General features: G+C 42.8%; 1 protein-coding gene across 13 annotated transcripts; it reads right to left on the bottom strand.

Annotated features, from left to right (window-relative positions):
* Positions 1–30,761: 30,761 nt before the first annotated feature.
* On the bottom strand, positions 30,762–139,287 carry ZNF462 (zinc finger protein 462). 13 transcript variants are annotated; one of them, XM_039543609.1, is made up of 15 exons: positions 92,898–93,713; positions 92,304–92,409; positions 92,045–92,180; positions 91,595–91,846; positions 85,652–91,128; positions 83,839–84,003; positions 81,936–82,207; positions 78,891–79,009; positions 74,501–74,692; positions 53,307–53,574; positions 50,379–50,515; positions 41,620–41,843; positions 38,661–38,793; positions 32,543–32,657; positions 30,762–31,009 (listed from the first exon to the last, which is right to left on the bottom strand). In XM_039543609.1, exons 4-15 carry the CDS (start codon positions 91,812–91,814, stop codon positions 30,808–30,810), a joined length of 7,524 nt encoding a protein of 2,507 aa, XP_039399543.1. In that variant the 5' UTR covers positions 91,815–91,846; positions 92,045–92,180; positions 92,304–92,409; positions 92,898–93,713; the 3' UTR covers positions 30,762–30,807. The 13 variants fall into 13 exon arrangements, 11 of the variants coding, with proteins under 11 accessions (XP_039399543.1, XP_039399542.1, XP_039399546.1 ...); XM_039543608.1 differs by having other exon boundaries at positions 92,045–92,409; XM_039543612.1 differs by lacking the exons at positions 92,045–92,180; positions 92,304–92,409; positions 92,898–93,713 and adding an exon at positions 139,042–139,287.
* Positions 139,288–144,179: the final 4,892 nt, after the last annotated feature.

Raw genomic sequence — 144,179 nt, 5'->3', positions numbered from 1 at the left:
CCAAAGCACAGCCAAAATAAGTGACTTGCACAAAGGCAGACAGGAACCATGTAGGAGAACCAGGCATCCAACATCATTCTGCTGAACCTTAATGCAGAACCGTAACCACAAGGCCACCTGTCCTCACAGTTACAGGCTGTTAGTTCTGTTGTGTTGGCACCAATGAGAGACAAGCACAAACACCAAAGGGAAAACATGCCCTGAAGACATAAATAGGCACCAATGCTTGAGCTGCACTGGTGGCATCAGAGACATTCGTCTTTTGGGGAAAATCTAGACAGTTTGATGCTGTGCAACCAGGGTCGCCCGGGTCGGGGGGGGACAAGTGGGGCAATTTGCCCCAGGCCCCGCAGGGGACCCCACGAGAGTTTTTGGGGGCCCCTGGACCAGGGTCCTTCACTCACTCTGGGGGCCCTGGAAAACTGTAGCAGGGCCTGGGCCCCCGGAGCTTCTTCTGCTCTGGGTCTTCGGCAGCGGGGGGTCCTTCCGCCCTACCGCCCAAGCGGGACCCGCCACCAAAGTGCTGGGTCTTCGGCGGTAATTTGGTGGTGGGGGGTCCCCACCGCGGGTCTTCAGGGAACTTTGGTGGCGGGTCCTGGAGCGGAAGGACCCCCCACTGCCGAATTACTGCCTGAATCCTCTGGGTGGCCCTGTGTGCAACACAGCCACTAAAATTATATTTTTTACCAAAGTTCTTAGGGGTGTGACCCAGATTTATGAGGTTTTGTTTTTTAATAAAATGAAGCTATTCATGGTTTGGTCTCATAGGCTCTGCTATGAATCACGGATGCCTGTTCAACAGGGGAATGAAACTGGCAGAATCCCACCTGCCCCATCTGAAGTGGATTATGTAAAACCCCAGTCATCGTTCTGTCAAAAATAATAAATCTATCCTGATAATACAGAGAACAAGCTAATCCATTAACCTGCTCTCACCTCTTTAAAATTAGCTCCAGAAAAGTGTCTGTTGGCTTTTTCACACTGTGAGCAAGTTATGTGCCTGGATTATCCATCCTGCCCCATAAAAGGGAGACATAATACAGGGAGCACGGGCTTTCTTTTCACTTCTGCGAGAGGAGGGTGCTTATTGCTCGTTCATAATGGCCTATTGATCCCCTTGGTGCCTGTGCTAGTAGGATGGCTAGACATGATGGTGCAGCAGCAATTTTAGGAAGCAGAGGGCTCGATGGAGGAACATCCTTGCCTCCCACACAACCCACCTTTGCAGTCAGTAAGAACTTCTCTCCCCAGCCCCAGGCCAAAGCCCACTAAAGTAAATAAGAGTCTTTCCATGGACTTCAGTGGGCTTTGGCTCACCCCCCTAACTCTGGGGACCAGATTCTTAGCAGGTGTTATGCAGCTCCACTGAATTTTGAGAATCTGGCCCTGTAAGTAGAATCCACTTTCTATAGTACTTCAGTTGTTCCAGGCGGCTTCCTATGGCTTTCTAAGTGCAAACTGGATCGGCCCAAGATCTTCTGCTGAAATTTTCAAAGCTGCCTACAGGATTTAGATGCCCAAATCCCATTCAACTTAATGTGTCCATGTCTCCGAGGCAGCCCTGAAAATGAAACGGTGGTTCTTCGAGATGTGATGTAGACGTGTATTCCATGGAGATGTGTGCATGCCCAGCACATCAGAGATGGAGACTTTTGCCTAGCAGTATATAGAGGGGCTGTGCATGTGCCTTGTGACTGTGGCATCTCCCCTAGCTATATGAGGCAGCGCCGGCCTGTCCTTGAAGATTTCAGCTATGCTGTGTCTCTTTGATAGGATGAAATATACCAGCTTGTAGTAATTTAATTAGTTACTATTTCTAAAGTGTTTTGAACATGAAAAGCATTTGTGTTAGTGGCTCTTTGTGTATCCCTGTCTATGCTAAGAGATTTCTAGCTCCCTTGTCTCCTGCATCCCCCACCAAGCCAGTGTTTTATATAAACCTGGAGTGTAAACGCTACACTGACATCTGTAAGACAATGTGCCAAATGCATATCATTTAAATATTTATTTCATGTGAAGTTAGAACATTTTGCACTTTCCTCCACAACTCTTTCAAAAGCAGTTCCTTTCTCCTCTCTGGAAGAGTGCCCATTGTTCATTTGATGCTAAAGATAGGTCTTCCCTGTTTTCTTTTAAGGCAGCAATTGAGATGGAAAAAAAGTTGAGCTTTATTATGCTGCCTTGTCACAAGGATACAAAAGGAATGATGTGAAACAAAAATTGCTTTCTCTTCAATGTGCTCTACCTCTCCAGCATACAGATTTCAAGCCATATTCTTCCTTCACTTACGCCTTGTGTACTGGATTGCAGATATTGCTGTCACTTAAATGGCAGACATTATGCATCCTGCAGTATCAGTTACTTAGGAAGCAGTAATCTGTTTTCTATTGCCCCCCAAATTCTCTATATTTCTCAACAGATGGGGATGAGCGTGGTTTATAGCATATGCCTGTTTATCTATCATACCTACCTGTCTGGCCCATATTACTATGTTATCTGAGCACCTCACATAGAATCATAGAATATCAGAGTTGGAAGGGACCTCAGGAGGTCATCTAGTCCAACCCCCTGCTCAAAGCAGGACCAAACCCAACTAAATCATCCCAGCCAAGGCTTGGTCAAGCCAGGCCTTAAAAACCTCTAAGGAAGGAGATTCCACCACCTCCCTAGGTAACCCATTCCAGTGCTTCACCACCCTCCTAGTGAAATAGTGTTTCCTAATATCCAACCTAGACCTCCCACATTGCAACTTGAGACCATTACTCCTTGTTCTGTCATCTGCTACCACTGAAAATAGCCTAGCTCCTTTCTCTTTGGAACCCCCTTCAGGTAGTTGAAGGCTGCTATCAAATCCCCCCTCACTCTTCTCTGCTGCAGACTAAATAACCCCAGTTCCTTCAGCCTTTCCTTGTAAGTCATGTGTCCCAACCCCCTAATCATTTTTGTTGCCCTCCGATGGACTGTCTCCAATTTGCCCACATCCTTTCTGTAGTGGGGGGCCCCAAAACTGGACACAGTACTCCAGGTGTGGCCTCACCAGTGCTGAATAGAGGGGAATAATCACTTCCCTTGATCTGCTGGCAATGCTCCTACTAATGCAGCCCAATATGGGTTTACCTACCTGAGCTGCAATCACAACTCTGATTGCAATGCAGACGTCTAAGAGACTTGCCACAAACCCCTGTCAACTACCTGAAGGGGGACTCTAAAGAGGATGGATCTAGACTGTTCTCAGTGGCACCAGATGACAGAACAAGGAGTAATGGTCTCAAGTTGCAATGGGGGAGGTCTAGGTTGGATATTAGGAAACACTATTTCACTAGGAGAGTGGTAAAGCACTGGAATGGGTTACCTAGGGAGGTGGTGGTATCTCCTTCCTTAGAGGTTTTTAAGGTCAGGCTTGACAAAGCCCTGGCTGGGATGATTTAGTTGGGGATTGGTCCAGCTTTGAGCAGGGGGTTGGACTAGATACCTCCTGAGGTCCCTTCCAACCCTGATATTCTATGATTCTATGAAAATCACACAGGAAGTCTATGACAGAGCAAGGACTTGAACGCAGGTCTTCCAAGTACTAGGTTAATGTCCTTAACCACTAGGCCATCCTCCAGGGAGACTCAGCAGATGTGAGTGTGTGTACCCTGAAAAGGAGAATAAGGGGATAGAAGCTAACCAAATGCCTTTTCTGTGTGAGTACACAACATAAACCTGAAGCTACACAGACATCTGTGGCAAACGGGAACCCTAGAAAGCAATTTAGACACTCACCCTGCATTGATGTTTGGTAAATTGGAATCCCAGCAAAAAACATGGCCTCTTCCACCAAGCTAGAGTCAGTGTGGGCTAAAATGTCAAATATGGCAACAAGTCTCAATAACCTGATGACAAGTTTGGTATGAAAGGCCAGATCAAAGTCCATTGAAGTCAGTGGAGAGACTCCCATTCACTTCAATGAGCATTGCATCAGACGGTCCATCCCTACTCAGCAAAGCACTTAAATATGTGCTTAACAGGAAGCACAAAGTCTATGCATCTGATGAAGTGAGTATTCACCCATGAAAGCTCATGCTCCAATATGTCTGTTAGTCTATAGGGTGCCACAGGACTCTCTGTTGCTTTTTACAGATCCAGATTAACACGGCTCCCCCTCTGATACTTGACACAAGATCAAAGTGGTTCCATTGACAGTCGTGCTCTGTGTGTTTAAAGTTAGGCACATACTTAAAATGTGTAGTTGGACTGAGGCCAAAGTGATGGATTTTTGTTTTAAATGGGAACTGTATAAAAATGAAGCATTTTTAATACATGATCTGATGCAGTTCCTTTTAGGTCACTAGGTGGAATGCGTCTGAATTGTGGAATAATTATAAAGTAGAAATTTCTAATTAGGAGGGCAAAAATAAGGCTCAGACCTTGCAAAAAACTTAAACACATGCTTAATTTTATGCACATGAGTAAAGTTAAGAACATACATAAGTGTTTGGAGGATCAGGACCTAAGTCCATATTAAACACATTTCAGTAAACAATTAGAATGAACCTACCTCCATTTTGCTATTACAGCGAATCAAACTCCACAGCAAATATAACTATATTCTACATCCAAGCATTTCAGTCGGTCAGGGAAAGGAAACAGGTAATAAATAGACTCAGCTTTTCGTTGGTATAGGAGTCTTGGAATTTGAGCATCCAAAGAAAAGTGTCCGACTGAAAACTCATATCGTATTCCTGCATTTCCTGAAGTGAAATGTTCTAGGCCTTCTCCATCTTCCTTCTTCTCAACTGCTTCTGTTTTAGTGCAAGGCCCTGGTCTTGCAAACACTCTAGTCCCACTGAAGGATTGCTTAAGCCTTTAACCTCTCGCCCCATGTCAGGTTCCCATTTCTCCCCTGTGCAAATTAGTCTTGTACCCACAGCCCAAAAGCATTGGCAGCAACCCCTCAGTGTCCTCTAGATTACCAAGGCAGAGATTTCCCACAGCTGGTTAGGTGGGAAAGGAAAGCCAACACATATTTTCTATTGTTATCCTTATCGCTTGGAACTTTTACCAGAGATCGTGGTTGAGTCTGAATACTGGATAGAAAGGAGAAGGTTTACATTACCTCAGCTGTTTTCTGAAGCTATCATTTACGTTACAATGGGGCCTAAAAGTGCAGTCAAGAGTGGGACCCCCATCATGCTAGGTGCTGCAGGTCAGCCAGAAGAACCCAGGTCTCCTGCTGCCCAGCCCAGTGCTCTATCCACTAGGTCCCATGGCCTCTTCATTAGTCCCTTCTGGTTTGTTTTCTAGTGATACATCCCAATATCCTCTTTGCTCAACTAGCTACGGCCAGGCATGCTATGGTATCACGCGTTGCTAATAAGAAGAGCCTCCCTATGTGTCGAGGTAGAGTCCCAGTGGCCAACCGCTCTGCACACAATCAACGGAGGAAAGGTATGCCATACTCCAGGAGAATCCCAGAGCTGAAAATGATTTGCTTTCCTATACCTCTGTGGAATACTGCCAGGAAATTGCTAACACAGTAAATTGTCTCAAATATGCACTTACTAAAGCCTTTAAAGAGCAATTACTGTATGTTAAATGAACACCAATCAACTGTAAAAAGAGCAGTTACGTGGGTTTAATAGGTATATAAAGGAGAAAATCTCACCATCCTGCAATTAATTCTAAATCACATAAAAAGTGTAACTTGTACACTTATTGCTTATTAATCCATAAAACCATGTATGACATGTTAAAACATTTCATTAGCATTTAAATAGCAGGCGGAAAGTTAAACATCAAATTATTGCCAAAATACTTGTTGATCTCTTTAATCGGCATGTTAACGGACCTCTAGCATGAGGTGCAAAGGTCCTCCTAGCCAACAGGTGCCCTGTATTACTGGTTAATGTGAGTCCTGTCCCAGACGCCTTTCATCAGAGGTTACTGGGAGGAGTGGTTGATACGCTGGAGGGTAGGGATAGGATACAGAGGGACCTAGACAAATTAGAGGATTGGGCCAAAAGAAATATGATGAGGTTCAACAAGGACAAGTGCAGAGTACTGCACTTAGGACGGAAGAATCCCATACACTGCTACAGACTAGGGACCAAATGGCTGGGCAGCAGTTCTGCAGAAAAGGACCTAGGGGTTACGGTGGACGAAAAGCTGAATATGAGTCAACAGTGTGCCCTTGTTGCCAAGAAGGCTAATGGCATTTTGGGTTGTATAAGTAGGGGCATTTCCAGCAGATCGAGGGATGTGATCATTCCCCTCTACTCAGCACTGGTGAGGCCTCATCTGGAGTACTGTGTCCAGTTTTGGGCCCCACACTACAAGAAGGATGTGGATAAATTGGAGAGAGTCCAGCAGAGGGCAACAAAAATGATTAGGGGGCTGGAGCACATGACTTATGAGGAGAGGCTGAGGGAACTGGGATTGTTTAGTCTGTAGATGAGAAGAATGAGGGGGGATTTGATAGCTGCTTTCAACTACCTGAAAGGGGGTTCCAAAGAGGTTGGCTCTAGACTGTTCTCAGTGGTAGAAGATGACAGAACAAGGAGTAATGGTCTCAAGTTGCAGAGGGGGAGGTTTAGGTTGGACATTAGGAAAAACTTTTTCACTCAGAGAGTGGTGAAGAACTGGAATGGGTTACCTAGGGAGGTGGTGGAATCTCCTTCCTTAGAGGTTTTTAAGGTCAGGCTTGACAAAGCCCTGGCTGGGATGATTTAGTTGGGTTTGGTCCTGCTTTGAGCAGGGGGTTGGACTAGATGACCTCCTGAGGTCCCTTCCAACCCTGAGATTCTATGATTCTACAATAGTATATTGTTCAGTGTAACTATCTCTCAAGAAGCACTGCAGTCACAACAGTGGAAATGTTCCAGCCAGGCATCGGGGGAGGTGGGCAGGGCTTAATATGGGCCAGAAAGGACAAAACCACACATGGGCTAGATCCTCATCTGATGCAAACTGGTGCAGCGCCCTTGAAGTCAGCGCTGGTTTGCACCAGCTGAGGATCTGGACCGGGAAGATTTGGCAATGGGAAGTGCCAGTGTGGAGAAGTTAGTCAACTTCCCAGAGGCTGGGACTGGACGAGGGGATGGAGCAGTCGGAATTGCCCTGCTCAGATCATTCCCTCTGAAGCATCTGGAACCAGCCACCATTGGAAGGGAGGATACTGAGCTAGCTAGACCATTGATGACCTAGTATGGCCGTTCTTATGTTCTTAATACGTTATTACCAGACCGGATAGAAAATGCACCCGGATGTAGGACAGGGCATTGGATAGCTTCAATTCAATGGCAAGCTGACTAGTGAAGATAGTGTAGAAAGAAAAGTCTTGGCATCATTGAACCTATAAAGCAAATATTTTGTTTCCTTACCAAAAGTTTAGAAAGAAATGAGACACAAGACTTAAAGAAAAAAATTCAGATTAGAGAAACAATGTTTTTACCCCCAGGCCTGCACAGGTTTTGCAACTATCTGGGATAATATGAATATTTTTGTTCTGATAAAGAGAGAAAGGCTGGTCTAGTGGTTAAGGCACTCAGCTTGGAGGCAGCGTATCTAGGTTTATTTCCCTGCTCTGCCACTGACTTCTTATATGAGCTTGGGTAAGTCACTAAATCTCCCCTTTTCCTCAATTCCCCATCTATGCAATGGGGATAAGAAACCTTCCTCTCTTCTACACGTGGGCTTGTCTATGTACAGTCTGTGTGGCCTTTAGATTGTAAGCTCTTTGCACGGGGTGGGGGGGGGGATTCTATTACTATGTGTATGTACAGAACCTAGCACAATGCGGACCCAATCTCAAGGTGCTACTGTAATACAAATAAAATATTAACCATTTCCTCATCTTTGGACCTGATTTATAAGCTTTTCATGATCAAAATGTGACGAGGAGGATAAAACAATCACATACTTACTAGCTTTTGCTGAAATCGTAGCTGAAGAATCTCCAAAAGGGATAGATATTAAAAGGGGAGGATTGACATCACAAAGGCAGTTACCAGGGTCTTCCATTTACATTAAGGCCCCTATACATCACTCTGGCAGTTCAAAGAGACCTGGGGGGGCAGAGGGGGCTAGATAATATTTATAATCATTTGGAAGCCGCTTTACACTGCCAGGGTGCTGTAAATGAGAATCAAATGCTAAGAATTTTGACTCCAAATCTTCCTCTCCAACAGGGGTGGCCAACCTCTGGCTCCGGAGCCACGCGCGGCTCTTCAGAAGTTAATATGCGGCTCCTTGTACAGGCACCGACACCGGGGCTGGAGCTACAGGTGCCAACTTTCCAGTGTGCTGGGTGTGCTCACTGCTCAACCCCTGGCTCTGCCCCAGGCCCTGCCCCCACTCCACCCCTCCCCGCCCCCTCCCCTGAGCCTGTCGTGCCCTCGCTCCTCCCCCCACCACGAGCCTCCTGCATGCCATGAAACAGGTGATCGGGGGCTGCGAGGAGGGAGGGGGAGGTGCTGATCCACAGGGGTGGGAGGCTCTGGGTGAAATTAATATAATATATTTTATTTATATTTATTAAATTATTTTTATTTAAAATTATTAATTTTTTTTTTTTTTTTTTTTTTTTTTTTTTTTTATATTTTTTATTTTTTTTAATTATTTTTTTTTGTTTTTTTTTCCTGTTGTTTATGTTATGTCTTGTGTCTATGCTGTGTTATGCTGTGTGTGTGTTGTTTATTTTAAATAATTATTTTTTTTTTTTTTTTTTTTATTTCAATTTATTATACTTTTAAAAATATATAAAAATGTATACCCACAATATTTAGAACATGGTTAGGGGTATATCAATATTATTTATAACAATTTTTTTTTTGCAAAGTTCAAAGGTTTCAGTTACAAATATATGTATATATATATATATATCTCAACAAATAATAAAATTGCAAACAAAAATAATTATCTTTTTCAATCACAGTTTTTTTTTTTTTTTTTTTTTTTTTTTTTTTAAAAAAAAAAAAAAAAAAATAAAAAATCAACATTAATAAAATATAATAATAAACAAATCAATTTTTTTTTTTTTTTATGAAACTCGTTTGCACTTTTAAATATATATTATATAGATGTAACCAAAAAAAATGTAAAAAAAAAAAATTTGCAATATAAAGCTACCAAAATTTTTTACAGGTTTTAACATTTTCAACAGGTTTCCCTTTGAAATCTATACACAAATTGCAAAAAAGTATAGCTTGTGTTATAAAAGACTAATCCCTACTGTGTATTTTGTTTTGGGTTAAAAAAAAAAAAAAAAAAAAAAAAATGTTAACTGTTAACTAACAAACAAGTTGCATCCCACAGACCAAAGACACAAAAAAAAATCACACCCTGAAGACACAGTTCATATCTCTGTATACAGTGAAGAGAAGAAACCCAATCAAAGAAAAAAAAAATGAAGTGTTTTATAAATAAGAGACTGGTCAATTACACCTCTATCTACAATATATGGACAATTAATTTAACAATCAGCTAAACTGGATCTACATCAACCAATGGAACAGGAGAGCTATTCTGTTTCCTGCCCTGCAAAGCAAGTGGTGACAAAGAGCTGCTAAAACAGCTTAACCTATAACATGAATGATTGTAGTAACTAAGTAACTAAAATAAATATATTATATATATAAAGGCCTCAGTGGTAGTGTCACTACTCCAAATTTTTTTTTACTTTCTCACATAGCAGTGTGGGACACACTATCATAATCCCCCCCCCATTTTTTAAACACTCAGACTACTACTAATAATGAAAAAGATAGTCACTGTATATATTTATATATATATAATATATATATATTATTATGGGAGTGCCTCCTAATAATAATCATAATACTACCTTATATTTTTTATTTACATTACATTTTGTATGGTCTCACGAGGCCCTCAATAAAACACCAGAAACTAAAAAAAAAAAAAAAAAAAGTGGGGTATGGAGTAAAGTAGCCGCCTGATAAGGCTCCAGTAGGAGGCCTGAGGCCTGAACTAAAGTAATAGAGAAGACCTTAACAACATAAAAAGTTAAGCTGGCTGCCAGAGGCAGGCCCTGCCTGCAGAAGCTGGCACGAAGGGGCTGATGCTGGCATTCACCTAGCATAACACAGCACTAGAACACACTATACTGAAACATTCCATAGATAATAAAAGGACACTGGGAGCAGAGGAGGGGTGCTGATGGGGGACTACTGATGTATTACTGTGGCTCTTTGGTAATGTACATTGGTAAATTCTGGCTCCTTCTCATGCTCAGGTTGGCCACCCCTGCTCTACAAGATCTTCAGGAAAACACAGAACATGAATATTACAGATTTCAGTAAGATTTTCTAAGGCTTGTGGGAAGTTAGTCTATAGTGCCGTTTCTTCTGGCATAGCTGTTTTCTCTAAAAACCAGAGCCTGTCCTTGGATGCAAACTGTGCTAGCTAAAACTGTGCCTGAAACCGGTTATTGAGCATCACTGAAGTAAGCAAGATTCTTCACCATTTGTAGACAGCTAAAGATGTCTGGAAAACTTTCTAAGGATGAAAGCAGTTCAACAACGGAACAGCTGCATTGAGAGGTCATTGTGAGGCACCATCAATTTAAATGTTCAATTTAGAGATGGATTCGAGCCACAAAGTTTTGTTCAAGATTAAAACTTTTCCAAAATTCAGAGACGCTCAGCACTGAGGTTTTGGTTTAACGTGCAACGAATCCACTGGTCCATGTTCAGATCCAGACTTCTCCAGAATGTTCAGAGTGTCTGGATCTGGGGTTTCTGGTTCAGACTATTTCCATTTCAAAGACATCAGGGCACTCAGACTGGAATACCATGGGGAATCAGTTACACTAGTTGAAATGGGTTGGATATGATGGTGGTTCTGCTGTAATTGCTAAGATTGCCTAGAATTCTTCTTCGAGTGAATGCTCATGTGTATTCCACAATAGGTGTGCGTGCTTGCCATGTGCACCGGTGGCGGAAGTTTTTCCTCTAGCAGTACCCGTAGGGGGGGGAGCACCCCTAGCGACCCCTGGAGCAGTGCCTCGATAGCACGGTATAAGGGGAGCTGCATGCTCCCCCAACCCTCAGTTCCTTCTTGCCGCCAGTGAAGCTGCTTCAGAACTGCTGTGCTCCAGCTTGTCTGCAGCTTTCCTCTAGAACTCTTGTTCGTTCAGTGTAGTAGTTGAAGTAGTTAGATTAGTTTAGTTTAATGCGCCCGGGTTGGGGCTTGCCCTGTGCCCTGGGCTTTAAGTCATCCGACACTTGTAGGCGGCCAATGCCAGTGAGTGATCCGCACGCAGACTGTTTACGCTGTCTAGGGGAAACCCATCTCAGCTATCACTGCAAGATTTGCAGGTCTTTCAAGCCTCGGACCAAGAGAGAAAGGAACATTCGGCTCCGGGCTATCCTGATGGAGTCGGCATTGACCCCAACGCTGGTGCGCTGCTCCGAGTTGGCACTGGGTACCGCGATGTCAGTGCGTGGCGACCCCTTGGTGCCATCTACCAATTGGCACCACTCCCCATCTGCGGGGCACACCAAGAATGCTAAGAAGAGGCCTTCTCCACCACGACACCAGAGCAAGACTGGGGGCGAGGCTAGACCCATGTTGGCCAGTCCTTGGCCCCCATTGGCCTCCAGGCCTCCGACTCAGGTTGAGCGGAGTAGCCTGGCTCATTCAGAGCAGACTTCACCAGATGTCTGGATGCCCTCCACACCGAAGGCCTTGGAAGCAGCCCGGGATGTTATGTCCCTGCCGGTACCAGGGGCACCACCAATGCTGGCTCCCCAGTCCAGAGGCAAGCCACCACTGGGATCTCCGTAGTCGCCCCCCGCTCAGTAGCATTCACAGTCGAAGGAATTTTCCAGACACCGTTCACCGCTCAGCGGCCGCCCCGTGCATAGTCCACACCGGTCACCGTCGACCCCCACCAGGTTGTCTGGCTGGGTTCTGACTGACAGGGGCTCCAGGCACCACTCCGCCTCGAGGAGCGGGCCCCATCAAAACCAAGACAGACAACACCGAAAGTCCTTGTTTCTGAGGGGCTACCGGAGCCAGTCGTGGCACGGACGTCGACGCCGTTCCCATTTGTCGTTTTGCTCCAGACCAAGATCCTGCCACGGCACCACTCCCGCAGCCCAGGGCGTCAATTGCCAGCACCTGGCCATCGTGGATCTGCCCGCTGGAGCCAATCGTGGAGCAGCTGCTACCAGCAGTACTGTTCCTCACATTGGAATCACAGTCTCATGGTTGGCACCGTTCCCGACGCCACCGCTCCTCCCAGTCCAGGGACAGTGACGGATAGTACGCCAACCCGGCCTCCCTTTGTAGCCATCGATCGATGGGACAGGCCAATCAGGCCAAACAGCCTGCTCTGCCGGTGCCACAGCAGGTGCAGTGGCACTGGGCTCCTTGACCAGCACTGTGGTACCAATGGGCCCCATGGTCCCTGACGCAGCCCCCCGTGGGGGCTCGCTTGGTGGCCCCTCCTTCCCTCCCTCCCTCTGTCCCACAGGAGGACTCTGAAGCCCACCAGGATCTATTGAAAAGGGTGGCATCAAGCCTCAACCTTCAGGCTGAGGAGGTGGGACCGGGCAGGGTGGCCCTTCTACTCCATGGAGGGGAGGCAAAAGTTTCAAATGCCTTGTGACAAACCCCGGCTTCCTTGCCCCCATCTCTAAGAGGGCTGAACAGAAGTACTTTGTGCCAGCCAAGGGGCATGAGTACACCTATCCTGCCCCCAACTCCCTGGTGGGCGAGTCGGTCAGCCACAGGGAGCAGCAGGGCCAACCAGCCCCTACTCTGAAAAATAAAGACTCAAGGAGGCTGGACTTATTTGGGAGAAACGTTTATTTGTCCTCAAGTTTCCAGTTAAGGGTGGCAAACCATCAGGCTCTCCTGGGCCGGTATGAGTTCAATTTGGGGGCTCTCTACCCAAATTCGAGGAGTGATCACCTCCCTACAAGGGTGGTCCTCCCCAGGGAGCATGCTCCATGGGGTCCTGTTCAGGGGCAGGCCCCCGTCAGTGGAGCTGGTGTCCAACGCTTCGAACAGGGTGAGGAGCCCATGTAGGGGACCTCCACGCACCGAGCCTACTTGGCAAAGTGATCTCGATTTTCCCGATGGGCGGACGAGCGGGCATTTCCTCTGTGGCTGCCCCGATCCAGCTCATTTTAAACTGTCTCCTTCACCTTAGAGCCCGGGGCCTGGCACCCTTGTCCATCAATGTTAAGTCCTTGGGGCAGCCGGTGTCAGAAACAATCACTTGAGGCCAGAGAGCAGACAGCTAACCAAAACCTCCATTTTATTTACAGAAACAGAGAGCTCACACAGCCGGTTGAAACCGGCTGAGCTAACCCATAATAATCTAACTCAGTTGCCATAGCAACAAAAACCATGACAACCAAATACACAACATATTCCTCCCCCCCAATAAGAACATCCCCTAAATAAAACACACACTAGACTAGAGAAGGAGGGTAGACTGCCTCCATTCCCGGCTAAACCCTGGGGATTATTTTGCCCCATAACCGTGGGTTCGCCCTAGCTAAAGATCCAGCCGATGAGGAGGCCTTCTGTCTCTAGGTAGATTACGGCGAACTTCTGGTGTTATTGCACCCGAAAGCACTAGGGGCTCAGGGTCCGCAGCACGAACAGGTGAGGAGGTGGTATCAGCTCGTGCTGGGCAAAGGGGTATCTCAGCCGCCGGCAGTAATGGAGAAGAACAGTCAGAAACAGGTGACTCGTGATTCGGTCCCTCACCAGAAGAGGTGAAGTCAGCCCCCTCAACTGCAGATGGGTCCTGAGGACTGGCATGACCTGGCAACAGCTGATCTACATGTCGCCGCCAGGTAAGATTCTCTGCAGTCCGGACTGTATAGGAAACAGGTCCTGTTTGAGTGATGACTGTGGCCGGGACCCATTTAGCTCTGGAAGTATAATTCCGAGCCAAAACTGGCTGTCCCGGGCTAAAGGTTCGGTCTTTTGCTCTGGGTGCCCGTCTGATGACTTGATATTGCTGCTGATGTTGCACAATTTGTCGGGGTTCAGAAGGTTTCAGCAGATCAAAGCAAGTGCGCAGCTGTCGTCCCATCATTAGAAAGGCCGGAGATGCGTGGGTCGTAGCATGAGGTGTGTTTCTGTAGGAAAGTAAAAAGGTATCCAGACGCTTTTGAATGGAGTGTTGTCCCCTTGCTGATTTCAAAGCGTTTTTCATTGTCTGCACAAATCTTTCAGCTAATCCGTTGGTGGACGGATGATATGGTGCTGACGTGATGTGGTGTATCCCATTTGCCTTCATAAAATTTTGAAACTCCTGAGAAACGAACTGCGGTCCGTTGTCACTCACAAGTTGTTCTGGCAGACCAAAACGACTAAAGAGTCCTCGTAGTTTTTGGATAGTACTCTCTGCAGAAGTGGACTGCATTAGAGAGACTTCTGGCCATTTAGAATGGGCATCTATTGCCACCATGAACATGCTTCCTTCAAGGGGGCCAGCAAAGTCAACGTGAATACGTTGCCACGGGTTTTCAGGCCAGTCCCATGGGTGTAGGGGTGCCCACTGGGGTGCATTCCTCACACCCTGACATGACATACAAGCTTTTGCCTTCTCTTCAATAGCGCTGTCCAGTCCAGGCCACCAAAAATAGCTTCGTGCAATTTCCTTCATGCGCACTATTCCACAGTGACCAGAATGTAGCTGTTCTAACATCTGTGATCTCAGTGGTGGTGGAATAATGACACGTCTCCCCCACAACAAACAACCAGATTGGACCGATAACTCCGTCCGCTTGGACATGTAGGGAACAAGGTCGGATGAGACCGGAGAGGTTTGTCGAGATTTTCCATGCATCACCAGGTCCATAATGTGGGACAATACTGGGTCAACGCGAGTTGCCTTCTTTATCTGAGTAGCAGTGATGGGTGTATTCTCTACCTGTTCAAAGTAGAAGATTTCCTTTTGGGCACTATCTTGGTGTTTGACCGGCAAAGGCAACCTTGAGAGGCCATCTGCATTGCCGTGCAGAGTGGATTTCCGATATTTGATTTCATATGTGTGTGCTGAAAGTAACAATGCCCAACGTTGCATACGACTAGCAGCTAATGGGGGAATGCCTGTGTAGGGTCCAAAAATTGATGTCAGAGGTCGATGGTCTGTGAGAAGAGTAAATTTTCGCCCAAACAGGTACTGATGAAACTTCCGAATTCCAAAAACAATTCCTAATGCCTCACGTTCGATTTGGGCGTAGTTAGTTTCTGCTTTGCTTAGAGTGCGTGAAGCAAAAGCAATAGGTCTCTCTTCTCCTGAAGGCATAATATGTGACACGACTGCTCCCACTCCATAAGGGGAGGCATCGCAGGCCAATTGCAGTGGTAAGGATGGATCAAAGTGCGTTAGAACTTCAGAATTTAGCAATGCATCCTTAGCTTTGTTAAACACAACATCACAGGCTTCAGTCCACTTCCAGGCCTTGTTCTGCCCAAGGAGCTCATGAAGTGGTTTTAGCAGTGTGGCTAACTGTGAGATGAACTTTCCATAATAGTTCAGGAGTCCTAGAAACGAGCGCAGCTGGCTTACATTTCGAGGTGGTGGAGCCTCCACAATAGCTTTAACTTTTGCAGGGGCCTTATGAAGACCTGCAGAATCAATGATGTGTCCCAAATATTCAACAGATGGCTTGAAGAATTCACACTTGTCTTTGCGAACTCGTAGGCCATTCTCTTCCAGTCTTTGTAGGGTAGCCTCTAAATTCTTTAAGTGATCCTCTTCATTTCTTCCAGTGACCAGGATATCATCCAGATAGCACTGAACTCCTGACAAGCCACACAAGATCTGGTCCATAGCCCTCTGGAACAGGGCGGGAGCAGATGTTATTCCGAAGGGTAGGCGACAGTATCGATAAAGCCCCTTATGAGTCACAATAGTCAACAGCTCTTGGGACTTTTCATCGACGTGCATCTGTAAATATGCTTGACTCAGATCAATCTTACTGAACTTTTGTCCCCCAGCCAGGCCTGCGAAGAGGTCATCGATGCGGGGAAGCGGGTATTGCTCTGCACACAACACTGGGTTGACAGTGACTTTAAAATCACCGCAAATCCGGAGAGAGCCATCTTTCTTCACGATTGGAACAATAGGAGTGGCCCATGAGCTATGGGTAACTGGTATTAGGACTCCATTGGTGACCAGGCGCTCCAGGTCTGCTTCAACTTTTGGCCTGATGGCATATGGCACAGTTCGGGCTTTCAGATATTTTGGTGGACTGTCAGGTTTAATGTTCAATGTCACAGTGATTCCCTTCATACTTCCCAAATCATCTCCAAAAACAGCAGCATGTTTCCTTAGTATAGGGGTTAGACTGGTTTCTTCTTTAGTCATCCGGTGCACTTCTGCCCAGTTCAGTTGAATCTTCCCAAGCCAAGACCTACCCATTAAGGCTGGGTAGTTACCTCTCACCACAAACAGTGGCAATTTAGCCACCTGTCCATTGAGCTCCACCTTAACATCAATAGTGCCCAGCATAGGCACAGCTTCTCCCATATACGTCTTCAGAACAGTTTTTGTCGCCTTAAGCGGAAGATGCTGTAGCTTTTCTTTATACACAGTCTCGGAGATCAGTGAGACGGCTGCACCGGTGTCCAGTTCCATGCGAATACGTTTGCCATCCAATAACGGGGTTACCCAGTATTCATGTGAGCCCATTGCCAAAGACAAAACATGCAGTGGCACTTCCTCTTGTGAGGAGGTGTCACCTTGATCATCCTGGGTCTGCTCTAGGGTATGCAAGGTTCCTCTTTTTGTCGGCCAGACCACAGGCCTCTTTTTCTTTTCTTTACAGGCATACTCAATGTGTCCCTTTTTGCCACAGTGTCGACACACCAGGTCCTTACACCAGCATTCTGATGCCTGGTGACCCAGCTTACCACAGCGGTAACATTCTTGACTCTGCACCGTTTTGTGGGTCAGTTCTTGTGACACTTTTTGCACCCTAGGGGATGCACCGATGTATTGTGCCTCCCTTGTAGCCAGTTCCATGGAGACAGCAATATCAACAGCCTTCTGTAATGTAAGCTGAGCCTCTGTCAGTAGGCGCTGCCGTATAGCTTCACTGAAGAGGCCACACACTAACCTGTCACGCAGGGCATCATTTAACATCTCTTTAAATTCACAGTGTTCTGCTAGCTTTTTTAAAATGGCTACAAATTGTACAACTGTTTCATCTTCCTTTTGGTCTCTTTTGTGGAACCTATATCTTTCAGCAATTACCAGTGGTTTTGGGGAGAAATGAGACCCCAGGATTTCCACAATGTCACTGTAAGATTTAGTCTCAGGCTTAACAGGGTGCAGTAAGCTGCGTAGCAGAGAGTAGGTTTTAGCCCCTACAACAGTTAAGAATATTGGCACCTTCTTCGCTTCTGTAATGTCATTTGCAATACCAAAAAGCTCAAAACGCTCAGTATACACATGCCACTGCTCTGTATTCTCATCAAAAGGCTCCAGGGGCCTGGTCAGAGTAGCCATGATTTTTAGTTTCACTTTCACAGTCAGTGCAAACAAGCAGCTTTTTTTCTTTGTTTGGTCTTTACCTTGACTTCTACTTCCTTCTGTTACTGGAGCAGCACCAGGATCCCATCCTCGTCGCCAGTGTTAAGTCCTTGGGGCAGCCAGTGTAGGAAGCAATCACTTGAGGCCAGAGAGCAGACAGCTAACCAAAACCTCCATTTTATTTACAGAAACAGAGAGCTCACACAGCCGGTTGAAACCGGCTGAGCTAACCCATAATAATCGAACTCAGTTGCCATAGCAACAAAAACCATGACAACCAAATACACAACAGTCAAGGTGCACTTGGCAGCCATATCGGCCTTCCACCCGCCAGTGCAGGGGCACACGGTGTTCTCCCATGCTCTGACTGGCTGATTCCTTAAGGGATTGGATCGCCTCTTCCCATATGTTAGGCCCCCAGTCCCACAGTGGGACCTGAACTTGGTGTTGGCCTGGTTGATGGGTCCCCGCTTTGAGCCATTAGCTACGTGCTCCTGGTCGCACCTCTTGTGGCAATCATGTCGGCTAGGCAGGTCTCGGAACTCAGAGCCCTGACCTCCGAGCCCCCGTACACGGTGTTCCATAAGGATAAGGTCCAGCTCTGCCCACATCCTTCGTTCCTCCCGAAGGTGGTCTCCACTTACCACATGGGTCAGGACATTTTCCTGCCAGTCCTCTGCCCCAGGCGTCCAGTGAGGAGTGCCGCCTCCACATGCTGGATGTGAGACGGGCTTTGGCCTTTTACTTGGAGCAGACTAAGCCGTTCAGGAAGTCTTCACAGCTGTTCATCGCCTCAGCCAAACACATGAGGGGTCGGCCAATCTCCACTCAGCGGCTCTCCAAACGGATCACTTTGTGTATCTGTACCTGTCGGGAATCCCTCCACCACCAATTGTGAAGGCACTCAACTAGGGCGCAGGCCTCATCGGCTGCCTTTTTAGCCCATGTCCCCATCCAGGACATTTGTAGGGCTGCCACATGGTCTTCAGTTCACACATTCACCTCGCACTATGCAATTGTCTCCCAGACCAGGGAGCACGCTGGGTTCGGCAGGGCTGTGCTCCATCCTGACAGTTGGGAACTCCTACCCACCTCCAACAGATACAGCTTGGAATCACCTACTGCGGAATGCACATGAGCAATCACTTGAAGAAGAAAAGACAGTTACCATTTCCGTAACTGGTGTTCTTTGAGCCGTGTTGCTCATGCCCTCCTCCACCTCTGTTGGAGTTGTCTGACAAGAACGAACTGAGGGTGGGGGGAGCGCGCAGCACCCCTTATACTGTGCCATGGAGGCACCACACCAGGGGTCGCTGGGGCGCTCCCCGCCATGAGTACTGCTAGGGGAAAAACTTCCAGCACCAGTGCACGTGGCGAGCATGCACACCAATTGTGGAATAGACATGAGCAACACATCTCGAAGAACACGTTACAGAAAAGGTGACTGACTTTTCTGAGCAGGAGACTAGGGATGGAGAACAGATTGTTTTTAAGCAGCCATTGAGGAGACAGTCTGATCTGGTGAAGAAGGCACTGGACTGAACTGGGAATCAAGAGACCTGCGTTCCACTGCTCCACAGGGCCTTGGGCAACTCAACCACCTCACACCTCATTTTTCCCATCTGAAAAAGGCAATAATACTTCCCTCACTTTGTAAAGTGCTTTGATAGCAGCAGATTAAAAGCATTGTATCTGAGCTAAGAGTCACTATCATTTACAGGAAACCACAGTGACCTGCAATCATGTTTAAAAAATGAACATGGCCCATGACCCAGTGTGTTTGGTTATTTCATGAGGCTAGCACTAAGAAAGAAAACACTCCCACAAATGTATGTTCAATAGCAATGACCTCAGACATCTGGGAAATGTAAACATCCTGGCTAGATCCCAATACGTTAGTTATCATGCTAACAAGACAAACCACCTGCATATGCACAAGACTGTACCATGAAATGCATTTCCTTGTTATTTGCAGAGAGCACAGCAAATTCAATCCGTAAACTCGAGCTAAGTGAGAAATCACCTGGATTCTGACTCACTGGTATGGCATCCCTACTATTTCACTTACCATCTTGCTAATATCCTGATTGGAACTGAACTCTAACATTTAATATGATCATTTTAATTGGAGAAACTTTGAGGCTCATTTTGCCTGGCATCCTTTGCATGAGAATCAAAATCACCATCTCTTTTCCAGAACAAATTAACTGCCTGGTCACAGAGCATTTGCCATTGCTGATGATGCCAGACATAATCCTGAGTTACTCCTCCAAGTCTATGCATGTCATAGCAGTGTTTCCCTCCCAAGAGCCACACTGGTGAGTGAGTAATTTTCTTACCCTTCGGGACACGTTCAAACACCAAACTGATAATACTGGCTGAGCACCAACGATCTCCATGGCAGGAAGCAGCTGGATTCCTGCTCTCTGGGCTGCGAGACAGGGCTGGAGTCACTATGTGGAATTACACTGGCCTGTCTGGGAGCAAGAGGAAGATCTAGAAGATTCTATAGCTCCAGCCAGGTTGCTAAGCACTGGCTTAACTCTGTGCCCCCAAATAGTCCCATTGATTTCAGTAAATTGGCCTGTGTTTCTTGCACTACTCCTCTCTTCTGTGTGAAGACAATGGTGATTTTCCAGCCCTCACTATATATGCCAGCCCATACTTACCCTGGCCCCAAACAACCACTGCTTCGCTATGAGCACCCATAGTTATTTTGTACTGCAGTAGCACCAACGGGTGCAGGACCTGAGCATGAGCAGAGTAACAATCCAAAGCTCCAAGCAGGCAAAGGGTGGAAGAAGGCAAGTGATGCTCATTTCAGATATGGGGACCTGAGGTATAGAGGCCCAGATCTTCAAAGATATTTCAGCTCCTAACCCCCAGTAATTCTGATTAAGTGACTAAATACCTTTGAGGTTCTGGGCCACAAAAATCTGGGCCAGATTTTTAAAGGTATTTAGCCACCTAAGGATGCAGCTAGGCACCTATTAGGATTATCAAAAGCAGCTTGGTGCCTAAATCCTATTGAAATCAGTCAGAAGCAGGTATCCAGGCACTTTGGAAAAATCCTGGGAAGTGCTGATCTGCACTTTAGGTGCCTAAATCCCTTTAAAAATCTGGCCCTAAGCAACTGTCCAAAGTCACACACACAGTGCCTTGCAGAGCCAGAATTGAACCCCACTCTCCTGAGTCTCAGGGCAACGGCTTGAGCCTGAGCCCATCCTTCCTTTTCAGATGACTGGGCTTTGCAGGTTGTAATGGGTGAGCCCCCTATGCAAAGTCCTCCCCCCACACAGAGCCACACCCAGCTGTGCAGCCCCCCACCCAATAGCTGCTGAGTAAGTGGTAGGATTTAACTTCTATCGAGTTGGGGTATTTTTTTTAAATGACGAACCTCAAATTTTTACCGTCCTGTCAGTGCCATTGATGTGACAGGCTTTTGCAGAATCTGACTTGCAAATGGAAAGGATAATCTCAAAATTATCATCTGCACCTATAAATGGGCACACTTAATTTTGCAAATGTGAATTTGTGAAGTGTGGTAGTGCAGAGCAGTTATTTCTGTATTTTCCCTTTCCATGAGCCCTCTAGTCCTTGCTCTCCTGCAGAATCTCTCTCTGCACAGCCCAGGGATGACATCAACTTGATATAAATTAGGTGGGAGCACAGTGTTTTCCTGTCAGTTTTCCAGTTCAGTGACACAGAAATAAATCTGAGTTACAGCACAAATTCCTCTAGAAAGAAGTCCTAATTGCTAAGCACATATGTTAAACGGCTTCAGAAACAATGGAAATGTAATCCGTTGATAAGAGTGTGATTATACTTTTGCTGATATGGGGAAATTAATCGAATAGTCTCTGATATGCACATCTGAGCATCTCTTTACCTCTGACTTCTGGGTGTAGGAGTAGAGATCTCTTGATTCATAACTATGAGAGCAGGCCCACAGGAAGACAAATTTAAATCTCATTCATCTGAAATTTTCCTTGGCTGTGGCTGGGTCAAAGCAGCACAGACCCTGGTTTATCCCGGCTCTCTGGAGCACAGAGGCAGGACCAGTGACCAATCAGAGAGAAGGCACCTCCAGGGAATCTTTTTCACTTGCCAGGTTGATTTGCTCTGCTCTGTAATAAATCCAATTACTCCATCTTCCTACCTTGGTGGAAAACGCACCTCCCCCATCCAGCCAGGAATCAAATTCCTCTTAGGTCGGTGTCTGCGCAATCTTGACTCAGTTGCAGAAAACAAATTTGTAGGTAAATGGGCCTGGGTCTGCTATGCACAGACCCTAGATGTGAAATCCTGGCCCCACTGGCAAAACTCGCATTGACTTCAGTGGGCCGGGATTTTATCACCAGTTAAGAGCAGTAGGCTAGAAGGCACCTAAGGAGGGACACAAAGATGTGGCCTACTGGAGAGGCCCCAGGGTATGGGTGAGAGACACAGTAAAGGGGGACTTTTTCCCCCAGCTCCTGAGAGACACTTCCTCACAGACGGGGTTACAACCGACAGCTGCACATTTAGGCCTATGCTTTCCGAAACGACTAGTGCTTTTGGCTGCTCAATTTGGGACACTTTCAGGAGGCTGATTTTCCAAGGGCTGATGCTCGGCCCCTTCTGCTCAAAACTCACCATGGACATTTTAGAAAACGGAGGCCCAGGGTGCCCAATGGTCGCTGCCATCTCTGGCTTGGCCAGCCAAGAGGTCTCAGCGCTGGGGAGTGCCAGAATCTTGTCCTCTGCAGGGGAGGTGATCCTGCCTGTCCATTCCAGAGTGCCATGGCAGGCCCCTCTCACATTCACTTTTGGGGTATTCTCAACATTTCCACTAACTGCTTTTTGTGCTGCAAACATTTCTTTGGGAAGAGATGTGAACTGCCAGCCGCAGGAAGACACCCTTGAAGTTGTAGCAGGGTGTATCTCCAAAGGGCTCAGAGATGGCCCCTCTTTGCACATGTAGTGGCCTTTTCAGGCTGTATATTTACTACTGTGGAACTCAATCCCTCCTAATTTTGCACGAGACTTAAAAATAACAGGTACCTGGTTTCTAACATCTCATAACTGAGATTCTAGAGAGCGTTAAAGCAGAAGGAAACACTCCCAAAGTAATATACCAAGGACCCAAGTATTTTATGGACCTTCTCTTCTAGTGATTTACAGTCCTCCGCTAGAAACAATGAGCCAACTTGCCATCAGTGCAAGTCTGCAGTGCTATTCAGTGGGCTTGTTCTGGAATGACTCCAGTGTAACAGAACAGTTTGGTCCAGTAACTCAACGTGGTTTCTTCCAGCTGCAGAGAAAAGTGAAAATTTCAATCTACCATTTTCACTCCAGCAACACTGATTTTTGAGGCATGCCTGGTAAACAAGGTTCTTGGTTAGACACCAGTGGGTGGGCAAGAGCTCAGCGGCAGACACATTTCGCTCCCATCTGGAAGGCAGTCCTATGGTTGGCTAGGCTAAACTCAGCTCTTCATTAACAGAAGTGCACACTCAATGGAGAATTTGTGAATCAAGAGGAGGCGTACTGGCTTTTATACCAACTATTCAAAGAGCCAAATAACTGGAGACGCAGAGGTGATAAAGTGTCTCCCTTCTCATTCCAACAGCTGACTTTCTTTTCTCCTGAGCACCCCAACTGAAAAGGAATCACTCTGAGTTCTCCATGGACTGTTATGTACATTCGTATTATCCCCGACCCAATATATGGACAGTTGTGATGGGGTGTCCACCCCCAAAAGGCCTAAATGGGTAAATTAGACCAATTAACCTTGGGCTGCACCTGGAAGGAACCCAAGGAATGCCAGGGCCTAATTGCTGCTATGGTCCAGCTGGGGGAGGAGCTGGGTGGGTGGGATCTATGAAGAAAGGAAGTTGATAGGCTGCAGGAAGGAAACCTGCAGTCATACCCCCTGTGACCAGAGTCCCAGGGGAGCCAACCAAGGTCACTCAATTAGGGTGAACTGCAAAAAATGGGGCCAACAATCCCCAAAGCTTAGATTTACCAAACCAGCAGAAAACAGCTTCTATAGTAACCCAGCCTCGGGCCTCCACCCAGACACCCACGTCAAATATGAGGAGGATTCCTGAAAATCTTATTCCTCATATAAAAAAGTGATGTCAATCCCAAAGAATCTGACACATTACCTCCCCAATTAATGAATTTTTCAGATCTTACCCAAATACATACACACAGCAATTCTTAATAACTAAAATTTATTAAAAAAAAAAAAGAGAGAGTATTGGTTAAAAGATCAATATACATAGACATGAGTACAGCCCTTGAGATTAGATTCATAGGTTATAGGCCAATGTTCATATTCAGGGTCATTCCAGATTAGGACTGGAGATCTCAATCTTGCGCTACACGAAGCATCAAGCAGATCTGAGATAAAAAGGATCGGGACCCAAGGCATCTTTATACAGTTCGGAGTCCTTAGGTGAACATTAGGCAATCACAGATACTTTGAAGTAGACCTATTTCCTAAGCATCACCAGTAATTAGCTCCATGGATTTACATAAGGGAATTTATCTATTAAGCAGTTTATCACAAACTTTAAAGAGACGTATAGACAATGACATTATTGAATCCAAGATTCATCTAAATGTTAATACTCCCTTTTGGTCTCTGAATCAATAGCTATAGTGACAGACAGGGACTGCCTGTTTACATGGCTAACATTTAACAAGATATAAGAACACACATACAATTAGTATCACCTCTAATTTCTAACAGTATAGGTTTGCATTTCAAAAGTTCTAGCCTATCTACCATGGAATGGCCCTAATTACCATTCACATACTTTTCTACCATCTCTCTAAAGATTGGCTTTGGGTTATTTAGCTTGCAAGCTGCTTAACCCTTTCTAGCTACGTGTCACACTTTGTATAAGATTCATTGCAATTATATAACAGTGGCAGCAACAATGATTTGCATGGTCATACTCTAATCAGATAACATCACACACCCGTATACAAGGGACAAGAGCAGGAAGCTGTAAGGACAGGATAGGAAGCAATCCAGGGAAGGAGCAGTGAGGGCTGGGAGAGTAAAAGCCCAGAGCTGCTGGGTTGAGGATCCTTGGATTGGAACCCAGTGTAGAGGATGGGCCCAGGTTCCCCTACCAACCACTGCTGGAATGACACACTAGGGAGAGCCCCTTTTGGGACAGCTGGAAGCAGTCTAGAAGCAGACTTCTCCCTTCTGGGGTATCATCAAACTTTAATGTGACTTAGTCGGAGGTCTGAGCCATAAAGAGGAAAGCACTGCAGCTCCAGGCATGAGAGGCCACAGCGAAGGAGTGAGTGGAACGATGGACTAAGGAATCACAGGGAGGGGCATCAGAGAAAGTGGAAGAGATAATTTCCCAGATGGGCCATGAGAAGGCGCTGCAGAGCAGTGAGCTGAGAAGATCTCTATCACAGCACTTATATTTTATGAACACTATAGGAAAGACACAATGCAACTAAGTTATAGGAAGATTTTTCCTTTTAGGGAAACAAAATAGCAAAATATTTCTAAAAGGCAAAAAAGATGAGAATGATTTTTTTCTGTCAAGTTTTATCATTGAGGCCAAGAATTTAGGGAGATTTGAATCGGCAAGAATATTCTGAGTAGTTAATGGTAAGAAAAGACGTGCGTATTGGAAGGGCTCCAGGGCTTCAGTCAAACTCTTATGGAGTAGGATGATACTTTCATGGGGGACAGGTTATCCCACATGTGCCCACTGCAGGGTTTCTTGCATCTTGCAACTGGTGCTTGCCCCTCTTGGGACAAAATGATACCTGGGCTAGATGGACTATGAGTCTGATCCAGCCTGGCAATTCCCATGTACTTCAGGAGCAAAAGAGTTCTAAAATGAAAAATAAATGTCAATCATTGACACTATGAAAAACTCACTTGCATCCTGTTATTTTTTTTTAATCCAAATTTTACATAACTTGGGCCTGGATTCCTCCATCTATAACAAGTGCGAACACCAGCTAAGCAAAACCAAACAACATTGGCAAAACTTCAAATTTCAATTGATTTGAGGCAACTTGTTGAAACATATATGGAGTGGGGGAGGGGAGGGAAGATTGTGTGGTTCACGACAAAGCTAATCAAGAGGTTTTGTCCAAGATGAAATCAAGTGATTCAGTTCACTATCCTCTACAGTCCTGTCACAACAAATCCATTCTCATTGAAGCTAATTTGCAGATTTAAAAATATTCAATGTTACCGATCTGCTAATGAAGCAAATAAACCTGCAGAGAAAATGTTTGTGTTTAAAATTTGTTCAGATTATACGAAGAGAACGCCATCAGGTTTGATGTGCATTCTGTGTTGGCAAGAATACATCTGAATGGAGGCATGCTTCAAAGAAGTCATTGGGCTTAATGCAAGGGTAACTGGGTGATATCCTGTATATTACAGACTGTCAGGCTAGATGATCTAATGGTCCCTTATAAATCTATGAATTAGCTGGCATGGCCTCACAGTAATTCACTCTGCTCGAGCCGTTCCAGATTCTGATTTTTGTATTTCAGTCTCTTATGCTTAGTTTCCAGAAGGAAAGTAACAATCCCATATCTCCATCTCAGAAGCGCAAACTAATCAAGAGTGAGATGTGCCCTGAACCACCACCTAAATCCAAAACCCAGGTTAATTCAAATAAGTACGTCCTTCCTTTCCTCCCAGGACAGCTACCTTGGATTATTCTGCTAAATCCCACTTCCACTTTTCAGAAGATCCGCCTGCTTGAGTGAGTGTAGTTTGGGAAGAGAAAGATGAAAAGGCATCAAAAGATCAACCTTAAGAGCAGTGATACTCAGAGCTCAGTGGTTCAGGAGCCAAATTAGTGATCAACATTCCCCAGAGGAGCCAGTCCTGTGAATTCATTGTTTCATTTATTACAGTGCTAGATATTCACATTTAAACAGTATGACGGGGAAATAAAATTCTCACAGCAAAATGACTGACCAAGTATTATTACTTTATCAACTACAATTGGTTAATACCATAGTAAAAGCATCCTGATTAATAGCTTAGATTGGTTAATAATTAAATCACTCAGTGTTTTAATATCATGTGCTGCAAAGAACTGCAGGAGACACATTAAAGAGCCACTTGCAGCTCACAAGCCTCAGTCCGAGTATCTGCCCTAGAGCATTGTGGCCTGTTGACCAGAGCACCATGCAAGCTAACAAACCCCCAGCTTGTAATGATGCTTGTTACAATGGGCGTAGCCAGCAATAACGTGACACAAAAACTAATGAGTTTGCAGAGAACCAGGATTTTATTAATGCTTTGCCTCTCTCTGGACCAGGGACTTTCCCTAGACACAACAGACCTTAGCTGAACCTCCTGAAGTTCATTATTCTGACATGCCCTCCCTCAGCCACTTTCAGTTAGCCTGATGCACACAAGTGGCAGAGAGAATAGCTCTTTCTCACCAGAAAGTGAAATGGCATCAGCCCACAGGTGTTCAGTGAAAGTATTTCTGTGGCTGGGCCAACAGAGTTCAGTTTGTATTTACATTTCCCAAATGACCACGTAGTATTCCTACCGGTTGTGGGATCCAGATGTTCAATTTTCCATGCCCAGGCTGAATGACATGCTCCTGTGGCTCTGGCTTTCCTTAGATAAGGTTGCATGAATGAGACAGTGAGTGAGGGAGCTTAAATGTATTGGGCCAGGTGACCATCTCCCTTCACACTGGTGTACATGTAACTCACTAGGATTTACAATGGTGCAAGACCAGTGAGAGCAGCGCATGGAGGGGATGCGGATTGTAATTGTTAGCACAAAAAGAACAAAATTAAAGCAGTCAATTGGCAGTAAGTTGACATAAAGGCACAAATGCTTACACAGATCTCCTGAGAAGGCAGAAAGGGAACCAGTCCTTGAGAACACAGCATGAGCGAACAGAAGACCAGCACAAAACACGAGTTCTCAGAGGACTGACTGCTCTCCAGAAAACCACTGAATTGCCCCCAAGTTAAGAAAGATGGACCTTGAATGTTCTGTGTGTACGTAGTTTCCTAAGTACAATGCAGGCACTTGAACCAGTAGAACTCAGAGACACACTGCTCCCCAGTGCAAATACAGAACTCAGAGCAGAAGCTCAAGGGGTCAGATTTTTCTCTCATTTCCAGCAGTATGAATCGGGGGTCATGCCACTGAAGTCAATGGAGTTCACTATTGTAACTTACTGGGAGCTTTATACCAGTGTAATACAAGACTAGAATTTGTCCCCCAGTCTCTCACTACATTAGCAATGTAACTGCTGTTAGTATTAAACAATTACTTTTACAAATTCAGCTCTGGGATGGAATAGATCAGTTTACAGAATGTTGTAAATCAATAATATATATAAATAAAATGATGACAGGTTTCCAAAAAGCATCTAGAAAGACAGTAACAGAAACCCTTAGACATTGTTTTGTTTTCTGTAGTTCAAGGGAATATGTATTTCAGCCCGCAAATTATTTTGACCTTGGTGGTATAAATGCTTAAAGAGAAGGATACATATAATGTGATTTGATTATCAGAGTTTTGGTGCTATTTAGCACCCAGGCAATCAGCCCAATTCTGCTCCCGATGAATCAAAAGAACTTCTGGCATTCTAGGAGGAGCAGGATCAGCCCCAAAAGTGAACGCTTGCCACGTATTTCCATGCATTGAAATGTCTGTGGTTACTGAGGAAAAGATTCCAGATGGGTTGTCAGTCACGAACACAAAGTCCTTTCTAGATTCTCAGCAGCAATACAAGAGTAAAAACACCAGCCACAGTTTGCTGAAATCGTACTAGCCCAGGGGAAAGTGCAAAATCAATTAAGCATCAGAGAGACCCTCAGCTGTGGAAAGGGACAAATACCACAGTAATGGGGGCCATTACAAGTACTTACAATAGAACTATACACACACACACTTTTTAAAAGTCTTTATTCATTTTCATTGCCTTAAAAAACCCCAAACAACCCCCAAACCCATCAGTGCAACGATCCTCCGCCTCCCCCATCAGTAAGCAGTAATTTAAAATCAGGAAATACTGAGGGCTGGAGGCGATGGGTTAGCATTTTGCTATTTATTTCCGTCTGTCAAACTCTGAAAAAGTCCTCTGCATAAATTAAACAATGAAAAAAAAATGTTATTTTCAATTCTATGTCATCATTACAGTTAACAGAATTCATAATAATGCATCTAAAATGTGGTGTTCACAACAGATCAGGTATACATTGGGGGGGGCGGGGGAGAAAGAAATATATGACATTCTAGGTTTGTTAAAAGGATAATGGTCCCATATTTTTATTAACAGGTTAGCAAAACAAAATCCAATGGATTACAATATTTACATGTTATTTGAAAAATAAAGTAGTGATAAAAGCATGTCACAATCATTTATTTCATTTTTTTTTCTTTTTTGTTTTTGGTAACCATTACAAACACCCAATCCAGGTATGGAACTGTTGAAATACATTTGAAATGAGGCCAATTAAAAAACAAATACAGACACAAAATGTGTATTTATACTTGTCCCTCTGCTGTGTTTTCCACATGATGCTCCCTCCCACCTCCAAAGAAACCCCCAGAAGATGAATCCTTAAAAGCAAAACCACCATGCTTTTCAAGTAGCACTTATTCCACAAATGCAACATTTTTGCCATCAATTTTATGTGAAGCTCTGTGGGATGCCGTCTTCTAACCAGCTTCCTGTCTTTTCCCCTCCCTCCCAGTACATCCCACCAAAAACAAAAAAACAAACCAAGAGACACATGCATTTCTAAAACTAGGTTTCAGTCAAGTACTTTCTACTTTTTGGAAAGAAACTCTTTTTTGTTCACGGTCAGAACATACCATGGGCCTGGATTCTGCACTCCTTACTCAGGCTAAACTCCCATAGACTTCAGTGGGCGTTTCACCAACAGGGAAAAAAGAGTGCAGGATCCTTCCCCAGGGGTGTAGATTCCTATTTATTCTATGCTGCTCCCCTCATGCTAAGGAGGAGGGAAAAATAGCAACTCCCGTCTTGACTCGAGTTAGATTCAAGCTCCATGTAGTATGTAACTATTTCACCTCCCCTTGCAAAAACATGTGTTATCAGAGACCCCCTCCCACCTCCCCACCGCACAAAAACAAAAAACCACACACCACAAACAAAAAGGCAGCCAATCTTAATGAAAAGTTACTGGCGTGAGACTGATCAATGTTAATTTGACAAGCAACAGAATGGTTATGAGGACCTAAGTGGCTGGTCCGCAAGCTGCATAGCTGTGCCGTAAGTTTGGTTCTTTAGTTTCAATTGTTAAAAAAAGTTAAACTTCTTTGTTATTTCCATATGTTTAAAAAAAAATTTGTTCGCAAGAACAAGTCTCCTTTCCCCCTTCCCCCTCCATTGAAAAAGAAATCATTTTACATGAGATACTGAATTGTGCTGTATTTGTAACACCTCAGGCAGATAGAAAACTAACATGTGGCAAACAAAACCGCACAATCAGTCACATGAATCTATCAAACCCTAAAATTATAGTTGAATACTAACAAACAGCTTACCTGGAATAAAGGATGACAATTCACAAACAGTTATCTAGGAATTAAAGTCTCTCTCTCTTTTTTTTTTGTATTTTTTTTTTACTAAAATAATTAAAAAATCACAGTATTTTAAGAAATAAAACCCACACTGGGATTTTAAGCACAATTTGTTTTCCTTTCTTTAAAACTTCTTTTTTTTTCTTCCTCCATTCACCATCTCAGCCAACAGTCTCTACATTTAACCACAACGACAACAGGTAGTACTGACAAATGCAGAGATTTCCCTTGGTTAATTTTGAGGTACTAAGAAACAGGTGACTGTTTTATGCAAAGCAGTTTTTTTTAATCCTTTCTTTTCTTTTCTAAAGCAGTTGCATTCAGTCTGGAAAAGTGTAATGTATTAAAACTAGAAAAACGCACTGAAATTTGTGCGTCAAAAAGTTGTCCCCCCTTCTTCCACGCTCACGATGCTTCCGTTCTCAACCAATCCAAGTCTCCATTGCAAAGCACATTGTGTAATGTAGGAACCCGGGAAGTTGCTTCGTTAGTCCAAGATGAATGTAACTTCCCATTGTCAAAATCCAGAAGAAAAGATGCAGTGATGTAATGGAGCCACTTATTCCATCATTTAAATAACTTTAATATACACACACTCACACAGGTACCAGTGCTTTGAAAATAGATCATTCAGTCCTAAAAGCAGCTTTGTTTCTTCCTTCAGCCCACCCCCCCACCCCTTTCATCACTGTTCAAGTAGGTTAATTAAAATCACACCAAATGCTTATTCGTTTTTGGCCTCTGTGTTCTCTTGGAGAGATTTATCGGCAGCCACACCAAGGACTGCAGTTTCATTCTTGTGGGAAAAGTCCACCATTTCCTCACTGCTTTCCTTTTCTTCTGCTGAGGGTACCTTAACATTTTCCTCCATGTTCTCCTTCGGCTGCTCATCCTCACTGATCCCTCGCTTACTTTCATTCAGGGCCCTGGAAATTCGAGCAACAGAAAGTGGAGAACTTTACGATCAGACCCACAGAAAGAAAAGCCCTCCTTTACTTACCGCACCAGGGAAAAACAACTCACTTCTCCTCTAACGACATTCAGAGAGAATACAACTAGTCAAACCTCCAACATCTAATATGATACGTACGCTTGCAACAGGACAAGTGACAGAATGAAACACGAATTTCTGTGTATTCACGGAGTTCGACATTTGGTACTTATTCATTATGGGCTGCTGAACATGAGGGGCAGGAACAATCCCAAATTTGATGTTTGACCTTTTCATTAGAGGTCACTGAAAGGTCATCTCCCTTCCCCTTTTCCCTTGTACTCATTATTTGTATTAGAATTGGTCCCAAAGTGTGCTAGGTATGTGAGTGTGAAGACAGTCCTTCCCTGAAGAGTGAACAATCTAAAAAGGCTAATGGCTTTTCAACCATTGAAGTGCCTTATGAGCTGCAGTCTTTAAACTCGGTACACCCATCATTACGATTATAATGCCCCACTGCGCTAGGTGCTGTCAAACACAGTGTAAGCACTTTAGGGCAGAGACTCTGACTATCTAAATAGACAAGATAAAGGGTAAGAAAACTGAAGTGTTTGTTATCCTCAAAAGTAGGGTTATCATATGTCTAGGCAGATTTTTCAAACACCAGGCAAAAGCTGCTGGATCCCATCCACCCCAGGCCCTCAGCCCCTTGTCCCTCAAGGAGACGCTGACTGATGGCTGTCACTGCATCCTGGGCTTGCACCAGCCAGCCTGCCTCCATGACAGGGAGTGACCTCCTGCGAGCACCCCCCAAATACCCTACTAGTACACACCCCCCAGGTATCCCTTCCAGCACCCCCAGATACCCCGGTACACACACAATGCTGGCCTATGAGCTTGAAAACGGCAACAGTAGTATCCAGCGTCATTAGGTCAATGAAGTGGTGTTCAGATCAGGATGACTTTTAGCACTGGATTCTGAGGTCAGGTTTAAGGCCAATCTGGTCCCATGATTCAAGTTTGGATTAGATGGCTCTGTATTCCTGGAGCTGTTCACACACAATTCTGAACCAAATGGGTGGAAGTTTCTGAAGAGGCGCTGTGCTTGCGAGACTTCTGCCATCTTGGGCCACATTGCGAAGAGAGGTTCCTTCCAGCCTGGAATCTGCTCCAGGCCTGGAGTCACACTCACATCTGGGGTTTGAATCCAGCCACCCCAACCCCCCAATCGAGAAAGTTAGACTGAGGTTTGGTTCTGACCCATTCTGAGTACCACAGCCACCTTGGAATTATGGGTTCACTAGATACATAAATGTTAAGCCCAGAAGAGACCATTATGATCGACTAGTTTGACCTCCTTTATAACACAGACCAGACAATTTCACACAATGACTCCTATGGTGACTTGCTAGAATGATCTGTTCACCTCCCTGTGTTTGCCTTTACTAGGCTTGGGGGGGGGCGGGGAGGAACAACAATCGACTGTTGCCTTCAGCTGTGATGAAAAGTAGCCTGTAAACAAACTTACATGCCATGTCTCAGCACGTGCCGTTCCCACTCGGAGCCCTCTGTAAATGACCTCCCACAAAACTCACAGGGAAAACGCTTCTCAGGAGCGCCACTGTCCGAGAACATCATAGAATCTGGGGAAGAATAAAAGAAATGTCATTCAGATTCATCAATGTTATGGCCAGAACGGACAATTACGATAAGCTAATGCGGTCTCCTCCACTATCCTTCTGAAAGGGGGTGTGTGTGTGATGGGGAATCCTTCTGAAAACTCTGGATCAAACTCTCACCACACACTTTGCAGCTCAAGATTCCTGCTCCCCATCTTCAAAACATCTCTGCAAACTGATGTGATGAAGTTTGCCACTCACAGGTACATCCCCTTTCTCCACATTTCAGTGGCTAGAGAACACGTGTACCTCCCTCAGAGTTCAAAATCAATGTTGTGAGGGAAGCTTAATGTAGAAACAGCTTGTAAGAGAGCAAATAAATACAAGTCTAAATACATTTTTCAGTCACAAAGCTATGCAGTCTCATTATAGTAGGCATCTGATCCCCATGTACGAGTCCCTCATGCCCATGTATATAATATCTCATGTGTAAAGCAGGACCTGATACAATTCTAGCTCACGAGAGCTTATGCCCAAATAAATGTGTTAGTCTCTAAGATGCCACAAGGACTCCTTGGTTTTTTTGCTGATACAGACTAACACGACTATCCCTGAAACCTGTTAACTGGATAGGTGTTTCCTCCCATCCTAGTCTTTTACACAAAATGCCACTGCCCTGATCTGCAGAAGTGCCAAGCACCTACAACTTCACCTGAAGTCGGGGAAGCTGCGGACACTCAGCACTTCTGAAACCAAGCCCTTCATGAATGGAGCCATCTTTAACAAAAGATGAAACCTTCACTCACAAATTAAGATCGTCACACAAGCCATTAAAAATAATTGCATGGACTATCTCGGTTCATTCTTTTCACTGGAAATGAGACAGCACCATCTGTTCAGAGCATTAATTCCTTAGCAGGGATTATCTTAAGCAAGAAATCAACAGAATGCCTTTCTGACTCCTCCCCAACTACATAATGAAAGAAAAGGGATTTTGCTTCATTCCGTTTTGATCTCTGCTTGTCTGGTTTCTTCACTTTAAAATTTAGTCCATTCAAATTCAGGCTATGACTCAAAATTACCCACACACTCACTCCTATTCTCTGTGTGCATGTTTTGTACAGATGTGTGTTGCAACGAGTTTGTAACCTTCATTAGTTGTTTACATTGTAGAGGGAATGTTCCTTTACACAGCTTTTATCCTTTTCCCCTTGAAGGAGAACTGGCTTCAGATTTCACAGGATGCAGCACTTCATTATATGACTAAGTTCCTTGTGGCCAGATCCTCAGCTGATGTGAATCAGCATGGAGTCAATGGTACCAGGCCAGCTTACACCAGTTGAAGCTCTGGTCCCTAAGCTTATGTGTGTGGTGCAAATTTATAAGCACCACTATCAAACCTCATCTCTGCACCAGGATTAGTCTACCACCTACTGAGGGTAAGAAGTTTTGGAGGCAATAGCTGCTCTTCTGTGCAAGAATGTACCTAGAGTACAGTAGCCAATGGGAAATTTATTCTGGGTCTGTGCAGAGGAGGTGCAGACAAAAGCATTTTGTTCAAATGCATGAGGGGGATTTAGACTTGTAATTTCCATTAACATTAATGAGCGTTAGCCTAGGAACTCCTCCAGCCTTTCCGAACAGATCATGTTCTCCTCTCCCACTCCCCATGACGTCCTGGTCAGTTTGGCTTTAAGGTCTCTGAATGTGGATGGCTCCCTGAATTACAAATCAAGCTGAATGCAGTAAGGTCACCTCAGATCTACCAAGCTGGGTATATGCCATGGTCCCAAAATAAAAAGGATGTTTTGTACACACAAGACACCTGACTGCCTTTGACGGCGTGTTATTTTGTGGGCATACATTGCTTGTTTGCTGCTGCATGAATCATTTCATGATCTGAGTTCTAAGATTAAAGGACAGAAGTTCACAGGGGCAGACTGTGTGTCTAGGACACTGCTTCTAGCAAGGGGTGGCACGTCACTGCTCTGTCCCAGAAGCATCCCAGGAAAGGAACATCAGCCCTCTCCCCCGCCATTGCTCCCAGGGGGAGGGGTTAATTTTCTGCTTTCCTACGCCAAGTTATTCTTTCCCCCCTGCCCCGCTCACAGCAGCTTATCTGTGCTGAGATGTTGTACCCGGGCTCCATCCATTCCTTGCCACCCTTCACCCATCTTCTCCAGGGAGCAATATGTGGGTGCACAGCTTTGCTTACTCCTGCCTGCGTGGATTCTGTGGTTCCAGTAGCCCAGAAGGATGTGACAGGGATTCTTACTCCCCTGTGCTGACTTGTAGGCCAAGTCATGACCTAGCCCATGGCGAGTCACTGACCTGAGTGGGGCTGTGGTGTATTGAAAACTGGGGTAAAACAACAGGCTGCCACTTCAAATTTTAGCGGATTTTCCTGGTCCTGCTTGCAGGCTAGCGGGGGCTTTACAGGGAAGCATGAGATTTGGGCCTAACAGAAGTCAGTCTACAGACAGCCAGGCTACAGTAATAGGATTGGCGGGTAGTGATCAATCCATTGGGGATCGATTTATCGCGTCTAGTGTAGATGCGATAAAATCAATTCCCAATCGCTCTGCCGTCGACTCCGGAACTCCACCATGGCAAGAGGCGGAAGCGGTCAACTCGCCACCGTCCTCACGGCCGAGTATATCGACCTAAGATATGCCAACTTCAGCTACGCTATTGGTGTGGCTAAAGTTGCGTATCTTAGGTCGACTCCCCCCCAGTGTAGACCTACCCTAAGATGGGGAGAGCTGTACCTCTTTATTTTAGGGAGCAGCCTGTTTTCTCTCTCTCTGTTTTTGAGTTCTTGTGTGTAACTGTCCTGAATTCTAAGAAATAAAAGTAGTGTTATAGTACAAACTTCCAGCAAGAACACTCATAGTTTTTTCTAACTTCTTTCTGTGTGTGTTTTGAACATAACAGGGAGCAAAATTTCATCCATGGTACTTATAGTTGAAAGAGGCCTCTTATCTAAAGTCCAGTCCCTGGCACAAGATGTAAAGTAAAATTTTCAAAAAATGCCCTAGTGACATAGGAGACTAAGTCTCATTGAAAGTCAATGGAACTTGGACTTTTTAAGTGCCTAATGTTATTTTGAAAATGGGACAAAGGCACTTTTGAAAATTTTACCCACAGTGTCTCTAACAGATGATGTATGTACCATGTCAGGTATTACATGGATACTACTGCAGCCTGATACTAGCTAAAAGGGAGAGAAGAGAGGTCATTTCCTAAAGAGGAATGAGCGGAGAATGGTAGGTAAATAAAATCCTCAAAAAAGTATGATTTTTGGACCCATTGTTTGATCAAACATGGATTATTTTTAGCCACTCACAGATGCAGAGACCCAGCTGCAAGTGAAAAAAATATATGTAAAATGGTGAAATACTCTCCACGTTATAACCACTGTCTTTGGGAAATGTAGATATTTCTACTGTCCCTGATGATTAAAACCCCAATCCAGAAAGTTCAAATCTTGTATTTGCATAACAAAAAACATCCAGAGATTTAAGTATCCTGAAAACAAGTTAAAATAAATTTGTTACTGTGCTGGTCTACATTAGAAGTTAATAGGTCTGCTGCAGCCTCAAGTTATGGTCCTCTAGCTAAAGCAGTATAGGCTGATACTTTCAGCACTGCAGCTCGTAGGTTCAAAACCCACTGTTGAACTGACAGGACTAATTATATTGACACTAACTTACACTTTTACCTGGGATGCTGCACCCTTTACAGATGCCATACTTCTGAGTGTTTGTGAAAAAGACATCCCCTTCTGCTGATTTTTTAATTTCTCTAGGGCGACCAACAAAGATCTCACAGAATTTTTTTTCGATAAGAGCTATTTCTTATCCAACTCTCCTCCCCCTCATTCAGGGCCATCCCTAGGGGGGTGCGGGGTCCAGGCCTGAAGTGATGTCACTTCTGGGACCAACCGCACTGAAGTGGGTAGGGAGGCGGTGCCTCCACAAACAGCCGGCCTGGCCCGCCCACACTCCGCCCCCCCCCAGGGCCCCGCTTTGGCATCGCCGCTGGGCCACGCCAACTGCCTTCTTGGGGATGGGGAGGCTGCGGCAGCACCACGCGCTTGCTCTCCCTCGGGCGGAAGTCTCCCCTGACCAGCGGTTCACCCGCTGCCCATGCAGGGCCAGCTAATTTCGCTAGCCCATGGGGCCCCCCCAAAGCGTGGGGCCCAGAGCAGTTGCCCGATTCACTGTCCCCTAGGGATGGCTCTGCCCCCACTGAAAAAAAGCTCTGGATGAGTTATAGCTGAGCACAAGAAACTGTTAAGAAGCAATGTCCTAACTACTGATTGTGCCATGACACTGGAATAGCTAACATGTTGAGATTTCAGTGGAATGAAAGACATAACCTAAACCCAAATTCTGTTCTATACGCTGCCTGTGAGACAACAGCAATACGTTTAAAAAACTTCAAGGAGATGGGTATTTTCCCTTCTGAAATCGTTGTTTAATGTAATTTTGAATTCTTTTTAAGATCACAAAAAAAAGTTTACAGCATTCCTTTAGCTGGATGTGTAGAGAAATTGGTAACCTGCCAGTCAGCAGCATGATAGGACGTGGGAGCTGGATGGCACAGGGAACTGGTAATGGGATTCACCTTTGAGAGTCACTAGTTCAAAATGAACCCTGGCTAGTGGTGGCCACCGTATTATGTCTGGTTGATAGAAGTTCGCAATATAGGGTGGGTTCTGAGAATACAGAGAGTACTTCAGTTCCTGGGGCTATTGGTCTGGAAATTACATAAGCACTAAATCAACTCAGCAATATTAAAGGAAAAAGCCCAGTATTATGGATAGAAGATTTTTCTTTCGTATTCCCTCCCCTACTAATGTTGGTTAAATTACCAGGATCAGCAGCTGCAGAAAAGAATAAATGCCATTCTCCTTCTGATAAGCGCTTTATGAACAGAGTGTGCTACTGAGTAAAACACACTAGGACTGCACAGAAGAGCTGGCCAGAAAATGGAAAATCACTTCCCAAGAAAAAATTCACATTTTTGAAAAAAATAGTTGTCCCAAACCAGGACGAAGCATCAAAACAGTGAGAATTTTCAGAGGAAGGGTTGAGAACAATTCCGTTTTGGGAGAACTGATATGGATTTTTCTGCCTGCCTGTCAAGAAGGCTCTTGCGAATTTCATTTGTGGAACTGATAAGAGCCTTCTAAATTGCTTGCCCAAGAGGCAGAGACCTGGGACATTTGTCTTCTCCTCCAGCCCTTGGAGCTAGAGGAGCAGGGAGTTGGGGTACTCAGCGACTCCAGCCCCCGAGCTGGGGCACAGAGAGAAGAGGCTGGGTGTGTACAGCCTTGGCACCCCTTCTGGGAAAGGTTTTGTCAATTTCACTGGCAGAAAATGTGAAAAATCTCAGTTTCAGGTTGCCTAGCTCGCAGTCCTTGTAATCTGAAATTGACAGATGATTCAGGCCCTGATTCAGCCACGCACTTAACCAAGTTCCCAGCTTTAAGCAAATGAATTGTCTGATTGCAACCAACGGGAGTACTCACATCCTAAAAGTTAGGCGCATCCTTAAGTATGTTGCTGAACTGGGGTCTTAACAGGTAATGTGCTTCCAAGATGGAGCACTTTGTTATTCTTGCTTCACAGCTGCCTGCCAGCCTGAACCTAAAAAGGGGAGTCACTCATAAAGGAGGGGGAGGACGAAAAGCTAAAGAAGAGCAAGACAACAGAACCACGATGGCCCAAAACACATTTCTCCACTAACTTTGATATCACACAGGATTAACACGGAACAGCAAGGTTGCATATGGGTTACCGACAAACAGATTTGATAGCCCTCTGGACTACCATGCTACAAAACAATGTACTGACAGGTTCAAAAGACCGCAGTTGCCTAGATGTGATCTGCTTTTTCTCGACATGCATCCTGCCCATGGTTCCTGAAAAATCTGTTGTTGAGTCAATGGCTCCTCTTGTTCTATGGGGCTGTCAGAGACATTCCTATGCCCAACCTGGGAGAAAAGGAAGCAACACTGACCTCTCTCTTCAGTCTTGGGGCTCATCTCCTCTTCCTTTTCCTCCTCATCGCTGCTGGAGCTCTCCGTTTTCCCTTTCATTTGTTCCAGCTGATCCAAATTAACCCGCCCAACCAGCTCAAAATTACGACTTACCTTAAAAGAAACAATATAAATATTAATTAATATTCATGTCTATTAAAAAAAAAACACACACTTCTATTTGCAGAGTAAAATTTGCCAGAGGCCATTTTTACCACCTCTCTGTCAAGTTAATACCCATTCCCTTGAAACACAATTAGACACTCCTCTAATTGTTTCACTTATGTTTTTTTATACAGCAATTCTCCATGCTTCACCTTGCAACCCTCTTGTCAGCTGAGGAATCTCCCTTGTTTTTCCCCTATGTGCAGGTTTTAAACTTAATAAATATTATTAATAATAATAATAATAATACAGGCACCACTATTAACCCCTAAGCATTCTATAGTCATCATCATTGCAGGGGATTACTAATCTTATGTGGTATAATATTAATATAGCACCACGCTAGTGCAGCAGAATCCTTTGTGAATGATTCACTCAGTTTAATGCATGGAGAGATGGGTCCTTTAACTATACATGTCTGCTGTCCGAGTGAGTACATTTTCACTCATTAATAACAGATTAATTTTCATTACAAAGGGTTGCTAAGTGCTTCACAAACTGATTTACAAACTATAAAGGGAACATTTCACCCAGCAGTCAAATTCAGCTAACCCTTAGGTGAAATGCGCCAGCTATTTAACAGCTCACAACAATAGTACATAACAGCTTAGGATGGGAAGTGAAGAACTCATGTATCTGACTGAAACGGTGGACAAAGGTTTACAACAGAGGCGCAGAATACAATTACCCAACCAGGACACTGGGGTTAATACCTTTTCTGTGAACAGCGCCCTGGGATTTTGAATGACCACTAGTGATCATGATTTTGGATTCAGATTGATCTGAAACGACAGCACCTCCAGTAGCACCAGCATTATGCCAAGGCTCTGATCCAGTACTGACAACATTTCCTGCAGCACCTTGGATGAGGTAACAGCTTGACATGACTGTTTTCTGGGAGGGGAATTGGAATGAATTTAAAGCGCAAGTCACTTTACATCTGAGAAACGTTTACAAAGTGAAGTGCTTTCCCATAGGGAAATGACAAGAATCACAATAGCATGACAGTAGCACCTACAACTAACAAACAAAAGAGTTTTTTCTCCTGCTGCTAATAGCCCACCTTAATCAATTAGTCTCGTTAGAGTTGGTATGGCAACACCCATTTTTTCATGTTCTCTGTTTATATACACATCTTCCTACTGTATTTTCCACTCCATGCATCTGATGAAGTGGGTTTTAGCCCACAAAAGCTTATGCCCAAATAAATGTATTGGGCCTTGGCTACACTGGCGCTTTACAGCTGCAAGTTTCTCGCTCAGGGGTGTGAAAAAAACACCCCCCTGAGCGATGCAAGTTACAGCGCTGTAAAGCGCCAGTGTAAACAGTGCCCCAGCGCTGGGAGTGCGGCTCCCAGCGCTGCAAGCTAATCCCCACAGGGAGGTGGAGTACCTGCAGCGCTGGGAGAGCTCTCTCCCAGCACTGGCACTGCAGCCACACTCACACTTCAAAGCACTGCTGCGGCAGCGCTCCCACGGCAGCGCTTTGAAGTTTCGAGTGTAGCCAAGCCCTCAGTCTCTAAGGTGCCACAAGTACTCCTGTTCTTTTTACCTACAACTAAGGAGCAATGCTAAATACAAGTACTGTGCACAAAAGAGTCTGAAATAACTAATTTTTAAGAAGTGTGAGAGAGCATGAACAAAGTAACTGCTGGGTTATTTAGGCTAAGACTAGAGACAAGAATATGCCTCTGGAAAGAGCCAGGACAGGGGTAAAATCTTCCCATAATGAAGCACCCCATCAAAAGGCATGAGGAATAGTGAATCCTGGCCCAGCACCCAGGCTGTGGTCATTGGGGGAAAATGGGAGAGCTAAAAATTGTCTATTGCAGACGAGTAGAAAGAGTCTAAAGCAGCAGTACAGAGAGGAGGAGAGAAGCATGCCGATTGGTAACAAGCTGACATAAGGAAAGTAAACACATTGCAGTTCACAGACCTAGTTTTTAAAATGCCGTGGAATAACTTTTAGGGCAAAACAGATTCTGCTGACACTTTTGGCGCTCATTGTCAATAACATTTTTGGTTTGTTTAGCAAAAGTACTGGGAGTAAATTTCCAGCATGGGGACTTAGCTGCTTAGCTCCTGTTAACAGGAGTTAAATGATTATCTCCCTATAAACTCTGACAAAAAATACGTATTCCTAAAATTCTGAGCTGAAGCAATGCAAAGCCTCTATCCTGGAAAGGATCATCCCTCACAAGAACATCTTGAGTTAGAATTATAGGGTCTGATCCAAAACCAACTGATATTACTGGACATATACTTAATGACTTCAGCGGTTTTGGGTCACACCCACAGTCAGGTAATTCTAAAAATTAATATGGCCAAAACACCCTTAACTTAGCATGATGTATACATGATGTATTTTTTATCTTTTCCTTAAGTGTAAACCAAAATGTATTACACAGTTATTAAAATATGTACTATGTGCCATGTTGTTGATGTTATTTATTGCCAGAGCAATTTCAACTTTTGAAATCTCCCAACTTTTATGGGACTGGATCATACTGCCTTAATTGTTGCTTCATAACTATTAAAAAAAGGTAAATTCTCCACCTACACATTCAGGTATCTGAATGGCTCAGGAGGGGTACCCAAAATTCAGGAAAAAGCCCTGCAAACAAACAAGATTTTGGAAAATAGGAATTTCACAAAAAAATTATTCCATACTGGGGTCATTTCCAAATCTTGAATCACTTACCTTCACTAAAAGTCAAGTCAACTTACCACTTGCAATGTGTACATTGTCCCAAAGAAAATCCTGCTAAGAACTTACTTTATGCTCATCTCGAAGATGAGTGTCCAGCTCCTCCGTGTGTTTGGTCTCATAGTAGCACAGTTGGCATTTGTAAGGTTTCAGTTCATTGTGCTTCTCTATGTGCTGCTGTAAGCTCTCATCACTGGAGCAGGTGAAGGTACACTTATCACAGCGGAAAACTACTCCCTGCAAGTATTTTGACAGTTTGGATCGGCAGACTTCAATGGGAACAACTCGCTCTTCTGTTGAGATAAATGTGATGAGAAGAGCATTTTCATTTTTAAAAAGTCAGCACTGTATCAACAGCCTTCCCCCTCTTTCCCCCCAAGAAACAAGATTTGCTATGTATGTATACAATCCATTTACCAGCAAGTAGTATGAAACATTTTCTTGAGGGTGGGATAAGATGGCAGGGGAGCTAAACTGGACTGACCAAAGAAATGCAGCTACATTCCCTCCACAAAGGTAGGGTCAATCCTCTTCAAGACGGTGAATGCAGAGGTCATCCTGAAAACTATCACTAATTAGGTGGGAGAAAGGGAAGGAAGAGAGGAAGCGGTGCAGCCAGGAGTCAGGGCTGCAGAGTCTGGGAGTTGGTGGGTAGGACACAATTAACAGGATGGTGGGTCTTTCTGATGATGGCTGAGCTGAGCATAGCAAGGGGAGGTTTAGACTGGATATCAGGGAAAACTTTTTCACTAGGCAGGTGGTGAAGCACTGGAACAGGTTACCTAGGGAAATGGTGGAATCTCCTTCCTTAGAGGTTTTTAAGGTCAGGCCTGACAAAGCCCTGGCTGGGATGATTTAGTTGGGGATTAGCCCTGCTTTGAGCAGGGGGTGGGACTAGATGACCTCCTGAGGTCCCTTCCAACCCTGATATTCTATGATTCTGTAAGAGCCTTTAAATATTACTGTAGTACTCCAGTCACAGACCAGGACTCCACTGTGATAAATGCTGTACAGATTAGCTTTTAAATACTGTGACTGTAAGACTAGAGATTAACGTCCATTTTCATTTCCCACCCATGTGCTCAATTCTACCAATTCAGTTTTTCATGCCAACCTGCCCAATGTGTTAATATACATTTCAGGTTTTAGTTTAAATATATAGTGAAAATTATTCTATTGAATTTTAATATTACTCATACACAGACAGGTGTATATATTGTATGTAACACACAATCACACTCATATAACAGCGTGACCGACAAGAAGTTTTCCATGTTTCCACTGAGCTAGAATCCTGCAATTTGGTTCCTTCATCCACTATGGGCCACTGAGTATTGTGTGCACACCAGGGCAAATCCCCCATTCAATATAGGGTCACCAAAAGGTGTTCATTACTTAACTGACCTTTTGAACTAGGGCACAGGAATTTAAGACTGTTATTCCTTAAGGACTGCAGGTTAAGAGGCAGTTCAATGTTTCTAACATAGCGAATCACTAATGACTTATTTTAAAGAAGTAGGCCCGATTCTCAGCTGATATAAACTGGTGCAGCTCCCTGAATTTCAACGGAGCTCTGCCATACAAGAGGTGGATCCGGACCAATGTATCAGTTTCTTTGGTAAAGTGGAAACGTGGGGTCTCTTGCCTCCCAGTTGGAGAAACTAAAGTAATCCTGGTTTCTAGTAATTTATTATACTCACAGAATTCCTAGACATCCCCCCGCCCCCATACACACACACACATATACAGGAATGATATGCATATAATAAATGCATTTATCATGCATCTCTGACCATTTCATGTGCACCCTTTGCCAATTAATCTATTTTTCAAATATTTAAATATTCCAAACCCCTCAGCTCCTTCAAGCATCTGTTTATTAAACCAATAAATAAATAAAATAATAAATAAATAAATAAAATTCAAAATATTTCCTTCTCCTCACACCACTCCAAAAAGTGGAATTTCCCCCAAAGCTATTCTTGCTATAGGCTCAGAACAAGTAAAATTTGCTCCTGTACCGGTGACAGTTGTTCCCTCTGTAAAAATGTCAACTCATGGCCCTTCAGGGGAAGAAAAAACCCAGTGGTGGTGGTGGGGAGGCTACAAGAGAACAGGATTTAAAGCTGTGACATCCGGGGGTTATAGGAAAGCTATTTTAGAGGGCTCCCTCTGAGTTCTGTGCATTTGGACTTGTGGAACCAAGGCATCTGGCTTTAAAGCTACTTTCAGCACTGGAAAAATATCAGAGCCTTTCATCATATGCTGAATAGGAAAGCACATGAGAGAATGGCTCGTAAAATGTAACTGCATCGTCTGGACTAAATTAAAGGCTAATGGCTGATCTGGGCACGGATCTGGAGTTCCCCAGTTCCAGTTCCAGAACTTCCAAGGGCTCTCCAAATCGGACTGCCATGAAGCCCAAGAGTGACTCAAAAGTCTCCTCCCCACTGTATGCCTGCAATGCAGGCTCTGGTCCTATAAATTCCCTCCCCCTTCAGACTAGGAAAGGGCACAGAATCACTGCTCCTCTGTGCCCATAAAAGGGAAGTTACACCACACTGATGATGTGTAACTGATTGAGCTGAGGAGGTGACACATGGCAGAAGGCTCTCAGAGGCAGACTAACAACATCCTGCGCCCATAACTTTTAATGGGAAACATATTCCTTGCTTAAAGTTCTCTAACAAACCATTCCATGCTCTAGCTGATAATGGCTTGAACCCAGTGAATGGTCAACTTCGATCACCACCCATTAACTGTGGTTAAAGAGAGGGTGATGTGCTGTCAAGTGTCAGCCACATCCTGTGAAATCAGGGACCTCTCATTCTGATTGGGGCCTCTGGACATCAGTATTTACAGTGTGTTTTCATCCTTCAGTGCCACGTGACAAAGACCCGAACGTCACCGTGAGAACTGGCCAGTACAAGGTTGTACACCTGTAACTAGTTATCCGGTGGAGAGGGAGAAAGGGCACCAAATCAACATAATGGACCAGATCCTCAGCTGGTGTAAATTAACATAGCTCCACTGTTTTTATGCACAGCATCCATTACTCACCCTCAACCCCCTGCAAAATTAGTGCTTGGACAAACGGCCTGACACCAAGGCCCTCTTTCCATCTCTGGAATGGCTTCAGAACAGACTGCAGCAGAGCAGCCACCCCATGCCTCACTCCTGTCCAGCTCGCAAGATGCCAAGGTATTTCAGTGCCCATGTACATTAATCCCTCAACCGCTCTACTGAGGCCACCATAATTAGTGTCATACATGATCTGGTCCCATGTTCATCAGGAAGAAGGACTTGGATGGATGATTTGGGTATTGACCTGCTTGTCCTATAGAGTTTGGGTGCTATGTGTATGAAAGAACCGCTCTTCGTAGGCCCTTGAAAGCGGACATCATCTAACTCTTCCCAGGCCCAATTCTCATGGACACTAAGGCCTCTTTACGCTGCCTGAATGGTGTAATAGGGCCTTTTTGTAGGATTCACTGCAACAACGTACATAAAGCCTATTTACAACGAAGCTTTGCCTAAGGAGGATGGGGGCATGGAGAGGGTAGAAGAACTTAATTAAGTTTGGATGCTTTTTTCCCTTTTTTGGAAGGGTCTTTCAGTAGTGTTCAGTTCATTTATTTGGTCTGTGTTTTCAGGTTTTTATTTTGTATGTCTAGAGATCTACAACAGGAGCACTGGATAAATTGGATAAAATTAAAAGACAAACATATGTCTCTTTTCACAGGGCCAGATTAGAACTGAGATGAAAGATGCTCTATCTTATAGAGCTTGTTGGAAAATGGAAACAGAAGTGCAGCTCAGCAAGGAGCGTAAATGTGCTAACGCGCACACACGGTCCCATCTAGCAAATGGTCTGGTCTTGATTATTTGCAGCCACTAATAACTCTTAGGGGACTGTTCTGGCACCTGGGCAGAGAGATGCTTCACAGCTGCCACTCGGGCAGCTCTGCTCTACCTGAAGACTAATCAAGACAGGGGTTCACGGCTGCTCTGCGTGGCTGGAGCATTGCAAAGTCGCTGCAGTGGTGCCAAGGAACTGACCCACAGTTTCACAGAATAGTTATCTGCCTGCTCCCTTGGGGTGTTGTGAGGATCAACTCGTTAATGTTTGCACAGTGCTTTGAACACGTAAAGTGCTAACAAAGATTTTTGAACATTTGCAGTTTTCATCAAAAATCTTGCATTAGTGCAAGTTTTCCAACCAGGTCTAGGGCGATGCAACCCATTCTCTTATCTACACTTGTTTATTCACACTTTAAAAGTTGTGTCTAATCACACAGTTCAGATACAAACACAGGACAGAGAACAACCTCACTAGGGCGCCTATGTGTGGTAACACAAGTAATGACGACAACAACTCGCACAAATTATAAAACAACTCGCACAAACTATGCCTAGTGAACTCTTCTGAGCCAATCAATACCCCAGAAGTGCCGATAAACACATTCCTCATTGATGCCTCTAACAGCCCAAATACTCCCTAACCCACCTCCTCAAAAGCCACAGAAGACAGATCCTGCAGATCAACAGACCTGGCCTGTCTAGTGCATAACACCTTTGGAGGATGAGCTCAGCACTGAGGGCCATTGCCTCCTCTATCACAGGGGTGGGCAAACTTTTGGGCCCGACAGCCACATTGGGGTTGCACAACTGTATGGAGGGCTGGGTAGGGAAGGCTGTGCCTCCCCAAACAGCCTGGCCCCCGTCCCCTATCCGCTCCCTCCCAATTCCCACCCCCTGACTGCCCCTCTCATAACCCCTACCCATCCAACCCCCCTGCTCCTTGTCCCCAGACCACCCCCTCCCGGGACTCCCCACCCCCATCCAACCCCCCTGCTCCCTGTCCCGACTGCCCAGACCCCCAAACCACACCCCACCCCTGACAGCCCCCTCCCAGGAGTCCCACCGCCTATTTAGATGCCCTCTGCTCCTTGTCCCCTGACCACCCCCTCCCAAGATCCCCTGCCCCTAACTGCCCCCCAGGATCCCACCCCCTTATCCAACTCCCTTGCTCCCTGTCCCCTGACAGCTCCAACCCATATCCACACTCCTGCCCCTGACAGCCCCCGGGACTCCCACCCTCATCCAACCGCCCTTTGCTCCTCATCCCCTGACAGCCCCCTCCCAGGACCCCACCCTCTATCCAACCCCCTGCTCCCTGTCCCGACTGCCCAGACCCCTATCCACATCCCCACCCCTGACAGCCCCCTCTGGGACTCTCACCCCCTATCCAGATGCCCTCTGCTCCATGTCCCCGACCACCCTCCCAAGATCCCCTGCCCCTAACTGCTCTCCAGGATCCCACCCCCATATCCAACACCCTCGCACCCTGTCCCCTGACAGCCCCCCCCGGGACTCCCAAGCCCTATCCAGATGCCCTCTGCTCCTTGTCCCCGACCACCCGCACCCAGGATTCCCTGCCCCCCAGGATCCCACCCCCTTATCCAACTCCCCTGCTCCCTGTCCCCTGACTGCCCCAACCCCTATCCACACCCCGCCACCTGACAGCCCCTGGGAGTCCCATCCCCTTCCAACTGCTCTCTGCTCCTTGTCCCCTGATCTCCCCTCCAGGCCTCCCCATCCCTAAGTGCCCCCAGAACCCCACCCCTTATCCACCCCTCTCCACTCCCTGTCCCCTGACTGCCCCCTCCCGGGATGATCGCCCCCTATCCAACCCCTCTGCTCCCTGTCCCAACTGCCCCAACCTCTATCCACACACCCGCCCTGTGCTCCTCATCCCCTGACCACCCCTCCCAAGATCCCCGCCTCTAACCGCCCCCCAGGATCCTACCCCCTTATCCAAGCCCCCCCTGCTCCCTGTCGCCTAACTGCCCTCCCAACCCATATCCACACACACACCCCAACAAGCCCCCTCCCACAGGACTCCCACTCCCAACCCTCCCTGTTCCCCATCCCCTGATCATCTCCCCTGACCGTCCCCCCAGAACCTCCCCCCCAACCAGCCACCCTCTCCTCCCTGACTGCCCTCCAGGACCCCCCGCCCCCTTACTCAACCCCCCCGCTCCCCACTCCCTTACCAGCAGCAGGAGCTCGCAGCCGCGAAACCTGCCCAGAGCCAGCTGCACTTCCCACACTGCCCAGCAGGAGTGGCAGGCCAGAGCACGGGGGCAGCATGGCTGTGGGGGAGGGGGAACAGCGAGGGAGGGGCTGGGGACTAGGCTCTCCGGCCGGGAGCTCAGGGGCCGGGCAGGATGGTTCCACGGGCCATAGTTTGCCCATGTCTGCTCTATCACATGCCTTTTGATCTTCCCAGATGCCCCTTCAATACAGTCTTTCCAACAGCCGGAAGTACTTATCAACTCAATCTCCTTCATTGTTTGGAGCCTTTCTAAACCTGAAGCAGCCCAGAATATAGTGAAGTATATGGTGTGACAGGGCTGCCACACGAGAAGAAGCTCCTCCAGGAAAAGATGGCATTTGAAACCCACATTTGCTCAGCATCAATGTCGTACTGCGAGATTCTGCTTAACCTGCGAGTAGGCAGGGTGTCATCCCAACCCATGGGTTTGGATTTAGGCAGCCAACAGACCATCTATAAGCATCAAGTGTGATAACTTTCGGCAGGAATCCCAGCCCAGAGTGTCCAAACAGCTGTCTCTTCTGAACTTTCAAGCCTGTGATTAATAGAGTAGGATAATCTCTAAATCAGCTCTTAATTGTGTTTAAAAGTTTTGGCCATTTTTGCTCCTAAGAATAGTTGATGCAGGTGTGGTGAAGAGATATTTTAAGTCCTAATGGGATCTTCTGGGGTGTCCAGGGTAGAGGACTGGCAGATGGAATAGACCCATCCTTTAACAATGTACACGGAACAGAGATTTTTGATAATGGGCTCATTAGAAATACATATATATATGGTGAACACGTTTCTGGGGCAGCAGGGTGCTATCCTCCCCCCCAGAGTGATAAGAGAAGCATAACACACGCTAACCAGATGTCAAATGATTGTAAACATTTCTGGTGGAAATTCGAAACAGCAATTTCAAATCTGCCCTCTATCCACTTTGGTCTACTTCTTTGTACTTCATAGAAAAGAAAAAAAAAGCATCACTAAAAATATGTGCAAAGGCTTAAGAACATAAGAAAGGCAGTACCGGGTCAGACCAAAGGTCCATCTAGCCCAGTATCTGTCTACCGACAGTGGCCAATGCCAGGTGCCCCTGAGGGAGTGAACCTAACAGGCAATGATCAAGTGATCTCTCTCCTGCCATCCATCTCCATCCTCTGACGAACAGAGGCTAGGGACACCATTCTTACCCATCCTGGCTAACAACCATTTATGGACTTAGCCACCATGAATGTATCCAGTCCCTTTTTAAACATTGTTATAGTCCTAGCCTTCACAACCTCCTCAGGTAAGGAGTTCCACAAGTTGACTGTGCGCTGCGTGAAGAAGAACTTCCTTTTATTTGTTTTAAACCTGCTGCCTATTAATTTCATTTGGTGACCCCTAGTTCTTGTATTATGGGAATAAGTAAATAACTTTTCCTTATCCACTTTCTCAACATCACTCATGATTTTATATACCTCTATCATGTCCCCCCTTAGTCTTCTCTTTTCCAAACTGAAGAGTCCTAGCCTCTTTAATCTTTCCTCGTATGGGACCCTCTCTAAACCCCTAATCATTTTAGTTGCTCTTTTCTGAACCTTTTCTAGTGCTAGAATATCTTTTTTGAGGTGAGGAGACCACATCTGTACACAGTATTCGAGATGTGGGCGTACCATGGATTTATATAAGGGCAATAATATATTCTCAGTCTTATTCTCTATCCCCTTTTTAATGATTCCTAACATCCTGTTTGCTTTTTTGACCGCCTCTGCACATTGCGTGGACATCTTCAGAGAACTATCCACGATAACTCCAAGATCTTTTTCCTGACTCGTAGCTAAATTAGCCCCCATCATGTTGTATGTATAGTTGGGGTTATTTTTTCCAATGTGCATTACTTTACATTTATCCACATTAAATTTCATTTGCCATTTTGTTGCCCAATCACTTAGTTTTGTGAGATCTTTTTGAAGTTCTTCACAATCTGCTTTGGTCTTAACTATCTTGAGTAGTTTAGTATCATCTGCAAACTTTGCCACCTCACTGTTTACCCCTTTCTCCAGATCATTTATGAATAAATTGAATAGGATTGGTCCCAGGACTGACCCTTGGGGAACACCACTAGTTACCCCTCTCCATTCTGAGAATTTACCATTAATTCCTACCCTTTGTTCCCTGTCCTTTAACCAGTTCTCAATCCATGAAAGGACCTTTCCTTTTATCCCATGACAGCTTAATTTACGTAAGAGCCTTTGGTGAGGGACCTTGTCAAAGGCTTTCTGGAAATCTAAGTACACTATGTCCACCGGATCCCCTTTGTCCAAATGTTTGTTGACCCCTTCAAAGAACTCTAATAGATTAGTAAGACATGATTTCCCTTTACAGAAACCATGTTGACTATTGCTCAAGAAATACATATTTTTCTATGTGTCTGACACGTCTGGGTCAGCAGGGTGCTATCCTCCCCAGAGCCCTTGATAAAATATTGGCGTTACATTAGCTAACTTCCAGTCACTGTCAAATGATTTAAAGGACAGGTTACAAACCTTAGTTAATAGTTCTAAACATGAGCAATTTCAGAACTCTTGGGTGAATGCCATCTGGTCCCGGTGACTTGTTAATGTTGAGTAGCTTCTGGGCTACTCAACACTTTAATGCTCACTTCATGTCATTGGCCTGAACTAAACAGGTATTGTTCAAGGTTTTCTTTGTCAGACACAAATACTACAAGGGACGTCTTTACCTCTGTGCAGGACTATGTGGTCAATCATGTTACGTTTGTATTTGGTGTGGTACAGGCAAAGAGGACAGCGAAGGTCTTTGGGTCCTTCCTCAGGAACTGCTGAATGCCCGGCTTCCACATGCATAGTAAAAGCAGATCTATAAAGTAAGGAGAAGCAGAAGAAATAAAATTCAGTATTTCATAGGTCTACACACTTCAAGTATCACAGCTCTGTCACTGAAATGTTATTTAAAGTGCTACAGATGCCACTTACTCCTGTCTGTGTAAAGCCACATGACACTCGTATGAGGAATCCTGCTGAAGTAACACCCGTGTATGTATTTGCAGGATTTGCTCTTACATCGCCATCACATACTCTGACAAAATATTCTACTACAGTGGTTGCACTGATCACGGGGCTATAGTTAATGCAGCGAAAGAATTTCCATTCCTCATGCTCAAAAGAGGTCTTTGGGCTGAAAACTTCCATGCCTGGGCTCTGCCAGAGGCGAAACATGTTTGGAAAATTTGAGCAAAATTCCTTCAACTGTTCTGGAGTCACAAGCCTAAAGATAAATGTCACTCTGACAGCAGAAACATTCTCGCCACCTTTCTTTTGTGGGCCTAACTCAAAACCAGCTGAAACGCTATGTTCCAGATTTGCTATATAAATAGACTTTAGTTAGCAGTAAGCGTTTTGCAGCACGTTATATTACTAGCTGCACATGTAGAAGACAGCTACACTGCACACTCAGACCTAAGAAGTTAACTATGTCTTATGTGGCTACAAGGCCAGCTGTGGAGGAGGGGTTGGTAAACTTGAGTGGTTCAATAATTTTAGATTAAGGAGTGGTGGAGCCTGTAAATGCAGCAAGCTGCTTAACTCTTCACTAAGGAATTTACAGTCCCTATTGGCTTGATATAAGGACCTTTGGACTATAAGGTGGATAGAAAGCTGGCTAGATCATCGGGCTCAACGGGTAGTGATCAACAGCTCCATGTCTAGTTGGCAGCCAGTATCAAGCAGAGTGCCCTAGGGTTGGTCCAGGGGCCAGTTTTGTTCATTGTCTTCATTAATGATCTGGAGGATGGCACGGACTGCACCTTCAGCAAGTTTGCAGATGACACTAAACTGGGAGGAGCGGTAGATATGCTGGAGGGTAGGGACAGGATACAGAGGGACCTAGACAAATTAGAGGATTGGGCCAAAAGAAACCTGATGAGGTTCAACAAGGACAAGTGCAGAGTCCTGCACTTAGGACAGAAGAATCCCATGCACCGCTACAGGCTGGGGACCGACTGGCTGGGCAGCAGTTCTGCAGAAAAGGACCTAGGGGTTACAGTGGACGAGAAGCTGGATATGAGTCAACAGTGTGTCCTTGTTGACTCATAAGAAGGCTAACGGCATTTTGGGCTGTATAAGTAGGGGCATTGCCAGCAGATCGAGGGACGTGATCATTCCCCTTTAGTCGACATTGGTGAGGCCTCATCTGGAGTACTGTGTCCAGTTTTGGGTCCCACACTACAAGAAGGATGTGGAAAAATTGGAAAGAGTCCAGTGGAGGGCAACAAAAATGATTAGGGGGCTGCAGCACATGATTTATGAGGAGAGGCTGAGGGAACTGGGATTATTTAGTCTGCAGAAGAGAAGAGTCAGGGGGAATTTGATAGCTGCTTTCAACTACCTGAAAGGGGGTTCCAAAGAGGATGGATCTAGACTGTTCTCAGTGGTAGCAGATGACAGAACAAGGAGCAATGGTCTCAAGCTGCAGCGGGGGAGGCTTAGGTTGGATATTAGGAAAAACTTTTTGATTAGGAGGGTGGTGAAGCACCTAGGGAGGTGGTGGAATCTCCTTCCTTAGAGGTTTTTAAGGTCAGGCTTGACAAAGCCCTGGTTGGGATGATTTAGTTGGGGTTGGTCCTGCTCTGAGAAGGGGGTGGGACTAGATGACCTCCTGAGGTCCCTTCCAACCCTGATATTCTATGATTCTATGACAGCAAGAAAATGACAAACTCTGCTGGCTTTGGGCCTGGTCCAGTGGCCATTGAAGTCAATAGGAGTCTTTTCACTGACTTCAGTGGGTGTTGTTCTGTGTTCAATGGGTGTTTCACTCTCCATAATGAATAGAGGACTGGACTTTTCTACATTCCTGAGAGGAAAGATCTAATCCCCAAATGCTTGAGAAAGACTGCATTAAGGAACACAAACCTCCATGTCACAAGTGTCAACATATTTAATTATATGTTGATTTAAGACTGTATTGTTTTGTCCAGTGTTATTGGTTGGAGAAAGGAGTAATAATAATAATGATAAATGATGAACAGTCTAAAACCCTGGAACTGGAAATAGATGGAAATAACTGAGTTTTTATTTTGGGGGGTTTAACCGATTTCATGAAATATTAAAATATACCGTCACACACTTTTGGGTATGTGTTTCACTTCTTCTGTCTGAACTAGATGAAGAAAAAGAGAGGAGATTATAAAGTTATATGATAAAGACTCCTTTAGACAATAAGTGGGAACTCTACTACTTCACTACAACATCTGCCTTCATTACGTCTCATGCCGGCTTCTAATGCTCTCCAAAAACACACACAGGAGTTTTCGGACGGGACATAAACCCTCATGCTTCAAGGCATAAACCAACTTCTAACCACAGATGATCAGGAAGAATCATTCTCTGTGGACACACTATTCTGTAACAATCTACTGCAGGGATTTCTTGCACCTTCCCTCTTCAGCAGGTAGCAGTGAATGCTGTCAGAGACAGGAAATTGGATTAGATTAACCCTGGTGTGATCTGGAAAGGCAGGTCTCATGTATTTCTCCCTAATCAACCATTGTTATGTTTCTCTTCAGCTCCAGTCAACCATCTCAGGAACCAGAGTGCTTGTTTTTTAAAGTGTTAGAAGTGATTTCAGTTTATCTGTTTCGTACCATACTTACTTAAAGCCTGTATAAAAGGAACAATCTTTGCACTTGAAGAGCTTCTTCCCTCCATGTTTGTCACGGTAGTGACGCCGAATGCTCTGAATGTAACCCGAGGAGAATTCACAAAATTCACAGTTAAGGATGGCTTCCGTTTTCTGTTCAGCTCCTGCAGCAGCCCCAGAAAGTGGGATGGGGCTAATGTTGTTGTTGTTCCTGGCCAGAGCTGCTGACTGGTAGTGGTTCAGCTGTTGCTGAACGTCAGGAGGTTCAGAGTACGAAGAATCTGGGGAGAAAGTGAAGGGGAAGTTATACCAGTTGGTCAGAGAATCTGAGGTTTTAAGGACCTGATCCAAGTCCTGTTTACTTTGACTGGAGTTAGATCAAGCCCTAAATCATGAAAATCTTAGACACTTCTTTCAGAAGTGGTGTGGAGGGAAGCATGGTAATTGTTCATCTCTATAATCTCAAATCTAGTTTATATTTTACAATTAAAGGCAGTTGACTGAAATCATTATTTTTAATTATCAAGTGAGAGGCTTCAAAATGGGGCACTATAAAAAGGACCCTAGTGTCAAGAAATCTGTAAACTGTGAAATAGAGGCAGGTTAATATACTGTGAGCATTCGTCTATATTTGATGTCAAGTATCAGAGGGGGAGCTGTGTTAGTCTGGATCTGTAAAAGCAGCAAAGAGTCCTGTGGCAATATCCCACTACATGCATCCGACGAAGTGGGTATTCACCCACGAAAGCTCATGCTCCAATACATCTGTTAGTCTATAAGGTGCCACAGGACTCTTTGCTGCTTTGATATTTGATGCACAATCTAAAACAGATTTTCAGCTGGTGTGAACTGGTGCATTCCCATTGAGTTATGCTAATTTACACCAGCTGAGGATCTAGCCCCTGATGTTTACGAGTAACCTATTTTTTTAAAAAGCATTTACAGTTATTTCCCCTAAAATTCATGGAATTATTGGAGAAACCCCTTGCAAAGCCAGCTAAAACAAAGTGTTCCAGTATGGAGCATTCACTATAATATCTAACTAGTCACATCCTAAAATTTGAAATGATTTTAATTTTAAAATATAAAAATCAGATATATTCTCCAGTGGCTGATGTTTAAAAGTGAGACAATATTAAAAAGGGTATTTCATTCTAAATCCCACTAAAGAGATTTCCCAATCAGGTTTCTTAGAAAGATATTTTTGAAGTTTGGCTACAGTGACAAAAACATCGACGTCATACAGACAAGTCTCAAGGAGTCCAAGAGAATTTTAAATGCCATTAAAATATCATGACAGAGAAATGAGATTGATGGGGCATGGGGGGGAAGAAGAAGAGGAGGGAAAAATCTCAGAACACAAACTGAAAACCAGTATTCCTTCCTCCCAACATAAAAAAAAAAAAGGTCTTGAACCTTTCCCAATACACTGTTTTGAATGTGGAGGTTTGGAATTCAGCAGCTTTGTCCTATATAACCGACAGCTGCCCATGAATGGCACGAATGAAGGCAGATGAATACAGCACAGATGAATTTCAGTGTAACTTTCCTGAAAAGAAAACAAAAGGCTCTTTTCTTAAGCTTTTCAAAAAAAGAAAAGAAAGAAAGAAGAAGAGGGACTACAAACTGTACAAACCACCTCCTGCTTTGATGGAGACTTAATTTTCCAAAGTATAATTCCCTGAGGCAGGATATGTAGGAATTCTCTAACACCCCACTCGATGGAACTTAATACCATCCCTTCTAGCCAATTAGTAAAGACAAACAAAAGGCAAGCAGCACTGCACAGCACTCACTGTGGGGACTTCTCCCCACCTGTCTTCAAAAGAGTACAACGCTTGCCTGCTTTCTCCCTGCCCAAAAGGGGAATATACAGGCTTTAGAAATGATAAACAAAACAAGGCAAAAAACAAAACAGGGAGAAGAGTTAAATAATGTCTCACGCCTCCCTTGGTTTATCACCAGGTGTAGAGTGAGGACAAAGGACTAGACATAAAGGATCCTGGTAAAATGCATTAAGTTCTCTCCTACATTCTTCTATCCAAGTCTCATGAACCCAGACCTGATCAGAATGCTGCATTTAGCATCTGTGCATTCATTCGTTCTGTAGCAAGTTTACCATTTCATTAGTGGTTTACAGTGCCCCCCCCCACCCCCAAATCTTAAGGTTTGTTTTCCTTTTGTTCGAAACAGTCCCCTATTCCCTCCACATTAGCACAGGCCTAGCAAGCTCAGAGCTGAAGCAGCCTTCTCTAAAAGCCATTACTCCCTTAGAGAGAGAGCTGGCAACGTGCTCCTCTGCATTGCTTTTGGCCAGTAAGTCATAAGAGTTCATCGTATACTTTCTTTCAAAGGGGGGAAGCGACTAACGTCTGGGTTATTTGACCCAACCGTTCTAACGTCCCAGCTAGACATAGCCTCCCATACAAGGACCTGGCATCCTAATAATTTTGATGTCACAGCAGGCAGTTGTGTGCGCGCCATTCAGGCCTCCTGTAAATCACTGAACAAAACCTTGTTGATCCATTACTTAGCAACAAGGAGACTGACAATTTCCATCACATCTTCAGCATTCTGGGCCAGATCCTAAGCAGAAATAAACAGGTGCATCTTCATCCACTCCAATGGAACTGAGCGTATTTATAGCAGCTGAGAATCTGGCCCTCATTTTCACCCATCAATGTTTTGAATATTATCCATTGGTAAAAATTTGGCTAATCTTTTAACCAGAAGTGGGTTTTTTGGAAGATCTATTATACTTTATTTTATTTCACATATTTTCCTTCTCCCTAGAGTCTGCTGCATATTACTCCAGCCGTCTCATTTAAAAAACAAACAAACAAAAGAAAGAGAAGAAGCCTTAAACTCTGGTATTTACATATTTCTGTGGAATCTGCTCTGTGAAACCTGCAGAAATAAAGAGGCACTCTTATAAACCCACAGGAGGAAAAAGGTGAACCAAAGATCAACTTTCCTATCATGGGAAATACCCGAAAGGAACATAATGTGCATTTACATTTGAATTTTCTTCATTCAACTTGGATTTGTGTTCATTTGTTTTCTATTTTTGGTTTATAGCTCTTCTGATGAAAATATTCTACACTTGATCAGCACTTTAATATTTACAGAAAATAAATTATCCACACACCGCTGGAGTTTGTGATTATATGCTCACATTTAAACAATGTTAACATTTATGCCTACAGCTCTGCATGGATATTTCACTCCTCTTCCTTTGCCAGTATTCTTTAATTCTCTCAGATTCCTTAAGCAGTGCAAGATTTAGCTCCTCCTGAAGGAAAACAACTAGGATTAATGTGTATATGTGGCTTCTGTTGATTCTGAGAAGCAGTTTGCCAGACTATGTAATATTCTAGTTCAAAGGTGGAATGTTTACAGACACGATTCTACCAAGAACACCAAGGGCCCAGTCCAAAAGGCCACTGAATGGAACAGAGTCTTTCCATTGACTTCAATGAGCTCTAGACCACTGGTTTTCAACCTTTTCATTTGTGAACCCCTATAAATGTTGAATGGAGGTGCAGACCCCCTTTGAAAATCTTAGACATAGTCTGGGGTCCATGGACCTCAGGTTGAAACCACTGTTCTATGGTAATGACAACCTTCTGTAGACCCCTTAGAGACAGTCTGGACACCCCCATGGGTCCATGGACCACAGGTTGAAGACCACTGCTCTGGACCAAGCCCTTAGTACCTGATTTAAAGCCCACTGAAGTTAATGGAAAGCCTCATAATAGACTTCAGTGGGCTTGGATCAAGCCTTTAGTGCATAGTACAGCAAGCACTGTCTGTAGGTAAAAGCCAAGTTAGGGGTAAAAAAAAAAAAAAAAAAAAATGGTTGTGTAGTGCAATAATGACTGGGTAGGTTCTTTATTCTGAGCAAAAGAATGGCAATTCGATGCAAGGAGAAGGGGTAGTATAGCCCCAACTCAGCAAAACATTGATATGTGTGAGTAATAAAGTCCATCCCTGGTCAGCAATGTATTTAAGCACTTGTTTAACTCCCATGGAATTGTGGGGAGAGGTGTCTAGAAGCACCCGGAGTTACACTTGGGGGCAAGGATTGTCTCTCTCTAGATGTCTGTACAGCACCTAGCACAACAGGGTCCCAACATGATTGAGGCCTCCAAGCACTACCACAATATTAATGTTAAATAATAACGAGGCAAGACAAAAAGACCTGGATATAAGGAAAATAGGCAGGTGGTTCTATTAACTAATGACTAGGGCCCTACCAAATTCACGGCCATGAAAAACGCGTCACAGGCCATGAAATCTGGTCTTGTGTGTGTTTTTACCCTATACTATACAGATTTCATGGGGGAGACCAGCGTTTCTCAAATTGGGAGTCCAAAAAGGAGGGTTTTTGGGGGGGGGGGGGAGGTCACAAAGGTATTTGGGGGGGCGGGGGGGTTGCAGTATTGCCGGGCAGCCGGAGAGCAGCAGCTGTTGGCCAGGCGCCCAGCTCTGAAGGCAGAGCCCCGCCAGCCGCAGCACAGAAGCAAGGGTGGTTTACCATGCAATACATACCATGCCATCCTTACTTCTGCATTCCTGCCTTCAGAGCTGGGCAGCCGGAGAGCGACGGCTGCTGACTGAGGGCCCAGCTCTGCAGGCAGCAGCGCAGAAGGGTGGCAATGCCATACCATGCCATCCTTACTTCTGCACTGCTGCTGGTGGCAGTTCAGAGCTGGGCTCCCGGCCAGCAGCTGCTCTCCAGGTGCCCAGCTTTGAAGGCAGCGCCGCCGGCAGCTGCGCAGAAGTAAGGGTAGCAGTACCGCGACCCCCATTTCCTCACAATTCCTTTTTGGGTCAGGACCCCTATAATTTCAACACTGTGAAATTTCAGATTTAAATAGCTGAAATCATGAAATTGACTTTTAAAAAATCTTTGGCCATGAAATTGACCAAAATGGACCATGAATTTGGTAGGACCCCACTAATGATGCAAATTACACGCCAGCCTTTTGTTGCACCCAGAGGAGAAGCTGGGTTGGGCAAACTCCCAAAAGGCATTTGCAATCTCAGCCCAGAGTAGACAGAGCATCCTGCAATCCAGGTTTGAAGAAAGTAAAGAAAAAGGGTATCTCAAGTTTGCATCAAAGCCCAGCAAGAAAAAGAAAGACATTCAGCAGACAGGGAGCAGTTAGAAAATTATATTAAATACAGAATACAGAAAGCCAAAAGGGAGGCCCTAGAAGATTCATAAAAGGAAAAACAACCATGAACGAGGGCTGAGCATGTAATAAGAAAAACTAGCACATTTTAAAAAAACAACTCCAAAATATGAGAATGGCTAACATGACAAAGAAAACATGGGACACTTCTGTACACATATCTCAGAAACTGCACCGAAATGTGACTGGCAAGCAACAAATCAACCGGGGCAAAATAGTCAAATATTCAAACAAACACCAAAGAGATTTGCTTTTAACAACGATTTTTACACAAAGGACATACAGGACATACTATCCCACTTCAAAAGTTTGAGATAAACTATAGAATGTTCAGACATAAAAGAAGAGCAGCAGTAGCCACTCCAATTAAGGAAGAATTGGAGTAACTGAGACAACAAACCTTGGAAGAACAACGGGTACAGTAGAAATATTGTGACTTGAAATGTAACCTGTAAGATTTTCCAATAGGCCAACTGCAGAGACAGTACCATAAGACTAGCAGATAACTCAGTTCCTGCCTATATTATAGGAGGGGATATTCAGCATTGACCTAATTCTGTTCTCAGTGAAATCAATGGAAGTTTTACTATTGACTTCAAAGGGAGCAGTTAGGTCAGCACAGATTGCTTCTGAAAATCCCATCTATAAGTAAACAATGTGCTCTTAATACATGGTGAAGTGATCATCTGAGCTGGTTATATGCAGCACAAGTTGGAGGGTGGGATGGAGAAGGGTTGCTGTGAGGATATTCAACACAGCCATGTGTTAACTATATTTGTGCATCGATGCCTACCACATTTCCTAACCATTGGAGGATAAAATTTTCAAAAGCACCTAAGTCACTTTGGAGCTTAAATCTCATTGGCTTTAAGTGTAACTCAGGCACTTTCGAAAAGTTGACTCAAAGTGTCCGGAGGATATGCAATCAGATCATTTCAGCAACACTTTGGCCAGTGCATACCGGATGCCCTATTAAAGAGGCCTATGAAAGGAAGGAGTAAGATTGGCCATCCCAGTTAGGAGGTCCTAGCAACACAGAAAAACAACAGTGTTGTGACTGGTTACTGCTTTTTACACTGGAAAGAGCAACACATGGTTGGCTGATGGTACCATACCTGGTGTGTACAGCCATACACAATGGCATTAACTGTTTACAGAGTTCGTTAAAAATTATGGTCTATGGGGAAACACCTGGACTTCCATAACTCGAGAGAATGAGAAAACTCTTTTGTATTAACACAACATATTAACAATAAATATAATATGTAAGGTACAACAGGATTTCTTTATTCCAAAAGAAATTAAGCATATCTGAAATAAGCAAGTGGAAGAGATGCAATAGAGAAAACAACAGGTTCATACATATACTATGGAATTGTGGGAAAACTAGAGAAATACTAGGAAAAAATATTAAAAAAGTGCAGTAAATACTAGATAAGAATGAAAATTCCCAAGTTTCCATAGCCAGTCTTGGGCAAATTAATATGTGTGCGCCAACGTGCATAAAAATGGGTTTTTTTAATTTAATAAAAGGAAAAAATAGAATATTTTTGAGGAAGGAAAAATAAATTTAATTTTTCATCCCAGGATATTATTATTTACTTGAAAATCCAAGAAAATCAAGTTGAAATATCATACAGAAGTCTAACATACAAAATCTGTCAATCGACACAAACACATCAGAGCAAACACCAGTTTAGGCTAAGAGATACAAATGCAAAATGTTTAAGCATCAGGCACAGAGAAGCAGTAGGAAGATCACACAATTAAACTAAAAATAAAATACAAATGAGTGCCCCAGTCTTTCAGACACTGAAGTCAGTGGGCTACACGTGTCTAACATTAAAAATATGCTTCAGTGCTTCCAGAATCTGGGCCAGAGATGGAGAATAGAATATTGCATAAGAGATGCAATAGACTGAGTACATGAGGAAGAAGAGTACTCCAGCCTCTAAGTGATAGCAAGAGATAGATCAATGACCAAAGAGAGAGAGACGGATAAAAATAAAGACATTATTTCCCTGTAAAATTCATACCAGAACAGAAACTACAAAGTCACTGATCATCTTCTTGTAGAGGGTTGAGGAATGAAATAAAATAAGACATCGGCAGTTGGAGACGCTCTTATACAGCTCCAGAGTTTTGAACAAAGAAAGTGTGAGAGATTGGGACACTTCAACATGTATTTAAAAGTCTCTTTGGGCAAAAATGGGATGATGAACTAGATCAAGAAGCAAATGGGATACCATGGAAAGATCCAAGACAATACAGAACAGGAAGAGCAACTTCAGCATTGGGGGTATATTGGAGAGCCTATAACGGGGAAGCCCTAGAAAGTTATTCACAAAGGGAAGACTGTAATAAGGAACAGTCAGATTTTTTTTGAGGAAGAAAAAATACAAGCAAACGGTTTCTTCTCTAAGGAAGAAACCAAGTCAAGATGCGATACCAGACACGGAGCAAGTAAAAGTACGTTAAGTTGGGATTTTGAAAAGAGTCTTTGTAATTTCAAAATATGAATCCCACTGAAACTCAACCAGACTCCAAGTATCAGCTTAGGCAGCGGTGAGAGGATATTCTACTCATGTAGCAGCAACAGCATGAGAAGTGGGAAGGTGGGGAAGTGGAGTTCCACAGGGATCACTAAGATGACACACGTTTGTTCACTTGATGCCGCACATCACTGACCTGAAGCAGGAATATGTGGGAGAGTGAAACACTCTGAAGATGAAACATAGTGGGGGAGGAAGAGGGTGAGAAGACTGAGGATTCAACACAGACTTGAAGCATGGATGCTTGTGGAAAATACTGAGAGTGCAAGGAAATTTAATATGACCGGGTTTTTTGGGCTTAATTCTCATTTACACAAAGGGGCCCCTTTACACTGATAGAACAACACTGAAGTGGCCCTGGTGTAAATGACAATCAGGCCCTCAACATTTAGGCATTGCCAAGAAATAACCAGAAGAAAGATCTGAGGGGATGAAAACAAAAACCTGCCACAAACTGCTTTATGCAGCAGAGAAAAACAATTGACATTTGAGGATGCATTAAAAAAAAAAAAATACATACATACATACATAAAAGGGAGAACTGAACATGCACTGGAGGAAGTTATTCCAGCACTGTGTATCAAGACCACATTTGGAACGGTTTGATGAGTTTTGGACATTTTTTTAACATTAAAAAGGATATTATAGATGTATAGAAGGTACAGCAGAGGGCAACCAGAAAGATACACAGACTGTAGGATCTTAGTTGTTCAAATAAAAAGGCTGGAGAGACTATATCCATGCTCCTTTGTAACTTTTAATCTCCTTTTTTCTTTTGAGTTATAGACACACACGTAATTCTGAACGCAACGAAGAGAGGATAGATGTTGCACAACTCCTTGTGCTAGTGTCAAAATCACTTAGAAAGGACATGCACTTAATCTAAGGAGAGGAAAATAACAAAAGGAATTTAGAAGGTGAAACTCAGAAGGTAAAATTATTTAAACACAGCGAGGGACCCATACTGCTCCCCATTGAAGTCTATGGGAGTTCTCCAATTGATTTTTCACTGGGCACAGGATCAGGTATACAGTAGTAATAATACACTATATAATCAATTACAAGGAAAAGCAATGGGAACTATAAACATTTCAGAAGAGAGAAAAGTAATTGGAGGAAGAAGTTGCACCATATTATTTTTATCTGCAGGGAGGGGACCAACCAAAGAGCTTCCTGTCCCCTCCTATTCTAAAGTTTCCTGTACTGCCAGGAATTTCTATTAACATTGGCACTCAAGGCCTCTATTTATCCACAGAGTAGGTACAACATGGCCAGCAGCACTATCTGCATCCCTATGCTGCTCTACAAAAGTGCTGCTTTGGAATGATCAATTCTAGGTAGGAAAGGACACTGCTCTCTGTGTATTCATTCAGTCCAGGGCCATTAATTCTGTTGCTTCTTTATCCCTCCCCCTCTCCCAAGCTGCTTTCTTGGTTTTATTTTTAGCTTATTATCCTTCAGCTTTACTTCAAAAAATTGTTTATTATTATTTTATGCCAAGCACATTTCCATTCTTTAAAACTCAGGTTATTCCAATCGTTTCTCTGCAACATGCTCCCTACTTAGTATTTGTCAGGCCAGAGAGGAATTCTAGCATAGAATGGGCTTTCTTCACTGTGATTTTCCTCATTATATAGGATTGATGCATGCTGAATAACTTTACACATTTGAATTACCTGCTTGAGAGTGTGGCATCTCTGTTTAGTCAGAGACTGCTGTTTAAAGTATGAGCACTGCAGTAGGCTGGGAGTATGCTGCCACCTGGATGTACTGGCTTAACAGTTCAATACATAGGTCAGGTTTCAACCATGTGTTTACACAGTTTGTTATTCAAGTGATAAAAATTACACAGTGTGGTAGGACTTAGAAATAAACAAAACTTATTTGTATTTCAAATGTCAGATCTCAATACACACACTATCTCCAAAGATTTTACAATAAAAGTTGTCCATTTATTTCTAATCTCTTGACCAATTGCATTCATGGTGCAGCTCCAGTGTGGCAAATGAAGTTATACAAGGGATGAATTGTGACACTTAGGACTAGATGGAGAAAGCAAAGCAGAGAGGTTAGACACTAGGTAGATCTAGTGAGATACAGATTTAACCATTCAACGATTGGCCGTGATCAATAATAGTTAGTTTCTTAATTTATGTAAATTTCCATCCACCATTCATTCCTCATTCCAAGTGTAACGGGCTGAGGTGTGTCTTATGAACTTGTAATCATCTCAGACTTATTTTAGTCTGCTCTGCAATTCCCTTCCTGTTTAATAAGCATGATCATTTGGGGGAGGGATAGCTCAGTGGTTTGAGCATTAGCCTGCTTAAACCCAGGATTGTGATTTCAATCCTTGAGGGGGCCATCTAGGGCAAAAATCTGTCTGGGGATTAGTCCTGCTTTGAGTGAGGGCTTGGACTACATGAGGTCCCTTCCAACCCTGATATTCTATGATCATCAAACACAAAGTATTTAAATGTTTCTTCATTATTCTGGATCTGTGTGCATGTTTGTGTGTGTATATATACAAACTGCAGTAACTGAACTGCATTTCTATATTTAAGCCCTGTGCTTCAAGGCTTAAGATAGTGTCTAACTATTGGGTGTTAGAAAGAAACTTCCCCCAAGAGCAGGTTATAAATAAATAAATGGAGATATCCTATCTCCTAGAGCTAGAAGGGACTTTGAAAGGTCATTGAGTCCAGCCCCCTGCCTTCACTAGCAGGACCAAGAACTGATATTTGCCCCAGATCTCTAAGCAGCCCCCTCAAAGATTGAACTCACAACCCTGGGTTTAGCACACCAATGCTCAAACCACTGAGCTATCCCTCCCTTATTCCTTAACTGTCCGTTACATGGTTTCTTGCACCTTCCTCTGGATTAGCTGGCCACCCAGTCCGATCCAGTCTGGCAACTCCTGTTACCATGACTAAACTTGCTCTGGAGAATATCAAGATTAATAGTGGACACCGGGGCAAGGTGTGAAGGATCATGGGTCTTGAATTTGGGCCCACAAGTCCCCAAGCAGCACCCAGACCATGACTGCCACCCGACAGCTCTCCAGAACCAGCATGGGAGGAGACTGGCAGAACTCTGCCCACAAAGCTCCTGATTGGAGCCAATGTCCAGCTCCACCAACTGGCCTAGTGTCCAGCCACACTGATTGGCCTGATGTCCAGCCCCTCCAATTGGCCTGGGTGCAATTCTAAAACCAGAAAGAGGAACAGGAAGTTGTCTGAGCAACCTTAGTCAAGCCACTTTAGTCAATATTTTCAAACACGAGTGCCACATTTTGGTGCTAAAATCTCACTGACACTTGAAGAATCAAACTACATATTCAGATGCCTAAATAAGTATGTAGGTGCCAAAACTTTAGGCACCCAGGTGCAAAAATGTTGATATGAACCTCTGTGCACCTATGTCCTCACACATCAAATGGACATAAAGCTGACGGTCCTTTACAAAGCTCTTTGAGATCCTTTGATGGAAGGTGCTAGAGCAGTGCAAAGCAGCAATAATGAAGGGCCTTAACTAAGGTGGCCAGGTGTCTGCTTTTCGACTGGACTTTCCAGTCAAAAAGGGGACCTGACAGTGTCTGGTCAGATCTACTGACCAGACACAAAAAGTCTGGTTAATGCAGGCGGAGAAGGCGGGGAGGCACCCGGTTATAACCCGTGCCAGCCCCTACTCAGCCAGGTCGCCACCCACCTGCGTCGGGCGGCTACAGCTCCATGCCCCAGCTCCACAGTTGAGTCCCTCCCAACCTGAGAGAAGGGGGGAGAGAAACAGGGGAAGGAGGATTGGGCCAAAAGAAACCTGATAAGGTTCAACAAGGACAAGTGCAGAGTCCTGCACTTAGGACAGAAGAATCCCAGGCACCGCTACAGGCTGGGGACCGAGTGGCTAGGTAGCAGTTCTGCAGAAAAGGACCTAGGGGTTACAGTGGACGAGAAGCTGGACATGAGTCAGCAGTGTGCCCTTGTTGCCAAGAAGGCTAACGGCATATTGGACTGTATAAGTAGGGGCATTGCCAGCAGATCGAGGGACGTGATCATTCCCCTCTATTCGACATTGGTGAGGCCTCATTTGGAGTACTGTGTCCAGTTTTGGGCCCCACACTACAAGAAGATGTGGAAAAATTGGAAAGAGTCCAGCGGAGGGCAACAAAAATGATTAGGGGGCTGGAGCACATGACTTACGAGGAGAGGCTGAGGGAACTGGGATTGTTTAGTCTGCAGAAGAGAAGAGTGAAGGGGGGATTTGATAGCTGCTTTCAGGTAGTTGAAAGGGAGTTCCAAAGAGGATGGAGCTCGGCTGTTCTCAGTGGTGGCAGATGAGAGAACAAGGAGTAATGGTCTCAAGTTGCAGTGGGAGAGGTTTAGGTTGGATATTAGAAAAAACCTTTTCACTAGGAGGGTGGTGAAGCACTGGAATGGGTTACCTAGGGAGGTGGTGGAATCTCCTTCCTTAGAGGTTTTTAAGATCAGGCTTGACAAAGCCCTGGCTGGGATGATTTAGTTGGGTTTGGTCCTGCTTTGAGCAGGGGGTTGGACTAGATACCTCCTGAGGTCCCTTCCAACCCTGAGATTCTATGAAGAGGGGAAAAGCAGCGAGCAACTGGGAGTGGAGAGGGAAGAGGCGCAAATGGGGTTGGGGGTTTGGGAGAAGAGGTGGGGCCTTGGAAGGGAAGAGGCGCGGCCTCAGGAGGTTCTGGCACTCCTGCTGAAGTGTCCGGTTTTTAAATATTACAAAGTTGGCACCCTAGTCTGAACACAGGGGGATGACATACTGGAGCCACTCCTTCCCGTGCGACCTCAGGCAACCAAATAGATACAAAGGCTTTGCTCTAATCGGAATTCTAGCACTGGCATCATTTGTACTGCATTTTGGGCCATCATCAAACACAGGAAGGATTGAGAGAGTGTGGCAGCTCCTCAGAGCAAACGCTCATTAACTTCAATGGTAGCAAAGTTAGACCAATGCCGAATGATTTTGGAAGCTGCACCTTTGCTATTTTCAGGCTGGTTTGTTTGGATTTTTTAAGTGATAGTGAAAGCGAAGTGTTTTATTTTTAAGCAATCACTGTCATTCTCCATACCTTTTGACTACTTTTTTCCCTTCAGCTTCTCTCTCACTCTCTGAAAGGTGATTAAGATGTGTCCCTCTTGTGTACTTTACAAATCTGTATAATACTGTCAAAATGCACTTGCTGGCTTAAAGTGAACCACAGAGCATTAGTTTAAAAATAATTAAAAAAACAAAACAAACAAACGAAAAAAAACCCTCAACCAATTTTATTGGGGAAATAGCTTCCTATGACCACCTCAGGCTTGCATATACAATTTTACATGTCACCACCCTGAAAAAAAATCATTTAAGTCTCCTGGCTAACTTCCTTTCAGAATCATAATGCAATACATTAGCCACACATTTTTTCATTCAAATTTTGGGTTGGGTATAAAATATAAGAATGCATAAAGGAGTTGTACACTGCAGCAGTGCCCTTAATCAGAACTATAGTTAAGGTCTGTCCATCTTAATCAAGCCACTAAACCACCATCTTCTGTGGTTTCTGACTTTGTAGTAAACATTTGATGTAAGACCAGAGCTTTGTACGAAACCATTAAGAAAAGAAATATTTTTATTTATTTCAGCCTTCAAAGTTTTTGCTTTGTTGTTTTAAGTCTATCTGAACATCTTTAAGTTGTAATAATGCAAAGACAAAAAGAAAAGAAAAATCATAAGCAATTCTCCATTTTAGGAGTTTCTCTACTCTAAATAAATGCAAAGTGTTTTGCTTTAAAAAGGATACATTTTAGGAGAGTAGTAATCAAACCCAAAGTGGTTTTTTAGATGAAAAAAAGTCCAACACTAAACCAGCAAAATTAAGGACCTGAGCAAAGAATTATGCATATGCTTAACTTCATGCACTGTAAGTACTTTCCTAGAGTTCAATATGCCCACTGTGTGTCTGTAAAGTTAAGGACATGCTTAAGTGCTTTCTTTAACTGGGACCTAAGTTAGTAACAACTGAGTCTTTTACTGTGCAAGGGCAGTAACTGTTCTGACTCGCACTTTCACTGAAATCAGCACAAATATACACAAAATAACCCTAAGAGTTCAGTATCAAATGTGCATATACCTCTCAAATGTGACTGTGCATGTGCACATGGAGACATCCACTTGTTTTAATAGCATGTTCATCACACCATGTTATCTGATCACCAAACATATTCTGTGCAGTTGCACATCCAACTCCCCTTGCAATTTAAGCAATTATGCCTTAAGCTTTGTTTGAACTTGCACTTTTGTCCTCACTGGTTCTGTGCCTTCCCAATCAAACGGAAGCCAAATAAAGGACTGCCAACTTCAAAGGGTTTCTTTCAAAAACTGTGAGGCCCATGCAGCAAAAAGGATACTTCCATGTTCCCACAGCAACAATGTTCCTATGAAACGTACTCTGATACCAGTCTTCTGAAACTTAACAATGTAATAGACTACAAGTATGGAATCCTTATATAAAAAAAGACTGCATGACATCCAAAAAACACTAGCTGCTACTAGCAAGACAAACAAACAAATAAAATTAGAGAAATAACTGAAGTGAAAATTAAACGACTGGCCTTAGGAATGATAGATTTAGAGACCTCTGGATAGGAGGCTATTAAAACACTTTGAAGGAGGACAACACTGCACCTAAGATAAAAGATGAGCTAGAAACTAAGGCCTACACAAAAAATCAAGGGGCAGCTGAAGTTGCTGAAGGATCTGCCTGGACAAGCTGTAGTTGTTTTTTGTGGGAAACGTGGATCACTAGCTATGTGCAACTCAATGGATCTGTTCTTGTCTTGCTGGTCTTCTGAGAACCCCTCTCCTCACCCAGGCTTCTTGTGTGGTTCTGCTGCCACATCAACTCCCTCTAATAAATATTTGGAAGGCCCTCTGAGCCCAAGGGGATTTCAGCTGTCAAAGAGCATGAGATAGGTATTTTTCCTGACTATGCAGCATCACTTCTGAAAAGGGGATGGGAAGGGGAAAAAAATGGATTTGCACCTTTCAGACAACAGCTTAAAAGAGGGAACTCAGTTGAGCAGTTCTGTGCCCAGCCAGGCTCCGGTGAATCAAGACAGACACATCTTTATATTTCAGTCTCCAGATGAGGCAATGGCCTTTATCAAAGGGAAAATAAAGTTCAAGAAGAGCTGGAATACATGGGATTGGGTGCTTTGGACAATGAAGGAGCTCAGATACTGCTACTTAGTGAATTTAATTATCATTGCATCTGCTTTTTATTTTTGACACTGAGGTGTTGGGTCTGTTTTGAGTTGCTGCTAAAAAAAAAAAAAGTGATCACACTGATGCATACTATAAAGTAAAACTCAAAAAAGCTTCTGTTTTGAACATTACTGACTCTGTATGTGTTCTGTAATGTGTGCCTGTATTTATGATGGGCAAATATTTTTCTTGGCATGCATGGAGGGAAGGGGATGGCCACTGAGTCGCAGGAGCATGCATAAAGTGCATTGTATTGCTTTCAAAGGGTATCTCCAGACTCTGCCAACCTTACTTATATAGAGTAGTATCTTTCTCTGCCGTCCCACGAAAACCCAATCAGGCTATTCAAAAAAATAAGTATTACTCAAAGTGAGCATGGGTGAGCAGCCATGATGACTTAGCTTTTAAGTACAATGTGCATGAAATAATAATAAAATTATTATGCCAACCCATTTATTAAGCTGATGGGTATTTTTTTAAATGTTTTAAATGTTATAGGACCCATTCGTGTACTTCTGTCTCTCTCCTTTTTAAAATGAAGTAACATTGCCTTCAACTTCCAAAGATATTTGTTTAGGACTGGAATTTGCATGGAAGACACAGCTCAATTTACAGGTCTCAGAAGCTTCCCTTGGGGAGAATGAAGGCATCTAGGATTTTGAGGCTCAGTCCTGTAAACACTTAAGCCCCGGCCTAGTGTAACTACTTGCAGGCAAACTGAAAGATTTATGCTTCCTCCCATCTTTAAAAGGGATGGAGCAGGGTGTAGTACTGCCTTGGAAAGTCCAATCAGGCTTTCCCTAGTTTTGCTGGAGGATCTCAGAGCATGAGTAGTCTGACCTCTCACCCTGAAAGAAGGGGTAATTAATCTGTAACTCAGGCCCTGCCTACAGTAAGGAAATTTGCACTTGTTATAGGTACACCAGTGTAACTTCTGTGTATTACTGGATTAAGCTGCACAGATGTAAAGCCCCACTTTGCACCAGAGTGGTACGTCTACATGACGAGTTTGTGCTGCTGTAACAAACTAGTGTGGGTTGCCTTACTAGAGACAGAGCCAAAGACGTCCTTTCTCCAAAGTGCTCCTTAGACTTGGAAGTGAAAGAGAGGTTTGAAGAAACTCACCAAACACAAAAAAAACGGTTTGACAAAACACAAAAACAAAAACCCAAACTCTCAAATGCTTAGTTTTGAGTCTCCTTATTCTTGTGATGTCATGATTTTACAAGCATGCCAGTCACTATCCAGGAGCCGACTTTCTAATTCAAAACAACCAGAAGGAACGGTGTAAAGCAGCGTAGCTCCACTGACGCTCAGTAGTGTCACAGCTGTGGATTTGGCCCTTTATCTGGATTATTATTACATAGACTCATAGATTTATAGACTTTAAGGTCAGAAGGGACCATTATGATCATCTAGTCTGACCTCCCGCACAACGCAGGCCACAGAATCTCACCCATTCACTCCTGTAACAAAGCCCTAACCTATGTCTGAGTTATCGAAGTCCTCAAATTATGGTTTGAAGACCTCAAGCTGCAGAGAATCCTCCAGCAAGTGACCCGTGCCCCATGCTGCAGAGGAAGGCGAAAAACCTCCAGGGCCTCTGCCAATCTGCCCTGGAGGAAAATTCCTTCCCGACCCCAAATATGGCGATCAGTTAAACCCTGAGCATGTGGGCAAGACTCACCAGCTAGCACCCAGGAAAGAATTCTCTATAGTAACTCAGATCCCAACCCATCTAACATCCCGTCACAGACCACTGGGCATACTTACCTGCTGATAATCAAAGATCAATTGCCAAATTAATTGCCAAAATTAGGCTATCCCATCATACCATCCCCTCCATAAACTTATCAAGCTTAGTCTTAAAGCCAGATATGTCTTTTGCCCCCACTACTCCCCTTGGAAGGCTGTTCCAGAACTTCACTCCTCTAATGGTTAGAAACCTTCATCTAATTTCAAGTCTAAACTTCCTGGTGTCCAGTTTATACCCATTTGTTCTTGTGTCCACATTGGTACTAAGCTTAAATAATTCCTCTCCCTCCCTGATATTAATCCCTCTGATATATTTATAAAGAGCAATCATATCCCCCCTCAGCCTTCTTTTGGATAGGCTAAACAAGCCAAGCTCTTTGAGTCTCCTTTCATAAGACAGGTTTTCCATTCCTCGGATCATCCTAGTAGCCCATCTCTGAACCTGTTCCAGTTTGAATTCATCCTTCTTAAACATGGGAGACCAGAACTGCACACAGTATTCCAGATGAGGTCTCACCAGTGCCTTATATAACGGTACTAACACCTCCTTATCTTGGCTGGAAATACCTCGCCTGATGCATCCTAAAACTGCATTAACTTTTTTAACGGCCATATCACATTGGCGGCTCATAGTCATCCTGTGATCAACCAATACTCCGAGGTCCTTCTCCTCCTCTGTTACTTCCAACTGATGTGTCCCCAATTTATAACTAAAATTCTTGTTATTAATCCCTAAATGCATGACCTTGCACTTTTCACTATTAAATTTCATCCTATTACTATTACTCCAGTTTACAAGGTCATCCAGATCTTCCTGTATGATATCCTGGTCCTTCTCTGTGTTAGCAATACCTCCCAGCTTTGTGTCATCCGCAAACTTTATTAGCACATTCCCGCTTTTTGTGCCAAGGTCAGTAATAAAAAGGTTAAATAAGATTGTTTAAAACAGCAACATAATACAGTGATTATGCTACACACAAGACTGCACTTTAATGTACAATATTTACACAGGACTTTCATTTTTGTTTGTTGAAAGAATTTGGTGCTTCCTGTCCAATTTTTTTTTTTTAAATATTAACATTAGACAGACATGCCTAGTCAGGTCAATGTGTGTATTCAGAGATGTCACTGATATGTTGGGGGTAGTGTAAAGATGCTCACTAACGTGGTAAAACCCTGTTAAATTGAGAGCTCTGATGATCATACTGCTGTATAATGTTTCTCTAAACAAAAGCTCAGCATTGCAATGAGTATTGTTTTGTCTCTGATATTTACATGGCAAGCTGTTAAAACTTCCTAAATAATAAATAGTTTTTTGGGGGGTGGGGGGGGAATTCTGTGCTTACTGTGAGGCTACAAGGCTGACAATGCGGGGTCTTGGTAGTGTCAGTGCTTTCCCATGCACTTTCAAGGAGTGCTCTTTCAGCTGGCCGATTCCCATTTAAGGAGCACCTGATATCATGGTGACAGTCACCTTCTATACCAGAAACACTGTGCACATGTAGAAGTCCCCCTTCCACAACCCAGGTATGGTACAAATAGGATCAGCTTCCCATGTTGTCTCATTAATAAGACTCAATGCTGACCTGCAAGGCCTACACCTCTAGGAATTGAGAGGGCAGTTATGGCTCTATGCCTGTTTAGGCCTCAGCCTCACCACCACCACAGTTCATCTGTTCATTTCACCACAGACCTCCAAACCACTGCTCACTGCTGACCTGGACCAGTTTATACCAGCACTGGAACTTCTTTTTACTGATGACACAGCCAACAAGGACCGGACCACCGAGAGTGACCTAGAAGTCTACTCTCACTCAAACTTCCCAGCTCCAGGACATACACTGTAAAGCTGTGCTCATTGCTCCCAAGAAAAAGCTAAAATAAATGAGTCATACAGATTTAAATTCCTTCCTGCCTTGGAATGCATGTATCAGCCTAAATGTGTTTCTTTGGACCTTTAAAAGTGGTGCTTTGGGAAACAGCTTCTGCCTGAACTGGAAGCAAAATTTCTACTGGGCGCTCGTCACAGAACCATTTTATTCCAGCAAGGCTGTGTCAAATGTGCATTTCGCTATTTTGGTTGTGCACCCCTCCTACCTCCCCCTTCTTTAATTTACTCTTTGAGGCTCCACATTTCCCATTCCCACGTCTCTTTCAAGCCATCCTGCTCTAGTTCTGTTCCATTCATTTCAACGCACGTGCAGAGTAACTGGGCCTGATTTATATGCTTTCAAATGTACTTTGTTGCTATATAGCTACTGATTCATGAAACAAGTCCAAATTCATTTGATACAGTATCCATGTTTGCGACGTACCCTCGTACTGATCCAATTTTGTGTCATCAGCAAATTAACTAGATTATAGCCAGCCCAGGGGAAGGTTATTTATATATGTTAGAACAGTGGAGGTCCAACTACTCTGTATTGTGCGAACCCCACTTAATACTTCCCCCAGTGGGGCATAATAGCGTCTTGCACATGGACTGCCTGCTTTCCATTATTCTGACCAATCATTTATCTATTCCACATATCACCTGCAGCTTACAGGTCTGAGTTACATGGAACTCTATTCAGCCACTTCTAAAAATCCAAAACAAACCATATCCAAAGCATAGCGATCATTAATTTGGTCTGTAACCAACTCTGCAATGTCAAGAAAATTACTTAAAGCATATTATTCCCTTCCCAAGCGATGCTGAGAATGTTCATATGATTATTACTTCACCTTTGTTCTTCTAATTGGCTGCTGGTGGCTTTTATTATTTTCAAAGTCATTTAACTATTAACCTAGTTTAAAGATAATCAAGCTATTTGGGACAAATTGTGTCTTGGCCTCTGGTCACAAATCTGGACTGTTTAACAGAGACCTCCTATGATAATGAGTGAGTTTCAGTGTACCTAAAACTTTTTAAACCAGAACCCTTTAACTAATATGTACTCCTCTTTCAAAATAAAAATACTACAATATTGAAAACATAACAGGCTACAAAGAATAATTGTAATTCATGCCTTGCTCCTGTAATCATGACTTGGAGCTCTGAGTGTGAGCAACAGAAAGCAAATGCATCATCCTTCCAAAGCCCATAACATTGTCTCTACGCATCTCTTAATACCTTCATCATTAGAACCTTGCTAATTCACATTAAAGATTGGTAGAGCCATTGATAATGACTGAGTTTTGAAATCTGAAGAGTCAGAGAAATACTTTTTAAAAACGCAATAATGCACACCAGAGATACTAACTAGTCCAGTGAATAAAGTATTAGCAAAAATGATATCAGTAGAAGCTCAGTCAGTATTCCCTGCCTAGTTCCAGACACCATCCTGTGACAGGAAGGGATCTGAACGGGGCTGGTCAAAACTGTATCATTGAAAAGGTGTTTTTGAAAAAAGAAAAACAGCCTTTTTGGAACATGTTTGTGCTGTTCACATCTTTACAAGTTTTCTCTGAAAAATTTAGTTTCTATTTTAGTCTTTTGGGGTTTCTGCCTCTGGGTTTAGTCCTCTTTCATTCTTCCCCATTCCCCCTTAGAAATGAAACTTTTTGTTTCAACAAAACAAACCCAAATAGTCAGACCATTCTATGGAATATTCAGAACAATATTCCATTCCTTCCTTTCTAACTCTTCCATGGAAAATCTGATCTGAGGAAAATCCCAGACAACCTTTGAAGATCACCAGAGAGCTGGGACTTCTGCCCAGCTCCTTGTGCATCTTTTTTCCTTGTCAATATGGCTCACTTGGGAACCATAGTAGTTTCTTGCCTAAGTACCAACTCCCTTGCCAGCCTGGGGGTTCAAGATGTGGAGCTTGACCCTGCAGCTGCATTCTCTCCCTGTAATCTTGCTAGGGTCTGTGTCCTATATAGCATCCATACTCCAGTTCTGCATCTGCTCTTTTCAAGCACACTGACCAAAATTCCCAGAGCCCTGAGCAGCACGCTGCTTTTACAACGGGCTTAAGGGAGGCAGGAGGGTGGGAAAATAATGTCTCTTCTACTTCACTCACCATCTTTACCCACCATCCTGATACAGCCAATATTTTGGACTTCTTTTCTACACACCCTGTAGCTTTTAGGGGGAGATTTTCAGAGGCACAGATAGAGAGTTAGATATCCTGTTCCCACTGATTCTCAGTGGGAGTTGAGAATCTAATTGTGGCTTTAAAAATCTCCCCCATAAAACTTTGCTGAGAAATGAAGACACCCTGACATACCCTGAGTATCAGTTACGGGCTGGATAAGTTAGAGGAGCATGAATTAGTGAGGTTCTTCTGTAGATCACATCAAACAAATTTATTCATATTTTAGAAGCTACTTCAGATTTTCCTTTACAAAGTGACCATAGAAACTGCCTTTGGGGCAGGCTGTGGGTGGGTGGGTAAACAGCACTTTAGACAGTTAGGTTCTTGCTCTGAGGCACCTCTTACCATTAGAGTCCTCCACTTCTTCAGCAGGAGTGTGGTTCTTGGAGGCGTGTTGGGCGAGTGAGGCTACAAGGCTGACAATGCGGGGTCTTGGTAGTGTCAGTGCTTTCCCATGCACTTTCAAGGAGTGCTCTTTCAGCTGGCTGATTGTCATGGTGGAAAATGAGCAGGAGGAGCATTTGTAGGCATGTTCACCTGGGTGAGCGAAATACAGGCAAGTCATCAGCTCACAAAAGAAATAATGGGGCCCCATCCTTCTCCTACTGAACTCAATGGCAAAACTCCCATTGACTCATCTGGTGCAAGACTGGTTCCAAAGAAAACCAGCTATTCAATTTTCCTGTTGGAACAGTCAGTACTGGAGTCTATGGATAGTGACACCTGCCATATGACAAAGATATTGCCCTTTTGAAACCCTGGCCCCCTTGCCACATGACTAGAGGCCAGCAAATAAAGGCCAGTCTCTCATCAGCACTCCCGTGCATCACAACTTTGTTGCATGGTGTTGGAAGAAAACAATCTTTGGCGAAATGGAGCTGATTGAATCCCTGAAGCTGAAAGACAGCTGGAAGAGGTGGGTACGGGACTTTCAAATTTTCTTGGAAGCAAGAGGCCTTTCACAGTAATTGAAGAGGGTGGAATCCTCCATACTGCTACATGTAGCAGGTCCAGAAGCATTACTGAAGGAACATGAAGGGCATTACAAGATGCTAGCCAAAATCCTTCAAAATCTTCAAGAATACGCCAATCCAGGCAATTTGGGAAAGGTACATTTTCCTTACATGAAACCAGCTGCCAGGCAAGATCATTGGTCATCACGTAACAAAGCTAAGTCGCATGAATTATTTGTGGTATAAGTGATAACCAGATCAAGGTAAGGTTATTACAAGAAATGGACATGACAATACTAGGACAAGTGGATATTTGCAAGGCTAGCAAAAACTGTGTTATGGAAAGCATTAAGAAGAAGTGAAAGTAATTCTAAGTACATTCCAAGCCATAAAGACGGAATACAAGGATAAACAAATTGCAGAGACCAGATTTGTTTGCAGTAAGTGCAGAGGCAATTGGAACAAAAAGCAAAGTTGTCCAACACGAGGGTTGTGGTGTTACATATGCAAGTATCGCTCTTATCTGGAAGGGAGAACAAAGCACCACACCGAGTAAGCATGGGTTACAAACAAACCACAAAAAAACAAAACAAAAATAAGTGTAAAATATTTATGAATATTAGCTGGAGGACAAAGCTTTGATAATGAAGATGCAGAAACAATTCTTTTGAGTGGGGGATCTCTTCATAAATTTAGAAAATAAGATTCTCTAACAGATTGGGTTTGTGACATGGAAATACACACAAAAAAAGAGAATTTTAAAATATATACTGGAGCTCAGTGCAACATAATCACAGCAAGCATACGTGAAAAGGTTAGTGACCACCCTGTGCTAAAATTAAAAAACAACAACAACTAAGCTTCTTTAGTGTAAGACACAAAATAAGACCACCTGGCAAGCCCATACTGGTGTATCTGGAGGACAGACCACTCAGAGTACGAAGTAGTGGAACAAGAATTCCCATGTGGTCCCATCTGCAAATGCTGATTAATAAAAAGTGTAAAGCACATTTACAGACAATATGCAAATGTAATTCTTCCAGAATATGATTGGTTGCTTAGTGAGACAGGATGCATTAAGGATATAATGCATCCCATTGACATAGATACCAGCATGCTGTCCAAAATACAGTGAGCAAGAAGGATGAGCTTTGTGATATGGTAAAATTAGATGTTATTGAATAAATACAGGCACCAACTGACTTTATTAACATTAAGGACATCATAAGGAACTCAAACAAGTTAAGTACTGTTATGGATCAAGAAGATTTGAATAAGGTTTCAAACATAAGCACTACTCTATGAGAACAGCTGAGGTGGTTGGATCTAGGACTTCAAAATGTAAGAGTACTTTCAGTTTTGGATGCAAGGCAAGACTTTTGGTAGATCTGACGATAGAAAAACTACAAAGATCTATCTTCAGCTCCCCATTTTGCAGATATATATATTTAAATGATATCCCTCTGGGACTGTCTCAGATCCTGAGATGTACCAAAGCATCATGATCCAGATTATTTAGAATGTGGATTGGGTGGAAGTAATGGTTTAACAATCTGCTGATTTGGGGTGAAGACAACACCACAATGAGAGGCACCACATAACATTCCGTAACATGCCAAAAGAAAGAACATTACATTGAACAGGAACGAATACCAGATAGGAGTGAACGTAAAGTACGTACTCTGTGACAAACGGAGTTTGACTAGAGCCAGAAAGATGGAGGCAACTAACTGTACAAATGGAAAGACCTAGAATAAGGAGCAGGCTAACGTATCTAAGCAAATTCACTTCTAAATTTGTTCAGATTAGCACAGGTCTGATCAGGGAGAGAAAAAGTTTTGGGAATTAAAAAAAAAAAATTGTCATGGAAGCGCTGAAACTGGAATATTTTGAGATTAGAAAGAGTCTAAGATATTGGTTGATTCAAACTCACATGGGTTAGGGGGTAGCCTTCCCGGAAGGTGATTACTTATGTTTCCAGAGGACTGAATAAACCCAACAGAGCTATGTTTAGATTGAAAAAAAGGCTAGCAATTATTCGGTTTCATGAATGTCTATTTGGTAGACACTGATTGAGGCAGAAATAGACCATGAAACTTTGGAAACTCTATTACACAAACCATTGTACAAAGCGCCACCTACACTCCAGAAAGTGACCACGAAATTCCAAAAGTACCTGCATAATGTGAGATACAGGCCCTGTAGGGAGTTTCTCAGAGCAGACATGGTTTCAAGATCACCTATATATAGCAAAATCAAGAATCTACAGGAAAAAGGAGTTTGGAGGAAATATGGCTCACTTACAAATTTTTAAACAAAATTTTGGCAAGCTCAAACAAGAAATACAAAATAGCCCAACCGTACAACAGCTTGAGAGATTGATTCTAAATGGGCGGCCAACAAAAAGCACCCAGACACCTCCACACATGAAAACTTATTGGGACTATACATACTGAAGTAGCTGCTTAAAATGGGATTCTGTACAAAGGACACCATCCCATAATACCACACAGCGTGAGGTCAGAAACGTTAAAACTAATTCACAGTGCCTAGTCGTATACTGAGAGGTGTAAGAACAGGGCCTGACATGAATGCTGTCACTGAAGATAAGGTATGCAAGTGTGAAATCTGCAATCAATATAGGAAACAGAATGCAGAGCAGCAGCAAAACTATAGGCGACTCCTGGCTGCCCTTCATCCAAGGTTAATTTTGATCTATTTGAATTTAACAGGAAAGATTAACTTCTTGTTAGTGGACTACAACCAATTGTATTTTATTAATTGTGCCACTGCAGAACAGGCAGAAGGAACTGCTATGAGACCAAGATGTGACCATGTGAGCAATCCCTGGAGGTTCAGAGATGTAGTTACTGACAGATGTCTAACACCGTTGGGTTTTAGTAAATAGCTAGATTACTGTGTGGTGGTTTGTTCTGGTTGACAGTCTACTTATCTGCATTTGATTTAATTTACCTTTTTTTTTTTTATTTATTAAAAGGAAGCTGTAACAGTAGCCAAAGGAGTAAGTAGATATTGACCCCAGTCCTGTGAGAACCTTTTTAATGCAGAAATATGTCACATGGCTGAGGCCAGAAAATCAAGATCAGTCTCTGAATGATCTTGTGTCTCCTTTAGATCTTTGTGTACCTTTAGACAGTCACCGGTGCAATATTTTGCTGTGATCCTTTCCCTCCCCTGTATCACTTTCCCAATTCCCAACTATCATAAGCATGTTGGTTGAGTGTTCATATTCTATACAACAGGTCAAAGGTCTATAAAATACTTCACGCCTCAACTTGTGTAAGTCAGCATAAGCTCCATTTCCATCAATGGAGCTATGCCAGTCTAAACCAGCTGAGGATCTGGCTCCAAGTTCAGTTTGCACATTGAAGCCAACACATGACAGTCCAAAATGCAAATCCCAGCTCATTTCAGGAGTCATTTAAAATATAAACAGATCAGAACAGCAGATCATCAACATGTGAGTATCAGACTTGTCTGGCCACCATTACTAGAAGCTGAATGACTGAGTACACTTTTAGAAACAAAAGTGTGGGATTTTCAGACATGCTCAGTATTGGCCTAATTCTGCTCCCTCTGAAGTCAATGTTAAGACTCTCACTGAATTTAATGGGAGCAGAGAATTTAATGGGAATTTAATGCTGAACCACCTTTGAAAATCCCACCCAAAATGGAAAGTTTAACTGGTAACAGTGGCACTGACCAACAAAGAGTAAGACATTTGTTATAGCTGCTGCATTATAAAATTGACACAGACTTACCTGCATGAGCTTTGAGTATATGAGTTTTCAGACGGCTATTATAGGAGGACTTGAATGGGCAGAGTTTGCAACGGAATGGTTTATGGTGTCCGTGGTGAGTCTGCATATGGCGATCCAAACTTCGCAAGGGAGAGGCAGAAAAAGGAAACACAAAATATTAAATAACTTCAGCTACTACTTCATACGCCAGGCTGAAAACCTAATGGGCCAGATTCTGCTACCCTTCTTCATGCTGGGTACCACCTTAATCCAACAAGGCAACTTGCAAAGCAAGGTAGTATCTAGCGTGAGGAAGGGCGGGAGAACTGAGCCCAATGTTATACAGAATGCAAGCCACTTAAAGAGGATATTGGGAAAAATCTGGTGTTAATCAATCTTATCCAGAGTTTAACAGGATAGGTGCTATGAAACCAAGCTGGTTAAAAAAACCAAAAAAATAACACAGCAATTTTTGGTTTGGCAAGAGTTTTTGTGAAAAGTTTGCCCCATTTCCCCCTCCAATCAGCAAGTTTTGAAATTTTTCAACCTGCTCTACTGAGGAAGCCTTCTTCTGGCAAAGAGAATAGAAACTGGTTAGTCTGTTCTGGGGAAGATGCCAGCAGGCTGTGCAGGAGCCAACCAAGGAGTTCCAGGAGCAAAAAAACAAAAAAAACCAAGATGATTTTAGAGAGAGATTTGGGAGACAGTGCATGGACCCCAAGAAGAAAGGATGGGTAGCAGGGAACATCTATGCTAGGATCGTCTTTGTGAGATTCCAGACTCTTTCTAATCAATCTTTTTATAACAGCTCAACCGATAATTACATTTGATTTAGAAGAATGAAGCACTAGGTGAACATCTTAACATTTGAATCAGAACCCTGGAGTTTGGAAGCTTCTCTAAACCAGCTGATCTTCCTGAGTCCACAAATCTCAAGAGAGCAAGCACCAACTTTAGGCTGGGCTAGACATATCCCAACAACAGCCTCGTCTCATGGTATGTTAAAACTTTTGACTCTTGTCCTAGTTTCAGCCTGCATGTGTAAGAGGTGCATGGCAACAGAATTATAGGATAGGGAAAATAGTCTCAGAAGTGCTTCCGTTTTATTTTCAAATGTGCTTGTATTTCACTTCAACTGGCAAATTCATACTAAATAGCACATCTTCACACACAATGCAGGGGTTCCTGTTGCATTTTTCATCCTGTACTACCACAAAAAGAGCCTGATCTATGACAATTCCTGCCCACACTCTTAGTCCATTCAAATTAACACTGGATAGTAACAAAACGTACAGTACGTCTTTATTTACAGGAGCACTTCATAGCAAAATAATTTTATTGTAAATTCAATAAGGAGATATAATTACTGCCATTCCAGTGAAATTAACAAATCTGCTCAATGAATAAAATATGCTGAGCATCCGTTTGTGTCGATACTTCATATAACAAAACCCCATCTTAAATACCTGACAAGGAAACAAACTGGCTTAACAATTAAAAGAGATTGCCCATCCAAAGACGTAGAATATATAATACTAGTCCATACAGGACCGCACACAATTAAATTCAAAACATAGGTCCAACCTCCGAGATTCTTTTCCAATCAGTTTTTCTTTAGTTTTTTGTTTTTGTTTTTTTTTAAGACTTGCACTATGGATTTTCTCTCTCCCAATTACCTATTTTACCCAAGTTAAAGAGATGACTTAGATTGTCACACAATATCTGATTGCACCTATTTCTATGGCAACCACAAATTCACTGAACTCCACCTTGATCCTCCCTATTTAATCCCAGCACCTTCTTCACTCAGAGCCAGTATAACACTTGCCAGGGAAGAGTGCAGGCAACCTCAGTGCTAGAGCTGTGTTGTGTTGGGCAGGAGTGGGGAGGTTATTTTAGTACAGAGAGCAGTGGTTCTCGCTACACTTTTAAAGTGGCACAATCTGTATTAAACCAATGCAGTTCTGCCAGGGCCTGCCAGTTCAGTGCCCAACACACACTCCCTGGGGGATGCCCTGTCCTTTTACCTCGCCGAGCCTGTAAAACAGATTATGGTTATAACCTGGCTTAGGGTGCTGGTGGAAGTGTCACCTGTCTAGAACACAAGATTTGTTTTCTGTATCCTGCTCTCTCCCTAGGTATGGATTTGGTTGCAGAGCAGACACACTTAAGCTTGACTTATGATGCTGTGGATGATGCCACAAATGTTTCAGACAGAACAGAGCATGGATTTTCCCTCCTTCGTTGGATGAGTAGGTGTCTCCTTGGAGGACAGATGAAGCATGCATGTGTTCTCAAGCCAGTCCATAGGGGTTTGGTGAGGGGGAGGGGGAATCCTACAAAATACATTTCTTTGTGGCAGGCCTTCAAGAAGTAAGTTTAAAAAGCCAATTAAGAAGCTACCTCTCTCCCCAGTCTAAGAAAACCTTTACCACATACTTTGTGAGAAGTTTGCTTATTTCTGCTAACACCTAATTTGTTGCATCAGAAAATGGAGTATGTTGTGGAACTCACTCAGAAAAGAGCCCTATACTCTTGTGGATAATGTTTTCCTAGAACAATTTACATACCACAATAAGTTCAGCTCTTGAGAATTGCTCAGTATTAAAGAGACTACATCTCTTGAAATCAATCCAACAAAACTCCACCAACAAAAAATAAAAAAAATCACACTGCTATCTGAAAACTGTTGCTACAGGTAACACCCAGGTTCCTTATTTATGAATATTTCCCTCTTTTCTTTCCTGTTTATGTCATGAATTTGACAGCATTGTGAAGAAGGTCAGTTTCATTGTTTCCTCTGTGTAGGAAGTTTGCCGCTTTTGTTTGTGTGTGTTCTTCCCCCACAGAAAAAAGGAGACTGAACATTTTTAAAAAAAATATGAAAAGAATCAGAGACACTAGTAAGGGGACTCAGAAGAATGTGAATACCTGAAAACTAGCAAAAAGGGGGGAAAAGCAGTTAAACAGTAAAAGTGTCCAGTTTTCAAGTGTACAGTGCCCCCTTTAATGTCAGCACACAGGAAAGCAGTATCACTGGTCTGTACTTCTATTGCAAAAACTTACTTGTGCCTGAAAGCAGAGACAAAGGAGCAATACTGGCAGCTGTACTTGTCTTCACGGGTAAACATGGCCAGAGCCAAATGACTTCTCTCATGAGATCGCAGACCCTGCATAGACATCAAAACCCGGTCACACTGGCTGCAGTGGTATCCCCCAGGCCTGGTTTCATCTTCCAAGGATGCTCCAGATTCAGCTTCTGTAAATTCCACCATGCCATGGTCTTTTGCTCCCTCAAAACCCTCCAAAGTTGTGTTTGAAGAATCTTCCGCTTCCTGCTAAAAAACACATACCCCCCCAAAGCCATCAATTCTCTCTCCCTTCTGCCTTGGGTCTTCCCCGTGAGTTAACTTTACCTCTAAGATTCCCTTTTCAGAATGTCTCCTGGAATCCCACTACCATCCATGTTCTAAAGATATCCCTGCACCGTTCCCATATCCTCAATGGCTTTCTTCAGGAAAAGGTCCCATACTTTCAAATCTATTCTAAAAAAAGACTAACTCTCACAACTGGCCCTAAGTAATATTGTCAATGTCAGCACAAAAGCCATGGAAATGGAGTAGAAACTGAGCTAACAACCATCTAAGCCCTGGAGGTGGATCCCCCAAAACAGGTTAGAGACACACAGAAGGGTGGTATGGAGGAAACTTGCATTGTCCTTGCCTCTGGACTAACCCAGACCTCCCCTTCCAAGGGCTGTTGAACAAACACTTTCCACCAGCACTGAATTCACGAGAGAGAAACAACAGGCACTCTAAGAAAACTCTACTCCTCTTCAGAAACCGTTACCTGTTTCTTGTTCCCCTCCCTTATTATTATTCATCATGGCACATATTTTGTTGTGATCAACAGCTTAAAATTGGTAGAGTGTGCGGCACCACATTCATTTGACCTTGGTTTTCAGCTTTCTTACTCAACTACTTAAGTAATTTCCTTTTGCTCAAAAAGATGGTAATGATCCTGTAGGCTACTCCTGAAAAGGATAGTTGGGTAAGAGAAAAGGAACAATCTCTTTTGTAGCATCACATAAGCAAAGGGGGAGGTCAGTGAAAGGACAACAAAATAATAAAAGCCCTCTTAGGTAGAGCACTTCAGACCTTTCTGGATTTAGTTGCCCTATAATAGTATGCAGTAGGGGTTATGAAAAAGGGGATTGTGGGGTCAGCTCTGCTACTCAACCCACTCTGAATTCTCACTGCAGCAAAAGGAACGTGTTCACAGCTCCTGCTGCATGATTGCATGCACACTCCCCAGTTGATATCCTGAAGAACCTGCTGTGAGGAAGTAACCCCCAGTCCTCCCCTGCACACCAAATTTCCTAGAAGCAAAAGTCCATTTGCACATGAAAAATAAAGTGCATTTACAATTAGCCTCTTTAGTTGGGCCAATGGCTCAGATAAATGACTAGTTAGCCATCTGAATGGCTGTTTACGGATACAAATACCCAGTTTGCTTGTCGTTGTAACTATGCATGCAAGCATGGAACACACAATTTCATGAAACACTTCAGGTTTCCTCTTCTGAAAATTTTGCCTTCAGAGGCAAAGACAGTAGAAAAGTAGCCCAAAATAGCTGGACAAGAGCTTCCTGCTCAGAGGCCTATGCTTTCTACCATGGACAAGACAAATTCCTTTATGCAAGAGAAATGGGATATACTCAGTGGCAAAAAATAGTCTTCATGTCTCGAATCAAAGGTAGAAGAAAGTTGTAACTAACATCTGAAAAAATGAGCATTAAAATAATCCAGAGACAACAAAGAAAACTGTCCATTAGATTTGGATGATGACTAGGTAAATCAGTACCTAATCAAAATTGAACTTAATGAGAGAGTCTGCCCATCGGCTTCAGTGAGCTTTTTGATCAGGCCTTAATCTCAAACAAACACATAGCCAGTTCTTATAATTCTCACCTTTACGGTAGCTGTCACAGAAGAGACATTCCCATACTGAACATGCTTGCGAAGGTGATTACAGATGGCTCGAAGGGTGGGATGAACTTCCACGCAAAATTTACATTTGTATCCCACAACTTTCCTCTCCTTAAATTTTGATACATCTTCCAAGTGACCAAATGTCTGTTGGAACACATCAGTATAATCAACATATACACTGAAATTTGCTTCCAGAACTAACTTAACCAAAAGAGAGAGAGAAAGAGAGCAAGAGATTACAAATGTACCCTGCAACAGCATGGACTTTAAAATCAAAAACAATTAGGCAAGCCATTTTTGTTTGTCCAAATAGAAAAGAAAAAGCTCACTCTCTTGGCACTTTAAGAACAGAGGTACAGATTTTGCAAAGCAGCCTAAATGACTTAGCCTTGTTGCCAAGGCTGTATAAGTAGGGGCATGGCCAGCAGATCGAGGGACGTGATCATTCCCCTCTATTCGGCACTGGTGAGGCCTCATCTGGAGTACTGTGTCCAGTTTTGGGCCCCACACTACAAGAAGGATGTGGGAAAATTGGAAAGAGTCCAGCGGAGGGCAACAAAAATGATTAGGGGGCTGGAACACCTGACTTATGAGGAGAGGCTGAGGGAACTGGGGTTATTTAGTCTGCAGCATTGAAGAGTGAGGGGGGATTTGATAGCAGCCTTCAGCTACCTGAAAGGGGGTTCCAAAGAGGATGAATCTAGACTGTTCTCAGTGGTAGCAGATGACAGAACAAGGAATAATGGTCTCAAGTTGCAGAGGGGAGATCTAGGTTGGATATTAGGAAACACTTTTTGACTAGGCAGGTGGTGAAGCACTGGAATGGGTTACCTAGGGAGGTGGTGGAATCTCCATCCTTAGAGGTTTTTAAGGTCAGGCTTGACAAAGCCCTGGCTGGGATGATTTAGTTGAGGATTGGCCCTGCTTTGAGCAGGGGGTTGGACTAGATACCTCCTGAGGTCCCTTCCAACCCTGATATTGTATGATTGTATGATACATACACATCCATTAACATAGATGGATAATATGTGTTTAAATCCCTTAGGCTGCTTTGCAAAATCTCCTCTCAAGTTTTCAATTACCCCTCGTTAATGCCTTTGAAATATGCAGGTAAAACATTTGCATAGTATGAACTCTGAATTTCTGCCTAGTGACAGAGTATTATTAATTTTTAATTACAAGGCCAAATTATGCCACTGGGTGACTCTGATATAAACTATGAGTCACTCCTTTGCAATGGTAAATAGTTACTCCAGATTTACACCAGTGAAACAGAACAACATTTGGTCCAAAGTTCATATGGGGCCTGATCCAAAGCCTGAAGTCACTAGAGAGACGCCCATTGATATTAACAGCCTTTGGTTGAGGCTTCTTGTCAGCTCTATTACCCCCATTACGCTGACACCGAGCCTTACTGAGTAGGCTATTCCTGAGAAGGAAATTGGTGTTATTACAAGGGATGATGACTGGGGGGGTGGTTGGAAAAGAGACAGAGGCCAGGGGCCTTCTAATAGAAAGTCACATTATTAAGTGCCAGATAAGGAGGCTACTCACAGGAGGAGAGGAGGAAACAGAAATCCCCTAGGAAGCTCTAGAAAGGGATACAGAAGTGGGTGGGGGGGGAGGGGGAATGTAATCGAGCTAGAACGTTCCATTGATTTACAGAACTCATCTGCACACTAAGTCACTTGCTTGCCTGTAGCGGTTTGGCTGCCAAAGAGCACATGCATGTGTACACTAATAATAAGCTGCCGGGGAGGGGGGTGGTGAGAGAACACACACACTCTCTTACCCTCTCTTGTTTGAAATCTGCAAAAGCACCATCTGCATATTTCTGCTTGCTCAAAAGCTGTTTCCTCCTCTCTTGACGTTTGGCACGCTTCTGGAATTCCTCATTGTGACTGTTCAAGTGTGAGGTCAGTTCTGCCATGCTATGCAGTTTACTATCACAGTGCTTGCACTGGTAGGCAGAGCTCTGAGAGCGGGTGCCACATCCCAGTATGGTAAAGTCTCTCTTCAAATCCTTGCTGTGGTGGTCAGTGTAATGCATACACAGCAGCTCGGCCGTGCTGAAGGATAGTTTGAAACATTTTATGCACCTGAAAGGAAGCCACTCAATTTCCTGAGCCTCATTCTCCACCTCAGGCTTTTCAAAATCATTTCTCTCCTCTCCTAGAGTCTGCTTTTCATGCTCGTCAGCATACACAGCTGTAAAGTAGCCCCCCAGCTTGCTCGCATGCTGCTTCTTAGGGAAAACGCCAGGGTGACGCTTCATGTAGTGGGACACGATGCCTTTTTTGCTAAAGGACTGGAAGGAACAAAGCGAGCACTTTTTCTTTTCCACCGCCCTCCTCAGCTCCTCACTCAATTGAGGAGAGGTGTCTTTGGGAGGCGACGGAATGATCACTTTGCTGGGCTTGTCACTTACCGTCCGGGAGGCTGCCAGGCAATGAGTGTAATAAGCGTCAATGTCATGCCGTTTCTGGTAGTGTGCTGCAAGCCCTTTGCGGATGGGGTTTGTGTAGGAACACAAAGCGCATTTGAAGAGGTTGTTTTTGCCTTCGGGCTGCGCCCGGACATTGTTGTGTTTGATGCGGTAGTGCCTGGCTATCCCCTTCCGGGTGGAGCAGAAATATTTGCACAGCTGGCAGCGGAACACCGTGTGAGACACGAGATGAGAGCTGGAGAAATGAGAAGCTGGCACGGTGACTTCTCCAATGTCCTCAGCAGCAATTTCCGGAGAAGCCTTTATTTCGGGGGTACCCTCCAGCTCCATGGACGCAGACACCTTCGGCGGTGACTGCGCAAACACGTCAAATTCAGGTTGGTTGTGGTATTTTTCATAATGAATTTTAAGCTTTTCCAAAGTGCCATGGGTATAAGGGCATAATTTGCATCTGTAAGCACCATACCCTTGCTTGAAAATCCTACTCGTTTCTTCCACATCATTCTGGGCCATGTCATTAGACTGCTCCACGTCATGCACAAAATCCTCAGCGGTGACCTTTATTGACGGATGCCGTTTCTGGTAGTGTGTAAGGACACCGTGGATCCGCGTATTAATGTATGGGCAATGCCTGCATTTGTACACCGCTCCTGGATTAATGTCTATGTCCTGTGCGAAATCTGCAGCTTTAACTTTCATGCCAGGATGTTTTTTGCCATAATGCGTCAGGAGCCCGTGCAAGTTATTGTATTCAGACTGGCACACCGTGCACTGATACGGTGTGGAGGATATCGCAGGGTTTGCAGAGGCCAGCTGGACATTTTTTTCCTGGGGAAGGCTGGAATCTTCTGCACAATCGACATCCTGTTCCATCTGTGATGTGGTTATCTGGTCTTCAGAATTAACCCTAGTCCCGACTTCATCGGACTGGGTCCCAGCTTTCTCAGCAGCATCTTTCTCCTTGATGATATCCAGCAACACAGATTCATCTCCATTCATGGCCCAAGGATGAAAAGCCTGATAGTGATTTGTAATATCCCAAATGGAAGATGCTTCAAAAATGCAGTCTCTGCATTTATAGGTTTTTGCCTCTGATGGCATCATTAGGGCTGGAGGGGAAGGATCTGGACCTGCCCAGAGTTTAGTGGCCATGTATGTATAATCAACATAATGCTCAGGATGTCTCCTTTGGTAATGCACGAGCAAACCGCTAGGCTCTGTATGTGAATAAATACACCATTCACAGTGATAACCAGCTTCTATTAAGCCATCCAAAAATGCCCATCGTAAAATGGATGTAACTGTGGCCTTCAGGCTTGGATGGTCTTTCTTAATATGCTTCCTCAGTGCGTAAAAATAAGGTGATGTGTAGGAACACTGACGGCATTTGAGAGCTCTTAGTTTCGCCTTGTCCCGCTCTGCATTGGAAGTGGGCGCAGGCATGCTGCTGGACAATTTTTTCTGGCCACGATCGCAAAGGCTCCTAATTGTGGCCGTGTGCTGTCTGATCACATCTGCATTGGCTTTGAAGTCACGATGCTTCTTTTGATAATGAATGAGCACGCCTTTAACTGTCCGATTTCCATAATCACAATGCTGACAGAAGAACATTTCATTCTCAAGGGGAGCCACAGAGCTCTCAGAGCTGCCCCTGTTCAGCTGCATAGACGCTGGTGGCCTCTGAATGCCAGGTGGCATTTCACCACCCCTCATCATTGCTGCTGTGGGGGGCGTCTGCCTAATGTATTTCGCAGTGACCTTTATTTCTGGATGCCTTTTCTGATAGTGAACGAGCACTCCCACCACCGAGCGGTTGCTATATGAACAGTGCTTGCAGTAGTAGAGTTCAGTGGTGAGGTCTGGTGGTGGTGGTGGGGGAGGTGGTGGCTGCGAAGCCATGTTGGACAGTTTTGGGGAGATGGGAGTTCCCAGCTCAAAGGACAGTTGAGCCAAGGCAGAACCCCTGTCGACAGACACCACCCGCATGGTCTTCTGAATCCTGAAATATGAAGCCTTTTCTTCAGGGTGTTTTTTCTGATAATGCACCAGAACAGAATGCATGTTAGGGCTTGCAAACGAACACACATCACAGTCATACACCACAACGCTATTAACTGAAGGCTCTTTCTGATTTTCACATTCTGGACTAAAACTCTTTGAAGCATTTTTGTTAAATGTAGCAGGCATGCCAGCCCCGCGGGCCACTGGGGTCGAAGTTGCCATGGTCTTGGGAGCAGAATTCAAGATCTCTCTCAGCGTTTGCGACTCTGCATTTAACCCTTCTTGCTGCTCTACTACATAGCTTGAAAATATCATTGCATTGTTAATTTTAACAGTTGGGTGCATTCTTTGGTAGTGTGGCATCAAGCTTCTAACATTCGGGCTAGTGTAAGAACAAAAGCGACAGCGGTAGATCAGATCGGAATGATCGAAGTTGAGTACATTCATAGCTTCAGGATGATGCTCACCATAATGCTGCTGCAGGTCTTCAAAGTTGGTGTAGTCAATGTAACATTCAAGGCATCTGTACACAGCACTGTGATCATTAGGGTCTAAGATATACCTAAAGCTGAACTTAATGTAAGGGTGCATCCGTTGGTAGTGGGTGCTAACACTCCTGGCAGATTTGTTACTAAAGTCACAGTGTTTGCAATAATAAAGCCGTCCGGAATCATTAAACTCCGCATTTTCACTGTTTTGATCAGATCCATACATACTCGACTGGCTGCCCAAAAGAGATGCATTAGGCCCTTGATGATCCTTCATGTTGACAGAAGAGCAGTAATAATCTTCCTCATCTTCAGATAAAGTTAGCTCAATTTCTGCCCCATTGGTGGAATTATAATCATGCGGCATGTTCCTGAAATTAGTCTCCTTCTGAGAATCATTAGTATCTCTTCCCCACATTTGCTGAGGTGCATAGGAACTAGACACCTCCATCAGTGGCTCTGTTTGTTCTTCTTCCTTGTCCAATTCTACTTCTATCTCCACTTCATTGTCCTCCTCCTCCTCTTCGTCATCCTCTACATTAATCACTGCATCTTCTTGTTGCTTGTTTTGGTTGATTTTGCTCTGTAAGTTGCTAGCTATTTCATCAATTCTAGTTCGCTTCTTCACGGGTGATAGATCTAGGGGAAAGTCATTTGTCAGTTTTCGAGAGGCCTTAGCTACAAAGTTATTTTTAGATGATAACCCAAGAATTGAGGTCTGGCTTTTCTTCACAGTGCTGGAGGCAGCATGGGCATCCACCTCACTCTCTTGTGGAGCATTGGATGACGGTCCCTCGTATTTTGGCAAGTTATCACAAAAAGAATGCTTGTGTTGTTGATGAACTCGGAGACCTTTCAAAGTAGTTGTGGAGTAGTTGCACAGCGTGCATTTATAGGGGTGCTGTGAGTGGGGTTGAGGCGACTGCTGCTGTTGCTGCTGCACGGATTCCATCATTCCGCCTGACTTCCTGCCATTTATATTTCCACTTTCATAAGACACTGTGCTTTCATTCAGAGAGGAGGCTATGCTTTCACTCTGGGAATTCACAGCATCCCAATCTGATGTTGTACCTGTATGACATTGTTTATGAGCGCCAAGTTTTAATGAACTCTTACAAGTGAAAGGACATTCATCGCACTTGTATACAGCCGTCTTCCCAGACAAGTGGATGTTCTCAATATGGCGGGAGATGCTTCGGCGGTGCATAGTGAGGAAAGGGCAAAAAGGACACTGGAACCTGTTCATGTATCTTCTAAAGGGTATCCCCTTTGTTTCCAATAATTTGTTACCATCAGATCCCATCAGCTGCTCTGCAGACATTCCTGAGGTCTGGTGATCCATGGAGTTCAAGCCGTTCTCACTGTCTATTTCATTTAGCTCTTCATCAGAGCTAGAGTCATTTAGCATACTATTAGTTTCCAGGTCAGCAGAAGAATTTGTCATGTCAGCTATTCCATAGCGGGATCTGTCAGACAAATTAACCATACCAGAGTTATGAGGTGACTTAGGCTTCATTTGAGGATAAGACACAGAAGAAAACTTTGAAGATGTAGAAGAATTGGGTCTGATAAGGGAGTTACTCATAGAACCTCTGAAGTTTGAGATATTGGCATTCGACATCTCACGTCCTGTAGCATTCATAGAGATATAGTTGGAGTTTGGGGCGGAGTTTGGTGCACTCTTGTTCTGCACATCAGGCAATCCGGTTCCATCCTGTTGCTGTCTCAGGCTTGACAGTATTTTTACCATGCTGCGATGCTTCTTCATCATGTGGTCACACCAGCGTTCCCTTCGAGGAGTCTGATAGCTACACCATTCGCAGCAAAAATTGCCCCTGGACTTTGTTAAAGGCTTGACCATGGATTCCAAGATGCTACGCTCTACTACTTCAGCAGGCAGCTCCTTGCAAGATTCCTGTACTGGCACGGATGCAGATGCAGATTCAGATATGGCAGCTGCGGCGGCAGGGGGAGTCGAACTCTCCTTTAGATTATTTTTGTGATACATTTTCTGGTGCTTAATAATCCTTGCACGCCTTGGCGATTTATAGGTGCAGAACTGGCAAGAGAAAACTTTGCCAAACCCTTCATGCATCATGATGTTGTAATTTAAGGATCCAGCAGCAGGCGGCCCCACCGAGCTCCCTCCAGATTGTGTGCCATGCACTTTTCGGGTATGTTCTATGAGAAGGTTTTTGGATCTGAAGTAACGCACACAGAATTTGCACTGGAAAAACTTGTTTGTTGGTTTAGGATTTGGGGCCATGTGCTGGCTATAAAAACTCTGGCTATGGCTATAATAACTTCCAGTCCCCATCTGAGCTGCATTTTGCCCTAAAAGAAAGAAAAAAACCCACAAGAAATAAATACATACAATTTCTTCCCCACCTACCACTCAACGATATAATACAATATTCAACAAAAATCACATCCCATTGGGTACATCAATATTCCAGTGCATGCAATGCACTGGACTATCTTATTTATGATTCTCTACTGCACATATTGCAAAACTCTGATATGTGGGACATAACGTGGAATATGTATTACTTCTAAAATAAAGTTTTTTTAAATAAACACACTAGTTTCAGAAGTTCACACAAAAAAAAACACTTCTAAAATTCTTGATGATAAAAAAAACAGATAACTCCCCATTTCAGTGGTTACATACAAAACAGTAATCAGAACTGATATGGCAGTATAATTACTAATGACAATGCTCACTTTGCTGTCATTACAATAAAATTAATGAAAATTACAAATTAAAGACAGGCAACAAGAAAGAGGGGTTTATGTTTACCTGCAATTTCATCTGCAATTGTAAATTCATCCTTTACAGAAGAAAATTCAACCTCTGTCTGGTTGCTAGCATTCATGGAGCCAGACCTTGGCTGGCTAGGACTTTCCTCAGAAACATCTGTTGGCTGCAAAAAAGCAGTGTGAACATCTTGAATGTGAGCTTTAAGGTCTTCATAGGATGGAGCTCGAAAATCGCAGCCATCGCACTGCAGCACCTCCATGGTCCTGGATAATACTTTTACATCAGGAAATTCTGAAAGAAAAGGAATGTGGGAGAAGCACTTGTTACAGAAACACCATTCAGTGAACTGTGACTAATAAATAAAACCAAGCTTGTCAGCAATAAGTTTTAGTAACCTCCAGAAATGCTAACATTACAGAAGCAGGAACTCAACTTTTACTCAATATGTTGAAAGGCATCAAGGAAATTCAAATTAACAGAAAGTCCTACCTAAATGGCTCACGAGTTGCTGAGCTGGGCTCTACAAATATTCAAGCCTTCTGACCAATGGATGTTGATTCAGTAGACCATGCCTTCTTGCCTGTTCCCTTACTCAGGTCCTTCCTATATGGGCTTATTGTTACATCTGCCTCAAATAAAGACGTGGGAAGCACACGTGATTTGAGCAGCTCCATTACTTCCAGCCATTCATGCATTGATGTTTACTATTAGAAAACAGCATTTGTGCCTCTTTTCGACCAGCACTGACCTTCTTGTAGGTTCGACAACTACTGACTACTTCACTGCCAAAGATTAAAAAGCCTCCACTGGAAACTTGCATTTTCAATTAGTTTAAACATCTAGTCAGTTTTGACCTTGATGGAAAAAAGAGACATTATGGCAATGAGAGATCTGGATACGTTGACTTTTGACAGATTGTTGCACAACCCCTAAACAATTCCACCAAACACAGAAGAGAGCTACATTCTTGGCTGAAATTCCCATAACTATGCCCTGAGTTATACTCTGTCTCTGGGATCAGGATTTTGATGGGCTGGTGGATGGTAGAAGAAGGGATTTCTGCTCTCATTTAATAAAAACACTGCAACAGCACAATGGAAATAAGAATTAAAAAGACCACTCCCCAAAGTTTCATGGCTTCCTAGGATTCTTCCACAAACCCTAATTTGATATACAATGTGACACACTGATCTTGGTAAAGTCAAGTACTGTAGTTCAGTACATGACCAGTTAATCCAGTGAGACATAATTCTGGGGGAGAATTTGTCTCTGTGCTCAAAATTTATGTACTGCTGTAGAAGAAAGACAGGGAAAAAAAAGTCAGAGACAGAGGTCCTCCTACCTCATATGTTTCTTGGGCACAGTAGCAACTTATTATCTTAATGAATGAATTACTTCTTTAAGTTTCCCACATGCTCCACTGGGCTACATGAACCCAGGACTTCCAGAGGTCTGACAGAGGGAACGGCAGCCAAAATATTTCATGATGAAAATTCCATTGTACAATATAAAATTACTTCTACAGCAAGATCAAAGTCCAATAATATTATGTCAATGCAATAAAAGAAGGCATTGCATCAGGATTTTACATACAAGAATGTTCCTGATAGCCTGCTAAAATAAACTTCTGTCAAGTCAAATTCTGGACAGACTGAGCACACAGACACTCCAGATGTTTACCTACACTACTATGCACACTGCATTTTGTCCTTTTTCTCCTTAGTCCCCCATAAAGAAAAGGAACACTGCACCAGCTTCTTTCCAGCTAGCAAAGACACAATAATCAAGATACTCGAGTTTTTTTGTGCAAGTACCAGACCAAACTGTGTGGAAGAGGTTGCTATCTCTGCTCTGGATCAAATTACAGCAGTGAGTGAAGCCCCACCCCATGTCTCCTTTAGCACAGTCCATTAGACCTGAAAACAATTTTTTTTCCATGGAGCAGACGACTCCTGCATTTAGAGCACTTCACAGAAAAGCAGATCATCCAGTTTTCACTGCCCATCCCCCAAAGCTTAGTCCTTTCATCTCAGCCAAACAAGCCACAGCTCTGCTGAATGTGTTTATCACACTTTCAAGAGATATGAGCTCCTGCGTCACTGAAGCTTTAAGACTCACTAAGCTGCCCTAGTCCTCTGAGCTTTAGGAGCAGCCATTTTAGCTCAGACAACTCATGCACTCAGAGGCTGAGAGCTTCTAGCTTGTGCACAACATGGCCTCACTTATCTGAGCTTCATCTCAAGAGCACACGATTTTAAAAAAAATTTTTTTGCTAGGTTCATGCTAGAAAAAGCCTCATCATAAGAACACTACTTGCCTTCTTCTTATGATTTGCCTTTTTCAACAGAGAATTAGCTGTTTCCATGCACTGTCAGAAACAGCACCTTTTCTCCCTAACTGATCATTTGCAAAGATCTCTGAAGGTTCTTTTATCCCATGAATGATAAATGTGTTAATTAGTTCCAGCACAACAGTATTACTGAAGCAAGACACTTGTCCAAACTGTCCTGCAGACTGAAGCAGCACACAGCATGCCCTCTTAAACAGGGGGAGGGGAATGGGGGGAAGGAACCCTCCAGAATGCCTCAGCGTCTTGAGAGTCGTCCTTCTATGCACAGAAGACATACCATCTGACTCTGCTTGCCAGATTCCAAAGTCTAATGACCTTTGTTAATCACCAGCCAGCCTGTCTGCTTCAGCAAACTCTGCCAACAGACACACCCTTCCACACAAAGGCTGTAGCTATTCCTTTTAAAAGAGGTTCTCTGAAAGCTCCATTGTGTGGAAGAGAGGAAAAACAAAAACCTCCTTCCTTAAAACTTCGGTCACTTTAGAAAGAACATAACAAAAGTCTTGCTACTGTGTGTCTTTTGGGAACTTTTAGACCAATTTACAAAAAAAAACCTGAAGGAAGAAAAACTGAGCTTCTGAACAAGATAAACGCAACAGCTTCAGCGGTGCAGTTAGAGCATCTATATTATATAAAGTTACAATTCTTTAATATTCTGGCACTTTCTGAAGTTATTCTCAAGGATGCTAGCTGTTGTCTAGACAAACTCAAACCAGCAGTCTCCTTGTTCTGCTACAAAGCAAATTAAAGGGTTATGAGATCAGTAAAAGCAACAGCTTTTTTTATAAAATGACGGAAGAGCCTTTCTAATGGGTTCTAGCTTTAATGTTACTAGGGCCTCTCCCACAAAAGCAGCACTGAGTCATAGAAGAGGTTAATCTCACAGCAGATGAAAGGAACAAACATCCTCAGGTATAGCTGAATGGCCTTCAACCTGATGTTTTCACTAAGGCATGTACTGAAATCACAGTGAAACTTATTTTGTGAGGCAGTTTGCCTTACTATGTACACATTTATCTTTAAAATTCAAGCACTGTGTGAACAAAAAAAACAGAAACTTGTAGTTTGGGCTAAACTATCCAAAGAAACTGAAATGTGATGCATTCCTTATTTTTTTTCTTGTCTGCAAGGGATATGGAACCAAGAGAGACCCATCTATCAGAAAGCAAAAAAGAGCACATTTTCAGTGCAGATGTTGATCGTCTGTCAAGACATGCACCAAATAAAGGAGACAAAGCAAGATTTGCACAATTGTCCATCATGAGGCAGCAAAGGCAACACTCTCTGTAGGTTCACATACCAACACTGCCTTCAACATTCCGATTTTTTAGTAAACACACACTCTGTTGGGTTTTTTTCCAGATATTGTGACAGCAAGATTTATTTATTTTTGTTACCAAATCAGCAAAATCAAAAGCAGAACAGGAAGCTTCTGAACGACCAAAGCAAAGTTTTAAACAAACAAACAAACCAAAAACAAAAAGCCCCCAAATAACAAACCATTCAAGGAATCCATATATCAAGCAAGACCTCTAAAATATTCCAACCCATGCCTTGTGACCATGCTAACTACGATATCATAGCTTCTAAAATATCCATATTAATGTCAGGCTACTCTCCTCAGGCAACTAGGGAAAAACTGAAATTAAATACACCACTGTCTAAGTTTGTCTAAATTTGTTTGGTCTACATAGAGCGCAACCTTTTCTTAAATTATATGGCTGTTTCATATGAAAAAAGAGTCACTCTGATTTTCCAACTGGAAAAAAATACTTGAGCAAACAGATTCCCAAGTTTTTGTAATTTTAAAGCTTCAGGCTGAAGTCTCCCATTCTCTCTACCTTTCTTCTCCTAGAGCTTAGCAACAACTGAACTTCGGTACAAATAGTTTTGAGGGACTTATTTTTTTTTAAGTGTGTGGTTTTGGTGCTTCAAAAAACAAAATAATTGTGAAGCCTAAAGTATTGTGACCTCAAAACGGAGCTTCTAGGGTTGACTACCCATCTGTTCTGTTTTGAGATGGAGTCAACAGTGCTTCTACAAGTTAAGAATACCTACATGAACAACCACAACTGAAAAGGTCATGCCGAGCACACACAGAACATCCACCCAGCTCAATTTTAGTATCACCACATTTAAAAATGAGTACTCCAATTTTCTGAGTTTTCCAACATTCGGAAGATCAGAAGCTTCTTTAGACCTAGCAAACAGAAGGCAAACACAGTTTTCATTTTGTTCACTTTAAATTTTATTTATTGCCAAGGTGAAGTTGATACAGAGCCACCCTAGGGTTGTACAGTTTATTACAGACGCACTGCTGCTAAACCTGATACAACTTGACAAAATTTCCTTGGAGACTCATTTTACTTGGCCAAAACAGATCGGCATGAACAAAGGGTTTTAGTAGAGATCGGATTCATGCGTTTGAGCAAACTTCTCCTCTGACAAAGTGTAGGAGGCCTCAGCATTGGTCTTTTTTTTTTTTTTTTTTTGGTCTGTTGGAGCTTAATCTCCCAGAAATAAACTATGAAACACTACAGCAATGTGATTCACCAGCACCTAATTATAGACATTACAAAATCTTCAAGAAATAGAACTTGAAATCTCACGAGTAACACCATAGGGTATACGTTTTTTCCTGACACAGAAATCAAGATTTTAAAAGATGCCAGTATTTTACAGCTGCAGAACTGTCTCCTACTATAGATTAGATTACTAGTAAAATGCTTTATTTAGCCCATGCATGTGTGGCTTCTGATCTTCTTTTCTTACGTTGATTTTTTTAAAACACTATCTATATTTGACCATTCAAGACACCAAGATTAAATGACCCATTGAATAAAACTATGGGACTTTCTAGCAATGGAAAAGCTGACATGTTTGAGAAATGTAAGCCTGAAGGGTGCTATAAAAAGGGTGTGTCTTGTCATTTATATTCTTCACAGAATAGAAACAATGAGGAAATGAGAGACCAAATTTGTGCCCTCAGTTATATCCATGCAATCTCACTTGAGTCAGTGGTTTCTTTCAAAGACTACCTAAAGTCGTTTCTTTAGCAGCAACCTCAATCCTCTCAGGAGCTTTGTCGGAATTTTTTTTTCTTCCATTTTGTATTAGGAATGAAAAATAAAATCTATTTTCTTCCCTTATCTTTTTCATTTTTGTGGGGTTTGATGGTATTACATAGGTTGCAGTAGCTCACTTCATTAGCTAATTCAGGATTCCAGTTTGGATACAGTGTAGACTCTAAAGTTAAAGTCTGCCTTCAGTACATGGGTACAGACTATACAGTCAAACTCCCTGTATGTTAACCCAATGGTTAAGTCTTCTGCATTACATTTTGAAAACAAAATGTATAAAAAAATAGCTGCATCCATCAGTTAAACTCAATTCAAGTTGACTGTGTATGACCGTCATACATGCAGCATCACCACATTTTGGCCATTAAGCACTTATCCAGCTTCCTATGTGATCTCAATTTACCCATATTGAAAAGGCATAACATAAGACAGCATGAATAATCAAGAAACTCAGAGAGATACAAAAGTGTCACAAAACAAAGGTTTCAGGAAAAGAAACTACTGTGATCAGAGATGCACTATACCCCAGGAATAAATAATAAAACCACAATTTGAATAGCAGCGATAAAAGACCTAAACACCTCTGCTAGTGTTTGGATATACATTTTAGACAATATTTTGAATGTGGCATGAGCGTCAAGCCAGGTTTCACAAAATGAAGTCTACCTAGTATATGCTAAAAAAACCAGGAGTACTTGTGGCACCTTAAAGACTAACAAATTTGCTGAAATTCTGGTTGACTGCATTGTTATGAAAACCAGGCACTATGAAGCTCCACAAGGAGCAAGAAATGCATGTGAGCATAAACACACACACGCAGAGACAGACACACAGCTAAATTCTATTCTGGTCAATTGAGTTGCAGATTCTTTCATGTCAGTGGAGTTGCATCCACTTATACCCATGCTTAATTTGGCCCTTTACAGTGTGCGAGTCCATGTCACATGCAAATCATTTATAACATTAGGTCAGTGCAATGCTAAAAAGAGAGTTTTCAAGCTACTAGACATCTTGCAAAACCTTCTATCCTTAAAAGGAAAAAAATCCTATGTGAGAACTGTATTTTGATGAGACAGAGGGAAACTTCACAACAACAGTGTTGGGAGTTGGGACATAAAGTACTTAGACCTTTCAGTGAGCAAGAACTTAAATTCTCAGAAAAGGGTGTTTTCTTCTTGAGACCTTGACATTCACACATACAGAAACCACTACTGCAAACAGGTCAGAGCAATAGATAAAGTGTTACTGGCGCAACCTGTTCTCCAAGGCTATGTCTTCACTGCAAGAAGGATGGGTTTCAGCTGTAGCAGGATAACTGACACTTGTTAACTATCCCAGTTTAAAACCCTAGTGGAGACAATCCACTGTTGTTTCTACTGCAGGGTACCCAGGCAAGGTCCACAACATGCCTACACCTGCAGTTCACTTTGCCTAGCTACCTTGCAGTCCAAACAAACAGTGCCTTGTCACCACTCGGGTTTTACAGTGGGACAGCTCACGCATCTCTTAGTTATCCCGTGCTCAACACACTTTAATTTGGCATTGAAGACAAAACCCAAAATGATCTAAAATAATTATGAACCAAAGTGTTACTTGGAAAGAAACCAGGGGGGACCATGAGTGGGTAAGGGTGTGTTTAGACATAGAATTCCATGAGAACACAAGATGTTTTTACTAGTTCGAACTGCCCTAATACCAGCAGTTTTCATGATAATAATTCAATGGATTTTTTGCTTAGGATTCCAAATGTATGAATGAGAAGAATGACTTCTCCTTTAAAAACAGCTGAAGTTGCTGTCTGAATTCCTGGAGGATATTTCAAAATTGTAAAATTAAAGGCAGAATGCAGATATGCTGCCACATCTTAATTAAAAAAAAAATTGAGGGAGTTTATTAAAAGCTACAACCTCTCTCAGCCTATTGAAGTCCAGTTGCCAGAAACCAAGGGAAAACTCAGGCCTTGGGCAACCAGACTTCATCATAACAAGATCAGACACAGAAACATTGTTTACAAGTTTCCCAAAATTAGATGCTTAGGCCTGTCTGACCCCCAAAAAGTTGCAATCTCAGTCATCGCTGCCATGTAATTCAAAGGATAAAAGAAGACCCTCAGAAGAATGCCTAGGGGAAGATAGTTACCCTTACAATACCAAAAAGGGTCTGGCGACAGGGGTGCTGGAACAATTTACATAGTAGGGGTGCTGAGAGCCATTGAACCAAACTGTAAATCCTTCACACGATGGAAACCACTTGAAGCCAGGAGGTGCGGCAGCACCCCCCATGCCCCTAGTTCCAGCACCTATGTCTGGAAAGGTGAATGAGAAGAATATGATCCTCCAGAAAGATGTGGATATAATGCACTTTTTCTTCCCTAAAAATTTAGGTAGTTCCTTACCTGTGTTATTGGATAACTGTAGCTGGGGAGAGGGGAGTGGGGGTTGAAGAAGACTCTCTCTCTAGATAAAAGGAAATTCCCTGGAATCAATATGTAGAATACTTCCTTGAGCATATATTGCAAGAAGATCCAACAACAGCTTTACTCAGAAGGGGAAAAGGTAATTTCCTAGCAGGTTCCTTTAGTTCTCCTATACAAGCCCAGACAGGAGGGTTTGCTTCCTCTTCCCAGCAGGTGAATAAATAAAAGTACTGAATCCTCTTCCTGGAGAAAACCCTCCAGGGAAATAACTCTATTAAGCAGATCTGAGATTCTAGTAAGTGCCTTTCAGAGGAAGATGCTATTAGACAAAACCATCTTCCAAAGGAAACATTAAGCTAATACATTTTGTAAAAGCCCAAGAGGAACGGGCCATGACAGGAACAGGACAATGGAGAAAATCTAGAAGGCAAATGAGGCCAGTTGTCCTATTCACATGCTCAATGCTCAAGGAAAACTGACTACCTCAGTGGCACCCCACTGACTTCTCAACAACAGACATTCGCTTGCAAGAGGCTGGTTCATTGGCCCTCCTGTGAACACTCTGGTATCAGAGCCAAACAACTAAACTGACTTGGCTTTTTGCACCAGCCTCCTGAGTGTACTTCTCACACTGTAGAAAACAACTGAAAGATCTTTATTAATAGCAAGTTGGAGGGTCACCATAAATGCCAATTTGCACCATGCAAACTGTTACAAGAGCACACACTCTGTGTATATATAGTTAATACATAAGGTGCCTGGAGACAGTGCTCAGGAACACAGCAGCATAAAGCCGGGTTTTGTAGAACCAATAAAACTACTTGTTGTGCCCTGCAAATAGTTTCCTCTAGCAGCTCATTACACAATGGATTACAAGACTCTTCAGCATGGCAGAACCTCATTAAAGTTGGCTGTCTTGCCAAGAAAGTCAACAGTGAACACAAGTCAGGACTACCAGGTTATATAATCAGGTTCCCTCTGTGGTGAACTGGCTATAGCTAGCAGGATAATGCTCTCTGCAAAACAGTCCAAAGAATCAGGAAGGGCAGAAACATCACACAGCAGAACTGTACACTCATCTCCGGTTACTCTTCTGCTCCTAGTGATCCCTACAACAGACAGACACAGATACTTCCTAACCCAGCCTTCTGACCATTTGTCCCAGTCACAGTTATAAAGGTCTGACTGCTTAGGATGCATGATTGATAAGCTATGTGTGTGCATTAGGAAAGTCTGAGTTTAGTATCCAAGAAGCTCAATTTACACAGGCCACATGCTGTATGTAGACTTTACTCTTCAAACTGATGACACAGCTAGGCCCAGGTCATGTATCTGTGAGATAAATAAAGATCCCTGAAATACTACATTATTTTATGGGCCCAGGGATCTGAAACTTTGTGATGGCCATAAAACAGGAGGTTCCATTTCCCCAAGGTCAGCCAGCATACTGATTCCAGGCCAAAAAGCAGAGCTCAGATCTGGTCCTGATGCTTACAAAAATCCTCAACAAGGAAGAACACAGAATAATGAAAAGATATGCCTCTCACAGACTAGACAAACAGGAGTTCTGCTGGAGAAGTGTTCCATCTGCCACCTTGAGATCTAGACCCAGTGCTATATTGCATCAGTGCTACCAGAGGATTTCTAAACTGGGGGGTGTGAGGCAGGGGAAGAGACCCAAAGTAATACTGTGGCCGGAACACCTAAATAAATTCCTGGGGTTGTTTCTAACAAGTGCTATGCAATGCCCAGTTGGGTACGAGTACTAGGCTCCTAGCTGGATGAAGTTCAAAGCATGGGCTGAAACCCAGAACTACACATGAATCAGTTCCATGGAGAGCATCAAGACTTCATTCTACGGACTCCTTTCTTCATGAGCATGAACTAACTAAGTGTCTTCTCCATGAACTCAACTAAGTGAGGTCTCTAGAGTGGAGGGTGTGGTTTTCTTAATCAGCATTCCAAAAGCTCTAGATGCCTGTAAAGATTTATCATCTTATTACTCCTATTTCAAAAGAGCTGACCTGTCTAGAAGCCTTCCAAGGAGAATGAGAAAGGGTAGTTACTAGCAAGGTTGTAACCCTGTAACTTTCCAAATTGCAAGTGATAAAACCAAAGCATTGCCAACCACCAGCCATGTTCCAAGGCACCAATAAGTCCAATTAAATTGGAACCTGGTTGACAAAGCCAAGTAAGGGGCAGCCTATATGCTGTGTAGTGTTATCTCACTAAGATTCAGAGCCCATGTCATACATATAAGGCCTAAGAGTGCTGTCAGTGGCTGAAGTTTCCCTAGGGAACAGAACGTCTCTAAAGATGTCTATTTTGTTGAGGCTTCAAATCCTCAGGTAGAAACAGAAATGTCTCTACTCTTCACCACAGTCTTAGGAAGTATTCCTCTCACTACTACTTTAATGCAATGCTTATTTCCTGGTATCCTAAAGTCTCCTGAAATTCCACATGCCTTGGACAAAGAGTGGAATCTTCTGCTAACTGGCCAACAAGTTTCCTCAGGTCGATGCAACATACTGCTGACCAGTTTATAATGAAACACAGGACGCGATATCATTTGCCCATTGAGTTCTGGCAAAATACCAGCAAGGATCTCTTCCTCATAGCCTCAGGCAGGATCAGAGAAAACAGTCCAGCCAATTTACTTCCCAGTGCACTTCAAAAGAGTATTTGACAAACTGCTGTTAGCACTTACCTGGACCAGTATTAACACTGGGTTACACAAAAGCCCTCTCAAGACCACTTTTGCTGCATCTAGCTGGGGGGCCGTTCCTTTGTCTCTTTGGGGATGGAGGTTACCAACAGCCATGAAGTCTCACTCTTGACTCTACTCACCACCAATGTCATTGACTAGATTGAACAAGCATGAACAGGAACCCCTGCTGGTGTCCAAAAGAAAGCGCTGCCTCTTGAGGAAAGGCTTTGTGAAAAGCGACAGGTCCATCTCATGACCCCAGTGTCATGAGGTGGATGCCAATTATAGTTGGAACTCTAAACACCAACTCTAAAGACAACATCTTTGTGGCCCCTACTCTCTGCCTACTAGAAGTTTCAACTCTTCAAGAGAAGAAAATCTGCATTAGAATGAAAGGGGCTGCTTTCACCTCTTGGAGATTGGAAAAATTAAGTTCTGATGACAACAGACCCTCATACTCCATGAGAATCTTGCTGGCTCATTCAGCTCAGTTTTTTCCTTCTGCCTCCAGTTGCTGAAAGGAGTGAATCAGCACCAGTTTCTGCAAGCTGGTATAGGAAGACTAAGCGTAAAGTGTTTTTAAAAGGGCAATAACTTTTGGTTCAACGTTTGTAATTTGTAAAACACAGAAGCACCATATGTTGTCTAGACAAAACTAAACAAAACTCTGTTCTGTACTTAAAAAAAATTAAAATAAAAAATTACAGCATTGCCAGTAATAGCTCACAATACTAGCTAATTGACTGAGGTTAATGGAACATCTCCAGCCAGCAACTCTTTTGACTAGAGAGGCATTGGACACATTAAAGTAAGTAAAAGCAGCGTTGCCTTGCCCTGCCCCATAAAAAGGGTGTCTTCAGCAAAAGAAGTGTGCATTCCATTACAGCGGTGATGGTTCAGAACAGTCTCCAGAACAAATCATCTCCATCAACTTCTCATCTGTCAAATCACTACACTCCAATAGAGGCTACCTGTCCTCCTCCCTTAACTACTCCAAGCACAATCAAGTTAAGAAGAGAAACACTTTTAAACTGAGTTATATCAAAAAAGGTAAGATGCCAGAGCTCTAATGGAGGAGTTCTGTCCCAGTTTATTCCTTTCTGCCTTAAATAAGCTCTTTGAGGGTCAGTCACTGAGATCCAATTTCTTTTTCTTTCTTCAAAGAACTATCCAAAAAGGAAATGGGCCATAAAAAGGAAAAAATAACTAAGACTTTCTTTGTAAATGAGGCCCATAGCTAAGGGAGGCAATAAGAGATTATTACTGACGGCATCCTTACAAAAAGACAGAATCACTAAAAGTTTGTAGATACTACAGAAGTACAGCATGAGTAGAAACCCATAAGATACAAAAGCAGGAAAAATAAAGAGACTGTAAATGAATTAGAATATTAATTTTTTGGATCTAAAACTAAGCAAAGAGAATCAATTTCGAGATTAAAGCTGACTCACTATCATAAATTTTTTCCTACTGTGAGAATATAGTGCGTTAATTTTGTTTGTATGATCAGGATGCTGGATAGAAGCTGGTAAAACATTATGAAGCTACTGGTCAGATACCCAAACCATACTCCATTAACAATAAATATGCAAATTAGTAAAAATATAAAAATTAAATCTATATCTATTTCTAGATATACATTTTATTTACCTCACTTGCACTGAAACTTCTTGATCTCAGGATTTTAACACAACTGAAAGACAGATCCCAATATAGTAACAATACTCTGGATTCCTTGTTTTTACATTTTTCACCCACAGCTGATCTTTCTACATTACAAGTTAATTAGACAAACAACTGCTAATAATTTACAAATGGCTCATTAATTCTATTTAGCCACCTTGGACCATCATCAATTTCAGACTTTGCCCACATCTCCTTTCACAATAGATAGGCATGTCTTCTCTATGGGGGTGGGAGGAGAAAGGAAGAAAATAAAAGTCTATAGGACTGCCCACCTGAAAGATGCCCTGTAGATGTTTCAGTTGTCTTCATTTTAGGAGTTCCGGTTAATCTTCAGATTATACATATATATAAATTAAAATTGAGATTGTTTATTTTTTAAGGAAAAAGGAAGAAAATCTGTCCTGTGAGAATGCTTTCTTTAAGGCAAGGTGAACACAGGAACACATTTTCACTTTTCCTCCCCTAACAAAAGAAAATGCATTGATGGGTCTCAGAGGATTCTTTGGAAAGCTCTCATGAATGTGCTTAATCAACAATGGGAACTTATCCAAAAGAAAAAAAATGCCCGGAAGATATATGTCCCAAGACATTCAGATCAATCCAAGAAAAGTGCTGCCTTCCACTACTCTACGGGGTGCGGTGGGGGAAAACGCTAGATTTGCATTTGCATTTTATTTTCAGATGTAATTATTAAAAGTGATGAAGACAAGTCTGATAAGAGCCACGCAGCAAAGTGCCAAGAGAATAGAAGCAACATTTTCTTAGGCTTTGGCCTGAAAGTCTGACTCTTTACACCATTATAAGTTTAAAAATGCAAAGAAGAAATAGACCACCACAGAACAGACCTTCCCAGCTGTCATTCTGCAGACCACCAGTGGCCCATGAACACTCACCCTTGGTTCATGGCCCTGGTCACAAGGTGCTGGTTATCCTTCTCGAACAACTGCTGCAGTTGGCACAGTGCTATTAGCTGCCTGGGGTTGCTGTAACATTCTTCAACAATGGAAGAGGAAAAAAAGCACTCTTAGCTGCCAAAAGTATTAGCAAGCTCCTTCACCAAGACAGAAATAAGACAAATTCTCTGCAGGATGTGCATGTGTAACACCCATTTAGTATTACCAAGATGGCCACTCCTCTCATTCTCAGTCCTTCCCTCTCAGCATGGTCTCATACAACTTACAATCCCTGCAGCAGTCTTGGGTAGTTTATCTTGGCACGCTCTTCTAGTCTATTCTTCAGTCTTCAGGTCTTCGGTCTTCAGGGCACACCAGATGCAGACAGAATAGATAGGTACAAACGGATAAGGAACGTCTCACACAGTGATCAGAGTAGTCAGATGGCAAAGATGGCACTTTCAATTCTTCATTTAACAAAACCAAACAAAAAGCCCATGACCCTCTAGAATACCCAACAGAAGTTTCAAGCCCAGTGAGATACATACAGTACATAATACATCATGGTACCATTCAGGGTACCTGAAACCTTCAGGAGAGATGCTCTGAAAACAAAGAGGAGAATCCTTGAGTCAGGCAGTTAAACAAGAGAGACTGTTCCGCAACGGTAAACAGGATGCGCTGTAGAAATTACACTACTGTTTTCCAACACAAAAAGGGCATGACTTAGATTGGTTTTATTGATGGTTATGCAACTAGTTGGAAAATAAAATAATGTTCCACCCACGGGAAAACAAATCCCCGAACTTTCCTCCTCACCACTTTCCTGAGAGCTGCACTTGGCAGACTGAATAGCACTTCACAGCACTGGAACCCTCCACCTCCACAGATGAGGAGATGGCAATGGTTTGTAATGCACATATTGTTGTGACATTATGCTGTAGAACATGCATTATGCATAGGCTCTCTCAGGATTTAAGATGGGGTTGCATTTCTAAAAAAATCATGTTAAGAACTGAGGAATAAAGAATTAAAAAACCACATGGGCCAGAGCTTCAATTGGTGGAAGTCAGCCTCACTCCACTGGACTGATTGATTATTTACAGCAGCTAAGGCTCTGGGTGCATGCTTACAAGTACAAGGGAAAATGGAGCAATGGTTGATCCCATATAGGAAATGACAACAGACCTCTCTGTGTTATTATCAAGGGCATCCATTTCAAATAAGATCTTAACTGATTACACTGCCAGTCAGACACAATGTTCAGTAATACCACTTTCTATTCAGGCCTGCCCATTCGCTGGTCTTTCATTGCAAAGATGGTTATGTGAACTGTATGAGACCCAGCTGTAAATACCAATCTGTTTTGTGGGACCTCTTTGTTTACATGCCAACCTAGCCCTTAACACTATACCAAAGGTAAAGCATAATCAAAAGTGAAACTCTAAAATATTTAGAGTCCACTCTAGACATGGGCTAATACTTGAGAAATCATTGGTGAATATTTGTGTGAATAAAAACCACAACTATGCTTAGACATATTTGCATCTCTTTTCATTCATTTCCTGAAAGCATTCATACACGTGTGGGGGGGTTGGGTTTGTCTGCAAGAATGTGGAAAGTGAAAGTTTCATATTCATCTGAATTCACTGACTCAGTGGTTCATGCCGGAAGTGTTCACGTGGACATGTTGAAATCTCATTTATAAAGCTTCCAACCAAGGAGCAGAAACAATACTCTGGGACTAGTCATATACCACGTACAAGTCACTGAAGATCGAGCCATGCAGTCCATGTTAACAATTCACAACTAGCTCACAGGCTGAAATATTTGCCTACACTTTGGAATAGTGAACATAACCACAAAAATCCTACCCTGTTGAGGATACAACAGGAATGGAAAGAGAGGGTTGAATTTATCAAATAATGTCTGTACAGCTACAAATATTCCCCTACCCTGTTGCTAATTATTTGTACTACAGTAGCCTACAGGCCTCAGAGACTGAGGCCCCATTATGGTAGGACCTATCCAAAAAACACAAAGTAAGAGATAGTCCACGCCATGAAGATATTGCACTCTAATAGATGGAGACAGAGGGACAGAGATGGGGAAGTGACTTGCCCAAGGTCAGAGAGCAGGTCAGTGGCAGGCCCAGCAACAGAATCCTGGTTTCCAGACTCCTACTCCAGGTCCCTGTCCATTAGACCATGCTGCCTGTGCATCAACATCTCCAACATCCTTGGGTTTCCCCCCACCCCACCCCTCAAAAATGTGTGGGAACAAATCCAAAAGTTAGTTTTTTCCAAATGCTGGTGGCTGCACCTGCCATTCACTGCTGTGGCAAAAATAAAAAGCAAGGCCCTTATGTTTTGTGGGTTCAAAAAGGTTCAAATTGCATCGAGAGAGAGAACCGTGTCTCTTGAAAGCATAGGCTAGAATATCTTCAAGAAAGGCTTCCATTTTTGAGGCACTCCTACCACTTTCTTTGGACACTGGGATTTTCTCACAGCTACCTTTAGTTCTCAGATATCATTAAAGGCTTGTGGTCCAAGGATTGACCAGGAGAACAATTACTCCCACAATACAGGCAAAGCAACTGAGCTCTTGTAGCTCATAATGCCATGCCACAAGCGTAGGTGCCACTGAGATTGCATCATGCAGAAAGGTAGCTATCCCACAAATCTTTTTCTGCAAACTTGAATTGAGGCCTGCAAGAAGTCATGGAATTCAAACCGGGACTCTGCAGTCTGCTCACTATGAATCCAAGTCCTATGCACAGACACAGATCTGGAATAATCCAAACTTCCCAACATCCTCCCCTCTCGCACACCCCATTCTCTCTCTTCTTATCAAACACATTACTAGCGTAGCACTTCTCTGAAGGGATAACAATGGATAGGGTTGATCCTGAGACCCCAGAGACATTCCCTGAATTGCTGACAAAGGAAAATTAACGTAGCACGGTATATGTATGTTGCTGGGAGCTGCAGATTTGAGATTTTTCCTAGAGAGAAGACATCAAATGGCAACACTTCTTCGGGTTTTTACTCAACAACAGATCAAGACACCAACAGCAGCTACTGCAGTCTGAGAGGGACAAGCTAAAAGGTTAGGTGTTCCAAGTTATATTTACTGTGGGGTGGCAAGGCAAACAGGGAGATTACATCTTCACTGGCCAAGAGGCATGGGGTACAGCCAGAAGAGGACCATATCCCATTCACTAAACCCCTAGCTAGTAATAAATTCTGTGTGGCTGTTGTCATTCCTGAAGGAACCATCATACTGCCAGTGGGTAGCAGGCCTAGCTCCTTTCTCACTGAGCCAAGTCAACTGACTGGCTCTTGGACTGCCAAAGTCAGAGTGGGGAAGATGTCAGGTTTCTTCATGGGAGCTAGTGGGGAGCCTGGGCTCCCCACTCTTCGCCATTTCCATTCATAGTGAATTGCTAGGTAGGGTTTGGCAGTAGCAGATTGAGCAGCAGCTTTGGCGGGGGGAAAGCTTGCAGGACGAATGGAGACCATCACAGAACTGGCAACTTCATAGAATCATAACAATTAGGCTGTATGACCTATTGTGTCTCTTCCATCTCTTCCCCTGCCTTCCTCCTAAAGACAGAATTGTGCCCTGGAGTTTTTTAGCACTATCTTGAGACCAGTTTTAAAGATGTTACCATTTCCATTAGAAACCTATTCCCACGACACAACATATCCCAGTGTTAGGGAGATTTTTCTAGGTTTTAGTCTCAACGATTCCAAAGTCAGAAGAGATCATTGTGATCATCCGGCCTTTATAACACACAGAAATTCCCAAAAATAGTAGATCTTTTAGAAAAACATCCCATCTTGATTTAAAAATTGTGAGTGATGGAGAATCCACCACAACCCTAGATAAATTGTTCCAATTACTTTCACAGTTAAAAATGTATGCCTTATTCCGAGTCTGTATTTCTCTAGTTTCAACTTCCAGCCATTGGATCGTGTTATTCCTTTCCCTGCTAGATTGAAGAGCCCATAATTAAATATTTGTTCCCCATGTAGATACTTAGACTGTAATCAAGTCACCCCTTAACCTTCTCTTTGTTAAGCTAAACAGATTGCGCTCCTTGAGTCTATTACTGTAAGGCATGTTTTCTAATCCTTTAATCACTCTTGTGGCTCTTCTCCAAACCCTCTTCAATTTATCAACATCCTTCTTGTATTGTGGAAACCAGAACTGGACACAGTATTTCAGCAGCAGTCAGATCACTACCAAAGACAGAGGTAAAATAACCTCTCTACCTGTACTTGAGATTCCCATGTTTAAGCATCCAAGGATTGCATTAGCCCTTTTGGCCACAGCATCATACTGGGAGCTCAGTTCAGCTGAATATCCACCACAATCCTTTTTAGAGTCACTGTTCCCATAATAGAGTTCCCCATCCTGTAAATATGGCCTATATTCTTTGTTCCTATACACATTTACATGTAGCAATATTAAAATGCATGTTGTTTGCTCATGCCCAGTATTAATAACTTGTCCTCTTCATTATTTATCACTGCCCTAATTTGTGTCATCTACAAACTTTATGGGTGATTTTGATGTTTTCTTCAGGTCACTGATATAAAAATGAAATAGCTTCAGGCCAAGAACAGATAGATATCTGTGGGACCCCAGTAGAAACACACCATTCAGTTATGATTCTCCATTCACAGATACATTGAGACCTATCTGTTAGCCAGCTTTTTATCCATTTACTCTATGCCATGTTAATTTTATATCATTCTAGGTTTTTTTAATCAAAATGCCATGAAGTACCAAGTCAAACATCATACAAAAGTGTTTTACATCAACACTATTACCTTTATCAACCAACCTTGTGATCGTATATATAAAAAAAAAAGATATCAAGTTTGACAGGATCTGTTTTCCATAAACCCATGTTGATTGGCATTAAATTATATTACCCCCCTTTAATTCTTGATTAATCAAGTCCCATATCAGCTGCTCTATTATTTTGCCCAGGATCAGTGTCAGACTGAGAGACCTGTAACTACTCTTTTTAAATATTTACACAACATTAGCTTTCTTCCCGTTTTCTGGAACTTCCCCAGTGTTCCAAGACTTATTGAAAAATCAAAATTAATGGGCCAGTGAGCATCTCTTTTCAAACTCTTGGATACAAGTTATCTGGACTTGCTGATTTAAAAATGTCTAACTTCCATGGTTGCTATTTAATGTCCTCTTGAGATACCAGTCAAATGGAAGAAAGAAAGAAAAAGTGTTATGATATGATGAGACATCTGCTTTTTTTCCCAAATACAGAACAGAAATGTTTATTGAACACTTCTGCATTATTAATAATTTTACAATTTCAATCTAGTAACGGACCAATACCGTTGTCAAGAATCTTTTTGTTCCTAATGTACTTAAAAACTCCTTCTCCTTGTCCTTAACTCTGCTGGCCATAGATTTTTCTCCTTGTGTCCCTTTGCTTCCCTACATTTCCTAGCTTCTAATTTATATTCATTACTAATAACTTCCCCTTTCTTGTGTTTGTTATATATTATTTTTATAGCAGCCTTCACGTCCCCTCTAAACCAGGTTAGTTTTTTAACTAAAACGGTCTTCTTCCTTGACAATGGCTTTTTAGGCATCTGATAAAAGTAAATAATTCTCTATAATCATTCTCCTATTTCTGATTAAATTCTTCCTCCCAGCTGATTTGGCTCATAATTGTTTTCAGCTTTGTGAAATTGGCCCTTTTAAAGCATCGACTGTATATATAATTACTGTCTGGACTTTATTCTGCTTGCACATTATAAATGTGATGAAGTCATGATCACTTGTACCTAAGCTACCATTAATTTTTAGTTCTGTGATAAGTTCATCTTTATCTATCAAGATATGTCATATAGAATTCCCCTTTGCTGGTGGCTATACTTTCTGAGTTAGGAAATTGTCATCTCTCACTCTTAGAAATTCCAATGGTGTTTTAGTACTGACAGCATGAGACCTCCAGCATATTTCACTCAAATTGAAATCCCCCATGATCATGCAGCTTTCTTCCCTACACATTATAGATAGGTGCATACAGTCATCCTGTTCCCTAGTGTGATTTGGTGTTTGTAGCAGTCACCAACTAATACCTCATCTTGTGCTTCAACTGTTAAGACATTGATCCATAGGCATTCAAAATAATTTTCTTCTGAGTTATCAGTGCCTCAGAAATACGTAAAGTCATTTTTGACAGAGTGCAACTCCCCCTCCCTTTTTGCCTACTCGATCTTTCTGAAATAATTTATAATCATTGATTTTAACATTCCACCAGGTTTTACTACTACCAACTAGACTGAATTTATGCTCTTAAAATGAGCAATTCCAATTCCCCTTATTTGTTACCCAGGTTCCTAGCATTGGTGTACATAGGCAATTACATTATTTCTTCTCTTCGTGTCCTTTGGTTCCTTGATTAATTTTGTTTAACATCTTGATTCTGTTCTAAATCTTCCCTCTTCTTACCCTCCCCATTTGTTATTAGTTTAACAAGTTTTAGGTTTCCCTGATTTAGAGTTGCCCTAAGGGAAGATCTGTCCTCTTCTCTGAAGGTGCTCTCACCTCCTAGATCTGTGGAAAGGTAAACATTGGCCACCTCCTCCCAGCAAGGCCTCCTAACTCCACAGGTATGTGAGGCAGCCATAGAGTGGTAAGATGACTTCTTGATTTCTTCTACTTCTTCCTCTGAACATGGTTAGTGCGCTGGCCCCACTATGATCAGGACCAAGTCAAAGCCAAAGTCGAAGCCTCTTCTGCTTTTTTCTTTTGTTTGACTTTACTTTTGCAAAGGAGCATGTTTTGAAAAGTAGCTGCTCCACTGAGACCTATCACCTAGTAACACAAAGGGGGGGGGGGGAATGTGTTTGGGGGAGGAGTGTGTATGGAGGGGGGAAGGAAAGCCAGACGGACAACACTAATGAACTCAGTCTAGCAAGCAACTGTCACTGCTGTCTCTCAGTTCGCTTGAAGAGGAGGAGCACTGGCATCTGAGGGTACAGAAGTATTAAATTACTTCCTCTTTCTTTTTAAGGAACAAGACTCCCTTTTGGTTCTCATTGTCCTTTCCTCTGTACTTAGTAACTGACATAGCTTTGGTTAATCAAGATTGTGTGTGTGTGTGTGTGCATGTATGTCTGGATCCTCAGCAAGGCAGCCTGATATTTTATTTTTAAACTTTGGATCCAGTCACATAGCCCACATTGAAGGGCTTCATTCCTGAAGGCTGGATACTCCTCTGCTATCAGTTTCCAAAAAAAAAAAAAAAAAAGCCACATGCAAGCCACCAAGCACAACAGGAGCAAAGTCCTCTCCTATGCTTTGAGGTTTTTACTCCCCTGTGCCTCACCCATAAAACAAAGAGATCGCAGCAAGATAGTTTTGACTAATTCATGTATCACCCTCACCCCATTTCTCTATTTTATTAACTGCAGAATTTTGTGCAAGTCTTGGAATGTCGCATGTTATACCTTTATTTCTGCAGGGTGCAGCTTAGAAACTTCAATGGAGCTCTGCCCATTTATACCAGCTAAGGAACTGACCTTAAGTGACTAGAACCTTTATGACACAGTGGTGGTGGTTGCTGGGGCAGGGGAGAGGTGTGTGAAAAGAGAGGCGCAAATAGGAAATAAAATAAAAAAAAGTTTCGTACCTGACTGTATTTGTCTAGTATCCATCTCCACGGAGCCTGCAATGGGTCTTCAGGTCTTTGTAATCCAAACCTTGGTGCCACACCCCTCCTGAAGAGCCTTGTCCCACAGATGACAACTTAACTCACTTTATCTCGTATCTTACACATCTAGACACTTGCAGTGCAAGATCACCGAATTATTTTTTTTAAGTTAGGTTTCTGTTTAGCACACAGACTCAGTTGAGCCGTATCTGCAGACCTAAATAGTAGAAGATGGGAAAGTAAACATTCAGGTAAGAGACAAGGGTTTCCTCTTCTCAGTCCCGACCAGATCTGAAAGTAGGATTTTCACAGAAGTGCTAAAAGCACAGCCAAGTGGAAGACAGAAAGTTTGTCAGCCTACCTCTGATTTTAACTTTTCTTAATGAAAGACATTCACTGCTCAGGATATTACTCGTGGCTTAGATTTGCTCATTGCAAAACAAAAACAAAGACAGTTCAGGCTTTTTTCCTACCCTTCTTTCCCCCTTTGAATTCTGACTCAGCCATCTAGACTGCTGCAGCACTGCACTTTGGTTCCCAAAGATGAATTCCAAAGCTGAAATTACAATAGAAGCTCTATCAACTGGAGAACCGCCACTCATTTACTCTTGCTGCACAAGTAATGACTGTACGAAAGGAGATAGACACATACAGCAAGGCCTCACTAGATGATTAAAAGATGTCTTATGGAATCAGGTTGATGCATCATTCTTCCATTGGGAGATTTGATTGAGCAACAGTTACAAAGAAACTGAAGATGTGAAGACAAAGCTGATACTAGTAGTCTTTGATTCATAACGAAGGACAGGGACTGAAACTTTAGGTAATTGAAGCCTAAATCCACTATGGAGATCATCCATGAGACAACAAGGGATGACGAACAGACATTTGGAACATATTTAAGCTGCGGTCTATAAACAAAGTGAACAAGTCCCTCATGTCTGCTTGAAATGCTCTCGTTACAGAAGGTTTCCGAAACTTTAATAGCCAATTTCCAGGAGCAACCATGTTGCTGAACTCTATCCTAGGCTAGTTTTTATGCCGCAGCCACCACAGAGATAACTGAAGCATCAGACTCTCCAGTTTCACACTGAAAAATCAAATCTGCAAAAGTCCAGGTAACTAAGCGGGTTCCTGGTGAAGAAGATTCTTGAAGAAACTAAGTTTCTGGATTGGGGAGATGGCTAGGATTCTCCTGTCATATTTTCATGGTGATTAGGAGAAACAGGGGCAAAGCACACATGAATATCCGTTCCTGTGGAGGAGAAGGCATCTAGAACAGGGGTGGGCAAACTTTTTGGCCTGAGGACCACATCGGGGTTCCAAAACTGTATGGAGGGCTGGGTAGGGAAGGCTGTGCCTCCCCAAACAGTCTGGCCCCCGCCCCCATCTGCCTCCTCCCATTTCCCATCCCGACTGCCCCCCTAAGAACTTCCCACCCATTCAACGCCCCCACACACACTCCTTGTCCCCTGACCACCTCCTCCCAGGACCCTCTGCCCCCCATGACCCCACCCCCTATCCAACCCCCCTTGCTCCCTGTCCCCTGACTGCCCCGACCCCTACCCACACCCCCGCCCCCTGACAGGCCCCCCGGGACTCCCACGCCTATCCAACCCCCCCTTCCCTGTCCCCTCACCCTCCAACCACCTCCTCCCCATCCAACCACCCCCTGCTCCCTAACTGACCCCTGGGGCCCCCTGCCCCTTATCCAACCCCCCTGCCCCCTGTCTCCTTACCATGCCGCTCAGAGCAGCATGTCTGGAAGCCATGCTGCTCAGCCGGAGCCAGCCACACCGCCGTGCTGCCCGGCAGGAGCTCGCAGCCCTGCTGCCCAGAGCGCTTGTGGCACGGCGAGCTGAGGCTGCAGGGGAGGGGTCAGGGGCTAGCCTCCCCGGCCAGGAGCGCAAGGTCTGGGCAGGACGGTCCCGCGGGCCATAGTTTGCCCACCTCTGATCTAGAATCATAGAAATGTAGGGTTGAAAGAGATCTCAAGAGGTCTATTCCCACCCACCACTCTGAGACAGGATTAAGTACACTGAGACCATCCTGACAGGTGTTTGTCTAACAGGTTCTTAAAAACCTCCAACAACAGGGATTCCACAACCTCCCTAGATAACCCGTTCCAGTGCTTAGTCAGCCTTGATGTTTTGCTTGCCTCCTGTGTAGGCTGCTCTGGTAGGCAAGCACCGCCTCTCCAGTGAGAGAGGATGCTGGTGGCTGTGTAATCCAGATCTGTCTCCTTTGTTCCTACTAAGCAGCGGACCTGTGCCCACTGCTATCCAGTTGTCACTTGATGAGGAATGCAGAGATTTTCCTGGGAATCTGCTGAATGAATGAGCCACTGTATCATCTAGTTTGACCCCCTGCAGCACAGGAACAAACTCAGAGGGTGCGCCAAAAAAATTAGTGGGTGCTTAGCACCCAGCGGCAGCCAAGCTCCCCTCCCCCGCACAGGGCCTCCCACCCACTGCAGATCAGCTGTTCCATGGCATGCAGGAGGCACTGGGAGGGAGGGGGAGGAGCAGGAATGAGGCACGCTTAGGGGAGCGGGAGGAACTGGGTGGGAAGAGATGGGGCAAGGGTGGGATCTTGGGGAAAGGGTTGGAGTGGGGTCAGGGCCTGGGGTGGAGCAGCGGTTGAGCACCCCTGGGGAAAGTTGGAAGCCGGTGCCTGTGCCTTGCAGGACACAGGCCGTAGAATTTCAATCAGCTATTCCTACATTGAGATGAAGGACTCATGTCTGACGTAGAACTTATTTTGGAAAAAGATATGGGCACCTTAAAAAAAATCAAGTCTCAAAGTGATGAAGAATGTACCACACACACCCTTTAGACCTTGGTTCTGGAAAGCACTTAAGCATGTGCTAAAATGCTTTCCTGAGCCAGTGCCTTAGTGAGCTAGTCCAATGGTTTGTTATCCTCACTGTTAAAAATGTGTGCCTTAATTCTAATTCTAAGTCTTCTAGCTTCAGCTTCCAGCCATAGGATTTTGTTATGTCTTTGTTTAGATTACACAGTGTTGACCCCTGAACTGAATACACCTTTTCAGTAGTGACTTCACCAGTGGAGGTAGTATCATCTCCCACTGAATATTTCCCTGTTCATACATCCAAAGATTATGGTAGCCCTTTTAGCCACAGCTTCACACTTAGCGTTCATATTTAGTTGGTTATCTACCTCTGCATTATTTTCAGTGCCACTGCTTCCCAGGATACAGTCCCCCCTACTTGTAAGTATGGCCTACATCACAGGTAGTCAACAGGTGGACCGGGGGCCAAACCCAGACTGCCAGATGCTTTTGAACAGACTCCAAAATCTTTTGATTTACTTATTATCATAATTGATTTATTTTTATTATTATTTTCTCTAGAGTCTGGACCTTGATTATACCTTGATAAAAAATAATTGATACTCCTGGCCTACATTCGTACACAAGAATAATGGGGGGAAAGGAAGCTCTATGGAGCTCTACAGAGGATGTAAAGAGGTAAGGCAGAGTCATTTCTTGAATGAGTCATGGAATATTTACAAATCTTGTTTCTATTTCAGATATAGACTGGATGAAGATAGAACTGTTACAGGGACTAGAGACAAACTACAGAAGACACCTGGGTCAGCACTCTGAGGATGGCACTGGGATGATAGGAACTATGTCTAGATACATTTCTCTTTTTTAAAAAATCTGAAGTATTGGCAGGGAGGAGAGAAGAAAAGAGGAGAAATCTCTCTAAACATTTTGTAAAGGTAACCCTTTTAGAATGCTTTTGTTTGAGGTGGCATTCAAAGGAGATATTTGATATTCTCCTTAGGATTAAAGGCCGTTAGGCCATCACACTCACATTATCTGGTTGATCTATTGAAAGGAATTCAGTGCTTATTTCTGCCCTGCAAACTCAGAAAGATGCTTCCTGGCTCCAGAAGAACAAAATGGCTGGTTAGCTCAAGGTCTCATCTGTACTTTCGGTACAAGGAATTCTTTCCCTCCCTTTTCCTTCTCCTAATGAAACAGCAAGAATAAGAAAGCAGGGGGTTCCACTTGGATAAACCTTTGAGTATGTCATCTGAGGAATTCACCCAACAACTTAGTCCCAGTGAAAAGTGAATAATATAAAGATGGTGCATGTGACCGGCATTAGACTCTTCTGATTTCCCCTCTCTCTCCTCAGGGTGGCCTTATGCTGCATATTGTCTTAATTGACCATAACTTTGCCATAATCTTTCAAGGATACAAGGCAAAGCCCTCTCTGATTTATAGGCCTCTTATGCACCGTTTGGCAATCAACACTGTGGATGCCTTCTTTCCTTTGACTGAGAGGATGAATCAGAGCTCAAAACGCCATTGTTCTTGTGCAACATAGATATTTTCTGGCTCTCCAGCTGTCTAGGCTATGCCATTGTTTACCTTTTTCATGAATACAATCTGGACAAAATGCAAGGAATGCAACAACTTCCTGGTATTTATGGAATATGCCATTTATTTTGGTATAAAAGCTATGTCTTTTCTTGGTATGCCTTTTTCTGTGTGAAGATACTGTATTATGACTCCATAGAAAAGAACCATTAGTTCTGATATTCTTCTGTCTGGAGAGCTTCTATTTTAAAAAGTGCTACTTCAATTGTTAGGAAATACAACTCGTGCTGGCTCAAAAACATGGTTTTGTGAGTGGTTTAAAAACGCTGGGGTGACTTCTATACTTGCTGAGGTGTCAGTAGGAAGGTCACTAAGTTCTCTTGAAGATTCAATTGACTGTGGCTGCACTTAGCACAAGACCGATATTTGTCTTTTCAGTGCTTTTGCCTCCAGGCTTAAATCCTGGCTGTTCTGGAGAAAATTCACGAGTTTGTGAGATTTTGGCTGATCTGGAAGAATTATTCTTGCCCCCACACCAATATTTGAACTTTAGCCAAATGGATGTGTTTATTTTCTTCTGTTGCCAGAGCCATGGTCTGGGGCAGTAGGCATCTTTGCTGGCTCCTGAAGGTTTGCCTGGCATCTTTTGGCTGCACTTCCAACAGGGGAAGATAGGGAGGCCACAGAGTCTGCAGAACATTCTGCTGGGAAACAAGTTCCAGAAGGTAGCTGAAGCTGAACCCTCCCAGTATTTCCTTGTGCCGATGGGTTGAGACCTTAGTGCAGGTTTTAAAGCAGGTGAAACAAGCAGGCAACATACTTACATTCTTAGATCTAAAGCCTTGGAACTTTTCTTTGGTGCCTTTACCATGGTGCAGGATAGAGGACAGACCCTGCAGCAGTGCCTCTGAAGCAGAGGGGCCTTGAGAAAAAGGATAAAGATCCCCTGGGGAAATGCTCCTGCAGGTCCCCAAGGTCAGAGAAGCCTAGTTTAAAAGTCCAGTTTAGAAATTTGGGTAAAGAGTGTCTTCAATTTTTGTTTGAAGGATTCTTGCTCCCTGTTTCAAAGCTGGCAAGCTCTTCAGGAGGGACAGAGCTTAGACCCAAGTACATGACTGATGAGTCTGATTCTGCCTCATTGAGCCACAATGGTCTGTAGAGTTGGATCCAATGGAAAATGGTTCTCCCCATGGAAGAATAATCTTAAGCATCTCAAATCTGAGAAGCCACACTCAAAAACTTTTATAATGCTAAAGGCAACAATCCTTCCAGATGAGGCAACAATCCTTCCACATGAGGCAACACACAAAAGTCTAAACAACTCTAGGGCTGCCAGAGCTTACTACGTAGTCCTCCTAATTTTTCAGCAGAAAACCCCTTGAGGCTGGGAGTCAATCATTGTGGTGTTGGAATGTGCAGCAGCCCTGAATTCTATACACACTCCCACTTTAACATTCATCTTTTAATTTTTTTTCATTATTATTATTTCTAAAGGATGGATTTGAGCATAAATGACATCATACTCCTAAAACTCATCCAGGCTTTAAACCAAGGCCAGTTCTGCTGGGACAACCAAAGTAGACGTTCATAGCCACTCTTCTAATCAGCAACCTAAGGACTTGTCTATAGGGGAGAGAATTGACTTATGTAGATATTCTGCAATAGCTACTTCCAAATAGCTGCCCATGTAGGCACACTATTCTGGAATAAAAATAGGCTTGGAAGAGTTAGATTTTGATCTGTAAATGCCAGTAAAAGTCAATTTCACCTTACACATACAAACTGACAAAAAATATTTCCATTGATGATGACAGAAATGTACAGATAGGCAAAATAAGAAACATGCTGCCTGAGAACTTAAGAGTTTGATTTAAGGATATTTACTTTGTATATTTTGACATGTGACTTTGATTTGAATGGTTATAAAGCTGTAGGTTTTTGAATCTTAATGGCTACTGTCATTAAATTATTTTCTGATTGCCCCCACCATTCCTGCAACTGTGAAAATTTAAAAATCAGTAAAAAAAATGCTTAAAAATAAACAAACATTGATATTATCCATTGAAATTATACAAAATATAGAAACTGAATTCTACCATGCCTAAATAAAAGTTACTTTATTCTGTGAGTGGAGTAATTATTCTGGAATAGGAGTCACTATTAGTCTGGAATAGCATGTCCACATGAGGGAGTTATTCCAGAATCAATAAATTATAGTGGAATACCTACGTCGGTCAATTTTCCCCATGTAGGCAAGTCCTTAACCACTTCTCAGTAACACATCATGATCAGTGGATTTCCTCACTCATAACACTTTCTGCCCAACCTTTCAAGATAGGCTTAGTTCTTTCCACCTACCTCTCAAAATGCCAGTTAGCTGTTGTCCTAGACAAGCATTAATACACAGAGACACAAGAACGTATTCAGCACTACTGGTCCATTACCACAATTCCCCATTACACTACAGTTAAGTGTGTCAACAGAGAGAGGTTCCACAACTTTGTAACTATTGCTTGCTTGCTCTCTCCCCCACTCCATGTCCTTACGCTCTATTTCCTCATTTAACATGACAGAGGGGAGAGGAGGGTGGGAAATTCCTTTTAGAAGGTGAACTCAACCTCCTTTCCTTGTTTACCATTGTCTTTAAGGTGCAGAATGGTTAAGAGAAGTCAGATTGTTTCCCCTGCATTTCCTCAGGAAGGAAGACCTCTCAAGTCTTGCAGCAGTGGCATCTTCCTTTGTTTTGATCAAGTTGCACTAACAGCCATGTTGGTGCCAGTCTGCACAACAGAAGGTGACCAATACCATTAAAACAAAACAGCCCCCCGCCCCCGATGGCTTCCCATTAGAGATCAGTCTATTCTCCAATTGCACAGCCACTATCCTCTAACAATGCCATTCAATGCTATGGACTAGTAAAGAACAAAAGGAAATTGCATAAGGATCTCTTTTCCTCAACCCCTGCTAATATGAATAGTCAAGCAGTGGGTGTGGTCAGCAGCTTAATTTTCCACACTACTGACACCAGAAACGTAACTCACCATATCTACTGAAACTCCTATGAGCTTTCAAAGGGCAACAAAGAATGGTTGTAATTTCTATTTTCCCCTCCCCCAACATAATGCATGCTACACATGAAGCAACTGCTGCCACGCACCTGCATCCTCATTATGGAAAGAGTCTTCACTTCAATGAGAAAGCAAGATCTGTAGGTTCTTCAGAACATCACTTGGTTGCAGACTAAAAATTCTGCTTGAAGACTGAACCCTATCCACCATGGTTTCTTGTATATTTACTTATCTTTAAATTATGTGCTCTAGTATAGCTGATTCCAGGTAAACGTCTTAACTCTCATTAGCCAGACTTTAAAACAACAACAACGGATTTACTATCCTATGGTTTGCAATGAAAAAAAATATCCCACCACAGGAAAAATCACTTGCTTTTAACCAAATCTAATCTAATCTTTCCTTGCAGCTATAAATTCAATCAGAGTGCTTCAGTCCCTAACTTTAGCCTCACACATATGCACATGCACATGAGAATTACTGATACAAACCTTTTGTACAAAGGTGATTCTGAAAAAAATATACATGAAACATTACAAATGGGCTTGATTAATACTCCGCAGTTTGCAATCAGAATCAGTAAACAGTTCCTGGAGAATACATTGCCATTTTTAGTAACCACAGTATCCCCCAAAATATACTAGCAGTAACATGATTACTGTTTCATAAAGGCTTTGACTTTCCTGCTATTATCCCAGTCTTGCTTTAGCACATACTTTATATCAGAATCCATTCCAGGAAGCATATGGCAATAGAACTAGGTCAACCATTAACCAAATAACAGGAAGCTGCTCTGTAGAGCACACCCTTCAAAAGCTTGCTTAATGAGCTCGCTCTTCAGAATGTGTCCTTCAGTAAGGTTGAAGCTAACAGTTCCAGTGGATTTCTTTAAAGCTGCAAGGTCACCCAAGTTTGAGAGCTTCTGGTCATGCCCGATTTAGAATGGTTAAACTCATTTTTAAGTGCAAAAGCATCCAGTTCAGAAACAGAGATGATGGACTCCCCCACATCTGAGCATTTTAGACTGGCTCAGAGAACAGTAGAGAACAGGCTTCAACAGTTCCTGCAGTTTGTGGATAAACGCCATCCATCCCTCATTACTCTACATTTCCACAATTTCATCTTTGAAAACATGCATCTCTCAGTGTAGAATAGAATACCATGGGGAAGGTGTGTTACCATCTCTTCTTATTCCATACTTCTCCTTCATAGGCACACAAGTTATCTCCCAGATAAGCAACCTCTGAATCATTGCGGCATTTGCAAAATATAAATTTTGTTCAGGGTTTGTGATCAGTGTTTTTGACTAAGTCCTTCACGGTTTGATTTTTTCAGTGATCTCTATCTATCTCAATGGCATGATACAAAAGTTAGTGATCTGTCAAATATTGCATTTTCTGAAAATAGGGGGGAGGGAAGGGAGAGGAAACCACCATCCAACATCACTGTTGGCATCTTCAACCTGTATTCTACCCAACACAATCTTACCAGCCAGTCACTTCCAGAATGCCTAGAGTTCAAGATTCTTATAAAACTATGCATGACACAGTGATTCCAGTCTTCCAGTTTTGTGGTCCTGCTCTTCTGTTTTACGTGTGCTATCCTACCAGAATACTGTGTGCCATACTACATGCAACACAGAGGCCAATAAAGAGAGGCTGTTTTATCAGAAACCTTACAGTTATTATTACAAGTGCCATGGAACAGAAATTCAGAAGGTGACATGGGATGAGTTTAAATTTTGATGACTAATAGGTAGCTATATATAAGCACTCAGCCCAGCTAGAGTAGGAGATGAGTTGAGGAGTCCAATCTCCTCATGGAAATAAAAAGATAATTTGCCAAGTTTCTATGTACTAGTATATAACCTGTAAATAATTTTGTACATGGTAGTTACTGAAGCTTCTCAGATAAATGCTGAGATAATATGGCTGCTGGATTGCCATAAACCACAAACAAGTATTATACTTTGAGAGCTTTAGATGAAGTCACTACCAAGCCATGTGAGTGTAATCAAAGCATAAAGTGGAACGTATGAGGACATTAATGTTGATCTTGTGATATTTTCAGAATAATGCATACTGACTCTTTTTATGCTACATTCCTTATTTTCTTTTGGGTAATATTTTTATGTAACTGCACAATGTCTTCTTTCTAAAGTCACTACATTACAAATCTTCACTTTGATCTCCCACACCACCACCACAGGCATTAGAAACCACAGGGAGGAGAGATCTCCCAGGAAGGTATGTTGTCATTATGTATAAATCACAATTCCTACAGGCAATCACAGAGTCATTCATCAAGACATCCTTTGCCTAGTGTTACCTGTTTTGATGCCAGAAACAAAAAAGGATATCTATTAAGAACATTCACTTAGATGGCTGCTCCAGAACACTGTGCCATGAAGATTCACTATGATCTCCAAAATCCTTAAGAAGCTCTCTAGCATCCTACCTACTCAATACTTATAGGTCAGGCCCATTCCTCTGGTGTCATGTACTGTGGATTTCACTGGTCTTCCAGACAATGGTTGTAATTCCTAGATGATACTAAACTACTCAAGATAGTTAAGACCAAAGCAGATTGTGAAGAACTTCAAAAAGATCTCACAAAACTAAGTGATTGGGCAACAAAATGGCAAATGAAATTGAATGTGGATAATTGTAAAGTAATGCACATCGGAAAAATAACCCCAACTATACATACAACATGATGGGGGCTAATTTAGCTACAACGAGTCAGGAAAAAGATCTTGGCGTCATTGTGGATAGTTCTCTAAAGATGTCCACGCAGTGTGCAGAGGCGGTCAAAAGCAAACAGGATGTTAGGAATCATTAAAAAGGGGATAGAGAATAAGACTGAGAATATATTGTTGCCTTTATATAAATCCATGGTACGCCCACATCTCGAATACTGTGTACAGATGTGGTCTCCTTACCTCAAAAAAGATATTCTAGCACTAGAAAAGGTTCAGAAAAGGGCAACTAAAATGATTAGGGGTTTAGAGAGGGTGCCATACGAGGAAAGATTAAAGAGGCTAGGACTCTTCAGCTTGGAAAAGAGAAGACTAAGGGGGGACATGATAGAGGTATATAAAATCATGAGTGATGTTGAGAAAGTGGATAAGGAAAAGTTATTTACTTATTCCCATAATACAAGAACTAGGGGTCACCAAATGAAATTAATAGGCAGCAGGTTTAAAACAAATAAAAGGAAGTTCTTCTTCACGCAGCGCACAGTCAACTTGTGGAACTCCTTACCTGAGGAGGTTGTGAAGGCTAGGACTATAACAATGTTTAAAAGGGAACTGGATAAATTCATGGAGGCTAAGTCCATAAATGGCTATTAGCCAGGATGGGTAAGAATGGTGTCCCTAGCCTCTGTTCGTCAGAGGATGGAGATGGATGGCAGGAGAGAGATCACTTGATTATTGCCTGTTAGGTTCACTCCTTCTGGGGCACCTGGCATTGGCCACTGTCGGTAGACAGATACTGGGCTAGATGGACCTTTGGTCTGACCCGGTAAGGCCTTTCTTATGTTCTTATGTTCTTAGTCATCAGCTAGAGCAAATGATGATAACACAGAAAACAGCCAGTATGTGTGATCATATGTCCCTGCAGATTGCTTTACATCTTAAGCCAGAGCTCCTTGCTGAAACAGGCTAACTCAATGGAAGACTGCCAACTTTGCTATCGGTAAGATATTATTTTAGAAGTTATTTATAATCAGCCATTCTCACAGTGAACCACATTTTTTGTTTAAAAAAAGTCAAATAAGATTTCTTTAGAGCATTTCTACAACACAAAGTTTAAAGGAAAATATCCCAAGCAAAAATTTGGGAACAACATGAAACATTATTTCTTATTTATGATGGGAAAAACACACCTGATTGTGAGTTCATCCAAAGTGTGCTAGGAAGTTGTCAAATAAAACTGAAAACACAAGACAACCAGCCAATGGAAAACAAAGCTTTGTAGAATGAGAATTATATAAGAAGTGATGAAGGAACCATATCTTCTATTATTAAAGTAAGTTCTCTTGGCTCAGATATATCCTTGAACTGGCTAGTACAGAAATAACTACTACAACCTGGGATTATTTTACATAACTAAGAAGAAGTTCTGCATTGGGAAATGCCATTCCAGTTCCAGATAAATTGTTCAGTGTCATTTTTAGGTGAGCTTTAAAAACAACCACAAATATATACTGTAAGCACAAGTCCTAGACTTGCAGTACTTCAACCAAAAATCTTCTGAATGGAGCCAGTGGAGTGAGCAGAAGGATGAAGGGATGAAGTTATTAGAGCACAGAACAAACAGTCTTCCTAGACAGATCTCATTTTATGTACATCTCCTCCCACTCCCAAAATGCCACTGGAAAAACATACCTGTGGGTTGACTACTTCTGTCATTAGCTCTCAGGAATGTCTGAAGCTAGTCATACCTTGCAGGGCTACCACAAAATAGCATCCATGACAAGTATTCATTCAAGTTAGGCTGTAATAGTATTCCTTCAAAATCCCACTGAACAGGCAACAGAAATTGAGAGGGCTCTGGTTATGAAGTACAGCTCTGCCATACCCATTACTGAGTAAGCTCTGGTATACTCCATGCTGTGACTACAGGAAGGTGTCTCCGTTTTAAAAAAAGAAAGAAAGAAAGACATTTCCTATTCGGCTGACAGAAGAATCCACAACACTGCAAGCCACTAGGTTTTTGCAGTCTGAGTCAACAGAGTGCCTGGCAAGTTCATTTATGAAGTCTCCTCCTGCAGATTTATTCACTCCAGTGATTGTATTTGGCTTTTAAAATCTGGTAGCATGGTTAATATGCCTCTGGCTTTTACAAAAAGGGGAAAAGAAACCTTAAATTGTAGGACTTCCCTGTTAAGAGGGAAAGCAAAGACAATTGTGACGGTTTTCTATGGTTACTTAGCAATTATATAATTGCAAAGTCTATGCAGTATCACTTGCAATATTCTGTACCCTTCTTCACTTCACAGCTGCAGTACAATGTTCTCAAATGATTGCTGCTTTTGAACAAACTGTCTCTGCACTAAAGACAAAAGGATCTACAATGAAACTTCATCTGAAGCTCAAGACTCACATGACTAAACCATTCTCATTCTCCAGATTTGTTCAACCCCCCCTTTTTTACCCATCATACATGCTTTTGGAGTATACTTCAGTTGTTTAAAAAGACAGGTTCAAAAAGAGAAAGAAATGAAATCCTGCTGGGCTGAAGTTTTCAGATGACAAAGCACAAGGTAATCATGTAATACTGAAATGAAAGTAAAATAAAAGGAGAAGATGCAGAGGGAAAAATCTATTTAGGCTTCCTGCACTGGCATGAAATGGCTGCTTTCCTTCTTACTGCCAGCTCCAATGCTTCATGTTGACATTACACATCCTGTACTGTAGATCCACCCCCATGCTGCTGCTTGCCCAACAGAATTATCTCCTGCGTCACAGCAGTGGTAACAGGACTGCTGGCTCTGCAGATCTGAAAGCACCATTTCAATGCTTAATACATGCAGCAAGTGGACACATTACCAGATATTCTTGGTTGGTTTGTGCCACTCTCAGCAATACATTACTCGGCCTAACCTTCTGTTAACCAGATGGTCTGTTCTCCCCTTGGGATCAAACCATTAAACTTTATTTTATTAAATTCTATCAAAACGCAGGGACAGTTTACAGCAGAATGTCTGGTTCATCTCCAACAGGGTTGCTAAGATAAAAATAACTGGAAATACTGCTTCACACCAACAGGGAACAAGATCTTTTGGAGTAAATATTTAAATGATCTGCCAGATTAAGTACCATAGCAGTATAACCACACGGATAGCAATTTATATTATGTACATACACACACCTCTAATTACAAAGGGCCTTGGTAGCATTTTCCCTGATCAATTTTCATTGACAACTACATTAGCATCTATCATAATCACTTATCATTCAAACCCAGCTCTTTATAAAGTAACTTGTCAAAATCCCCAGCTTCCAGAAACGCCATTATAAATACAGGTGATATGAAGTATCTGAACACCATCTACTGAGCGCACACTCAACAGAACAAAGGGAAAGTTCTTTTAAGCTTCATCCTTATACGAAATCACACCTCAGGGATATGCAGGCACTAAATGAAATCCAATTTAAGTATTTCTTAGACAAATGCCAAATTGCACTCCCCTACCCCCAAACCAAAATGCAAAGTGTGGGAATTCAAAACAGGAGGGGAGTATGAATAGAAGTGAAAGAATTATCTATTGCATTAGCATTTGTTAGAGAGTGTAAATGAACTCCATCAAAATCCCCATCTGCAAGCACCAATGAACACCTTATGTACTTAGGTGGTAGCTGTTGAAAATTAAGTGCATTTCACATTTAAGATGTCATTTCCAAGTGCACCAGTGCAAACCCCAAGAGTCACACTCTATGCAACTAAGGGTCTGGTCCACCACACATTTACTCACATGAGTAATCATACTGAAATTCAATCAAATCACTGGGACAGCTCACATGAATAAGGGCTACACACAAATAAGCTTTTGCAGGATAAGTCCTCATCTTCTGCTGTTTTCCATCATATTGTAGTAACCAGAACATGGAAAGGTAGCAAAGGGATCTGACCAATTAAAAAGCCATCCGCATATGAAGCTTCCTCTGATTTTGGGGGTAAACTTGTGGGCTACAGAACAGCAAGCATCGCTGTCAACAGGCTGCTTATTTCACCTGTAAAGAAGACTAGAAGTTCTCACTATATTTAAATGGCAAGTGTAAGAATTTCCAGTGTAGCAATTTAGCTCCATCTACCTTTAAAATTTCCCAGCTAGAAGAAAGTAAATGTTCTCCATTTTTTATGTCCCAGTTAAGATACTACCTCATCATAATCATATGACTGAACTCCATTGCCATGGCATACTAAACTTCAGTATATGGTAATGAACCCTCCAGAAAGTCATTCCATAATCTGAAACATCATCTACCCTTCAAACACACTAAAAATAGCTTACTCACCCCTTGAGGTCTCAACAGCCCATCTGATATTACAGTACAGTATTAGCAAAACTAAGTAGACATGAACTCTTAAAATAAACATCTCCACAGAGAAGATCGGAACACAGGTAAGCAGATCCTACATTACTGTACATCACTAAAGCTACATGAATAAACCTATGGAGAGCCATTTAGCACTGGAAAACAGGGAAGGACAGCCAAGTGTTTAAACGGTGCAAGTAAAAAGCAGAAAAAGTTTCATGTTCATTTGCATATAAGATTTGGTTTGCTCATTTCAAGTCAATCAATCTACCACCCTGCCACTGCAACTTCTGATTCAAGGCTTTAGGTTGGATTGCATTTTCTGGTTGTGAAACCATAATTAAAATATTAACAGTTTTAACGTGATTCCTTGTGACCTCCTGATAGCATAGCACATTGAAAGACTTATATTCCTCCTTATTGAGAGCTATGGAGTACACTGGGGAAGCGGGAGTGGAAAGGAAGGTGTATGGTATGCTAACAGTTGAGTTATTGCTCTGTAATCTGATACATTAATTTAAAAAATATTTTCAGGTGTACTTATTTATTCATACAGTTGGGAGACCCCAATATATTGACTCATTCCTCCCAACAGTTTCAGCAAGTAATAATATTCTGTCCTTGAATGAAACATCTAACAGATCTTACCTGATAATAGAACCTCTGATGGCAGAGTCCACATACTCCCGAGAAGGAACTTTTTCTTTATCTAATGGAAAGTTTCCAGTGAACTAATTGCTTAGCTAGTCAGCTATAACCTCCAAAGAGGCATGCTTCTTATTTTTCCTATCCTACAACCACTGGGCCAAGAGGCCAGAAGAGGCATCATATATGTTGATTCACTTAATGGCTGTAAGTGATATTTACCTCCAGGGGGCCTGATAAAGTCATAGTCTCTCCACATAACTACTATCATACACAATGCTGTTTCACACAATATGCTTCATCACAGACAAGGGAACTTGACCTCTCTGTGACCTGACAAAGCTGAAAGCTGATATACTTTCTCCCCCATTCCCTCCCCCCAACAGAAGATAAAAGGTCAATAGACCAAAAGGAATTGATACAAGTAGACTTGATATTACATGAATTTAACTTTCAGATGCACTTCTGACCAGGAACTGATGCACTTCCTTGCTTCATTGTAAGCTCTGGCCTTTGGAACTGTACTAAGAGGATAGCAACCATTTAGCAGTCAGGAGCTAATTAGACTGAGAAGTCTCTGGATACCCTTGTAATATTTAACACTCACTAATTTCCTTAAACTGAATGGAGGACTGTCCAGGATACCTGAACTGGTCCTACTACACATGTGGGTTTCAGGACCTACCAATAGTGATACCTCTATATCCTGTAGCCAGAGCAAATTACCAAAACAAAGACAAGCAAGAGAATAACTGAAATGGAAAGACGAGAACTTTCTGTTCACCAGAACAAGACAGTATCAGTATTTCTGCTTTTTTTTCCCCCAATTCTGTCATTTCCCCCACTCCGCTTTTCGCAAAACAAAATAAACAGAGGAATCAACTGATTCTAGTAGAACAGCAGACTACTTACACATACCCCTTTGTTGCTGCTCCCTTCCTGAGCTGCTCAGCCCTACCAAGCCACTACCAAATAAAGAGTTACATAGACACAGTGTGTATATTTTTAGTCTCCTCTTCCATACAAACCCTAGCTAGTAATACACATCTGAAAACAGATCATCAGTCAGCACAACTAAAGGTTCACTGGATGAGTATTTGGGTGGTAGCCCAGTGGTGCTAAATGATAAATAATGAAAACTTGTGGGCTTCTATAGCACTTTCCATCCCAGGGTCTCAGAGAGCTTAACAAGCAATGGTCCAGATTCTGCTCCTCTTGCACACAATGAATAGTTCCTTACTCTGAAGGGGATGCTAACTACGGTATTTCTATTTCATCATGAGTAAAAGTGGCAGAATCTGGCCCAGTGAGGTTAGCCTCTCAATATCCCTTCTGACATGGATAAGTGTTATTTATCCCTGTTTTTTAGAGTGATAAGGGACAACATTTCCTGAAACAACCATTAATACTGGATTCCTCAGTTCCACCAGAGATCACTTCAACCCAATTTTCAGAAGCAGTGAGCAACCACAACCCCAGCTGAAGCTGATGAGAGTTAGGAGTGTTAGAACCTCTGAAGAAACCAGGCGCAAAAGGTCTCAAGTTAGGCACTCAACCAAGAAAAAAAAAATAGTCTGGCTACTTTTGATATTTTGGTCACAAACGATTTGTCCACCTTCACACAGTAAGCGTCTGGTAGAGCTGGGAACAAAAACTCATGTTTGACTTATAGCTCTGTGCCTTAACCAGCATTCCTCCGTACGATCTCAGAAGTTTATAAGAACATAAGACCGGCCATACAGGGTCAGACAATGGTCCATCCAGCCCAATATCGTGTCTTCCAACACTGGCCAATACCCAGATGCTTCAAAGGGAATGAACGGAACAGGCAATCACCAAGTGATCCATCCCCTGTCATCCAGTCCCAGGACCTGTCAGTCAGAGGCCTAGGGACACCCAGAGCATGCAGTCACATCCCCAAACATCTTGGCTAGTAGCCATTGATGGACCTATCCTCCATGAACTTATTTAGGTGTTGTTTTTTTGAACCCTGGTACAGTTTTGGCCTTCACAACATTGCACGGCAGAGTTCCACTGGTTGACTGTGTGTTGTGTGAAGAAGTACTTCCTTTGGTTTGCTTTAAACCTACTGGCTATTAATTCCATTAGCTGACCCCTGGGGTTCTTGCATTATGTGACGAGATCAATAACACTTCCTTATTCACTTTCTCCAACCCAGTCATGATTTTTATAGACCTCTATCATATCCTCCCTTAGTTGTCTCTTTTCTGCGCTGAACGGTCCCAGTTTTTATAAACTCTCCTCATATGGAAGCTGCTCCATAATCCTAATCATTTTTGTTGCCTCTCTCTATACTTTTTCCAATTCTAACATATCTTTTTTGAAATGGGGCAAACAGAACCGCAGGCAGAATTCAAGATGTGGGCATAACATGGATTTATATAGTGGTATTATGATATTTTCTATTATCTATCTCTTTCCTAACAGTTCCTAACATTGTTCGTTTTTTTGACTGCTGCTGCACATTGGGAAGATGTTTTCTGAGAACTATCCACAATGACTCCAAAATCTCTTTCTTGAGTGTAACAGATAATTTAGATCCTATCACTTAGTATGTTGAGATTACGTTTTCCAATGTGCATTACTTTCCATATATCAACATTGAATTTCATCTGCCATTTTGTCACCCTGACACCCAATTTATTGAGATCCCTTTGTAACACTTTACAGTCAGCTTTGGACTTAACTGTATTGAGTAATTTTATATCATCTGCAAACTTTAACACATCACTGTTTACCCCTTTTCCCAGGTCATTTATGAATATGTTGAACAGCACTGGTCCCAGTACAGACCTTTGGGGACCCTGCTATTAACTCTCTCCACTGTGAAAACTGAATACTGACAAAGGAAACTCTTTGTTTCCTGTCTTTTAACCAGTTACTGATCCATGAGAGCACCTTCCCTCTTATCCCAGGATTGCCTACTTTGCTTAAGAGCCTTTGGTTAGGAACCTTGTCAAAGGCTTTCTCAAAGTCCAAGTACACTTTATCCACCCTTGTTCACTCTTTGTTGACCCCCCTCGAAGAACTCTAACAGATTGGTGAGGCATGATTTCCCTTTACAAAAGGCTTGTTGACTCTTTCCCAATATATTGTATTCATCTGATAATTCTATTCTCTAGTATAGTTTCAACGAGTTTGCCTGGTACTGAAGTTAGGTTTACTGGCCCATAATTGCCAGGATCACCTCTGGAGCCTTTTTTTTAAATTGGCGTTACATTAGCTATCCCTCAGTCATCTGGTACAGAAGGTAATTTAAGGGATAGGTTACATACCACTGTTAGTAGTTCTGCAATTTTGTATTTGAGTTCCTTCAGAACCCTTGGGTGAATACCTGGTCCTCAGGACTTACACTGTTTAATTTATCAGTTTGTTCCAAAACCTCCTCCTTTGACACCTTAATCTGGCACAATTCCTCAGCAGTGAGGACTGATGCAAAGAATTCATTTAGCTTCTCCGCAATGGCCTTGTCTTCCGTGAGTGCTCCTTTAAAACCTTGATCATCAATGACCTCACTGATTTGATTCCTGTTTCTGATCTACTTAAAAAAAAACAACAGAGATTGGAATGTCCACTTCATATACTGGTTAGCAGAAACCTTCAGTGAATTAATCAACTTCATGAGTTATTCTAGAACTTTTGTTTAGCCTAAGTTAGGAAATGTGGAATTCTTGGAGCTGTCAATTTAAAATAACAACAGGAGGAAGGAGGAAGAAAGGGAAAAAATGTTTACTTTTCTTTTAGTTTCATCACCAGACAGCTGAACTCTGACATTCAGACTGCAGTGAGCCCTTTATTAATGATCCCTTTCCCAACTAAACACTAAATTAAAGTCTTCAACAGATAACTAACTTTCAAGTAATTAAAAGGTAAATATACCATGCTCTACAAGTAAAATGGCACTGCCCTCTTGACCTGAATCTCCAAGCACATGAAGTCTTGCATCTTGTATTTTGTTTACCTTTTTAAGCAATAATTCAAAAAAATTCATTTGTAACAAGAGTACAGGATTTTGTTTTCTTCTCCCTTCCCCAGACCCCGCACCTTTATTATTCTACCTTAGCCAATAATCAGAGACATTTTGGCAATATGTGGAAGAGAAGTCTTTTATGGGCCTCCTACAACAAACCATCATGATTTGAATCTATTAGCATTGCAATCAATGTCCACTTTGTTGTATTCCAGCAGTTTTGGCCCATTTAATCTCCATCCAGAATGTTCAGGAAGGTAATTCATCTGATGACCAGTGATGTCATCCCAAAGTAACACAATTTGACCCGAAAAGACACAAGAGGAGGGGAGTTTGCTCATTCAGCTGGTGCAGTGAAGCCCTTATTGTCCAGTAGATCATGGAAAGATACATCCTCTCTCTCTCTCTCTCTCTCTATATATATATCAGAAAATTCCATTTTTAGTATGTTTCAGAAAAGTCTTCTCCCTCATTATCATGAGCACAGATTTCTCTCAGTCTTCCTATATCATTCTGCCTCTTAACATCTGCTTTGTTTTGTCTCACAAATCATTTTAATGCCTCTCTACCCCACGCAATTGCTCTATTACCAGCAAGTTTCCACTACACATAATTACGGCATGCCTTAGCCTACTTTTCTGTTGGCTGCACAGCCCTGCCTATTTTCTACTAGTGCTGATGCTACTGTTTGCTTTTCCTGACACTCTAATCCTTGCATCCTTTGAAGGCCTTATTTCCTCTACCTTGACAGCAGCTGGGATTCTAATTCTCAGGTCCCTTCCAAAGCTTTTAATTAGCAATAGCAATGCAATGGTTTAAATATCCTATTCCTTAATCTTCAGATCAGGATCGAAGATGTGCTTGTAAGATCTCTTGCAAACATGCCATATTATGCTGCTACCCATTCCTTTTCTTAACAATTGGTAAATTATTAAACTGCAAACATATAGCATTAATCAGAGAAGGGAAAAGGCAGATCCACAATGTATGGGGTGAAGGTTAATTGTTCCCCACACCCACAAGATCCTGGGAGAGTCCCAAAGACTTCAGCACAAACCTAACAATTCAGTTTTATCTTCTTCCCAATTAAAAATATCAGCATCATCCACGGTGAAAACTGGATTCTTAAATTGACAGGCCAACTCCCTTGTGGTGATGCAGGTCAATCAAGTGCTTCTAGAGCTATTTGGCTTTCACTACATTAGCCTTGAAATGGTCATTACCCAGTTAAGTTTTCCGTAAGTCCTTTCTAATCACTGATGACATTGTTGCTGTGACTACAGCTCTTTGCCCAGACTGTATCATCAAGCTTTTATTCTTAGAAGGAATGTATGTAACTCCCCATCTGGGAGCAATAGCTGTGTGCCTTGGGATCTCTTGATGGTATTCTCTTTTAGCACAAAATAGTCCCAACAGCTCAGCTTCCTTGAGGGATCTTCCTAGCCCACCCTTATCACAAAATACTAAGCTTTACAACACCAGCCTCACCCAGTTACATCATGAACCCCCTTCAGGGAGCCAACTGTGCATGTTCATCTTCCACGGTTTCACCAACTGCAGGCGTATTGTCCAAAAACATTGGGGTTTTCAGCACAAGGAGAAACGGGGAGGTCAGAAGACACAGCTTTTTGTTGCTCTATCTGGGATTGACATTCAATTAATTGGAAAAAAGAGAGCGGGTTATGTCTAGAGAATAAATACCAAGTGGTCCTGACCTTCCACCATGGGGGGAAGTTCTTTCCAAATATAGCTTAAGAAAAGTTTCTTCAATTAGCAATTAGTCAAGAATGGTTTGACAATATTGCAGTAATAAGACAGTGCCCCAAGCTGAACAAAGCAATTCTACCAATGAAAGTATTCTTGCTGAAGATAGAATACAGTAAAAATAAAAACCACAAATCAGCCTGCGTACTTGCAAGTACCTGGAAAATGAAGATCCACTTTTGCCGTATCTCAAAGCTTCTCTAATGCTGTGTTTGTACTGCAACACAAAGCTTCACAGAACTCTAAGACAACAATGGCAAAATGTTAAATCTTGTGGTCTTGTTTTGAAAATTAAAAGAAAAAAAAGAAAAAGAAAAAATAACCTCATTTGACTTTTCCCCCCAGTGTTTTCAACCTCCCAAAAATAAGCTGAGTAGACAAAAGAATGCTTCCAAAACACAAGGCATAAAGGAAGTCTGAATTCTTATAAATCAAGTCCCCTCATTTGGAAGCTTCTACTAAACCCTTTTCACTACAACCAACAAGATAATTAACATAAGTCAAGCTATCTCCCTTCCTCCCCCTTTTTCTTCTTTCAGCACTGGCATACAAACCATGCTATTTTAACTTCTTTCCTGTTCTCCCAGTTCTTCTGGAACATTTTATTTTCAACAGTCAACTCGTTTGGAGAAGTGCCATGCTGAAGTTCAACCGTTTACAATGTTAACTGTGTCTCTGCCAGCAACTGAAGACTTGCATCACACCACCTTCTTCAGACCCTCTTAGATTAAAGAATTTGTGTTCCTTGGTCTCAAACATTTTAGAACATTTAAGCAGTCTTAACTCTTACCTCAGCCCTGTTTTTTCTTCAGAATTACTTTCGAACATTTTAGAGTAAAGTGGGCTCCCCTTCCCCCCCCCCCCCACATTCTTTGGTTAACACTTTCAATGCTTGGTCTTCAAATCCCATGGGCTCATATTAAATTTACTATTATCCGAAATATTTCCATAAGAATAATTTCCTGTCACCAGCAGGATAGTTCAATACACCACTGTGTTTGGAGAAACTCTGATGTTTAGACTAATGGGAACAGATATCTTTTTGGAAGCCATCAACTAGAAGTTCAGAACAAATCCACTCTCTTCATTATTAATGGAAATTATAGAATTCTGTCACTGGTAGAAGCCTTGGAACCGTTTATAAAATATATTCTTTCAGTCCAAGTGAAGCTACTGGAACCTTCCAGATAAATATTGCTATAAGAGTTCCTCCCTGGTGTGACAGAACTATAGCACAAAGTTCAGAAAAACAAATTAACTTAAAAATGACACAAAAACTTGACGTGCTCTACAAACTTTTCTTCCCTACAACTAGTCCACCTCCCCAAATTACTCTTTGCAACATTTTAGCTTAACTAAGTGTTGTTATGCTTGATTAGTATACAACTAGGAGTATATTTTTCTTCCCTGAGTTTGGTCAATTATAGATTTAAAATAGGACAAAGCTGGTTAAGGAATAGTACATAGTTATTTACCAATTTTACAGATTACGTCCTTCTTCCACAGTTTAAAGGCTACAAAGCAGTGTTCTTTAGCTTAATTTGAGAAATTACCTGCAACAACATGCATAGATAGTATTAGAGCAGAATAGAATAATCTTAATTCTTATTGTAAACCTACATGTGCTTATAGAAAGTCCACACAACCATCATGGGAGTAGCTTTTTGCTCACTACTCTGTCTCTGAGAGTTCAGCATTTCAAGAAGTATCTTTGTTTTTTGGAATAACCTTCCTCAAACTGTAGCTTGACCTATAATAAGATTTTAGTACTTCCTATTTCCTTTCTAGTGCTAAAATTAAACTGTCCATTCCTTAGGGCCCAGCATAACATCTGCCAGATGTCTAAGTATCTATGTGGAGCATTTTCTCCTAATACTTATCAGCCATCCTCACAATCAGTTAATGGCTTCCAAATACCAGTCTTCCTTTAAGTCACAAACCAATGCAGTAACATGATTAAATCTCTTTTTAGCTTTATTGAGTTACAACAAAAAATCCCACCCCCAAATCTTACACTTGTGCTTGTGATTGTTCTAGTTTTCATACCAACCAACCAATTTTGCACTCACATCAGATTGTTCACATTCTGAACTCATTTTATATACACATTAATACTATTTTTTCTGGATAGTGAAACAGCATCTCTTCTCTTTATCAACTTGAAATATTCAATAGTGCTTTTTTTACATTCCATGTTCTTCAACAGCATAGCTCATGGTGATATGTGCTTTTATTAGGTTTGTAATTAATCACTGTTTAAACCAAGGAACCAAGCATCAAAGTCAAGAGAACAACTGTGAGGTACCCCCATTTAGAAAATAAGACAGTCTTTCCAAAGTTACTTTAAGGTTTACCATCTTTTCAATACTTATCAAGTCCATTTACTTTGATGTGAATTTCAGTTCCTGCTTGGAAATATCTAAGGTAAGTATCTTCACTAGAAGGAATATTCTTGTGAGAATAAGGCCATGTCCCCCCAAACATGAAGAATGTTGTATGGTATTTTACATTCATAGTAACTAATTTAGGATTTTCTACATTGCCATCACTACGACATGTATAGTCAGCCCTCCCTTAAGGTACTTCACCTTAAATCTCATATCTATTGCAGGATAACACTTTTTATGTTCTATAGCAATGGTTCTCAAACTGGGGGTTGGGACCCACAGGGGGTCGCAAGGTTATTACATGGGGGGGGTCATATGAGCTGTCAGCCTCCACCCCAAACCCCACTTTGCCGCCAGGATTTATAATGGTATTAAATATATTTTAAAGTGTTTTTTAATTTTTATGGGGGGTTGCTTGATATATGAAAGGGGTCACCAGTACAAAAGTTTGAGAACTACTGTTCTATAGCAATGAACTTAAGCTCAGAACAAACCCTTTGGTTTCTCTCATTTTAGAAATTGACTGCTTTTTTGAGTATGTAATTTATATATCTAAAAATAGTTTCACAGTTATAGGGATGGGAGAAGGACAATGAGAACCAGAATCAAACTTACGGAATTAAATTAGGGCCTTTTCATTTACTTCAATGGTCATTGATTCAGGCCCATACCACTGATCGGACGGTAAATGAATTTCCTTGTTTTTTATTCAGTTTCAGTGTAACCTTAAACACATCTGAAATTAGTGTTCCAAAGTTCATCCTACAAAAGTGGTGTTTCAAAGAAAGACACAGATGTTTGCAGCCTTTCAGAAACTGAGCCAGACACACTGGCAACCAGAACTCTGGAACGACACCACCTAAAATGTTACACGTAGAACATATTGAACATATACTACCATTAAAAAAAATGCAAGTCATCAAGAAAATGTTTTAAAAACCTTCTAGCAGCTAGAATCACCAAGTTCTACTCCAACAACTACCATCTCCAAGTATTTCGACTTTTGTGTGTATTTTATCCTGCGACCACCATATTGCTTTCTTGAGCTCTTCCAAATATTCTGAACACAGGACAAAGCACATTACTCACACCTCTCTACTGACCCATGCTTTCAAACTGTATATTGTAGCTCCTTTAAATGCTACAATGTTTTAGGATTCTAGTTTGCACTTTTGAAGAACTGCATAAACTCTGCAACCAATCTGCAAAGGTTGGTGGGGAGAGGATGATGGGACACCTGCCATCCTTTTTTTAAGGCTATCCTAAACTATTCCATATAAAAAGGTGAAAAGAAATAAGCTTTGAAGAAATATGCCATCATATTTTTTTTAAGATCTTAGGTTTCCATAATGACATTAAAAATAAACCAGAACACCAATGTTGCTAGACCATTTCAGAAATAAGTATTTTTAAGACACTGAAAACATGAAAGTTGTTGGATGTTTTTAAGTCAGACAACATGAAGAAAAAGAGAAACCTCAATGAGAAACCATATCTTTTATGATACCTTAAGCACCTTCACCTTCCTAGCCTGCCCCCCAGGCACCTCTAAAAGCTTTGTGACATTGTAAACATGTAACCAAATTAGTTGGCAAAAATGTTTCATTTTAATGTATACTGTATCCTAAAGAAGGAATGTTGGTGAGCCTCAGAAGTGAAAATGCTCAATACAAGGCTCCCAACATTCCCTTAGCACCTTAATGACTGACATTTCATGGTGTTCTGCAGAAGAACCTGATCAGACTCAAGTGACAGACACTTACCTCCAAATACTCAAGAAAAATTAGGTCTTTGGCCAACTGAATCAACATCTCAAATCCCATGAAGTTCAACCAGAAAAAAAATCTAAAAGGTTGACTTCAACATGAAAAGTGGAGAGAAAAAAACTCAGGATGTGTTTCTCTGTGTGGATGAGAGCCTAAGAAATTTCTTCCATTTCCTTATAGAATGAAGTCACAGAGAAGAACCATCAAAATGTTGCACACTGAAAAACTGAAGAACCCTTAAAAGAAAAAATAAACTATGTTTAAGCCAGCCATTGCCAGCAAAGCTTCAAAAAATGGAGAGACATCCATAATGAGCACTTCCCATCTCAGCTTTGTCTACTGGGAGCCTGCTCTCTCTCTCTCTCTCCTCCATTTTCTGGTGGAGCTACAGAACATGACATGGCTTACCTGACTCAGATCACAGCTCTCTGCCAAACTAGTCACTTCCTCTTAGACATGCAAGCCGCTTCATGAGACAAACAGACACACACGAAAAGCAGCAGCAGAAAGCCCCCAAACTTGAAGGTCTTTCCAGTGGCTGACATTAAAACAAATGAAACTTTGTTTTGTTTAAAAAGGAGGAGAGGAGGGAGGGATCCTATCATATCTCATCTACAGGGAGCTTCAGGAGGATCTCACTCTGTATAGGGTAGAAACTACAATGCTAAGAGGAAAAGAAAGGTTACTCCAGGAGACATAAAAAGCTTGGAGACTGTGTCTGCGTGGTGGGGGGGGGGAGCTTTGTGTTGTGGAGTCTGGACTGGAACCAAAGCAGACAGCTTGCAAATGGAGGACAGGGAGATAAAGGAAGGGAAAGGGAGAGGAGGGAAAGCTGCTGGGGGGAGGCTCTTTCTTCCCTGTGTGACTGGAAGACAGAGACACCCGGGGAACTGAGCAAGAAGTGAGGCTCTTTCCTCCTCCTTTCTCTCTCTCCCTCTCAGAGGAGAGCAGGAGCGTGTGTAATGGCTTCTCCTCTCCAGCTAACGCTGTCCTCCTCCAAGCAACCCCCTTCAGAAACCACCAGCCCCCCCGGAGACCCCCACATCCCAACTTCAGGAGAGGCGGAGAGAAGGGGGGGCGAGGAGGCAAATACCTGGGCGAGGGACCAGCGTTGCACCAGGGGAAGAGGAAGAGGAGAGAAGGAAGGAGAGAAAGAAAAAGAAAGAGGTCACCCGATTGCCTGGGTCGTGCCAGCACGGAGCTTTTCTCTCCTCTGTGTCTCTCCCGTCTCTGATCCAAGTCCACACACCCAGGCACCATCCAGTCCTAACACATACACACATCCATCCATCCCCCCAGCTCTGCTGATCTCTCACTTATCGCCCCATATCCCCCCCTTAATGCAACAACAACAACAACAAAAAATTAATTAACCGCCTTCCTCCTCCCACCACCACCAGCACCTCCTCCTCCTTCTCCTCCTCCATGCAAGAGACTTCTCTCTCTCGCTCTCTTTCAAACAAAACACCCTCCTTTTTTCTTTTCCTCCTCGCCTTCCTCCCTTGGCCGAATGAATGGATCTCAGAGGAAGAAGGGGTGGTGGAAAGAAAGAGAGAAAGAAAAATACGGGCGAGAGAGAGAGATGATCTCCCCAAAGCCAAACCGGAGATGGATTTTAATTGCAAGAACTTACAGTAGCGTCCCGAAGCTGCTGCTGCTTTCTTCTTCTCCTCCTCCTCTGTGTCTAGCTCTTCTTCTTGTGTTTGTTGTGGAAGTTGTTATGTGAGTCTCATGTGCTCCTTGCCAGGTCTCAGCAATGGAGGATCGCCATCTTTCCCTGCTTTTTCCCCCCTCTCCTTCACTGGCTTGCTGCTGCAGCTGCAGATGACCTGAGATATCCGTCTCTCTCTCCCTCTCTCTCTCACCCTCTGTGTCTCTCTCTGAATAATGAGCAACCAGAGGGAGAGAGAGAAAGAAGACAATCTCCTCTCCTACCACACAAAACGCAAGAGCACCAGGGGGTGCACGAAGCCTTTCTAACAACAACAACAAAGTGGAGGGGAAGAGGAGGAAAAAAAGAGAAGGAGAAAGAGAGAGGAGGAAAAGGCAAGAAGAGGGGGGAAAGGGAGGGAGGAGAGAGGAAAAGAAAGAGATGGAGGAGGAGGAGAAGATGATGCTGATAGAGGAGGTGGTGAAGATGGAGGAGATTAAGAGGAGGGAAGGTGGTTACAAAGTTAAGGTTTGGGACATGGAGTCACTCAGAGGCCAGAGCGAGGACGTGGAGGGGGGAGAAGCGATCTAAAGAGCTTCCCATTCCAAGCTGTTGCCTTCACACCGCCTCCTGCACAGAAGCGCTCATTAGCCCTGGCGATGCTGAGACAGCCCGCTCGCATGGATCTCGCCTGCTGGGTCATAGCTTTCTACCAGCCCTGGCAAAAACCGGTTCCTGCATGCAGATGTGCCCCCTAAGCTGATTCCCTCAGACACATCCATCTAGAGGCTAATCTTCCCTGAGCAGGGTAAAGAACATAATGGAGCTGGAGGTAGCAAAGTATAAAACCAGATTCACCACGTGGTTGGTTTTTAATCCCCCTTCCAGCCTGCATTTGATGTGGAGGAAAGAGGCTCGAATTGTCCATTGCTGGCACGTATTTTGAAGTCTTCTCCCGGAAATAAAGACTCTGCCATTGCTAGTTTTTCATTACTCATAAGCATGTAGGAAAAAGAGAGCTTGTAATACCGAGCACCAACATTACTTTCTAGATCTGTGAAATGTTTTGACTGGGAAATTCCCCTACTTAAAATAAGTTTTACACCTTCCAACCCCAAGTTCTCTGCACGTCTGTAGCTGAACGTTTTAAACCCTGGAAAGTAACAAGCAAGGTTCATAATGATCAGGTGTCAGGATGTTGAAGGCAAGAAAGCAAAGATGAAGTTGTTATACCCTGAATTTTTGTTTAGTGTCATTTTCCAAAAATCGTTCTGAGCCACCTCTTTTGCAAATAATTCTCCCCCTCCCCGCCCACCCCTTCTTTCCATTCGAAATCAAAAACCTCTCCAGCTGCAATCTAGGGCTGGGAGGGGAACAGTCTCGAAAATCAGTACATTGTAGTGATGCCAAAGCAAGCTAAGTGCAAGGGCATGACTATTCATCACTGGCATTTCTCTAGTCCTCACGCTGCGTCGTGCTTTATATGCCTAGGAGAGGAAGTAGAACTTTAATTAAAGGTTCTTTTGATCGGGCTTTAGTTTGGGCGAACAGGAAGAGCTCTTCTGTGGGTTGAGGGCGGGACGGAGAGAATCTTAAAGGTGCCAGGGCTTTATTAGAGATAGGGCGGTGGTTTATTACAGCTCTGTTCTCTTTAACATCCCAACTCAAGAGCGACAGAACAAGGAGAAATGGAGACAAAGGCTAATCAGATCATGCCATGGAACCATCAGACCTGGAAACAATGTAGCGTCTCCCATGAGCTCATTCATCCCTCACAGCGCTCTCAGCCAAAGCAAAAGGCAGAATTCTCCCGCTTCAACCACGGACGCTGACCTGCCCGCCGAGTGCTGCGGGATGGGCAGGAGGAGCCCGGGGGGACTCCGCGGCTTTCCGAACTCCCGCCGGCTCGGGTGGACTCCCGCAGACCCGTGAAGCGGGCACCTCCTGAGAAGCTGATACAGGAACCTAGGGAAGGGAGGGACTGGCTTTCCGGCTGCCAGGATGTGCCTGTGTTCTGGCAGCAACTGTCTATAAATCAGCCCTCGGCTTGGCGAGAACGCCCGGCCGGGACTTTCACAGGATCTTCGACGTCCCTTCGGCGGCGGAGCGGATAATTTACCTCTTTGTCTTTAATGTGAGGTAGAGAAGAGAAGAGAAGAGAACCCCTGGCTGGTCTGTCAGGCTACACGCCACCGAAAGAACAACCCTACATCGGGATGGAGGCTCCACAGCAAGCCTGGGACAAAAATCTCCAGTGAGATAGTTTCTCGATTGCTGCTTTTCACTGGGGCCCCCCCAAATCTCAGTCTTTGACCTGGTCTGGCCTCTGGGTGCTAGAATGCAGTTCCATCGGCAGGGCAGGGAGCTGCCGTCCTTTCCTTGTGGCCTCTCCCCACAAAGAGCACCAGGCTTGCCTATAAGACACAGCTGTTTCCCCCTCAGATGTCTCAGGGGACTGAAAAGGGGAAGCGTTCGCTAAAATATCCCCTCAGATAAATGAATGAGCCTCCCATCGGTTCCCCTTAAGACAGGAGATGACACGTGTACTCATAGAAGTCAAGTTTTGCAGAAGGTTTCTTGAGGTGGGAGTTTTGGCAGGGATATAAAACCCTCCTGCCTCAAGGCACAAACTAATCCCTGGCTAACGGGGGTTAGGAAGACACTGTCCCTGTGGACAAGTTAATCCATAACTTCCTTCTGCAGAGTTTCTTCCATCTTTCTTTGAAGCAACTGGTGCTGGCCACTCTGGGAGAGAGGCTCCTGAGAGATGGACCCCCTGGTCTGATTCTGTGTGACAGTTCCCATGTTCCTGAAAACAATGAATCATGAAAAATAGAAATCTGGTGGAATTTTATTAAAATCTGTAGGTACTGCCATGCCCCCAAACTTTTAGATATCTACAGATATCTGTGTTTCTATTATTTGTTCTGCTTAGCCTTATCACACAAATACTGACTTTTCAAGTGAGCTCTCTCCACTGCTGCTGGATAGGAAATGTACACAGTTCCACAAACTGCAGTCAGGAGACCCAAGATTTTAGCTAATGAGGCAGCAGTTTACCTATAGAAGGAAAATAGCAAGTTCATCAGCTAGCCAAATACAGTCAATGAAAGTGTGTCTGACTGTCAAAACTTACAGCCCTCTTCTTAGGAATGTAAAAGGGATGAAGTGTCAAGATGTGACAGGTGGGTCCATCCACCCGAGGTCTGTCTAAACAGAGTGTCTCAGGTATGGTGATCAGCAATAAAAAGGTTAACTGTGTTGACACGTAAGTGATCCTAATTAGCCTCTCAAATTATCAGCCCATTAAGAGGAAGGAGGAAAGTTTGCACTTCTTTTGGTGCTGGCATTTCGGTCTCTGATGACTCACCAAGACAACAATGCTTTTGTTTACATTCTGAAGGTAACCTTCACAACCAGAGGGCCTAGAAGCATAATTTTTAAAAATGCAAGCACTGAATTTGTAGGAAACCAGCAAATTCTATTACAAGAACCTAAATCCTCTGTAGATGTGCATCTTCTGTCCCTATAATATTTTTCTTGTCCCATCATTCCACATAGGAGCTCAGACCTAGTTCAGTTTTTTTTTTAATGGAAATCTTGTTTCACCAGAATGGTTACTATCTAAAGCTACAGCATTACTCTTGTTCCTCTTGAAGCCAATGGAAGTTTTCCTGTGGACTATGATGGGAATTGGTTCAGGTCGATTAAAATAATAAACTTTTCATTTTTGGTATAAAGGAATAATGAGAACTAGAAGACCTGCCCAAGGTAGGTGGCTAAGAAGCACAACACCAGAGGAAAGTCAAGGTACCATACATTGTTCTTCTAGTTTTCAACCACTCATGCACGTTGATGGGTTCTAAATTAACCATAACGGCTCATGAGAACCAGTAAACAGCAACAAACATGCAAATAAGATGTATGGGGATATTAAGAAAAGGGTAAAGGATGATATTGGAACTACTCATATATAAATCAATAATACACCATTACCTTCAATCCTATGTTTATTTCTGGTTACCCCATCTCAACATTATTGGAGCAGAAATGGGAGAAGTCAAGGAAAGGACAAAAAAAGTATTTAGAATCTTGCAAAAACTTTTATAGTGAAGAGAGCTTAAAATGTTTAGGACTATTACATTCGGAGGAGTTGAGTAATGAATGGTGACTGTCAATCAAGTGCTTCCGTTTTCCTCTGTCATAATAGGAAGGAAAGGGGCATTCAGTTAGAAGACAACACACATAAAACTGAGAAAGGGGCATTTTAAAACCTAGCGCATAGTCAATCTGTGGAACTCACTGCCACAAGATATCATCAATGCAAAGAGTTTGGTTGAATTTTAGAAAGGATTAGACATATACAAGAATGTCAGTAGTTTCATTAATAGGATAAAATAAACATTCATGCTTTGGAACACAGAACTCCCAAGGCCTTTTATGGCATAGGTGTCTATATGAGCTGTTTTACGTTTTCCTCTGAAATGTCTCGTGCTGGCTACTATTGTAGACAGGATAGATTGGGATTATTGATCTATTTACGTAAGGTAATACACATGTAAAACTACAGTAATATACCAATATGACCCACTCATCTTGCTATGCAGTAGAAGCAAAACAAGTATTAGGATGTTCCATAAGTCTGCTTGGTACTGCAAGCCCAGGAACTTCATAGAAGAGACCAATCTACAGATGAAAAACCATCTGGGAGCAAAGAGACATTCCAAAAACCTTCTAAACAAGTAACAAGAGGGAACAGAGTGGAACACAGAGAAGGAATATTGCCACTATCTCTGAATCCATAGTAATGTATCCCAGTCAAGAAAGTGGAATGACATTTTAGAACTAGAAATATCATACTTCTCTTGACCAAGGAGGAGTTACTATCAGTATTATTGCCTGTAATCCTACCTGTGCTGCGATGAAGAGAAGAAATACACATCCCTTTTTACGTTATAACTGGCAGAAAAAGGCTTCAGTTGCTAGAAGGGCCTCATGTTCTGATATCAGTGTAATTCTGCTGATTTCATAGATTCATAGATTTTAAGGCCAGAAGGAACCATGCTGATCACCTAGTCTGACCACCTATATAACACAGGCCACAGGAATTCACAGAATAA

The sequence above is a fragment of the Mauremys reevesii genome, linkage group 6 (genome assembly GCF_016161935.1).
Source record: "Mauremys reevesii isolate NIE-2019 linkage group 6, ASM1616193v1, whole genome shotgun sequence".
NCBI lineage: Eukaryota > Metazoa > Chordata > Testudines > Geoemydidae > Mauremys > Mauremys reevesii.
The sequence above is the reverse complement of the archived record's forward strand: the minus strand, read 5'-3'. Positions and strand labels throughout refer to the sequence as shown.

Bases quoted from the DNA above. Each gene is read 5' to 3' on its own strand.
- ZNF462 (XM_039543606.1), bottom strand. From the start codon at position 112,393: ATGGATACTAGACAAATACAGTCAG. The intron at 53,575-74,500 runs GTAAGAGGTGCC...CTTTCTCCCCAG, and splicing joins AGAAGTGGAGGACTCTAATG to ATTCTTCGTACTCTGAACCT. The intron at 31,010-32,542 runs GTAAGTTTGTTT...TCGAATTTCCAG, and splicing joins CACGTGCTGAGACATGGCAT to GGCCCTGAATGAAAGTAAGC.